The sequence below is a fragment of the Pristiophorus japonicus genome, chromosome 5 (assembly GCF_044704955.1).
Source record: "Pristiophorus japonicus isolate sPriJap1 chromosome 5, sPriJap1.hap1, whole genome shotgun sequence".
NCBI classification, from domain to species: domain Eukaryota; kingdom Metazoa; phylum Chordata; class Chondrichthyes; family Pristiophoridae; genus Pristiophorus; species Pristiophorus japonicus.
The window spans coordinates 155,978,970-156,123,148 of NC_091981.1; positions in this window are offsets into that span (position 1 = coordinate 155,978,970).

Here is a 144,179-nt window from a genome sequence, read left to right on the forward strand (position 1 = left end):
TGTAGGTAAGCAATTTTTCATTTACTGGGTGCAGCTTGGGTTTCATGGCCTTGGTGTCCCACAGCTTTTCAAAAGTGCTCTGGCTCATAATTGACTGACTCGCACCCGTGTCTAATTCCATAGATACCAGCACGCCGTTCAACTTTACTTCAATCATTATCGGTTGGTTCTTTGTCAGGAACGAATGTACACTATACACATCCTCCTCGGGTATCTCGGGTTGCATTGCCGGATCCGCTCTGGATCGGTCATCATCATCCACGTGGTATGTCGCAGCACACTTGCTGAGCTGCGGACACATCCGCTGAAGGTGCCCCATTTTCGCACAGCCTCTATGAATATACTGTCTGAAACGGCACTGATGAGGCCGATGATTGCCCTCACAATGCCAACAGGATGAAATCGGATTCGTGCCCAATGGCGGACTTCGAGCAGCTACAGGTTTCGCAAACGCAGTTGGGTAGGCCCTGCCAGGTGCAGCTCTGCCAACTGACGACACAATCTGGTGCACAGTACTTGCCGTGGAGTTCCGACTCTGCGAGGATATCTGCTTTGTACTATCGACCGTGGTCAGGCAAGCCTGGGCTATCGTGATGGCCCTGCTCAGATCCAGCGTCTCTGCAGCCAGCAGCTTCCGCAGGATCATCTCGTGGTTTATGCCTATTACAAAGACGTCGTGCAGCATGTCTTCCAACGCAGTTCCAAACTTACACGGCCCAGCGAGACGTCTCAGGTTGGCAACAAATTCCGCCACGTCCTGAACCTCAGAATGAACATGCTTATAAAAGCGATACCTCGAGATAATGATGCCCTCTTTAGGTTTGAGATGGTCCCGAATCAGAGCTCACGATTCCTCATAGGTCTTTTCCATTGGACATGCAGGTGAGAGCAGATTCTTTGTGAGGCCATAGATTTTTGGACCACAAACCATAAGGAAAACCGCCTTGCGCTAACTGCGTCAGCGTCTTCATCTATCTTGTTGGCCACGAAGTACTGGTTGAGGCGATCTGTAAAATCCTCCCAGTCTTCTCCCTCCACGAATCGCTCCAGGATTCCAATGGTGCTCATTTTTTTTGTGTGCGAAAGTTCGTATTGCGCCTCGTCGCCAAATGTTGCATATGCAATAAGTCAATAGGCTTAGTACTGTGAACTCAATCAGGTGCAACCTGACTCTACTTTATTAGCTCTCCAAGTGAGGATTAAACATGGAGCTTTCTTTATATACAAGGGCTGTACGTGTGTGTCTATGATCCAATGACCTCCGACGCTCCTCCTCGTGACAGGTAAACCCAGGCATACATACATTACACGGAGGAAGCGGGGGTCCCCAATGGAGTGCTCTCTATGCACGAGTCCTCCCTTTATTTATTGGGGACTTGGCCTGGAGGGTGCTGCACGGGGCAGTCCTGTGCAATCGTTTTTTAAGTCGGTTCACGGACTCCCAGGCCGCCTGTAATTTCTGTGGACTAGAAGAATCCGTGTTCCATGTTTTCGCTGAATGTGTAAGGTTGCAGCCCCTATTCCATTATTTGAAGTGGCTGCTCCTCAAATTCTGGTTGCACTTCAGTCCCACGCATCCGATCTTTGGGCATCCTGTGCGGAGGGGAGCGGGCAGGTCGGAAGACATCCTCGTAGGACTACTCCTGAGCCTGGCCAAAGTGGCCATTAACCGGTCCAGGCAGCAGGCAGGTGAGAGGGTCATGCAGCCCGACTGCCTGCCTCTCTTCTGTGGCTATGTTCGAGCCAGGGTGTCCCTGGAGATGGAGCACTCGGTGTCCACCGGTACACTCGCGGCCTTCCACCAGAGGTGGGTGCCAGAGGGACGGGAGTGTATCATCACCCCCGGCAACCAAATTTTAATTTGATCCATTAACGCCAAAAGTTGAATTTGTTGAATTTGTTGGTTTTAGTGCCCTTTAATAAGGGGGCACTTGAATTATAATTTCAACTTAAAATAGTTGTAGAGCTGTGGCATTGTGAGTGGCTTAGCCAGTCACGTGATGTTTACAAAACTCATTAAAACCCCAGCCAGTTGGAATTAGGTCATCCACGATGAGGTGTGCAGTTGTGAGCCTAGTGGATGAACTGGTAATGTGTAGCGTGATTGTTAAACCTTTGCTAATAAACCAATTAGTTCTTAATTTTAAAAAAATCACAGTGTCCACACTTCAAAAGTAATTAATTTATTGCTAAGTGCTTTTGGACTTCCTGAGGAAGTGGTAAGAGGATATGTTAATGGGAGTTCTTTCTTTTTACTTCTGAAGATGCTGTTTTTCAGTTTAGGATTGTATTTTTTTATTTTTGCACTTTTTATCATTTAAAAAAACTAAATATTTATCTGTCTTATAAGCAAATTGTTGGAAGATTTGAACACAATGGGGGCAAATTTCCCTGGCCACTCTGCCGAACTTTCACTGTAACTCTGGCGGGAGTTCAGTGGAAGAGCTCCAAAAAAGACTGGGATGGGGTCGGCTGGGTTCAGACCGAAGTAACTGTCAGAATTATAACCTGCGGATTTTCAGCCCCTGTTTATCCTTCTTGTTACAGGCCTGTGTTTGCAAGTCTGAAGGACCATGCTGTTTTAGCTCCATACATAAGAGTTGGACTACTAAACTGCAGAATTTAGAAGCCGTGTTGGCGACCTATTTTGCATCATGAATCTTCATTGGGACTATGAAAAGGTGCTCTGTTGTCTATAAAGGGAGCCCAAAGTAAACTTTCAACAGCAATTTAATGTCTATACATGGTAAAAATATGTAACAATACAGGCTCAATGAGGACATCCCCCCCTTCCCCCCGCCCCCGCCATTGTCTTTAAAAGTATGGTTTGGGAGACCAGACACAAGTATTATAACTTGTATAAATAGATAACATACCTATGTACTCTTGTTCTATATGCTCATTAATCTCTAACTTTGATCAGGGATTGTGATGATTTTATTTGTGCCCTCTAGTTTACTTCTTATTGTCCAAGTTAAATACTTTGCTTATTTCAACCTTATCTTTCATTATTTTAAAGACCTGAATCATATCTCTCCTCAGTCTTCTCTTCTCTAATTAAATTAAGTTAGTTGCTTGAGCCATTCTTCATAAGTTAACCCCTTAAGGATAAGAGTTATCTTGGTCACTTCACAGTGAACTCCTTCTAATGCATCCATTTTCTCTTTGAGGCAGGATCATCAGAACTGTGCACCATACTCTCTAACTGGCCATACCGTACAATATAAGTATAACTTGTTCTGATACCACTGTGGGAGCACATTCATCAGAAGAACTGCAAAGTATCGGATGAGACATTAAACCAAGGTCCTCCGAGATGGATGTAAAAGATGTCATAACGCTATTTTGAGGAAGAGCAGTTGTGTTAACCCTGGTGTTCTGGCCAATATTTATCCCTCAATCTAACATCACTAAAACAGATTATCTGATCATTATCTGGTGTTGTGTGCAAATTGGCTGCGACATTTCCTACATTACAACTGTGACTATATTTCAAAAGTACTTCATTAACTGTAAAGTGCTTTGGTACATCCTGAGGTTGTGAAAGATGCTGTATAAATGCAAGCATTTCTGTCTGCTTCTTTCTTTCAATATTTCAAGGCAGTCCACCATCACCTACTCAGAGCAACGAGGGCAATGAGGGATGGGTATTAAGTGTGGCTTTACCAATGTCACTCCCATATGCAGACAACAAGCACAGGTCTTCTTTCTTGTGATATCCTAAACCAAGGGGTGGACTTGCCTTAATGGCGGGTTGCGACAGGATTTCTGCCTAATGATCTGATCCCATCCCACCTTCCTTGGTGTTGGTCAATTAAGTGTTTATGATGAACTCCTAACCCTATGGGTGTTTTTCAGTGGGATTCCATCTCTTTGGGTAACGGAAATGCTCTGCTGCTGCAGCAGCTTCAAGGGGCTGCCTGCAATACCTCAGGCAACATGAGGCCGAACCTTGGGAAATGTAATCTTCAGAGTACATCCAGAAGCAGCACTACTGTTTTGCAGTATGAATGCACATGTTTCAAAAATATTTTTCATACAATGAGAATCGCTAATAATTAGGATATTTGGTGCAGTACAGTGCAATGCAATAGATTCAAGCAGAATTATTTAAAAGAGTGTATCAGCTTGCAGGACAGAAATGATGGCCCATAACAAAGCAATCTGGCTCTCAGTGCAAACAAAATATGGTTATCTCATCTCTGTAGATGTTTTCACAAGGGAAAAAAACAGTGACCTAACTGTTATGTATGAAAACTTTATAATAGTGTAAGACTTGCCACCAGGGGGCGCACATGTTGGAGACCCAAGGGTCACCTGTACACCTCGTGCAAGCAAGTATAAAAGGTTGCCTGCCATGCTGCTTTGGCACTCTGGAATTTGATTAAAGAGACTAAGGTCACACCAGTTTGAGCCTGCAGCATACAGTCTTGTGGAGTTATTCTGAACATAACAATTGGTGACGAGTAACAGATCACGAACTTTCACGCGGTTATGGCTGCCGTTGGTATTCTTGAGAGATTTGTTGAGGGTGATGATTGGGAAGCCTTCGTCTTGACCAGCACTTCGTGGCCAACGAGCTGGATACGGACAATAACGCGATCAAGCGCAGGACGATTCTCCTCACCATTTGTGGGTCCACGATATATGGCCTCATCAAAAATCTGCTAGCACCGACGAAACCAATGGACAAGACATATGAAGAGTTGTGCACGCTGGTTCAGGAACACCTCAAGCCAAAGGAGAGTATGTTAATAGCCAGGTATCGCTTTTATACGCACCATCGCTCCAAGGGCCAGGACATGGCGAGCTATGTCACCGACCTAAGATGCCTTGCGGGACCATGCAAATTTGCTGGATTTTTGGGGGAAATATTGTGGGACTTTTTCGTGCTTGGAATCGGCTACGAGGTCATTCTTCGCAAACTGCTGTCTGCCGAATCCTTAGATCTGAGCAAAGACATCACGATAGCCAAGGCTTTCATGTCCATGAACGATAATACTAAACAGATATCTTCTCAGCATTGAAGCGCACCGGCAAGTACTGTGCATAAAATAACACCTTCAGCAAGCAGAACTGTACATGGTAGGGCCTACACGACTGCAGAGGCCAGACCTAGGATGATTCAGAGTCAGCCGTGGGGCGTGAATGCGAACCCATTAACACCATGTTGGCACTGTGGGGGTAATCATAGAGGCCACCAATGTCAATTCAAGCACTATGTGTGCAAGGGCTGTGGAACAATGGGGCACCTCCAACAAATGTGCAAACGTGCTGCGACTCACCACATGGCAGTTGGCAGAAAATGACCGATCTGATGCGGATCACGCTGAACGAGTAAGAGAGGCAACTCAACCCGAGGCTGAAGAGGAGGTATATGGGGTACACACCTTCACCACCAAAAGCCCTCCGATAACATTAAAAGTCAAATTAAATGGCACTCCAGTTTCCATGGAATTGGACACGGGGGCAAGTCAGTCAATTATGAGCCAGAGGCTTTTGAGAAACTGTGGGGCAACAAGGCACAAAGGCCAAAACTAAGCCCGATTTATACAAAGCTGCGCATTTATACCAAAGAGCTCATACCAATCATTGGCATTGTGACATTGAAGGTATCGTACGATTGTACCAGACAATGGCCCAACGCTGTTCGGCAAAAGCTGGCTAGGAAAGATCCAATGGATCTGGGACGACATCAAAGCACTGTTTTTGGTGGATGACGCCTCGTGTGCTCAAGTGCTAAACAAATTCCCATCGTTATTTAAGCCAGGGCATCGGCAGCTTCAAAGGCGCCAAAGTGCAGATCCATCTCATCCCTGATGCATGGCCCGTTCATCACAAGGCCCGAGCGGTTCCATATGTGACACGGGAGAAAGTCGAGATTGAACTGGACAGATTTCAATGAGAGGGAATTATATCGCCAGTCGAGTTCAACAAGTGAGCCAGTCCAATTGTTCCGGTGTTGAAAAGCGATCGATGGCACAGTCAGAATCTGCAGAGACTATAAAGTACCGATCAACCGAGTCTCATTACAGGACCAATACCCACTACCCAAAGCAGGGGGGGAAGTCATTCACCAAGCTGGATCTAACCTCTGCTTACATGAGACAGGAGCTGGCTGAATCTTCAAAAATATTCACATGCATCAACACGCACAAAGGACTGGTCATATACCACCGATGCCCTTTTGGGATTCACTCGGCTGCTGCCATCTTCCAGAGGAACATGGAGAGTCTGCTGAAATCGGTTCTGCGCACCGTTGTGTTTCAAGACGACAACCTGAGCACTGATCATATCACTACCCAACAATTGCACAACCTGGAAGAGGTTCTAAAGCGACTGGACAGAGTGGGATTCAGGCTGAAACACTCCAAGTATGTTTTCCAGGCACCAGAGGTTGAATTTTCGGGGAGAAAGATTGCGGCAGATGGCATCAGACCCACGGACTCTAAGACGGAGGCCATCAAGAATGCACCCAGACTACAGAATGTGATGGAGCTGTGTTCGTTCCTGGGATACCTCAGCTATTCTGGTAACTTTCTACCCGGGTTGAGCACTTTGCTGGAACCTTTGCATTTATTGCTACGTAAGGGTGACGACTGAGTTTGGGGTAAATCTCAAGAGACAGCCTTCGATAAGGCCAGAAATCTGCTATGTTCTAACAAGTTACTTATATTGTATGATTCGTGTAAACGTTTAGTACTAGCTTGTGATGCATCTTCGTACAGGGTCGGTTGTGTAACAGCAAGCCAATGTGTCAGGCAAACTGCAACCGGTTGTATATGCATCCAGAAGTTTATCTAAGGCTGAAAGAGCCGACAGTATGGTTGAGAAAGAAGAATTAGCATGCGTATATGTGGTTAAAAAAATGCACCAATACCTATTTGGACTCCGGTTCGAGCTCGAAACCGACCACAAGCCGCTCATTTCGCTGTTTTCAGAAAGCAAAGGTATTAACACCAATGTTTCGTCCCGCATCCAAAGATGGGCACTAACATTATCTGCGTATGATTATGTAATCCGCCACAGACCAGGCACTGAGAACTGTGCTGATGCCCTCAGTCGGCTACCATTGCCTACCGCTGGGGTGGAAATGGCGCAACCCACAGACTTGCTTCTTATAATGGATGTTTTTGAGAGCGAGGGGTCACCCATCACGGTTCGCCAAATCAAGACCTGGACTAGCCAGGACCCTGTGCTATCACTAGTAAAGAAACTGCATCCTTAATGGGAGCTGGTCGGCTGTTCCCGGGGTAATGCAAGACGAAATTAAGCCATTTTACTCACGCAAGGATGAAATGTCCATCCAATCGCATTGTTTCCTATGGGGGAATCGCGCGCGGTTTTGCCAAAAAATGGCAGGAAACGTTTATATGCAACCTACACAGTACCCACCCAGGCATAGTCATGATGAAGGCTATCACCAGGTCGCACGTTGAGTGACCCGGCATTGACTCGGAATTGGAGTCATGCGTACTCGCCACCCATGGTTTGCCTGACGTCCTTATTAGTGACAATGGACCATGTTTCACCAGCTCGGAATTCAACGAGTTCATGACCCGCAATGGCATCAAGCATGTCAAGTCTGCCCCGTTTAAGCCCACATCCAATGGTCAAGCAGAGCCGGCAGTCCAAACTATCAAGCAGAGCTTGAAAGGCGTTCCCTGCAGACCCGGTTATCCCGGGTTCTGCTCAGCTACTGGAAGTGACCCCACTTGCTTACCGGGGTTCCCCTGCAGAATTGTAAATGAAGAGAGCACTCAAAACCAGGCTCTCCTTAGTTCACCCGGATCTCAATGATCATGTAGAAACCCAGCGTCACCGGCATAACGTGAACCACGATCGCACGACTGTATTGCGTGACATTGAGGTTAATGACCCTGTATTTGTTCTTAATTACGGTCATGTTCCCAAATGGGTTGCTGGCACTGTGTTAGCCAAGGTGGAGAATAGAGTGTTTGTTGTCAAACTTCCGAATGGACAAACGTGCAGAAAGCATTTGGATCAGACCAAACTGCGATTCACTGACAACCAAGAACAGTTTGAAGAGGACATCACCATCATTGATCCACCAACACACACGCAACCAACAATCAACCTCACTGTCCATCATGAGGATGAACCCATCATGCCCAACAATCTGTTCAGACCAGCCACGCTGCAGTGCAGCAATGATCTGACCAACTCACCCGTGCCAGGACTTCAACTCAGGTGATCAACCCGGGAATGAAGAGCTCCTGATCACCTCAACTTCTAAATAACTTGTATCTAAGACTTTGGGAGGTGGGGGGGAGTGATGTTATGTATGTAAACTTTCTAATAGTGTAAGACTTGCCACCAGGGGGCACACCTGTGGGAGAACCAAAGGTCACCTGCACACCTCGTGCAAGCAAGTATAAAAGGTTGTCTGTCATGCTGCTTCGGCACTCTGGAGTTTGATTAAGAGACTAAGATCACACCAGTTTGAACTTACAGCATACAGTCTTGTGGAGTTATTCTGAACATAACACTAACGAAAGGGAAATATGGTGGAGAACCAAACCCTGCCTAGTCGCTCCTCATTTAACTGCAGCGGGTTGGATACATGATTGATGGTTCAACTAGTTCCTGAGAGCAGTGGAAAATATCTACAATCATTGTTAACAACTGAGATTTAACAGAAGGTCTCCCCATCCCATGTTACAACATTTTTTGACAAGGACCAACCAAAAGTGAGTGATTTTCTGAAGGAAAATCCACTCTTAGTATACTAAAGTGCCAAATGAGAAGACGGATTGCAGAATGTACAATATAATATCGTGACCAATGTGGTATATCTGACTGGTTGACAGAACAGCATTTTACCAGTGCTGCATATCTAATGAAGAACCCACCTTTCATGTCATTTAAATTAATTGCCTTTGTCACACTGTTAGAAGATTAGTTTTATTTATGTTTTCTATTCCTCAAAAAAAATCAATAATGTTTTTGAAATGTTGAGGTCAAGCATTCATAGATTTATTAAGCTTATAGTACCTGCAATAAAACTTAAACATTAACTCAAAAGATAATACTTCCAACCACACCTGATGGTTGGGGACACAAGCGTGTTAAAGTTCTAAGCTCAGCATATGGGTTGATCAAATCTTTTTGAATTCTAACTTTCCAAACTATCACGCCGGAATTTTCCCATTGCCGAGCGTGCTGGTTTGGGGGTGGGTCAGCAGTTAAAAGTGCGGAAATTGACAGCACATCGGGAACCTGCCATCATCCCGTCGACTTCCGCCTTTAACTTGGGTGCATTTTGAGGCGCGCCACGTACTCACTCGGGAGAGGCAGGCGAGCTCATTGAGGTACGTAGCTGCTCATTTACAGATCCTTAGCTACTTTTTTAACCTCAGGTTTTGGCTTTAAATTGTTGTGCATAGAATTTACGCACCTAGGGAACCTTCATGCAAAGTGGAGGCGGAATCTCAGTGGCCATTGTGCGAGTGCATTATGCTGGAAAAAACAAACAAATACTCACATCTTACACCTGCTTCTTTGCCGAATGCTGACTCCATTTCTTGCAGAAATTTGTTTTCAGGAGTTTGCAGCTCCTGAAGCCACTCTCACCATATTGCTAGTCACTATCAGTATATTGGAGGGATTATGCCTCTGATCGCCACTTTGCCTGCTGTCTATTACATCAGCATGGGTGCCGCTAATGCTGTCTCACCTTGGACCTCAGAATCGGACCAATATGAGCCCCAGCATTATGAGCACCAGCCACACCAGCATCCTTCGTCTCAATGACCTGATGCTCCACAGAAGAGAGGGCGTCAGCACAGGAGTGCACCGCACTGAAGGCGATACTTCAAACATAGGGGATACAGACAGAGGATGTGCTTCCTGATCATGACTGAGCAGCTGTGCTTCAGGAGGATCAAGATACCGCACCAGGTCATTGCAGACATTTGCAACTTGCTGAACAAGACCTGCTGCCCAGAGACCTGGTGGGTACGCATTAACAGTGGCTGTCAAACTCACCACAGCCCTCAACTTCTTCCCCAGGGATCTTCAGCAGACATTTGCGGGATCTCCCAGTCGGCCGCCCACAGATACATGACCCAGGTCAGCCAATTATGTAAACTTTGTCACTGATGAGACCAGTGTTATGAGCGGGCGCTCGGCTTTGCGGCTCTGGCTGGCTTCCCACGGATGCAAGGCATCATCGACTGCACACATGTGGCTATCAAGGCATCCCCACATCACCCTGGAGTGTTTGTGAACTGCAAGTGCTTCCACTCCCTCAAGGTGCAGCTCATCTGCAACCATAATAACATCATCATGCATGTATGCGCGACATTCCCTGGCAGCTGTCATGACTCTTTCGTGCTGTGCCAGTCCACCCTCCCTCAGCTCTTCACATCTCCAAGCAGGCATATTGGTTGACTGCTTGGAGATAAGTGCTATTCACTGAAGACGTATTTGATGACACCGTTGAGGAGGCGCAGCAATGAGGCCAAGGAGCACTATAATGACTGCCATATGTCCATCAAATGTGTTATAGAGCAAGCAATCGGCATGCTGAAGATGTACTTCAGATGCCTTAGCAGTTCTGGAGAAGCCCTTCAGTACGCACCAGCCAACGTTTCCAGAATCATCGTCTGCACAACATAGAGCAGCAGTGAGGATTGGAGCTACTGGAGGAGCAAGGTGCAGTGCGCACAGCCTCTTCAAAGGAGTAGGAGGAACTTGAGGTGGAGATGGCACCAGCAGCGGTGCATATTGCTGCCTGGGAGACCTGGAATGGCCCAATTTACTTAACTTGGACCAGTGCACCCATACGGCTCCCAGATGCTGTATCGCCTGCGAGATGCTGGTGCATATTTTGGAGATGGACTCCTCCATTCTCTGTGCAGTCACACACATTGCAACTGCAAAAGCTGCCAGAGCCTTGTGCATTTGTTGATGCTCCTCCAAGATCAGCCTCCTTATTGATGGCCCCCGAGGCTCAGTGTTTGCATGCAACTCAACAGAACCTTGAGCGGCCTGTGCCTTCTGGCGAGGACTCTCCATTACTGTCCCTGTCTCCACCATCTGCTTTTGCTCATTTGTGAAATGTGAGAAACCAGGTGACAACACTACTCTCTCCCTCACTCACCAAGATGTGCGTATCTGCACTGGTGCTGGGTGAGCTTGGGTCTGTTGACGGTGCTCCCTCAGAGGCTGGAACATCCTGCAGCTAGACAGCAGGGGGCAGCGGGGGGGAGGGAATTAATGGACCTGCAGGAGAGTAAAGAGGTGAATTAGAAGTGCTATATTTAAGAATGGGTAACATTACCATTATGCATATGGTGACATTTCATTGACTGCTGACATTAGTCACCATGAATGACTGTTGTCTGCCATATGGCTGTTGTAATGTCTGTGAGCTTGTAATGTTTGTAGCTCCACACTGTGGATGTGGACGTATTGTGTACTGCAACTGCAGAGTTAATAATAAACAGAACCAGCCAGATTCCGGAGGCTTCCAAGACAGCTGCCTGCCATGTAGGAAGCTATATGTGCTTGTGCTCTGCGAAGATATCACATTTGGCGATGAGATGGGATTTTTCGGATGATTTAAAGCTTAAATTTTGTTGGGGAAGGATTCAGCCAGCCGACAGAGAGACTTTGGAAGTTTCTGTCTTTGGAAAAAAGCTACAAAATCCGAGATAATATACCAGCACATGGTGTGAACAGCTAGATATTAAAATGGCAGGTGTAATCAGACATTTGGGGGAATATAGATACGACCGGAAATGTTTTAAAGCGTATGTGGTTCGGCTAGAAATGTATTTCACTGCAAATAACATAATCGAAGTTCCAGACAATGCGGTCCAGAACCGGGCTGTGTTGGAACCTAAGAAAGCGATCTTCTTATCGGAGGTGGGTCCGGCATTGTATGAAACCCTTGTAAATCTGTTTGTGCCTGACGAGCCAAAGGACACAATGTTTAAAGAGATTTTAACGAAGCTGGAGCAGCACTATAACCCCAAACCGTTAGAAATTGCTGAAAGCGATCATTTCGGGATTTGGAATCAAAAGGCTAATTAAATATCAGTGATTGCATCGTAGCATTAAAGAAGCTATTGATGCACTGTAATTTTGGAAACTTTCAAAACCGAGCATTACGGGATCATTTTGTGTGTGGGGTGAAAAATGATGCGATCAGAAGGAAGTTATTGACGACAGATGACTTGACTTTTGAGATTGCTTGTCAGACAGTGAGGTCGATGGACATGGCCGAACAATATTCCCGAGAATTAAATAATAATTACGGTCGTCAGTTAACCAAGGTAAATCAAAGTAAAAGACGGTGGGGGCCCAAAATCTCAGAAACTGGACAGAGCGTCGAAGTCATGCTATAGATGCCTGGGATAACACATTGCTCAAAGTTGTCCATACGTTTAGGAAGAGTGTTTCTTCTGCAGAAAGACTGGGCATCATGCGAAGGCATAACGTCTGAAGGGTAAACCAGTTTTTAAAGCTATGAGTCTAACATTCAAACCTATGAGTAGAAATCCCAAGAGACTACATAGCATGGAAGAATAACAACAGGACGAGGAGATGTTAGAGTTATACGTCATCAGGAGCACGAGGTTAACGGACAGCGATTCGGAAAGCATCAAAATCCACATAAATGTTGCGGGATTCAAGATACCAATGGAAATTAACACGGGTGCATCTGTGAGTGTAGTACCGGAGTCACTATATCGCGATAAATTGCGTGATTTTCAACTGGAGTAATCCAAGATAGAGCTGCGAGGCTAATTGGGAGAGAAAATTCCTGTGGTAGGTCGTATCACCGTACCGGTGAAATATAAAGATCAACTTGCCTCTAATAGTAGTGAAAGGAGACAAGTCTGCCTTACTAGGAAGAAATTGGTTGAGCTCACTGAAGCTGGATTGGAGTAAGATTTTCGGTGTGGAAGCGAGATTTTCATCAACGGATGAGATTATTAAGAAGTATCCGAAGGTGTTCTGCGAAACGGGCAGTCCGATCCAAGGTTTCAAGCCGAGTGTCAGGGTACAGAAGGACGCTAGATCGGTTTACGACAAGCCACTTTCCGTACCATATGCACTCAAGGAGAAAGTTGAGCAAGAACTCAAAAGACTAGAGGCTCAGAACATTATTTGTAACATAGATCGATGTACTACACCCATTGGTTTTGTACCTAAGTCCGATGGTAAGGTAAGATTGTGTGATTATAAAGTAACCGTAAACCAGGTTCGAGAGGGTAATGTCCCCAATACATTGCTGAATATCGAAGATTTGTTCACAACACTGACAGGTGGTCAGATCATCTGAAAACTGGATCTTACGAATGCCTACTTACAGCTTGAACTAGATGAGGAGTCCAAGTCATGTTTGACTAAATACTCATCTAGGCCTATATCAATTTAATAGGCTACCATTTGGAGTGTCTTCCGCCCCTGCCATATTCCAAGGGGTGATGAACCAGATTTTGCAAGGTATTGAAGGGGTAGTATGTTATTTGAATGACATACTAATTTCAGCACCAATTAGGCAAATTCATAACAACATATTGAATGAAGTCCTCAAACGGCTAGAGAAGCACAGAGTACGAGTGTCTGCTCGTAAGTGTGAGTTATTTAAAAACTCAGTGGAGTACTTAGGGTAGAGAGTAGACAAAGATGGTTTACATCCAACCATGAAAAAATTGGATGCAATTAGAAATGCACCCATTCCCAGGAATGTCACTGAACTTCATTCATTCTTGGGTCATTGGAACTATTATGGGAAGTTCCTACCAAATTTGGCTACAGTATTACATCCACTGAATGAACTTTTGAAAAAACAGATCCATTGGAAGATTTCAAAAGAATGCAATACAGCATTCAAGGAGTGTAAAAGCAAATTGGTAGAGAGCACCATGTTAGTTCACTATGACATATCTAAGGAGATTAAGCCAGCATGTGATGCCTCTCCATATGGAGTTGGGGTAGTGACCTCTCATGTGTCACTTGGTGGGGAGGAGAAACCAATTGCTTTTGCTTCATGCACTCTCAGTGCCAGTGAGAGTAATTATGCGCAAATTGAAAGGGAAGCTTTGGCATAAATTTTTGGGTCAAGAAGTTTCACAAATACTTGTATGGTCGTAAGTTTACCATCATTACGGACCAGAAGCCCCTTACAGCAATCCTCGAGCCAAAGTCCCCAGTTCCAACATTAGCTGCAGCCCGAATTCAGAGATGGGCTTTGATTTTGTCAGCAGATACATATGATATTGAATAAAGACGATCAGCTGATCACAGTAATGCTGATGCTATATCTAGATTGCCTTCCCCATCACAAGTTACACCCGATAGGGAAGAAGTGTTTTATTTTTCATACATTGATGAACTGCCAGTCACAACTGAAGAGATTGGTAGAGCAACCAAACATGACCCAGTGATGTCAAAGGTGTATGAGTATATTGCAAATGGATGGCCAAACCAGGTAACAGACAAAGATATACATCCATTCTTCATTCGTAGGAATGAATTATCAGTCAATAAAGATTGTATCATTTGGGATGCAAGAGTGGTTATACCAAATAAATTCAGATCCAAATTATTAGGAGACCTCCATGACCAGCACCTGGGAATGTGCTTGACCAAGAGTTTTGCACGCAGTTATTTATGGTGGCCAGGTCTTGATAAAGATATCGAGTACATCGTGAGTCAGTGTACGACATGTCAATCGGTAAGCAAGCAACCACCACCAGTACCATTACAGCCATGGAAATGGCCTCCCAGGGTGTGGCAAAGGCTACATATTGATTTTGCTGAGTGAGAAGGACAACAATTGTTCATTGTGATTGATAGCCATTCGAAGTGGGTTGAGGTGTTTCCAATGTGGAAAATAACAAATAAAACATTGGACATTTTGTGAAAATAATTTTCTTCATTTGGCCTCCCTGAAGAAATTGTTTCGGATAATGGACCACAATTTCGTTCAGAAGAATTTGCACAATTCGCGAGAAAAAATGGTGTGAAACATACTAAGGTTCCACCATACCATCCTGCTTCGAATAGTGCAGCAGAGCGCACTGTACAAATTGTAAAACGTGCCCTCATAAAACAAATGTTAGATCCAAATCCAAGGAAACAACAGTTTTCATTGGATCACAAATTGGCTAATTTTTTGATTACATATTGAAATACTCCACTTACAACTACTGGTAGAACACCAGCAGAGTTGTTTCTCAAACGACAGCCATGAACTAGATTCTCATTGTTAAAACCAAATTTGGCACAGTCCATAGAAGAGATACAATTAAGTCAGAAAGAGAATCATGATAGAGGTAGAGTAAAAGAGAGATGCGTGAAATTAAACTAGAAGGTGAGAGTGAAGAACCATCACCATAAATGGTTAAAGTGATTACTACGAAGAGTGGTGAAGATATGTGGTCCTCGCACATATTTGGTAAAGATGTTTGATAATGGACAGGTTAGGTTTGTTCATATTGATCATATTTTACCTACAGCCATGGAAGGAGTTGAAGGTGGGGATGATTCAATTATTTCTAACTCATCAGATAGTTTTGATACACCAGTAGCAAATCCTAAATCCAATGTACTGGAAACAAATCCAGGAGAGAATCAGAATGAAAGTCTGAGTCTGAGTCAGGAAAACAAAGAGACGGAAGTAAGAGTGAGTTCAAATGAAAATCAAGGAAATTCCGTGGAGGAAAACATTCCTCAGGATGAGCCTTGAATGAGTATGAAATCGACATCAGCTTTGGAATGTTCTGTTTGAGAGTGAAGGTATCCTCTTTGAAACAGAAAACAAGGGGTAAAGTTAAATTTGTAAATGTGGAAAAAAAAAAGTTTATATCCTGTGTTATGTATAAACATGAAAGTTATGTATGATGTTTGTTCTAATAACTTCTTCATTAAGGAGGGAGATGTGTAATGTCTGTAAGCTTGTAATGTTTGTAGCTCCACACTGTGGATGTGGACATATTGTGTACTGCAACTGCAGAGTTAATAATAAACAGAACCCGGCAGATTCCAGAGGCTTCCGAGAGAGCTGCCTGCCATGTAGGAAGCTGTGTGTGCTGTGCTCTCTGAATATATCACAGCTGTATGCGATGTAATTCTGTCACCAGGTTGCTGAGAATTTCCACTCTCTCCTTCTCCCACTGCCAGCAGCTCTGCAAATCCAGAGATTTCTGGGGCCTCCTCCTCTGCTGCCGTCATATTTCTATATATTGGAGAGCCACATCATTTCCTATGTCTCCGCCTGTTGTTGTGGGCTCTCTTCTCCAGCAAGGGAGGGAAAGAAGAGAACTTTGAGAGTGATAGCATGAGTGTAAGGAATGGATGTGCTACATTTGTGGAGGATGATTATGAGAGAGTGGTGTGATATTGTCAAATCACCTCCTTCTGTGGTGTTACTTGCTATAAGAACATAAGAACATAAGAATTAGGAACAGGAGTAGGCCATCTAGCCCCTCGAGCCTGCTCCACCACTCAACAAGATCATGGCTGATCTGGCCATGGACTCAGCTCCACTTACCCGCCCGCTCCCCATAACCCTTAATTCCTTTATTGGTTAAAAATCTATCTATCTGTGACTTGAATACATTCAATGAGCTAGCCTCAACTGCTTCCCTGGGCAGAGAATTCCACAGATTCACAACCCTCTGGGAGAAGAAATTCCTTCTCAACTCGGTTTTAAATAGGCTCCCCCGTATTTTGAGGCTGTGCCCCCTAGTTCTAGTCTCCCCGACCAGTGGAAACAACCTCTCTGCCTCTATCTTGTCTATCCCTTTCATTATTTTAAACGTTTCTATAAGATCACCGCTCATTCTTTTGAACTCCAACGAGTAAAGACCCAGTCTACTCAATCTATCATCATAAGGTAACCCCCTCATCTCCGGAATCAGCGTAGTGAATCATCTCTGTACCCCTTCCAAAGCCAGTATATCCTTCCTTAAGTAAGGTGACCAAAACTGCATGCAGTGCTCCAGGTGCGGCCTCATCAATACCCTGTACAGTTGCAGCAGGACCTCCCTGCTTTTGTACACCATCCCTCTCGCAATGAAGGCCAACATTCCATTCGCCTTCCTGATTACCTGCTGCACCTGCAAACTAACTTTTTGGGATTCATGCACAAGGACCCCCAGGTCCCTCTGCACCGCAGCATGTTGTAATTTCTCCCCATTCAAATAATATTCCCTTTTACTGTTTTTTTTCCCAAGGTGGATGACCTCACATTTTCTGACATTGTATTCCATCTGCCAAACCTTAGCCCATTCGCTTAACCTATTTAATCTCTTTGCAGCCTCTCTGTGTCCTCTACACAACCCGCTTTCCCACTAATCTTTGTGTATCTGCAAATTTTGTTACACTACACTCTGTCCCCTCTTCCAGGTCATCTATGTATATTGTAAACAGTTGTGGTCCCAGCACCGATCCCGGTGGCACACCAGTAACCACCGATTTCCAACCTGAAAAGGACCCATTTATCCCGACTCTCTGCTTTCTGTTAGCCAGCCAATTCTTGATCCATGCTAATACATTTCCACTGACTCCGCGTACCTTTATCTTCTGCAGTAACCTTTTGTGTGGCACCTTATCGAACGCCTTTTGGAAATCTAAATACAACACATCCATTGATACACTTCTATCCACCATGCTCGTTATATCCTCAAAGAATTCCAGTAAATTAGTTAAACATGATTTCCCCTTCATGAATCCATGTTGCATCTGCTTCATTGCACTATTCCTATCTAGATGTCCCGCTATTTCTTCCTTAATGATAGCTTCAAGCATTTTCCCCACTACAGATGTTAAACTAACCGGCCTATAGTTACCTGTCTTTTGTCTGCCCCTTTTTTAAACAGAGGCGTTACATTAGCTGCTTTCCAATCCGCTGGTACCTCCCCAGAGTCCAGAGAATTTTGGTCGATTATAACGAATGCATCTGCTATAACTTCCGCCATCTCTTTTAATACTCTGGGATCCATTTCATCAGGACCAGGGGACTTGTCTACCTTGAGATCCATTAGCCTGTCCAGCACTACCTCCCTAGTGATAGTGATTGTCTCAAGGTCCTCCCTTCCCACATTCCCGTGACCAGCAATTTTTGGCATGGTTTTTGTGTCTTCCACTGTGAAGACTGAAGCAAAATAATTGTTTAAGGTCTCAGCCATTTCCAGATTTCCCATTATTAAATCCCCCTTCTCATCTTCTAAGGGACCAACATTTACTTTAGTCACTCTTTTCCATTTTATATATCGGTGAAAGCTTTTACTATCTGTTTTTATGTTTTGCGCAAGTTTACTTTCGTAATCTATCTTTCCTTTCTTTATTGTTTTCTTAGTCTTTCTTTGCTGTCATTTAAAATTTTCCCAATCTTCTAGTTTCCCACTAACCTTGATTGCATTAAGATGAGGGTGAGTGTCAGTGGTGGATCGTCAGATGGAGATGTGAGTAGGTGTATAGACAGAGAGGGATGGGTGCACCTGCACGGTAGTTGGCGTGAGGAGTGACATGCAGGCGTAAGCTTGGAAAGGCAGAGTGAAGGGGGTGGGGTAAGATGCATATAAGGATGTAGGTCAATGTGGCATTGCCCTCACCTTTCCTGAACTCATGAGATAATTGAATCTCTTGTGACAGTGGATCCACGTCCTTCTCACCACATCCCTGCTGCTGACCTCCTCTGTGATCTTTAGGCATGCCCTCTTAGTGTCTTTGGCTGGTCTTTTTTGGCCATCCGCAGGGAAGAGGACCTCACTGCGTGCTCTGACTCCCTGGCCTTGCACTTCCAGGGAGGCATGTGGGAATCTTGGTGAAGCCTTCTGTAGAGGAATGACCCACAGAATCTCAATCTTATTCAGCAATTTGTAGCTCTTCAAATCACCTTGAACAGTCCTACAGCAACCTTCAAATGAGGTGTGTGCAAGGCTGCTTTAAATCTCCATACTGAAAACAGGTTATCAGTGACCTCATCAGACCTGCTCCAATTAATTGGATTGGGAAACCCGCATTACTCTTTCAATTGATGCGATTGCGTTAAGCAGACGTTGCAGAACACGCTGTTCAAACCTTCGGGATGGCGACCCGACCCGAGTGCAAGGTAAAGATTTCAGCCATTTTTTTTATACGTTTCTCTCACTCCAGCTACGTGACAATTAATACATTTCTGCATTAAATGATTATGCAAAAACTTAAAATGTAACTCTATGTAAGGAGAATTTAATTGAAATAATCCTTATTGATCATTTCATTTGATAAGCTGGTTTTATTACTAATGAGCTTTTATTCCGTTGGGCTAACAAGAACAGTAGAACTCCTTTACTTCATTATCTTATCAGTAATGTTACTTTTGTTACATATAATTACTATTTTACCAAGTAAAACCTTTAATTGTAATTCTGTCTTTGATTCTGTACCATTCAGTACCAATTAATTATTTCAATCTACAGAAACCCCAATTAAAAATATGTTATCCATTTGCAGGACTAACTGTTGTCCTTGCATCCATTAGCGGTGATTACAGCTCCCTGAAATGTAGAAACCGCTGTGCAATGATACATCTTTAACTAAATTCCCTCATTAAGTAGCTCATTACCTAATATTGAAACTTACCAGTGCCATAGGCCTCATTATAAATCCCCCTATAATGAGCAGGAGAGGGTTGGGTGGTGGCTAAAAATGAAAATGCAGAGAATGTGATCCCAAGCCGAATGCAGAGTTTGCGCATGTCCCGCCATGGGGGAAGGTGAGACGCTTCATTAACGTATTAAAATCAGGCTCCCACGGTGCAATTGGGGGCCTGATTTGAAATTCAACAGTTGCCGCAAGGCACCAAAGAGAGGCAGGAGCTGCCAGCTGCTTTTTACACCATTTCTTACAGGCCATGAGGAGCAGGAGTGTTCCCCATAGCCCCTCAATGATGCCTTCAGCCTCCCTCCCCGCCACGATCGCAGACGTCCCCCTCCAAGCCCTGATTTCTGGACTTTCCTACTCCTGTGATGGCCTCTCTCTCTCCCCCTCCAAGCACTGATCTCAAGCTCCCTCCACCCTCCCAAAAGGGACACCATCCCAAAGAATCCCCAGCTGTGGCCTCTTGCCAATGGTTTTCCCAACTGGCAGCTGCTCTGCCTGCCACTTTGGGCGGTAAACTGAAGAATAAAAATATAATGCGGTCTTTTCATTAAATTCGGCAAGACCACCCCGTCCCCAGCCTTGACTTGTTACCAGGTCGTTTTTGTCCTTCCCTACACCCTCCCCCCTCTCCGTTAGTATTAGGGTCACAGGGCCAGTCTCAGATCAAAGCTTCAGTGGTCAATTCACTGTAAAACTGAATAATACTTCTCGACTTAGTAAACAAAGGCTAAAGGCTAATACTAGTACAATTAAAAAAAAAAATAGCAGTATTACACTGGCAGACTTCAAATCAGTTGGATTAACTCTTTCCTTGCGCTACCGTTAAATTCGGAAAAAGTAGTTGGCTAATGCCTGTTCTGGCCCACTATTATATACATACCAAAAGCTGTAGGTAAGTTAGACAGCCTTTATAAGGCTACATTTTCAAAGTTTGTGAAAGTGAACTCCTATTTACAACACTAAAAGACAAATAGAAGACATGCCTTACTCTTTCATTTATCACATGACATGAGAAACAAGAAACAAAGACATGCAGAATGGGTACCATAGAACAAACAAAAACACATTTACTTTTCTCACTAGATAAAATATATTCAAGGATACTACAGAGACTAAAATAGAATCAGGTACCACAGTGGGAAAGCAAAAGTATAGTGCTTTAATGGACCAGTTGCATGATTCATGGTGATTGACAAAAATGAAAAGGCAGTTAAGAACAGAGGCACCAGTCTTGCAAAGTATTAGCATTGAGTTGTTCCTTGTGATGGAAGAAGTGCTGCTGTAAGTGCATGGAGTAAGTGCCTGCTGATGATTACTATTGTTAATTCTTAGGTGAAGAAATCAAAGCCAATTTCTTCATGTATGGCTTTGACATTAATGGATTGCTTTTTATAGTTGTATCTAGTTTTTCATTTATTTTCCCCGTTTTAATTTATGTATTTATCCCCAATTAGTCCTTGTCAGCAGCTCTCATACAGGGCTATGAAAGTATGGCCATGCACCCCAGGCCTTGTGGCTATGCGCAATGCCTTAATCAGTACTATTCTGTGGCTAAAACCGTAAGACAAACTGGTTTCTGCACAAGATAAAAGTTCACGGGGTTAGAGGTAATATATTAGCATGGATAGAGGATTGGCTAACTAACAGAGAACAGAGAGTCAGGATAAATGGTTCATTCTATGGTTGGCAACCAGTAACTAGTGGGGTGCCACAGGGATCAGTGCTAGGACCCCAACTATTTACAATCTATATTAACGATTTGGAAGAAGGAACTGAGTGTAACGTAGCCAAGTTTGCTGACAATACAAATTGGGAGGAAAAGCAATGTGTGAGGAGGACACAAAAAATCTGCAAAAGGACATAGACAGGCTAAGTGAGTGGGCAAAAATTTGGCAGATGGAATATAATGTCGGAAAGTGTGAGGTCATGCACTTTGGCAGAAAAAAATCAAAGAGCAAGTTATTATTTAAATGGAGAAAGATTGCAAAATGCCACAGTACAACAGGGCCTGGGTGTAGTTGTGCATGAAACACAAAAGGATAGTATGCAGGTACAGCAAGTAATCAGGAAGGCCAATGGTATCTTGGCCTTTATTGCAAAGGCGCGATGATGCCTTTTCGTTGCAGCTTGTCCAGCTCAATTTCCACTTTCTCTCCATCATATACGGTACTGCCCATGCCTTGTGGTGGATGGGTCATGTACCGGGAACCAAGTGGATCTGCACTTTCGCCCCCGAGAAACTTCCAATGCCTGGCTCGAACCATGATGGAAATCTGCTTAGAACCTGGGCACATGAGGCATGGTTGACGGACGAAAGCACTCAGATAGCCTCACAGTTTCAGTGGATTTTTTCCAGCCAGCTTCTGCTGAAAAGTGTGGGGCCATCCTGTGGCACGATCCATAGTGGGAGTTCATGTACTGGTCCATCACAGGAGACTTTGACTTCTGCGCTGTAAATTACAGGGATCAGTTCTTTGGTGTAAGTTCATAGCTTGGTTTGAATGGGGCTGAGCTTGGGCCTGTGTGCCTTGTTGCACCACAGCCTTTCAAATGCCTTTTTGCTCATTATGGACTGACTCGCACCCGTGTCCAGTTCCATGGATACTGAAATTCTGTTCAGTTCAACTTTTAACATAATGTTGGACATTTTTTGGTGAAGGTGTGTAGTCTGTACACTTCTGCCCTCTTGGTTCAAGTCTCGAGTTCAACCTGATCCACCATGGATCGATCTTCCTCTGCAATGTGGTGGTTTGCAAGGTTTGCAGCTCACCTACACATTCGTTGGAGGTGTCCCATTGTTCTGCAGCCATTGCACGCATAGTGCTTGAAGTGGCATTGATGGGCCCGATGATCACCTCCACAATGCCAACAAGGTGTTAACTGCCTCACATTAGCGATTGATTGCCGACTCTGGGTCATCTGAGGTCATGCAGCAGCCAGCATATACGTTCTGCCATGTATATTCCTGCTCGAAAACTACGTTACTTTGTGCACAGTCCTAGCCGAAACCTCTTTATGCTGCAAAATTTGCTTGGTGTTATCACTGGTGGCCTGGGCTATCGTTACGGCTTTGCTCAGATTCGGTGTTTCAACAGTCAATAGTTTGCAAAGGATTACCTCATGGCCAATGCCAAGCACAAAAAAGTCTCAGCATTTGTTCAAGGAATCCATCAAATTCGTAATGTCCTGCAAGGCGCCTTAGTTCGGCGATGTAGCTCGCCACTTCCTAGCCCTCCAACTGTTGACATGTATAGAACCGATACCTTGCCATCAAAACGCTTTCCTTCGGATCTAGGTGCTCCCGGACCAGCATATGCAATTCTTCATAGGATTTGGTTGTTGGTTTTACCAGAGCTCGAAGATTCTTCATGAGGCCATAGGTTGTTGCCCCACAGACGGTAAGGAGGATCGCCCTTCGTTTGGCAGCATTCTCGTCCCCTTCCAGCTCGTTGGCCATGAAGTATTGGTCGAGTCTCTCCACGAAGGCCTCCCAATCATCCCCTTCTGAGAACTTCTCCAGGATACCAACAGTTCTTTGCATTTTTGCATGGTTGTTCGTTACCTTGTCGCCAATTATTATGCTCATAATAAAGGATGAAACTGAGTACTTCATGCAATGAGTAAGTGTGACCTTAGCTCCTTTAATTAGACTGCAGAGTGCAGGTACAGCATGTGAGGCCTGCTTATATACAGTACTCCCAAAGGATGCTGGGATCCCTTGGGACTCCAACAGGTAGGCCCTCTGTTGGTGGTGTGATACAGGTTGCCAAGGGTTAAATAAATAACAGTTAATCCTTGCCACTGGACTAAGACCTAGTTCTGTCATCCCCATGTGATGGCTGGAGTACAGCGGCCACCACACATTAAAAAAATCCATGCACAAGCATCGTCCACCCTTCAATATGTAGTCCAAGACCTGGAATATTAGGTCCTTCATTGAAACACCTGTGAACTCATCCCTTTTTGGTGGAAGCAAGTCATTCTCGATACAAGGGACCACCTAAGAAGAGAAGACGTTGGGTCATGAATTTCACTTAGATGGGTGAAGTGCAGGAAACACTCTGTTAGATCTCTTGATTTTCAATGAGATGCAAAATCCGGTTGTAAAAGTAACTTTATTCCAGCAGCAGCAAACAAGCTTCTGGCTGATTGCCAGGTCTTTGTCCTTCTGAAACACATGGCAAAAAATGGCTGTACTTATACCTGGATCAATTTACAGTAGTGAGCTTGCCCCCTTTGGCCTTATTGGCTCAACCAATTCAACAGTATGTGTTGTTAACCCATAATTGGCTCTCAGTCTAAAGTCCTGAAATGTCAAGTGTGAGCTATGGCTTAATGCATTGTGCCACTTCACACGTAGGCACTCTGACTGCTGTCTGTGTGTTCTCACAGATTCTTGCAGCCTGCTTGAATTCTCTATCAATCCCCCCCTTTGATTCTTTCATAAACTGAATCATAAAGCATCAGGTATCACAGCTTAAACATTTTACAAAATAATTTCATACATGTTAATAGAGTTTCCTTCTAAAATTTGTTGATGTGTTTCGCCACATGTCCGGACTAGTAGCTTCCACACAAATGTACACCAACCCGAATTCCATCGTGGCCACAATGCAAGTCTGGTTTTAGTAGGTTAATTAACCTTATTCCAATTTAATCCAAATCAATATCTTAATTCAACCAGGAAACAACCTTCCTTTAAACATAACATGCCCCTGTGCCACGTACAGACAGTCTGCTGGGACCTGCAAGACATCTCACCTGCGGGAAAGCAGCTGCAGCCGCCTGGTTGCAACAACATTTAATCAATATAAAAGTAAAATAATTACAACAAATAGAATTAAACCTTCCACCAATGAAGTTCCTATTGAACCTAGCCATCCAGTGGCCCCGCTCCACAAAGTGAATGTTGGGGGTTGCTTAAGTTTTTCTACCTTCTTTTGGATATGCTCCGCTAAGTGGGTAATTTCTTCGGAGCTATCTGGGATATATATGCAACACTCATTTCCAAGTAGGACGCAAGTACCTCCCTTTTCAGCCAGGATGTAGTCAAGGGCCAGTCTATTCTGTAGGGCTACTGTGCGGATTGCTACCATTACTGCATTGATTTTAACTAGGGCCTCTGAGGTATCATTGGCTACCCGTTCCACAATGGATGCCATGTTAATGGATTCCCTTGCCAGTTTGGCGGTCCCATACCCAGGGACCAGAATGGCAAAGAACCTCTCTGTTTCTGTGATCGCTCTCTCAGGATGGTGTAAATGTTCCGACAGGGACTTTATATGATACATATAAGGCACAATGTAGGCTAAATAGCAGGATCCCATCCAATTCTGGGGCAGCCAAGGGTAGGCCTTGTGGCCACACATCCAATAGGTGCCTTTATAGGCAATGAATGCCAGCTGTTTCTTTGTCAGTAACACTCCGGGGCCTGTCCAGCCTTTTCCATTTGTTTTATTCAGAATCCCCGTTACGTTAAGAACTCCCACATCGGCCCAGTTTGGACGGTTCCGTGCCTTGATTACATTATAATTCCGGGAGCAGTTACTATACCCCATATTTTGGCCTCCTTTCATGTTTCTAATCAGACAAACCAATTCCCCCGGTCTTCCTACCCCCGTTGTATTCGTGATAACAAAAAATGGGGACCGTTTGAAATTATTGTAGCACGGTTGGTACCCCCCTTCAAAGGTAGTCAGATTGTAACCTGCTGACTTCCATTTATGTGCCCAGTCTTCCGTATCCTGAAGCGCATTGCCTGTTTTGTTTTGATTAATTATCCACTCAGCCATTTCCAAGATATTCAAGAGAATTGGCCTCACAGGAATCCCTCCCTTTGAGTGAATAGTAATATGCACACACACCCAACAACTGGAAATGTTACCTTGTTTGGCATAAATGTATGACATATGTAAAAAATTATTTACATGTAATTCCCTGGGTACTCTACTATTTCCCTTTGGTGCTAGTAAGAAATAGGCAAATGCCTAGAATACCTCCAGTCAGTAGTACAGCAAATTTATAAATTTTGGCAAAAAGTATTGTCCTTATTAGATTTCAGCTTCAGTTACGGGTGCTCGTTTAACGTGTGAAGCGTGGATCCAGGCTTTCTTTCCTTGGACTTTAACAGCTGCCTGGGTGGTCAATAACACTTGGTAAGGTCCCTCCCACTTGGCACCCAAAGGTTCTTTATGCAACTTTTTCACATAAACCCAGACTCCTGGGATGATGTCGTGTCTTCCTTCAGGTGGATTACCCCAAGCTGCCGATACCTGTCGGGAAACAGAACTAATAGCATTGGTTAGGTTCTGACAGTATGATAACAGAGTGTCACTCATTAAGTGAACATCAGCTTTCAGTAAATCGATAGTTCCTGGCAGCGATATGGTTCTTCCTGTTATAATTTCAAATGGGCTCAGACCTGTAGTTCTGTTTGGGGTTGCCCTAATGCTACATAGCACTATTGGTAGTGCCTGGGGTCATGGTGTTCCTTCTTGGTGATATTTGGCAAGCCGTTGTTTCAGAGTTCGATTCATTCGCTCTACTTGTCCTGATGATGGTGGGTGATAAGGACAGCATAAATCCCACATAATGTTCAGTAATCTGCAGACTTCTTGGCAGACAGCACCTGTGAAGTGGGTTCCCTGATCTGAGTCAATGCTACTCGGGACTCCCCATCGGTGAATGTAATCTTTACACAAGACCTTTGCAGTGTGATTGGCTGTGGCTCTTTTAGTTGGGACAGCTTCTCCCCATCTAGAGAATCTGTCGACCAAGACAAGAATGTTAGTATATCCTTGGCATGGAGGGCGAGATATATAATCAACCTGCAGATGCTGGAGTGTCCAGCGGGTCCATCCAGCTGCCGTCACCTGAGACATTCTATTCATAGACAGCAAAGCGTGTACGGTGTGGGGACACTTGACAATCAGCTTTTGGTCGAGGACTAGACCCGCAGTGATCATTACCGCTCGACATGTAGCTTCCATGGCCCTTAGGCAACTTCCCCATCCGAGGGCTACCGCATCCAGTTTTGCTGAATAATAGCCAATAGGTCTTTGCCGATCCCCATGTTCTTGTGTCAGTATAGCTGTCATGTATCCTTCTTTCTCATGGACAAACAGGGTAAATAGCTTACCACTGTCGGGGATTCCCAGAGCCGGTGCCGAACGCAAGGCCTTTTTCAAACTCAGGAAGGCCTCTTGCTGTTCCTTAGTGAGGGTGATGGCTTCTTTAGAGGCACGGTTCCCGTTTAAGATATCATTCAATGGCTGAGCAAGCTGTGTGAAGGAGTCAATCCAATTTCTGTTACAGTTACACAATCCCAAAAAGGACCTTAGTTCCTGAATAGTGGTGGATTTTTTAGCAGCCCGAATGGCTGCAGTTCTATCCTGGGTAAGTTCTCTCTTTCGTTGTGAAATCTTTTATCCCAGGTATACAACCTCTTCTTTGTGCTTTGTCAATGCTGGCTTTATGTCCTTTCAGCCAAAGGTGGTCCAGCAGAGCTCGTAGATCTTGTTAATGCTGTTCTTCTGTGTTTGAAGCTAGCAAGATATCGTCTACATATTGGATGACTGTGGATGACAGGGAGGTAATTCTCGCAAATGGCTTTGTAAAGCCATGTGGAATACCGTAGGGCTCTTGTGGAAACCCTGCGGTAACCGGGTCCAAGTATACTGTTGTCCTTAGACAGTGAAAGCAAACCACTGTCGAACCTCCGGTGCCAGAGGCACCGACCAAAGTCCGTTGGCCATATCTATAACCGAGAAATATTTTTATGTTCCGGTTTGAGGGCATTAAAAATGGTGGAGGGATTTGCGACCAAAGGAGCTTTTTGATCAATACACTGGTTAGCTTTCTTATAGTCGACGGTCAAACGCCAAGTCTCATTAGATTTCTGTACTGGCCACACAGGGCTATTGGAGGAGCTATGCGTTCTAATAAGCACCCCTTGTTTCTCCAATTGCTGAATAACCGGTAAGATTCCCGTGATGGCAGTTGGACTGATGGGATACTGTTTAGTGCATGGAGGCTTGGTCCCGGTAAATGACGCAGGCTCCATCTGGAGTAAGCCACAATTGTTCTTATCTTTAGCCCATATCGGGTATTCCTTCAATTCTTCTTTCTTCAAAGTTCAAATTGACCATTTCACCTGACCATCCTCGAAATGCAACGATGAATCTACCTGGATTAGGATGTCCATTCCCAAAAGGGGTTGATCTACTGGGCCTATCCAGACCGGTGTGGTTAGTTCATGTGGACCCAGTCCTATAAGTACCGGTGTTGTCCTTTTAATTTCCATTTTATGGCCCCCCAACTCCATTGGCTATACATGCCCTACCATCCAACGGCAAAGAGTCTCCATATTGTAAGGGTAAGCATGTTAATTCTGCCCCTGTGTCTAAAAGACAGTCCACATCCTTATCGCCCACCCTCACAGATATATATAGCCTATCTCCCCTCTGTTGTATTAGTGTGAGGAGGGGGGCCAGGGTGGGCTCTAATCGTTTTTTGCTATCCCAAGTAACTCTTTCTGTTGTTGTATTGTCAGTCGCTTAACTGCTTCTATGAGGTCGTTATCTTGTGACAAGCCTGGTTTGTTGGCTGAATTGTATCCCTGGCCGCGTCCTCTTCCCCGGCCGTGACCTTGCTGTTTCGCCCTGCACGTCCTGGCCCAGTGACCTTCTTTCCCACAATAATGACATTTTTCGGGTAATTTTCCTAATGACTGTTTATCGGAATCCTGGGATTTCCATCCCATAGCCTGCAGGTTTCGGACTTTAGCTCTCATATCCCTGTCTAATTTGTTACATCTATCCACCAATGCTGCAAAGGTAGTTCCTCTACCTTCCCAGTCCGGTAACACTACCTTAAGCATTTTGGACAGTTCTGGCTTTAGACCTGCCACGAAAGTTGCTTTCAGGGGTCCAAACACTTGTTCTTCCATTTCCTCATCCGTATGATTCATACCCGAATGTTCTAGCCACGCGCATCTAAACCACTCGTCATACTCCAGGACCTCCTCTGTTCCTTTCTGTTGGCAGGCTGCAATTTTTCCCCAGTCTGTCTTAGCTGGACTGAAGGCTTGCAGCCAGTGTTTAATCGCCTCCCACCCTGCGTTTAATTCTTGCTCATCCTGCCCCAAAGCTTCTTCTATCTTGTCGTGCAATTTTCTTCCTTGTGTTTTTGGCACCATTATGGTCAAAATTTGTATTCCCTCCCAGGGATGAAGTTGATGTATATTTCTTAGGCGGTCCAATTGGTCCCACGTTTTCACGCCCCTTTCTTTGGATTGGGCAACTCCTTGGACCATTTATCAATTTTCTCTGGGTCTGCCAGATCATGAAATAAGTATTCTGCATACTCCCTTTTCTTCGTTTTTTTGCTTCCGTCCTCATCCGCAGTCTCTTCTGATTTGATGACAACTCGTCTTTTTTTAAACGGGGCAAAGCGCACCCTTAATTCTTCTTCCTCCGAACCTGTATCGTCGGAGGACTCAGAATCCGTATCTATTCCTTGGTCGTGTCTTCGGGTTTGCGCTTTTAATTTATCCAATCATGGGTACAGGGGAATTGACCGATACATTTTCCTTTTCCTATTACTGTCTCTTGACCTAATGATTTTTTCCATTCTTTAATTTCACCTTTAAGATCTTTAACTTCCGCTTCCAACTTTTCAAGTTCAAGTTTTTTCTGTCTTAGTTGTTCACAAACCGCTTGCTATTGGTCCTTTGTACTGGTCAAGTCCCTATCATGTTGGGACCGCATCATGATTTCATTCCGCTGTTGGATCTGTCCCATAACGGCCAGGGATCATCTGGTTCGTTCTTTATTTTTCAAAAGGGTCATTTTTCTCCAGACCCTTTTGATCTCGTCCAAGGACCATTGTCCTTTGGAGGTTCCGTACTTTTGTTCAATCTTGATACAGATTTTAGATAAGTCGAATTGTTGCTCTATGTATTCTTTCAACTGTTGGAGGATTTCATCTATCAAAACCTCGGATGGGGCCCGCCCGCCTTTACCAGTTGTAGGCAATTCTTTGCTCTTATTTTCTGCTGCCATAATACTGATTTCTTTACTGGGGTCTCGAGTCATAGGCTTTCCAGCTGGGTCAGTGGGTCGGTAATTAATTAACGAACACATCGCCGAATTTAGACGTCTATATGGGACCTCGAGCCAACTACCAACCGGTGGGTTCGCAAACCGGAGGCTTTCGGAATCGCGTAGAGGGGGAGGTGAATTTAGACAATTGACCGAGGACTTTTATAAAGAGGAGTCCTTACCTCAGTATATAGGTCCGATGTCCAAAATTCAGTTTCTTCCCTCAGCGATCCTGTTCGTGACCCCAAAATTGTTAGATCTCTTAATTTTCAATGAGATGCAAAATCTGGTTGTAGGTTTAAAGTAACTTTATTCCAGCAGCAGCAAACAAGCTTCTGATTGCCAGGTCTTTGTCCTTCTGACACACATGGCAAAACATGGCTGTACTTATACCTGGATCAATTTACAATAGTGAGCTCGCCCCTTTTGACCTTATTGGCTCAACCGATTCAACAGTATGTGTTGTTAACCCATAATTGGCTCTCAACCTAAAGTCCTGAAATGTCAAGTGTGAGTTATGGCTTAATGCATTGTGCCACTTCACACGTAAGCACTCTGACTGCTATCTGTGTGTTCTCACAGATTCTTGTAGCCTGCTTGAATTCTCTATCACATTCTTTTGGCATGTTATTTTCCTTATTCACAAGGGGCAGGCCGGAGAGAGCTGGAAGTGCTGCAGATTCTCAGCCCCAGTGTTCTTAGGCCAAAATACAAACAAAATACTTCAATGAGCTGCCATTGCATTATAAGGTCTGGTGAATTTCAACTCCCAAAGGCATGGCCAGTGCTTGATGAATATTAGTCCTAACACTTATATTTCTAATATTTCTTCATGGGATTTGTTTGATTGGTAGTATTGTGAAAAGTTTAATATATCTTCCTATTTTCTGTAAGGTTTGCTTGTATTTCAGTACTGAGTGAAATACACATTCCCTCAATTGTATGCATTTCAAAGGGTCATCATGGATGTGCATTGCTTAACAAGTAACACACATAACGCCCATTAACAATGCTGATCAGCCTTCCAGAGGAAGACAATCACTATCCTTGATTCACTGATAATCAAGCAGTTCTTTGTCTTTGTAATTTAGTTTTAATTCACTGCTTTGTTTAATTGTAAAAAGTAACTTTTCATATCCCTTTGCCTTAGTTTTGATTTCACATCAGGAAGTGAATCTAACTGATATGTATCTAGGCTCTTAAGGGAATTTCTTCTTCACTAAGCTGCTGATGAGCTGAAGCCCATGGAGCACACTATGGAACATTTAATTTCATCATGGAAACATACAGATTCAAACTAAGAGAAAAAGTTCTGAAATCTGAGAATTTTTATATATTTTATTATTTTGAAACAAGGATTGTGGTCAGTTGCTCTGATAAGCTCAGTGCCTTACTAAGACCTAGATCTGTCAAGCCCATGTGGTGGCTGGTGTGCAATGGCCACCGCACATTAAAAAAATCCACGCACAGGCTTCTTCCACCGCTCAATATGCAGTTTGGGACCTGGAGTTAAATCACACTACCCGATATAAACGTATAGGGTAGCAGCAGTCTAACACTGAAATTTCCTTATGATCTGGACTAGATTGCTGTGTGTTAAACATGTGTTGTTTTTAAAAATAATTATTCTTGAGCACAACGTGAGCAATTCATTATTTATTTTGCATCCCTTGTTGCAATTTAGGCATTAAATGTCAACCAAAAAGTGTGGGTCTGTAGTCACATGTAAGCCAACTGGTTAGGATGGCAGGTTCCCTTCCCTGAAGGACATGAGAAGCAGCTGTGGTTTTATGACAATCTGGCAGCTTTCATGGTCAGTTTTTCTGGCACTCACCCACAAATGACCAAATGCATTGAATTTATTTTCACAGCTTCCTATGGTGAGATTTGAAAACATGACATCCAGTTTGTAAGACTAGTACTATAACCACTCGGCTATCATCCCATCCCATCAAATCATTGGCAGTCCCTCGGAATCGAGGAAGACTTGCTTCCACTCTAAAAATGAGTTCTTAAGTGACTGAACAGTCCAATACGAGAACCAAGTCCTTGTCACAGGTGGGACAGACAGTCGTTGAGGGAAAGGGCGAATGGGACTTGTTTGCCACATGCTCTTTCCGCTGCTTGCACTTGATTTCTGCATGCTCTCGGCGATGAAACGCGAGGTGCTCAGCGACCTCCCGGATGCACTTCCTCCATTTAGGGCGGTCTTTGGCCAGAGACTCCCAGGTGTTGGTGGCGATGTTGCACTTTGTCAAGGAGGCTTTGAGGGTGTCCTTGAAACGTTTCCTCTGCCCACCTTTGGCTCGTTTGCTGTGAAGTCGTTCCGAGTAGAGCGCTTGCTTTGTGAGTCTCGCGTCAGGCATGTGGCCTGCCCAGCGGAGTTGATCGAGTGTGGTCAGTGCTACAATGCTGGGGATGCTGGCCTGGTCGAGGACGCTAACGTTGGTGTGTCTGTCCTCCGAGGGGATTTGCAGGACCTTGCGGACACATCGTTGGTGGTATTTCTCCAGAGACTTGAGGTGTCTACTGTACATGGTCCATATCTCTGAGCCATACAGGAGGGCGGGTATTACTACAGCCCTGTAGACCATGAGCTTGATGGCAGATTCGAGAGCAAGGTCTTTGAACACTCTTTTTTCCTCAGGCGGCCGAAGGCTGCACTGGCGCACTGGAGGCAGTGTTGAATCTCGTCGTCAATGTCTGCTCTTGTTGATAAGAGGCTCCTGAGGTATGGGAAATGGTCCACATTGTCCAGGGCCGCCCCGTGGATCTTGGTGACTGGGGGGCAGTGCTGTGCAGCGGGGACAGGTTGGTGGAGGACCTTTGTCTTATGGATGTTTAGTGTAAGGTCCATGCTTTCATACACCTCAGTGAATATGTTGACTATGACTAGGAGTTCAGCCTCCGTGTGTGCGCAGACGCAGGCGTCGTCCGCATACTGTAGCTCGATGTCAGAGGTTGAGGTGGTCTTGGATCTGGCCTGGAGACGACGAAGTTTGAACAGGTTCCCACTGGTTCTGTATTTTAGTTCCAGCGGGGAGATTGTTGACTGTGAGATGGAGCAATGCAGCGAGGAAGATTGAGAAGAAGGTTGGCGCGATGACGCAGCCCTGTTTGACACCAGTCCAGACGTGGATTGGGCCTGTAATGGATCCATTGGTAAGGATCACGGCCTGCATGTTGTCGTGGAGCAGGCGGAGGATGGTGACAAACTTTTGAGGGCAGTCAAAATGGAGGAGTATGCTCCATAGACCCTCACAGTTGACAGTGTGAAAAGCCTTTATAAGATCAAAGAAGGTCATGTACAAGGGTTGGTGCTGTTCCCTGCATTTTTCCTGCAGCTGTTGTGTTGTAAAAATCATGTCCGTTGTACCCAGTAGGGGACGAAATCCGCACTGTGACTCTTGGAGGAGATCCTCAGGCACAGGGAGAAGATGGTTGAGGAGGAGTATAGCGATGACTTTCCCAGTGGCTGATAGCAGGGAGATTCCTCTGTAGTTGCCGCAGTCGGACTTGTCCCCCTTTTTTAAAGATGGTCACGATCACTGCATCTCTGAGATCTCCCGGCATGCTCTCCTCCCTCCAGATAAGAGAGATGAGGTCATGCATTCGCGCCAACAGTGCCTCTCCGCCATACTTCAGTGCTTCAATGGGGATTCCATCCGCTCCCGTAGCCTTGTTCTTAAGCTGTCTTATGGCTTTTTCTACCTCGTGCAGAGCTGGGGTTTTACTGAGGTGGTGGCAGGTAGCATGCTGTGGGATGGAGTCAAGAACACTCGAGTCAAAGGCAGAATCTCGGTTGAAGAGATCTTCGAAGTGCTCTTTCCAGCGGGCCCTGACTGCCTCGGTGTCCTCGATGAGTGTTCTTGGTCAGCAGTGTGGTGGGGCCTTGGGTGTTTGGGCCGTAAGTAGCCTTGACTGCGGTTAACAATCCTCGCACCTCATGGCTTTCGGCCAGCTGCTGTATTTCCTATGCCCTCTCCATCCACCATCTGTTCTTTCGTTCCCGAGTTTTTTGTTGGACCTCGGCCTTAAGACGTCTTTAATGCTGCCTTGCTACTCCCGAGTTGGGTTGCTGTTTAAGGCTCAGAAATGTCCTGTGCTTGTGACCTATTAGCTCTTGGATCTCCTGGTCATTCTCATCAAACCAGTCCTGGTGTTTCCTGGTTGAGTGACTGAGCGTCTCTTTGCAGGCACTGGTTATGGAGGCCTGGAGGGCAGACCAAGCGCTGTGGGCATTCTGCACCTCGGGATCATCAAGGCACGCCAGGTTAGCAGTGAGGTGCTGACTGTATTGGGCTCTCTTAGCTGGGTCTTTGAGTGCCCCGGCATTGACTTTTTTGCGGCACTGCTTCTGCTACCATTGCCACTTTGGGGCTATGTTGATGTTGATGATGGAACGGATTAGACGGTGGTCCATCCAGCAGTCGTCAGCTCCTGTCATGGTGCGGGTGATGCGCACATCCTTGCGATCCCTGGCTCGGACGATGACATAGTCGAGCAGGTGCTAGTGTTTGGAGCGAGTGTGTTGCCACGATGCCTTGTACTTGTCCTTCTGGCGGAACAAGGTGTTGGTGATGATAAGGTCATATTCTAGATATTTTGTCAGGAGCAGGGTACCGCTGGAGTTGGTTTTCCCCATCCCCTCTCTGCCGATCATGCCTCCCCAGAGGGCTGTGTCCTTGCTGACCCTGGCATTGAAGTCACCGAGGAAGATCGGTTTGTCGTTCACAGTGACACGGGACAGAGATTTTTCGAGGCTGGTGTAAAAACTCTCTTTGGTCTCATCTGTCACATCGAGTGTTGGGGCATAGGCACTGATGACTGTGGCGCATTGATTCCGGGATAGGGTGAGTCAGGGAATCATGAGACGTTTGTTAATCCCGCAGGAGGAGTCTTTGAGGCGGTCGACCAGCTCATTTTTGATATTGAAATCGACTCCGAGGAGGCGGCGTTCTTCCTCTGGTTTTCCTTTCCAGAAGAAGGTGTAACCTCCACCTCAGCTATCATACCAATTGTTTGAATAACCTGAGTTAACAAAGGGGTATCCCAAGGGAACTCAGCAGTTTTGACCCACAGGAATGTCGGCCAGCTGGGGCCCCAGAAGTAGGTCCGACGATGGGGCAGGGCGGTGGCGGGGTGTTGATGGGGGTTAAGCAAGACCGAGGAGTAGGTGAGCCTGGGCCAGTCTGGCAGTGACCCACAGTATTTATGTGAGCCACTGTAGAGGGGCATACCTTCATCGCTGGTTCCCACAAAAAATAACCATTTCAAACTTACCTTTACAGAGTCCCTTCAGCTCTATCGTCCATGCAACTAATCAAAGAGTGCACTGCACATGCTCTGACGAGTTCCAACCTAAAATGGCATTCAGGGTCCCATGTGCATTATAGGACCCCTATTTGCATATTAAATGGAGTTTGTTGCCAGAAATAGACTGGCTTTGGGTACCCAGTGTTCGGTCCCATTCAAAATGATGCCGGCTGCATCATGAGGGTTAATGGGGCAATAAGGCTACATAACTCAATTTGAAGGATGGCATGTCAGACTGGAGAGGGCTGTCTTTTCCTCCCTCCAAAGGATTAGGTCTGGGTTGCAGATAAGTGTTTCCTGGGGCTTCATTGATGTCCTCGGTATCATTAGATCTGCTTTCCCACAGATCTGTAGCCATGTGGAGAAAGTGCCCATGATTGATGACATGGAAGGAATAGGCATACATGATTCTGCTTTCTGTTGGCATAACAGCACATTCCAATCCTCCTATCAGCCTCCTCCAATGACTGAACGTGTGGCCAAAGGGACACAGGGCCAGGCTACCAATGGGGCCACACAAGATGTGCAGCCTGAAGCAGGTACATCTCAGGACCTAGCTGGCTGGCTACTTTATCCCCAAGAATGCAACAACCAGTCCCTCACCTATTTTGGTATTCAAGTAGCTCAGAGATGTATTAAACATAAGTTTAAGAGTTCAGACATCACACACTGACACTAAGTAGAAACAGGGTGGTAAGAGGCACTAGGCATACATACAGTATAGGTTTTCATTAAATTATGGTTGCACTGTGCATGGAGACATTGGGGGAGAAAGTGAGTTATGCAGCACCTGTTTTTAGACTCTACACAGCATCCAAATGCTCAAAAATGGGGCATTTTGAAAATGGCGCTCGCACTTCGGATAGGAAGGGCACCCGATGGCATCTTAGTAAAGGGGTGTCCGCCGGCAGCATGCAGACTGGCAAATTATGATGTCAATCAGTGTGCAATGCTGATTTGATGCCAGCACTGCTATTTCAGAACTCCATGCATCAGCCTACCAGCTCTTAACCTCGCACAGCTGAACATATGTCAAATAAAATGAAGCATTCCCTACCAGCGCTATTTAAAGGGATCATGAACTATTTACAGGTTAATTGCTGGATTATTTCTTCTGGCTGAATGCAATTGCATTCTAATGCAATTGTACATATTTTTGGAGCTTTCATATACTTGGTTAAGTTTCAATAGCCTACAGGAAGTGATCTGGCTGATCATGAAATATTTTTTGTTGATTTAAAAGCTTGTGCTGAAACAAGTTGGTTCCAGACAAGGATGACCTGGTGGAGCTTTCTCTCGAAATTGAGCATGACTGGGAGAATGAAGAAAGGCCACGCAAAGCAGGACATGCTGCTAGAAGAGAGAGGATGGGGAGAAGGGACCTCGGCAGGATGCCCTATCTGTTCAGGGTGTTTAGGGAGCAATTCTCTTACCTCAAATTCAGCGAGGACCAATGCACGAGATGTCTTCACTTCACAAAAGAGGTTGTGACTGAAACTGCTGCAGCCACAACCACAACCTGAATGTAGGGCAAGGAGAACATTGCCTGTGGCTGTCGATGTGCCTGTGGCTCTTTACATTTATGTGCCTGGCTCTTTCCAAGCTTCTGCTGGAGATATAAGCAACATCTTGCAATCTGTAGTAAACTGTTGCATATGGGCGGTCACCGAGGCTCATTGTACACAGCGAGACAGCACAATTTATTCCCTCTTGCAAGAGACATGCAGGTTTATTTTTTTATTCATTCCAGGATGTGGGCGTCACTGGCAAGGCTAGCATTTATTGCCCATCCCTAATTCCCCTTGAGGAGGTGGTGGTAAACCGTTTTCTTGAACTGCAGCAGTCCAGGTGGTGAAGGTACTCCCACAGTGCTGTTAGGGAGGGAGTGCCAGGATTTTGACCCAGCAATGATGAAGGAACGGCGATATAGTTCCAAGTCAGGATGGAGTGTAACATTGAGGGGAACTTGGAGGTGATGGTGCTCCCACCTGTCTGCTGCCCTTGTCCTTCTAGGTGATAGAGGCCGTGGGTTTGGGAGGTGCTGCTGAAGAAGCCGTGGTGAGTTGCTGCAGTGCATCTTATACATGGTACACACTGCAGCTACCGTGCACCGGTGGTGGAGGGAGTGAATGTTGAAGATGGTGGATGAGGTGCGAATCAAGTGGGCTGTTTTGTCCTGGATGGTGTTGAGCTTCCTGAGTGCTGTTAGAGCTGCACTCATCCAGGCAAGTGCCCTGTAGATGGTGGAAAGGCTTTGGGGAGTCAGGAGGTGAATACCCAGCCTCTGACCCACTCTTGTTGCCACAGTATTTATGTGGCTGGTCCAGTTAAGTTTCTGGTCAATGCTGATCCCTAGGATGTTGATGGTGGGGTTTCGGCAATGGTAATCCCATTGAATCTCAAGGGGAGGTGGTTAGACTCTCACTTGTTGGAGATAGTTCTTGCCTGGCACTTGTGTGGCACAAAAGTTATTTGCCACTTATCAGGCCAAGCCTGAATGTTGTCCAGGTTCTGCTGAATGCGGGCATGGGCTGCTTCATTATCTGAGGAGTTGCGAATGGAACTGAACACTGTGTAATCATCATCGAATATCCCTATTTCTGATCTTATGATGGAGGGAAGGTCATTCATGAAGTAAGCACAAGGGTTTGCATAGATTGCTGGCTTCCCCATGGTGCAGGGAGCAAGGGCCCGAAATTCAAGTACCGCTGGAAAGCTGGTGCTCCCTCCACCATTTTGTGGCCATTGGAACCAAACTTTTTTCGTGGCTGGGCCAACCCATATTCAGCTCCAAAAGTGAACAAATGGGTTCCAGCACTAATGTACCCTTTCAAAGTGGATTTTTCAGCGGTGTAGCGTTATCACCACTGAGAAATTCAGCTTGCAGGTAGGGGTTTCTAATGAGCCAGCTGGCTGGCCTTTTTCAAGGCCAGGGTTTGCAGCAAGGTACTGAAAGGGGAAGGTGGTTGGAAGGAGTTTGGAAGGATGGCTGGTGTAAGAGGTGCAAGGAGAGCCAACAGGTTCACTGATATGGAGCTGGAGACACTGATGTACAGTGTGGAGGACAGAAGAAGAATATTGTCTCCTGACATGGGGAGACCTGGCAGGCAGGGAGGGAGATTGCAGTGGAGGTGTCAGGCACCTCCTTAAATGCGAGAATGTACCCTCCCAGGAGGGTGCCAGCCAGTCTGCACCAGGCCCTTTCAGGGTAGCGATGGGTTGATGCCTCCTAGCTCTGGGGCAACGGGGATCCTCCTCCTCCTCCTTCTGCACCTCCTCCTTCTCCTCTTCTCCTCCTCCTCAGGTCGTATAGCTGGATCGGCCTCCAGCGGCTGTCCCCTTATGATGGCCAGGTTGTGCAGCATGTAGCAGACCGCGATGATTATGGAGACCCATTAAGGAGAGTACTGCAAGGTGCCACCAGAGTGGTCCAGGCACCGGAACCTTTGCTTAAGGATGCCTATGCACTGCTCGATGATGCACCTGGTGGCACAATGAGCGTCATTGTAGGCATGCTCTGGCGCTGTCCTGGGGTTCCGCAGAGGAGTGAGCAGCCAAGTGGACAGGGGATATCTCTTGTCCACAAGCAACCAACTGCAATCCTGATTCGGGCTGGTGAAGGCGGTGGGCACACTGGTCTGGCACAGAATGAACGAATCATGGCTGCTGCATCCCTTGCCCGCTGCCTGTCTGCACGGTGCTGACGGCGACGCCTTCTCCTGCGTGCCGCCCTGTTTCTGAGCAGGTGTACCAGGTGTTGCCCTCCCAACACTCCTCCCATCCTCAGGGTGAACCCGGCCAAGCAGGGCTCTGCAGCCCACCGGACTCCACTAAAGAGTCAGACCTGAAAGTTGTACAAAAGCACACGGGTATGTGCAAACCACTGAGCAGCACTCAGCAGGTTTAATGGAGTCAAAACAATTAATAAAACTATGAAAAGATAAATGCTGCAGATGCTGGAAAATGAAATAAAAATACTAATAAAACTTTTTACCTACCAAAGGTGCTGTGTTCGAGCACCGCATCAAAAACCTCGCGGGGGCACTGCCGGGAAATGTCCTGGAGGCTTTCCAGCAGCCTGCACGCTGCTTCCTTCTCCGCTGGAAATTCACCTTTACAGCAGCTTCACCGCACCGTTTCTGGCGGAAGTGAACACCGCTCAAATCCTCCCTGAGCTGAATATGGCTTGGGGAGGGAAAAGTACCCGACCGCAGCGGCCGATCGATTTCTTCGATCGACCACCGAGACTCCGCGGTAGCCGTCTCTTCGGGGACCCACATCTACTGCATGCACATTGCCTTGCATGCACCTCATGTGAACTCGGCCATTTTCATGAACCAAAAGGGATTCTACTCCCTCAATGTGCAACTGGTGTGTGACCGCAGGCAGCTCATCATGCAGGTGAATGCCCATTATCCTGCCACAAGGAACATTATAGAGCACAACATCACCATCCTCAAGCAACATTTCCATTGCCTTGACCTCTGGAGGAGCCCTGCAGTACGCAGCTGAGCGGGTATCAAGATTTGTGGTAATATGCGGCTTGCTGCACAACCTGCCATTATTAGAGAACAGCTTTTGCCACCATCTATAAGGCACAAAGCTGAGGAGCAGGAGCACAAGGAAGAGTAGGAGAAGGAGGAAGTGCATGAGAAGGAAGGGCAACTGGAAGTAGAGGAACAGGAAGAGGAAAGAAGCATACAACGTAGACAGCCCCTTTCTGCTCGGGATCTATATGATCAAATAATTAATTAATGATACCAGTAACCTCAACCACATCTCCCCATTCACCAACAGTCCCATGCTCCTTACTTATCCTCTATCACTGACCATCACATTATCCTCTTTCCGACAACACAAAAATGCAGAGAATGCACATTCCAATCCAATTTTATATATTCAATCATGACATAATGCATACAAAAATAAACTAAATCACCGTAGTACATTCCCTTATTGCCTGTCTTCAGTGTGCCTTTGCCTCTCCTAGTGCTCCTGAGTTGCTTCCCCAGTGGCTGCTGAATGGGTGGTGGAAGGCTGGTGACCTTCAATTGAAGAGGCAGCAGTTGGCCTTGGAGGAAGACCTGGAGCAGTTCTGGGCCTAGAGGGCCCAGTTTGCAGCAGCCTGGGCTGGCTTGCTGATAGTCAACAAGAGCACTGGTGGAATGGCAGGGCTGGAAGCAGGAATGCTGTCATCCTAAGAGGACAGCAGGTTCGTGCTCCATGGAACCACTGCTACTATACTGGGGTGGCAGCTCTGCATTCCTACTGATGTGTTGATGAACAGATTGATGGACTGCTATGATGCCGTGGAAATCCCTTTGAACAGTGGTATCTAGAGCCATGATGGAAGTAGTCTGAGATTCCACTGCAGCACTCAGACTTTTGGTGGAAACTGCTTGTGCTCCATTGGCCATCAAACGTTGCATCATGCTCAGGTGTGCTAGTGGAAGTGACCAACCATTACATATTGGAAACGATGGGCTCCAAGGTCTATGCAAAGCCCTGTACCAAGTTAATGCTGGTCTCCTCCATGCTTCTTAACATTGAGTGTAGGCTTTCTAGTCCACCAAGCATTTGGTTACGCACAACCATCACCCTTCTTCTGTAGTCTGGGTCATCAAATCCTCATCTGCATCCTCTGCAGCAGAACTAGTGTGCGAACGAGTGCTCTGGCGAACTGGCACCTGCGTTATCCTATCCCCCAACCCTGGCTCCTGCACACTGTGCCCAGTATCTCACCACGTGCAGATCCCTCCTCAATCCTATCCTCTAAAATACACGCAGTGTCAGTCTCTGAGTTGCTGGCTGCGAGTATAAGATTGAGTGATGATGTCTCTTCTTCTTCACTGTCTTCTTCCTCTTCCTCCACTGACTGGGGGGAGTTCCAGTTCTTGGCTATCTGAAGTGAAAAGGGACAATGGTTGGATTGTGGTGAAGGGGGAGGAGAAAGTAAGAAGTACATACTTACACCCTCTGCAGCTTGTGAGTCAGAAAAGATTGTGGGATAAGGGAGAAGTGGGATGAGCAAAGGAGGATTAGATATGCAGATACCCTCATCATCGATGCCTCTAGCCCTGCCAGTGGCCATGTCCCCCGCGAAGCCCCTTCCCTAGCCATCGACTTCAACCCTCTGCCTAGCATCTGTCTGAGGCTGAACCAGACTGTACGCAACCTTGGTGTCATATTTGACCCTAAAATGAGCTTCCACATATCTGCACCTCTGCATCTTGTGACTCAGAAGAGATTGTGGAATGAGGGAGAAGGAGGATTAGGTATGCAGATACGCTCGTCATTGATCTCTGCAGCCCTGCTAGTGGCCACGGGCCTAGCGATGCACCTTCCCATAATGGTCAGAACTGTCTGCTCCACGGGGGTTAACACATGCAGGCGCTGCCTTCGCCTTCAAAAAAGAGTGGTGTGTCTGAGTGTCGTGCAATATGTTTGGGTGATGTGTCTGTCATGGTTGAATAGCTTCCAGTGTGTGCAAACTGTGAGTTGTGGGTGTGAGGCTTGAAACAGTATGAAGAGTGTGAGGATGAGGTAAAGCATATGAATTTTAGGTTTGAGTACTGATAGATAGAGATTGTTGATAGATAGGAGATAGGGGTGTAATGAATGAAATGGATGAGGCTAGTAGTGCAGTTGGTAGGATATGCCACTTGAAGATGAACTCACTCACAAAGAAACCTTGTGTCAGATCATTAAACATCTTCCTGCACTGCATCCATGTTCTTGGAGCAACATTTCTGGCATTGACCTCCGCTGCTACTTCTTCCCACTGCCTCCTGAAAACATAGGAAGTCTCTCCTTCTTTCCATTTCTTCCGCAAAGACCTCCAGTGTATTGTCTGAAAATCTTGCTACTTGCTCTCTCGCATGTTCAGCCATTGCTCAAAGTATCACAACACAGATTAACCTTCGATAAAACTCCCACCACTTCTTGCAGGCACAATGCACTTCCCCTTTAAGAGGTGCAGGCTGCCGTTAAGTAGCACTAGCCACTTGCAAATATCAGGCCCCCGCTGATGCGTGCAGCCAATGAACAACATAGGGAGCGCTGGCTGCATGCAGCAATCAGTTAAAACAACAGGCAGCAATTTAAAGTGCAATGAACCGGTGCGGTTTAATCACGCACGATGATCTCCACATTCGTTTTCTGGGGTTAGTCAATTTCTCCCCAATTATTCTTCGAGGTTTGGAAGTGGCTTTGATCAGATGACATGAATGGAAGCTATATGAATTGATGCACTCAAAGAAAGATTTGTATTTGATAGCATGTTAATGGTGGGATGGGAAAGATGTACTCAGGACTGTTCAAGAGAAGATATCAGAATGGTGCAAATGTGTCATGCATCCAACATTGGGTTGTTCCCCACATCATCTTCAGGCCAATGTGTTTTACCCCACTGGTGATAGTGTATGCCTTACATGTGCCAGTTCCAAACACTGCGCTCCTTCTAGCTGCTCCACCAGTGACTGGAGTATGTAAGAATCTGGCTGTTGGGTATGAGTGGGAGTATCCTTAGATTCAGTCTACCTCCATATGCTGGATCATGAAATGTCCCTGCCACCAATTCTTCAAAGTCTGCTAATGCAATGCTTGCCTGTCCTGCTAGCTTTCTGCCACATCTCATGTCATTTGGTGGGCAATTGCTGGAAGGGTCAAATATGGTAGTACACTGCAGGGTAGCAGCATAATCCTCGCCTTATCCAGTCATGTTCCTGCAACGGGGTCCTGCCTTGGCACAGCCACTGATCTGCAACTTTGGGCAACAAGGAGGACAGTGAACCTCTGTTTAATGTCTCTCACCATCTATTAATGTTTCTCACCACCATTCAAGGAAGAGGGTAGCTAAAGTAAACATTGGTCCCTTCAAGGATGAGACTGGGGAATTAATAATGGGGATCTGGGAAATGGCAAAGATTTTGAACAAATATTTTGCATTGGTCTTCACAGTGGAAGACACTAAAAACATCCCAATAATAGCTAGTCAAGGGGCTATTGGGAGAGGAGAAATTAAAACAATCACTATCACCAAAAGAAAAAGTACTCGGTAAAATAATGGGACTAAAGGTGGACATGTCCCCTGGACCTGATGACCTGCATCCTAAGGTCTTAAAAGAAGTGGCTGCAGAGATAGTGGATGCATTGGTTGCAATCTACCAAAATTCCCTGGAGAGGTCCCAGCGGATTGGAAAACTATAAATGTAACACCTCTATTTAGAAAAGGAGGGAGAGGGCAAGCAGGAAGCTATAGACCAATTAGCCTAACACATCTGTCGTTGGAGAAATGCTGCAGTCCATTATTAAAGAAACAGTAGCAGGACATTTGGAAAAGCATAATACAGTCAAGCAGAGTCAGCATGGTTTTATGAAAGGGAAATTGGGTTTGACAAATTTGTTGGAGTTCTTTAGAAACATAGAAACATAGAAAATAGGTGCAGGAGTAGGACATTCGGCCTTTCGATCCTGCACCGCCATTCAATGAGTTCATGGCTGAACATGCAACTTCAGTACCCCATTCCTGCTTTCTCGCCATACCCCTTGATCCCCCTAGTAGTAAGGACTACATCTAACTCCTTTTTGAATATATTTAGTGAATTGGCCTCAACAACTTCCGGTGGCAGAGAATTCCACAGGTTCACCACTCTCTGGGTGAAGAAGTTTCTCCTCATCTCGGTTCTAAATGGCTTACCCCTTATCCTTAGACTGTGACCCCTGGTTCTGGACTTCCCCAACATTGGGAACATTCTTCCTGCATCTAACCTGTCTAAACTCATCAGAATTTTAAATGTTTCTCTGAGATCCCCTCTCATTCTTCTGAACTCCAGTGAATATAAGCCCAGTTGATCCAGTCTTTCTTGATATGTCAGTCCCGCCATCCCGGGAATCAGTCTGGTGAACCTTCACTGCACTCCCTCAATAGCAAGAATGTCCTTCCTCAAGTTAGGAGACCAAAACTGTACACAATACTCCAGGTTTGGCCTCACCAAGGCCCTGTACAACTGTAGTAACACCTCCCTACCCCTGTACTCAAATCCCCTCTCTATGAAGGCCAACATGCCATTTGCTTTCTTAACCGCCTGCTGTACCTGCATGCCAACCTTCAATGACTGATGTACCATGACACCCAGGTCTCGTTGCACCTCCCCTTTTCCTAATCTGTCACCATTCAGATAATAGCCTGTCTCTCTATTTTTACCACCAAAGTGGATAACCTCACATTTATCCACATTATACTTCATCTACCATGCATTTGCCCACTCACCTCACCTATCCAAGTCACTCTGCAGCCTCATAGCATCTTCCTCGCAGCTCACACTGCCACCCAACTTAGTGTCATCCGCAAATTTGGAGATACTATATTTAATCCCCTCGTCTAAATCATTAATGTACAATGTAAACAGCTGGGGCCCCAGCACAGAACCTTGCGGTACCCCACTAGTCACTGCCTGCCATTCTGAAAAGTACCCATTTACTCCTACTCTTTGCTTCCTGTCTGACAACCAGTTCTCAATCCACGTCAGGATGTAACGAGCAGGGTGGATAAGGGTGAACGAGTGGATGTGGTGTATTTGGATTTCCAGAAGGCTTTCGATAAGGTACCACATAAAAGGTTACTGCACAAGATAAGAGCTCACGTGGTTGGGGGTTATATATTGACATGGTTCGAGGATTGGCTAATTAACAGAAAATAGAGAGTCGGTATAAATGGGTCATTTACGATAACTAGTGGAGTGCCACAGGGACCGGAATGGGGCATCAACTATTTACAATCTATATTAACGACTTGGATGAAGGGACCGAGTGTAATGTAGCCAAGTTTGCTGATGATACAAAGATGGGTGGGAAAGCAAGTAGTGAGGAGGATGCAAAGAATTTGCAAAGAGATATAGACAGGTTAAGTGAGTGGGCAAACGTTTGGCAGATGGAGTATAATGTGGAAAAATATGTAGTTATCCACTTTGGCAGGAAAAATAAAAAAACAAATTATTATTTAAATCGAGAGATTACAAAATGCTGCAGTACAGAGGGACTTGGGAGTCCTTGTGCATGAAAAACAAAAAGTTAGTATGCAGGTACAGCAAGTAATCAGGAAGGCAAATGAAATGTTGGACTTTATTGCAAGGGGGATGGAGTATAAAAGCAGGAAAGTTCTGCTACAACTGTACAGGATATTGGTGAGGCCACACCCAGAGTACTGCGTACAGTTTTGGTCTCCTTATTTAAGATGAGACACATTTGCATTGGAGGCAGTTCAGAGAAGTTCACTTGATTCCTGAGATGAGGAGGTTGACTTGCGTAGAAAGATTGAGCAGGTTAAGCGTATACTCATTGGAGTTTAGAAGAATGAGAGGTGATCTTATGGAAATATATAAGGTACTGAGACGGCTCGACAAGGTAGATGCAGAGAGGATATTTCCACTCGTCGGGGAATCTAGAACTAGGGGGCATAGTTTTAGAATAAGGGATCGACCATTTAAAACTGAGATGAGGAGGAATTTTTTCTGAGGGTTGTAAATCTATGGAATTCTCTGCCCCAGCGAGCTATGGAGGCTGGGTCTTTGAATATATTTAAGGTGGCGAGAGACAGATTTTTGAGCGATAAGGAAGTGATGAGTTATGGGAAGTGGACAGGAAAGTGAAGATGAGTCCATGATCAGATCAGCCATGATCTTATTAAATGTCGGAGCAGGCTCGAGGGGCCAAATGGCCTACTCCTGCTCCTATTTCTTTAAGAACACATGTTGAAACCAGACAAGGCAGACTCTTGAAGCAGCAGACTGAAATTTTCTGGCTGGGCTTTGGACATGTGTTACTGGTAGCTCACTGTGGACATCCCTTGTCGACAATCAGTCATGTATAACTGGAATTAAGGGGAGACTTTCCACTTTTTTTGCATCGATACCGCCCACTTAATAGCAACAACAACATAAAAATACCGTGACCAATACAACTCCTGCAGCCATACACCTCACTTTCATTTCCGCCCCCGCGTCTCCTCCCCATCTCTACCCCTTCCCCTTCCTCTCCTGACTCCAAGCTACCTTGCCGATGAGCTCCTCAGGCGCTGCTTCATTGGGTGGGATGATGGCAGAACCGCTGGTTGGATGGATACGGGAGAGGACGGTCCCGGTGTGGGAACGTCCTCCGATCCAGAAGCAAGATCTTCCTCCTGGCTCTCATGTGTCGTTGGCAATGGGGGTGCGGCACCTTGTGGTGCAGTGCCGTGCTCCTGGACCACTGGGAGGTCTCTGCCACCAGTGTTCCTGGCTATCACCTCCAGGGCCTCAGCATCCGTGGCACGTACTCGCTAATGGGTGGCCAGCTGGTGGGATATGCCCCCCTTTGTCTGGAGGATCTGCTGAACTATGTCAACACTCCTCCTGGACAAGTGTACCATGTCCCCGCTCAGATCTGTCGCTCGTGGAACAGACCTACTGCGTCGAACCAACCTCCGTATGGTCGGCGCCGTCCTGGATCTACTTCGGGTGCCCTGCGGCAAGATGCTTGAGCCCAGTATCTGTACGGTAAAGGCAGGAATGGCCGCAGGAGCACTAGATGTCATGGGTGTCGACTGCATTATGGAGCTTGGTGATGCAGGCTCCTCGAAGTCCGCTCTGTCATCCGTGGAGAAGGCACCCTGCAGTTCCACGGGCGAGAATCGGGGCTCCTCAGCACCATAGAAACATAGAAACATAGAAAATACGTGCAGGAGTAGGCCATTTGGCCCTTCGAGCCTACACCGCCATTCAATAAGATCATGGCTGATCATTCCTTCAGTACCCCTTTCCTGCTTTCTCTCCATACCCCTTAATCTCTTTAGCCATAAGGGCCCTATCTAACCCCCTCTTGAATATATCCAATGAACTGGCATCAACAACTCTCTGCGGCAGGGAATTCCACAGGTTAACAACTCTCTGAGTAAGAAGTTTCTCCTTATCTCAGTCCTAAATGGTCTATCCCTTATCCTAAGACTATGTCCCCTGGTTCTGGACTTCCCCAACATCGGGAACATTCTTCCCATGTCTAACCTGTCGAGTCCCGTCAGAATCTTATACGTTTCTATGAGATCCCCTCTCATCCTTCTAAACTCCAGTGAATAAAGACCCAGTTGATCCAGTCTCTCCTCATATGTCAGTCTAGCCATCCCTGGAATCAGTCTGGTGAACCTTCGTTGCACTCCCCCAACAGCAAGAACATCCTTCCTCATATTAGGAGACCAAAACTGAACACAATATTCCAGGTGAGGCCTCACCAAGGCCCTGTACAACTGCAGTAAGACCTCCCTGCTCCTATACTCAAATCACCTAGCTATGAAGGGCAATATACCATTTGCCTTCTTCACCACCTGCTGTACCTGCATGCCAACTTTCAATGTCTGATGTACCATGACACTCAGGTCTCGTTACACCTCCCTTTTTCCTAATCTGCCACCATTCAGATAATATTCTGCCTTTGTGTTTTTGCCCCCAAAATGGATAACCTCACATTTATCCACATTATACTGTATCTGCCATGTATTTGTCTTCTCACCTAACCTGTCCACGTCACCCTGCAGCCTCTTAGCATCCTCCACACAGCTCACACCACCATCCAGCTTAGTGTCATCTGCAAACTTGGAGATATTACACTCAATTCCTTCATCTAAATCGTCAATGAATTTTGTAAATAGCTGGGGTCCCAGCACTGAGCCCTGCGGCACTCCACTAGTCACTGCCTGCCATTCTGGAAAGGACCCGTTTATCCCGACTCTCTGCTTCCGGTCTGCCAACCACTTCTCTGTCCACGTCAGTACATTACCCCCAATACCATGATTTTGCACATCAATCTCTTGTGCGAGACCTTGTCAAAAGCCTTTTGAAAGTCTAAATACACCACATCCACTGGTTCTCCCTTGTCCACTTTGCTTGTTACATCCTCAAAAAATTCCAGAAGATTCATCAAGCATGATTTCCCTTTCACAAATCTATGCTGACTTGGACCGATCCTGTCACTGCTTTCCAAATGCGCTGCTATTTCATCCTTAATGATTGATTCCAACATTTTCCCCACTACTGATGTCAGGCTAACCGGTCTATAATTACCCCTTTTCTCTCTCCCTCCTTTTTAAAAAAGTCATGTTACATTAGCTACCCTCCAGTCCATAGGAACTGATCCAGAGTCGATAGACTGTTGGAAAATGATCACCAATGTATCCACTATTTCTCGGGCCACTTCCTTAATTACTCTGGCTTGCAGACTACCAGGCCCCAGGGATTCATCAGCCTTTAATCCCAACAATTTCCGTAACACAATTTCCCACTTTATAAGGATATCCTTCAGTTCCTCCTTCTCACTAGACCCTCGGTCCCCTAGTACATTCGGAAGGTTATTTGTGTCTCTCTTCGTGAAGACAGAACCAAAGTATTTGTTCAATTGGCCTGCCATTTCTTTGTTCCCCATTATAAATTCACCTGAATCCGACTGCAAGGGACCTATGTTTGTCTTCAGTAATCTTTTTCTCTTCACATATGTATCGAAGCTTTTTGCAGTCAGATTTTATGTTTCCTGCAAGCTTCCTCTCGTACTCTATTTTCCTCCTCTTAATTAAAGCCTTAATCCTCCTCTGTTGAATTCTAAATTTCTCCCAGTCCTCAGGTTTGTTGCTTTTTCTAGCCAATTTATATGCTTATTCCTTGGTTTTAACACTATCCTTAATTTCCCTTGTTAGCCACGGTTGAACCACCTTCCCCGTTTTATTTTTACTCGAGACAGGCATTGTTGAAGTTCATCCATGTGATCTTTAAATGTTTGCCATTGCTTATCCACCGTCAACCCTTTAAGTATCCTTTGCCAGTCTATTCTAGCCAATTCACGCCTCATACCATCGAATTTACCTTTCGTTAAGTTCAGGACCCTTGTTTCCGAATTAACTGTGCCACTCTCATCTTAATAAATAATTCTACCATATTATGGTCACTCTTCCCCAAGGGGCCTCACACAACAAGATTGCTAATTAGTCCCTTCTCATTACACATCACCCAGTCTAGGATGGCCAGCTCTCTAGTTGGTTCCTCGACATATTGGTCTCGAAAACCATCCCTAATACACTCCACAAAATCCTCTTCCACCGCATTGCTACCAGTTTGGTTAGCCCAATCAATTTGCAGATGCCCGATCATTTGGCAAGTCTAGCCCCATACCCCCACCTTCTGGGCTCGATGGTTTTGCATGGGGCCATGCTGCTGGCTGAGCTACAAAACATAAATTAGGTTATTAGAGGGGAAGGGGGAGCTAGGGTCATAAGGTGATTCCAACACTACACACAGCATATCCACCGCTGTCAAAATCATCACAGACATCACATTTCATAACCATCGCCTAATTTTGCATTACTATGATTCTCATGAGGTCATCATATATTATTGGTCGGATATGAGTGGGTGTGGCATCTATTGACTTTACATCAGGTTCTCCAGCTGCATGCGTGGCCGACTGGGGTGGCTCCCCACCAGTGCCAGGACTCACTCCACGATGTCGCTGAGGTCGCTGATGACTGGTGACCCGCCACCCATTGCCTTCTGCTTGGCCCTATTCTTCAAAAGCTTCTTCTGTAAAAGGTAACACCAGCACGACATGGCATGAGATCATTGCATGAGATCATTGCTAGGTACTGTCACAGAGACTGATACAACAAATAACCAACAGATGTAATCATGATTATTATGATAATTATCATTCTTTACATAAAGACGTACACCGTAAATGCAGGCTTTGAATAAAACATTCCCAGTATAAGTGCAAGATTTTAATCACTCATTACACTGAAAATTCAAATTATTTAAATACATAAGTACATTTAAATAAATATAATACTTACTCTGGCGGATCTGACAAGGTCGTTCCAGTGCTTGCGGCACTGGTTGCCCTCACGCACCTCATTGGTCGCCGACGAGACCACCTCGGCTATGTCGGCCCATATCTTCTGGTAGACCTTTGGGGTGGGCTTCCCACGCACACCCCAGGTCAATTGACCCCAGCGTGACTCTACCTCCTGCAGGAGGGAGGCATTGTTGGAGAATCTTCTCGCTCGTTTGCGTCCTCCTAATTGTTCCTCTCCCACCTCACTGCTTTCACCAGCGTCCTCAGTCTCCACAGTGTGCTGTGTCATCTCCTCCATCCCTTCCATTTTAAATACATTTTTTTTGCCAAAAACTCCATGGGAACAAAGTTCTTTGTGCTCAAGTCTTTTTGCTGCTGGTAATTCTCCCTCCTACCTCCCACAACAGCCAAACAAGCACACAACACACTCACATACGCTTTCACTTCCTCTCTGCTCCCTCTCTCCCTCTCTCTCTTTCCTATTCTGTGCATGTATTGATGACCCCTGACCTCCTAAAACGCGGGAAACGACCGTTGCTATGGACCCCGACATTGCAGCAGAAGTCAAAAAATTTTACTCTAACACCCATTTCAGATCGCTCATGGTAACATCCATTTTATAAAATGGAAATTTGGGGTTTTGAAAATGGGCGATAATCCGGCGATCTCAAAACCCATATTTATTGCCAACACTGGAAATAACACCCATTTTTGGGCGATCTGCGCAAAAGTGGAAAGTCTAGCCCTTAATGTTGAGACTCCTGTGCCTTTACCCTCTGACTGTGCAGGGTGTTTGCAAAATCATGAATGACTGCAGAAAACACGTTCTCTGAGAACACACGTTTTGTAAACTTAAGAAAGACTTACATTTATATAGCACCTTTCACAACCTCAAGGTATCCCAACGTGCTTTACAACAAATTAATTACATTTGAAGTGTAGTCACTGTTGTAATGTTGGAATGCGGCTGCCAATTTGTGCACAGCAAGCTTCCACAAATGGCAATATGATAGTGACTAGATAATGTTTTAGTGATGTTGATTTTTTTTAAGGGGTAAATATTGACCAGGCCACCAGATATAACTCCCCTACCCTTCTTCAATATAGTGACATGGGATCTTTTACATCCACCTGAGAGGGCAGACTGCACCTCGGTTTAATGTCTCGCCCATAAGACCGCACCCTCAGTACTGCACTGGAGTGTCAGCCTAGATTTTTCTGCTCGTCTCTGGAGTGGGACTTGAACCCACAATTTTCTGACTCAGAAGCAAGAGTGCTACCAACTAAACTATATAAGTTTCCTTTAGCTGATCCGGTAAGGTCCGTAAACTTTTTCCTGCCTTGCAGCCGCATCCTCTGGGTGATCGAGACTATATTGACATGCAGTGCAACCTCTTTACTTGCACTTTGTGCCGTTTGCCTGTGTGGGCCAATTCAGGGCTAGGGTTCTCTGCCACACTTGCTTCAGCAGAACCTCGAGAGGCACATTAGTAAACCTGAATGCTCTGCTAGGCAGTTGCTTCATGTTCCTGATTTGCACAATTTCTGCTTCCAGAAACACCCATTCCTTCAAATTGCTGCCGTAAACTTTATGTTTCAGCAGCAACATTGGATAACCCACACTCAAAAAGTGGGCTCCCAAGGAAGAATTGGTGGGATCCACCATTCAGTGGGTGCAAAGCCACTTGCACCTGTTCTGCAAACATGACAGCAATTTCCTGATTTAAAGTTTTTATTTGCAAACTACAGGGAATACTGAAGAGGACTACAGGCTAAAAATGTGCTTAACCCTACCAACGGGGCAGGAATCACGATGTGAGATCAACCTGTGCCCGTTCAAAGTAAGGCAGACAGTACGCTGATTACCATGATTGCGGCATTCAGTTCAGCACTGAGTGCGCTGCTGAGGGGCCCAAATTCATGTAAGGCTAGCTCCAAATAAAGCTGGCCTCTGGTTGTTAAAGGCAAACTACACTTCTTAAAGGGAAGGTGCATTCTGCCTGCAACAGGTCATTCATCTGGCTGGGGAAAAGACTGAGAGCAGCAAAAAATAACAATGATGTCAGACCAGGGGAGAGAGTGTTCTCCAAGGTTCTCCAATATAGCACTGGAGGCCTTGGTGCAGGTGGTGAACATGAGGCGAAAGGTCCTGTTTCCACATGAGGCCAGAAGACACTCCAGGCAAATGCATAAAAGCAAATGAGAGAAGATAGCCATTGTGGTGAATACAATCAGTTTAGCCCCGAGAGCCTGGACGCAGTATAGGAAGATGTTTAATGACCTCACACGAATGGTCAAGGTCAGTGAATTCATTTTCAAATGTCATACCTCACCATCTGCAACACTAGCCTCACACACTGCTGAATTCGCCACAACTCCGTTACTCGCCTACCAACAATTTCTGTCAAACACGACTCATACCTCACCTCACCCTCACACACTTACCACTGCTGCAAATTCCACACCCATATCTCACAGCTTTCACACACTGTCAGCTTTTCAATCATGATTGCACCATTCTCTCTGACATACTTCTCTTTCTCTTGCAGGAAAATTTGTCTCACAACTGGTGCCAGCAGGACCTAACCAGTGGGGATGTTATGTATTTAACTCCTTGTAACCTGCATCACACCTGACCACCAGAGGACTTACCTGTTGGAGTCCCAAGGGATCCCAGCATCCCTTGGGAGCACAGTATATAAGCAGGCCACCCAAGAGGTACCTGCACTCTGGAACCTTAATAAAGGAGCTAAGGTCACACTTCCTCATTACTCAGTCTGACCATTTATTGGGAGTGTAACAATTAGTGACGAGGTAACGAACAACTATGCAAAAATGCAAAGAACAGTGGGCATTCTGGAGAAGTTCTCAGAAGGGGACAATTGGAGGTCCTTCGTAGGGAGACTCAACCAATACTTCATGGCCAACGAGCTGGAAGGGGACAAGAATATGGCGAAACGAAGGGCGATCCTTCTAAATGTCTGTGGGGCAACAACCTATGGCTTCATGAAGAATCTCCTGGCCCCGGCAAAACCAACAGAGAAATCCAACAAAGAATTGTGTACACTGGTCTGGGAGCACCTAAATCCTAAGGAAAGCGTTTTGATGACGAGATATCGGTTCTACACGTGTCAATGATCGGAGGGCCAGGAAGTGGTGAGCTATGTCGCCGAACTAAGGCGTCTTGCAGGACATTGTGAGTTTGAGGGATTCCGAGAACAAATGCTCAGAGACTTTTTTGTACTGGGCATCGGACATGAGACAATCCTTCACAAACTGTTGACTGTAGAAACTCCGAATCTGAGTAAAGCCATAACGATAGCCCAGGCATTTATGACCACCAGCGACAACACCAAGCAGATTTCGCAGAACAAAGACATTTCGGCCAGTACTGTGCAAAAAGTAACATTGGTTTTGAGCAGAAATGTACAGGACAGAACGTACAGGCTGGCTGCTGTGGCCCGACTGCAATTGACCCAGAGTCCGCCATCATCTGTTAATGCGAGGCAGTTAACACCCTGTTGACACTGTGGGGGTGATCATCGGCCTCATCAATGCCGCTTTAAGCACTATGTGTGCAATGGCTGCAGAACAATGGGACATCTCCAGCGAGTGTGCAGGTGAGCTGCAAACCCTGCAAACCACCACATTGCAGAGGAAGATCGATCCACAGTGGATCTGATGGAATTGGAAACTCGTACTGAGGAGGCAGAGGTGTACAGGGTACACACGTTCATGACGAAATGCCCACCAATAATGTTGAAAGTTGAACTGAATGGTATTCCAGTGTCTATGGAGCTGGACACGGGTGCAAGTCAGTCCCTAATGAGTAAAACGGCTTTCGACAGGCTGTGGGGAAAGAAGGCACACAGGATGTCTGGGTGACACAGGTCTGGGCTCTCCTGCCATGACTTTACTCTTAAATTACTTAATTTTGCAACAATGCCAAAGGTTTCTTACTGCTAAGAACAGGAAAAAAGATAAAGAAAAAGAAAACTACTCACCACTCAACCAGCCAATCACTTACCCTCTTGGCTGTGCCGTCACCCTTCGATTACTTTTTACTTTTTCTTACTTTTGACCCTGCTGCGGCTAGCTGCTCCCAAACTGCCGCCGAAGCCGGACTGCCACTGGGCCTTTATAGGTCACTACTGCTCCTCCTCCGGCCGCTGTTCCCCGACTGTGCTATATAGGAAGTCAGGGATGCTTCTAGTGTCCCTGGCAACTACACATGCTGGAAGTGTATCCAGCTGCAGCTCCTGACAGACCGCATTGCGGAACTGGAGCTGCGCATTAATTCACTCTAGAGCATTCGCGATGCTAAGGATGTCGTGAATAGCACATTTAGTGAGTTGGTCACACTCAAGGTAAAGGTTACACAGGCAGATAGCGAATTGGTGATCATCAGGAAGAGCAGTGGAAGGATGGTAGTGCAAGGGTCCCCTGCGGGCATCTCCCTCCAAAACAGATACACCACCTTCAGTATTGTTGGGGGAGATGACTCATCAGGGGAAGGCAGCAGCAGCCAAATCCATGGCACCAGGGGTGGCTCTGCTGTGCAGGAGGGCAGAAAAAAGAGTGGGAGAGCGATAGTGATAGGGGATTCTATTGTAAGGAGAATAGATAGATGTTTCTACGGCTGCAAATGAGACTCTAGGATGGTATGTTGACTCCCTGGTGCAAGGGTCAAGGATGTCTCGGAGTGGCTGCAGCGCATTCTGGAGGGGGAGGGTGAACAGCCAACTGTTATGGTACATATAGGTACCAACGATATAGGTAAAAAACGGGATGAGGTCCAATAAGCTGAATTTAGGGAGCTAAGAGTTAAATTAAAAAGTAGGACCTCAAAAGTAGCAATCTCAGGATTGCTACCAGTGCCACGTGCTAGTCAGATTAGGAATTGCAGGATAGCTCAGCTAAATACGTGGCTTCAGGAATGGTGCAACGGGGAGGGATTCAAATTCCTGAGACATTGGAACTAGTTCTGGGGGCGGTGGGACCTGTACAAACCGGATGATCTGTACCTGGCCAGGGCTGAAACTGATGTCCTAGGTGCAATGTTTGCTAATGCTGTTGGGGGAGGGTTTAAATGAAAAAGGCAGGGGTTTGGGAATCTATACAGGGAGGCAGAGGGAAGTAAAAAGGGGGCAGAAGCAAAAGATAGGAAGGAGAAAAGCAAGAGTGGAGGGCAGAGAAATTAAGGGCAAAAATCAAAAATGGTCACATTACAAAATAATTCTAAAAGGACAAAGAGTGTTAAAAAAGCAAGCCTGAATTCTTTGAGTCTCAATGCGAGGAGCATTCATAATAAGGTGGATGAATTGACTTCGCAGATAGCTGTTAACAGATATGATGTAATTGGGATTACGGAGACATGGCTCCAAGTAACCAAGGCTGGGAACTCAACATCCAGGGATATTTAATATTCAGGAAGGACAGACAGGAAGGAAAAGGAGGTGGGGTAGCCTTACTGGTTAAAGAGGAGATTAACGCAATAGTAAGGAAGGGCATTAGCGTGGATGATGTGGAATCTATATGGGTAGAGCTGCGAAACACCAAAATGCAGAAAACATTAGTGGGCGTTGTGTACAGAGCACCAAACAGTAGTAGGGAGGTTGGGGATGGCATCAAACAGGAAATTAGGGACACGTGCAATAAGGGTAAAGCAGTTATCATGGGTGACTTTAATCTACATATTGATTGGGCTAACCAATCTGATATAAATATTGTGGAGGAGGATTTCCTGGCGTGTATAAGGGACGGATTACGAGACCAATATTTCGAGGAACCAACTAGAGAGCCATCCTAGTCTTGTGTAACGAGAGAGGATTAATTAGCAATCTGGTCATGCGGGGCCCCTTGGGGAAGAGTGACCATAATATGGTAGAATTCTTCATTAAGAAGGAGAGTGACACAGTTGATTCAGAGACTAGGGTCCTGAAAAAGAAAGGAAACTTCAATGGTATGAGACATGAATTGGCTAGGATAGACTGGGGAATGATATTTAAAGGATTGACGGAGGATAGGGGCAATGGCAAACATTTAAATATCACATGGATGATCTACAACAATTGTACATCATCCACGCGTGGCGTAAGAATAAAAAAGGGAAGGTGGCTCAACCGTGGCTAACAAGGGAAATTAGGGAAAGTGTTAAATCCAAGGAAGAGGCATATAAATTGGCCAGAAAAAGCAACAAGCCTGAGGACTGGGAGAAATTTAGAATTAAGCAGAGGAGGACTAATGGTTTAATTAGGAAGTGGAAAATGGAATATGAGAGTAAGCTTGAAAGGAACATAAAAACTGACTGCAAAAGCTTCTATAGATATGTGAAGAGAAAAAGATTATTGAAGACTAATGTAGGTCACTTGCAGTCAGAATCAGGGGAATTCATAATGGGGAACAAGGAAATGGCAGATCAATTGAACAAATACTTTGGTTCTGTCTTCATTAAGGAAGACACAAATAACCTTCCGGAAATACTAGGGGACCGAGGGTCTAGTGAGAAGGGGGAACTGAGGGAAATCCTTATTAGTCAGGAAATGGTGTTTCTCTTCAGGAAATTGAAGGGACTGAAAGCCGATAAATCCCCAGGACGTGATAGTCTGCATCACAGAATACTTAAGGAAGTGGCCCTAGAAATAGTGGATGCATTGGTAGTCATTTTCCAACATTTTATAGACTCTGGTTCAGTTCCTATGGATTGGAGGGTAGCTAATGTAACCCCACTTTATAAAAAAGGAGGGAGAGCGAAAACAGGGAATTATAGACTGGTTAGCCTGACACCGGTAGTGGGGAAAATGTTGGAATCAATTATTAAAAATGTATTAGCAGCACATTTGGAAAGCAGTGACAGGATCGGTCCAAATCAGCATGGATTTATGAAAGGGAAATCATGTTTGACAAATCTTCTAGAATTTTTTAAGGATGTGACTAGTATAGTGGACAAGGGAGAACCAGTGGATGTGGTGTATTTGGACTTTCAAAAGACTTTTGACAAGGTCCCACACAAGAGATTACTGTGCAAAATTAAGGCACATGGTATTTGGGGCAATGTATTGATGTGGATAGAGAACTGGTTGGCATACATGAAGCAAAGAGTGGGAATAAACTGGTCCTTTTTAGAATGGCAGGCAGTGACAAGTGGGGTGCCGCAGGGTTCAGTGCTGGGACCCCAATTATTTGCAATATACATTAATGATTTAGACGAAGGAACTGAATGTAATATCTCCAAGTTTTCAGATGACACTAAGCTGGGTGGCAGAGCGAGCTGCAAGGAGGATGCTAGGAGGTTGCAGGGGGAATTGGACAGGTTAGATGAATGGGCAAATGCGTGGTAAATGTGAGGTTATCCACTTTGGTTGCAAAAACAGGAAGGCAGATTATTATCTGAATGGTGACAGATTAGTAAAAGGGTTTGTGCAACGAGACCTGGTGCATCAGTCATTGAAGGCAGGCATTCAGGTACAGCAGGCAGTAAAGAAGGCAAATGGCATGCTGGCCTTCATAGTGAGGGGATTGGAGTATAGGAGCAGGAAGGTCTTACTGCAGTTGTACAGGGCCTTGGTGAAACCACACCTTGAGTATTGTGTGCAGTTTTGGTCTCCTAATCTGAGGAAGGACATTCTTGCTATTGAGGGAGTGCAATGAAGGTTCACCAGACTGATTCCCGGGATGGCAGGACTGACATATGAAAAAGATTGGATCGACTAGGCTAATATTCACTGGAATTTAGCAGCATGAGAGGGGATCTCATAGAAATATTTAAAATTCTGACAGGATTGGACAGGTTAGATGCAGGAAGAATGTTCCTGATGTTAGGGAAGTCCAGAACCAGGGTCACAGTCTACAGATAAGGGATAAGCCATTTAGGACCGAGATGAGGACAAATTTCTTCTCTCAGAGAATTGTGAACCTGTGGAACTCTTTACCACAGAAAGTTGTTGAGGCCAGTTTGTTAGATATATTCAAAAGGGAGTTAGATGTGGCCCTTATGGCCAAAGGGATAAAGGGGTATGGAGAGAAGGCAGGAATGGGGTACTGATGTTGCACGATCAGCCATGATCATATTGAATGGTGGTGCAGGATCAAATGGCCTACTCCTGCATCTACTTTTTATGGGCCCAAGTTTCGGGCCGCGCCTAGAACGGCGCAGCCCCGACCTGGATGCCCATTTTTCGCGCCACAAAGTGTGCCTAAAAAAAACTTCCAGATTCTCCGGCTCCCTGCTGGTCCTCTGGCACTCGGCGCAGCGCAGCACGAGCTGTAGGGGGCGGAGCTAGATCCCTGCGCTGAAAACAGTGCCTGGACCTCTGCACATGCGCGCTACAGTGGGCGCGCATGTGCAGTAGCTCCAGGCGCCCAAAACTGTGTGGGAGGGGCCCGAAGCACGCATCCCCTAGCCCTGGCCGAATGGCCTCACTGGGGCTGCGTGCATAAGGCTGCCTCCCACACCCAGCTCCTGCTTCCTCCCGACCCGACCCGACTCCCGCTTCCCCCAGCCCCTGGACCGGACCGGACCCGACCCCTCTGGGCTGGACCCGACCTGTGCTCCCCCACCCCACCCGACCTGACCTCCATCTCCCTCCCCCCCGACCCGAACCAATCCGACCTCCCTCCCATCACCCCCCCGACCCGACCCGCGCTCCCGACCCCCCCCCCACCGGACCGGACCCGCCCAACCTGACCTCCCTCCCGCCGCCCCCGACACGAACTGACCGCGCTCCCTCCCTCCCCCCCCACTACCCGAACCAACCCGACTTCCATCCTCCCCCTCCGACCCGACCCGTGCTCCCGACTGCCACCCACCCCCCCCCCCCCCGGACCCGACGCGACCCCGACCAGACCCGACCCGCGCTCCCGACCCCAACCCACGCTCCCCCCGACCTGACCCACGCTCCCGACCCCGGACCCCGGACCCGACCCGACCCAACGCCACCTACCTTTAAATCTGGTGCTGGGGACGGGCCCTGCCCGAAGTCTTGGGCCCGGCCGGGCCTGGCCCATTCAGCCTCCCCCCACCCCCCTTCTCCTTCCCCCCCTTCTCCTTTCCCCACCTTCTCCTTCCCCCTCTTCTCCTTTCCCCCCCTTCCCCTTCTCCTCTCTCCCCCTTCCCCTTCTCCTCTCTCCCCCCTTCCCCTTCTCCTCTCTCCCCCATTCCCCTTCTTCTCTCTTCACCCCTTCCCCTTCTCCTCTCCCCCCCGCTTTCCCATTCTCTTCTCCCCCCCTTTCCCCTTCTCTCCTCTCCCCCCTTCCCCTTCTCCTCTCCCCCCTTCCCCTTCTCCTCTCTCCCCCTTCCCCTTCTCCTCTCTCCCCCTTCCCCTTCTCCTCTCTCCCCCTTCCCCTTCTCCTCTCTTCCCCCCTTCCCTTTCTCCTCCTCCCCCTCCTTCTCCTCCTCCCCCCTTCTCCTCCTCCTCCCCCTTCTCCCCCTTCCCTCCCCCTTTTCCCCCATCCCTCCCACTTCCCTCCCTCCCCCTCTGCCTCCCTCCCTCCCCTCCCCCTGCGACCCCTCTCTCCCTTGACCCCCCTCCTTCCCCTCCCCTCGCTGTCAGAAACACAGACACTGACAGACAGAGAGTGAGAGACACACACAGACAGACAGACAGAGAAATAGAGACACTGACAGAGACACACTGGGGGGGGCGGGGTGCATCCCAGCACACTGTTGGAGGGCTCCCGGTGCTGCAGTCGGTAAGTGGAAAATGTTTTATTTATTGATTTTTTAATTTTTTTAATTTTTTATTAATTTTTTTTGATTGACTTATTGGTTGATTTATTGATGTTTTATCATTTATTATTGATGATGGCTCTTTATTTGTAAAACTGAAGTGTTTAATTTTTGTAAACTTCCCTTTAACCCCCCCCGCCACCCCATTCCCTACGCCTGATTTTAACCTTCGCCTGATTTTCTAAAGTGTCGACAAGGTTTTTTTGAGCGTACAAAAATCTTCACTTACTCCATTCTAAGTTAGTTTGGAGTAAGTTTTCACTGCCGAAACTTGGAAAACAGGCGTAAGTGGCCGGACACACCCACTTTTGAAAAAAAAATTCTGTTCCAAAGTGAAACTGTTCTAACTGACGAGAACTGGAGCAAACTAAATGCCAAGAATTTGAATTTCTAAGATACTCCGTTCTACACCATTTGCTCCAAAAAATCAGGAGCAACTGAGGCCGAAACTTGTTTCAATGTTTGTATGGCCCAAGCTCAGCCTCATTCACACCAAACTAAAGACTTACACCAAGGAACTAATCCCTGTAATTGGCAGTGCTGAAGTCAAAGTTTCCTATGATGGAGCAGTACATGAACTCCCGCTGTGGATTGTGCCGGGGATGGCACCACGTTGTTTGGCAGAAGCTGGCTGGGGAAAATCCGCTGGAACTGGGACGATGTCCGAGTGCTTTCGTCCATTGACGATAGCGCAGGTACTCAGGTTCTAAACAAGTTCCCTTCATTATTTTAGCATTGAAAGCTATTCGGGGGCGAAAGTGCAGATCCATTTGGTTCCCGGTACGCGACCCATCCACCACAAGGCTCGGGCGGCACCGTACATGATGCGTGAAAAAGTGGAAATCGAGCTGGACAGGCTGCAACATGAAGGCATTATCGCTCCGATGGAATTCAATGACTGGGCCAGTCCGATTGTTCCAGTATTCAAGGAGGACGATACGGTTAGAATTTGCGGGGAGTATGAAGTAACCGTTTTAACCGATTACCCGTTTTTCGCTGCAGGACCAGTACCCGCTACCCAAGGCAGACGACCTGTTCACTCCCCTGGTTGGAGGGAAGATGTTCACCAAGCTGGACCTGACTTCGGCCTACATAATGCAGGAGCTGGAGGAGTCTTCTAAAGGCCTCACCTGCATCAACACGCACAAAGATCTGTTTAGCGACAACTGGTGCCCGTTCGGGATTTGGTCGGCTGCAGCGATCTTCCAGCGGAACATGGAGAGCCTGCTAAAGTCGGTTCCTTGCACAGTGGTCTTCTAAGACAACATATTGGTTACAGGTCGGGACACCATGGAGCATTGAAGAATCTGGAGGAGGTTCTTAGTCGGTTGGATCGCGTGGGGCTCAGATTGAAACGCTCGAAGTGTGTTTTCCTGGCACAGGATGTCAAATTCGCAGCAAACGGCATCAGACCCACCAACGCCGATACAGAGGCCATCAAGAACGCGACACGACCACAGAACATTTCGGAGCTGCAATCGTTCCTGGGGCTCCTAAACTACTTCGGTAATTTCCTGCCTGGGTTAAGCACCCTGCTGGAACCCCTACATGCGCTACTGCGTAAGGGAGACGACTGGGTATGAGGGAATTCACAAGAGGCTGCCTTTATGAAAGCCATAAATTTACTGTGTTCTAACAAATTGCTTGTCCTGTATAACCAACGTAAACGATTGGTATTAGCTTGCGATGCGTCGTCATACGGGGTCGGGTGTGTTTTATAACAGGCTAATGAATCGGGAATTTTGCAACCAGTTGCATATGTACCCAAGAGTTTGTCCAAAGCCGAAACAGCCTATAGCACAGTTGAAAAAGAAGCTCTGGCGTGCATTTACGGGGTTAAAAATATGCACCAGTACTTATTTGGCCTCAAGTTCGAACTTGAAACTGACCACAAGCCACTCATATCGCTATTCTCTGAGAGCAAAGGGATTAATACCAATGCCTCTGCCAGCATCCAAAGATGGGTGCTCACGCTGTCGGCATAAATCTATATAAACCGTCATAGACGGGCACAGACAACTGCGCAGATGCTCTCAGTTGGCTACCATTGCCCACCACCGGGGTGGAAATGGCACAGCCAGCGCACTTGCTCTTGGTCATAGAGGCATTTGAGAACGAGAAATCCCCCGTTACGGCCCACCAGATCACGACTTGGACCAGTCCAGGATCCTTTACTGCCTTTGGCAAAAAACTGTGTCCTCCATGGGAGCTGGTCCAGTGTCCCAGTGGAGATGCAGGATGCGATTAAGCCATTCAACAGACGCAAAGATCAGCTGCCCCTGCAGGCGTACTGTCTTTTGTGGGGCAATCGTGTAGTCTCGCCAAAAAAGGCAGAGGCACATTTATTTGTGAACTGCAGAACACCCATCCAGACATTGTAATGATGAAAGCCATAGCCAGATTGCACGTGTGGTGGCCTGACATCGACTCAGATTTAGAGTCATGCGTTTGCCAGTGCAACACTTGCTCTCAGTTGAGCAATGCACCCAGAGAGGCACAGCTAAGTTTGTGGTCATGCCCATCCAAACTGTGGTCGAGGATCCATGTGAACTATGCGGGCCCATTCTGAGGCAAAATGTTTTTGGTTGTCGTGGATCCATACTCAAAATGGATTGAATGTGCAATTATGTGTGTATGTTTGTAAGCACATCCATGGCCACCATTGAAAGTCTACGAGCTATGTTTGCCTCGCACGGCTTGCCTGATGTCCTAGTCAGTGACAATGGGCTGTGCTTCACCAGTGCTGAATTCAAGGAATTCATGACCTGCAATGGGATCAAACATGTCATATCTGCCCCGTTCAAGCCCTCATCCAATGACCAGGCAAAACGGGCAGTTCAGACCATGAAGCAAAGCTTGAAATGCATGTCGGAATGCTCCCTGCAGATTCGGTTGTCTCGAGCACCGCTCAGCTACCGCACCAGACCCCACTCACTCACTAGGATTCCCCCAGCTGAACTGCTTATGAAAAGGGCGCTTAAAACAAGGCTCTCTCTTGTCCACCCTGATCTACATGATCACGTGGAGGACAAGCGGCATCAACAAAGTTTGTACCATGACCACGCAAATTTGTCACGCGATATTGAGATCAATGATCCTGTGTTTGTGCTCAATTATTAACATGGTCCCAAATGGCTCGCTGGCACGGTCACAGCCAAAGAGGGGAGTAGGGTGTTTCAGTTCAAACTGACTAATGGACAAATGCACAGAAAACACTTGGACCAAATCAAATTGCAGTTCACCAATAGCTACAAACAACCCGAAGAAGACACCACCAACTTTGACCTTCCAACACACACACAAGCAGCAACTGACATCACAGTTGACCACGGAACTGAACTCATCATCCCCAGCAGCTCGGCAAGGCCAGCTGCCCAACAGCCCAGTGAATAACTGACCAACCCACCTACAGCAGCATTTGTACCGAAATGATCGACAAGGGAGCGCAAAACCCCAGATCATCTTACCTTATAAATAAGTGTACTGTTGATTTCACGGGGGAGTGATGTTATGTATTTACCCTTTGTAACCTACATCATACCTGACCGACCACCAGAGGGTCCACTTGTTGGAGTCCCAAAGGATCCCAGCATCCCTTGGGAGCACAGTCTATAAGCAGGCCACCCACGAGGTACCTGCACTCTGGAACCTTAATAAAGGAGCTAAGGTCACACTTTCTCATTACACACAGTACTCAGTCTGACCATTTATTGTGAGTATAACAGGGGACATGTGCATAACCTGACCCCAATGGAGGAGACAGAGTTGGCAATTATTGAGAGGGTCATCACTGAGCCCATGGCCAGCAACGGGGCTGAAAGTATACAAGATGCCGATATCCTCCTTCTCACATCCCACTTCCTCCTCATCCAACAATATCTTCTGATTTACAAGCTGCACATGGTGTAACCAAGCACCTCTTGCTTTCAACCCTCCCCTCACCGCAATGTTACACTTGTCCCTTCCTCCTTTCAGATAGCCTAGAACTGCCACCTGGCTGAGCACTGGTGAAGAAGCATGAAATAGAATAGCACCAATGCTCTGATGAAGAAGACAGCCACTCGATTTCACACTCCAAGCCACCAGCTCAGGTACTGACACTCTGCACAGTTTAGAGGATAGATTAGAGGCAGGATCTGCATGTGGTGAGACACCGGGCACAAATGGCCTGCAGCTAGTGCAGGTGCCGGCTCCTCGGAGGGCGAGGTTGCACAAGAGTTCTGTCTCATAGGACTCAGATGAGGACGTCAATGGGGTGGCCTACAGAAGAAGGCTGATGGTATGCACAATGAAATGCTTGCTGTATTGGCAGGCCTGCCAGAAATCCTGAGTGCAATGTCAAGGAGCATGGACAAGACCAGCACCAACCTTGCACGAGGCTTTGTGCAGAGCTTTGAGCTAAGATTTTCAGCATTGATGGGGCATCAGAGGTAACGATGTGGGAGTGGGAAGATAAACCATTGCAGATGATTCTCTAGCTACAATTAGATAGAAAAAATGGGACCAGGCTCGTGCAATATCACCCAGCTGGATGATGGTGAAGAGGCGTTGGAGGAGGATGATGGAGTGGTTAACCGTGTCAAAAGTTGCAGACAAGTCTAGAAAAAGAAAGAAAGTCTTGCATTTATATAGTGCCTTTCACGAGCATGGGATGTCTCAAAGCGCTTTACAGCCAATGAAGTACTTTTGGAGTGTAGTCACTGTTGCAATGTGGGAAGGACGAGGAGGAATAGTGTATCTTTGTCGCAGTCACAAAAGATGTCATTTGTGACTTTAATGAGAGCTGTTTTGGTACTGTGGTAGGTGCAGAAAGCTGATGGAGTTCTGGTAAAGAAGCACACGGATTTGGGAAGCAACAACATGTTCAAGGACTTTGGAGAAGAAAGGGAGGTTGGAGATAGGGCAGTAGTTTGCAAGGACGGAGGAGTCAAGGGATGTTTTTTTGAGGAGAGGGGTGATGATGGCAGATTTGAAGGAGAGAGGGACAGTAGCTGAGGAGAGAGAACTGGTAACAATATCAGCTAACATGGGAGCCGGAAAAGGAAGTGATCAGCACTTTAGTGGGAATAGGGTCAAGGGAGCAAGACATGGGTCTCATGGACAAGATAAGCGCGGAGAGGTCAAGATTGTTTTCTAGATCAATATTTTGAGGAGCCAACTAGGGAGCAGGATATTTTAGATCTAGTATTGTGCAATGAGAAAGGGTTAATGAATAACCTTGTAGTAAAGGGGCCATTAGGGAAGAGTGACCATAATATGATAACATTTTATATTAAGTTTTGAAAGTGATTTAGTTAAATCCGAAACAAGGATCTTAAATCTAAACAAAGAAATATGTGTCGGTATGAGGGGCGAGTTGGCTAAGGTAGACGAGGAAACTACATTAAAGGGTATGAAGGTGGATGAACAATGGCTAGCATTTCAAGAACTAATACATAATTTACAACAAATATACATTCCCTTGAGGCACAAAAATGCCACAGGAAAAGTGGTCCAACCGTGGTTAACAAGAGGAGTTAAAGATCGATGTGTATAATGTTGCCAAAAAGTGCAGTAAGCTTGAGGATTGGGAGGATTTTAGAATTCAGCAAAGGGGGACCAAGAAATTGATAAAGAAAGGGAAATAGAATATGAGATTAAACTAGTGAGAGACATAAAAACATTCTGCAAAAGCTTCTATAGGTATGTAAAAAGAAAAGATTAATGAAAATAAATGTGGGTCCCTTATAGCCTGAGACAGGATAAATTATAATGAGGAATAAGGAAATGGCAGAGAAATTAAACAAATACTTTGTGTCTGTCTTCACAGAAGAAGACACAAAAAACCTGCTGGAAATAGTGGGGAACCAAGGGTCTAGTGAGAATGAGGAACTGGAAGCAATTAATATTAGCAAAAAAATAGTACTGGAAAAATTAATGGGACTGAAAGTCGATAAATCCACTGGATCTGATGACCTACATCATAGGGTTTTAAAAAAGGTAGCTATGGAGATAGTGGATGCATTGGTTGTCATCTTCCAAAGTTCCATAGATTCTAGAAAGGTTCCTATGGATTGGAAGGTAGCAAATGTAGCCCCACTATTGAAGAAAGGTGGGAAAGAGAAAATGGGGAACTACAGACTAGTTAGCCTGATATCAGTAGTAGGGAAAATGCTGGTGGGAATAATAGGATTGGGCAAAGTCAGCACGGATTTATGAATGGGAAATCATGTTTGACAAATCTGTTAGAGGTTTTTAAGGTTGTAACTAACAGACTAGATAAGGGGGAACCAGTGGATGTCTTGCATTTGAATTTTCAGAAATCATTCAAAAAGGTGCCACACAAGAGGTTATTAAATAAAATTCGGGCTCATTGGATTGGGGGTAATAAACTAGCATGATTGAGGATTGGTTAACGGCGAGAAAACAGAGTAGGAATAAATGGGTCATTTTTTGGTTGGCAGACTATAACTAGTGGGCTACTGCAAGGATCAGTGTTTGGGCCTTAGCTAATCACAATCTATATCAATGATTTGGATGAAGGAACCAAATGTAATATAATCATGTTTGCTGATGATAAAAAGCTAAGTGGGAATGTAAGTTGTGAGGAGGATGCAAAGAGCCTTCAAGGGGATATATAGAGGCTAAGTGAGTGGGCAAGAACATGGCAAATTGAATATAATGTGGAGACATGTGAAGTTATCCACTTTGGTAGGAAAAATAGAAAAACAGTATTTTTTAAATGGTGAGAGATTGGGAAATGTTGGTGTTCAGAGGGATCTGGGTGACTTTGTCCACGAATCACTGAAAGTTAACATGCAGATACAGCAAGCAATTAAGAAAGCAAATGGTATGTTGGCCTTTATTACAAGAGGATTTGAGTACAAGAGTAAAGATGTCTTACTGCAATTATATAGGGCCCTGGTGAGACCACAGCTGGAGTACTGTGTACAGTTTTGGTCTTCTTACCTCAGGAAGGATATACTTGCCATAGAGGGAGTGCAACAAAAGTTCATATGGCTGATTCCTGAGATGGGGGGATTGTCCTATGAGGAGAGATTGAGTAGACTAGGCTGATATTCTCTAGAGTTTAGAGGAATGAGAGGTGATGTCAATGAAATATACACAATTCTTACAGGGCTTGATAGGGTAGATGCAGGGAGGATGGTTTCCCTGACTAGGAAGTCTGGAACCAGGGATCAGTCTCAGAATAAGGGGCTGGACATTTAGGACAGAGATGAGGAGAAATGTCTTCATTCAGTGGGTGGTGAATCTTTGGAATTCTCTACCCCAGAAGGCTGTGGAGCCTCCGTCATTGAGTATATTCAAGACAAAGATCACTAGATTTTTGGATATTAATGGATCAAGTGATATGGGGATAGTGGAGTTAAGATAAGCCATGATCTTATTGAATGGTGGAGCAAGTTCAAGGGACTGAATGACCTACTCCTGCTACTATTTCTTATGATCTTATGTTCTTATGAAGGGAGATCAAAGAGAAACTGAAGAAAGATGCGAGTTCAGGGCTAGGGCAGGTGGGAACCTTAGAGTGAGATTGCGCAGTGGGCTAGGGGAATGTAGGGAAGTGGCTGAGGCAGCTGATAGGTCGCAATCTTAGAGACAAAGAAGTCCTTGATCTCCTCGCACTTGTTGGTTGTAGGGTGGAATAGAAAGGGGAGAGAGGTTTAAGAAGATGGTTAACAGTAGAGAATAGAAGAGGGAGTTATCTTTGTATTCCAGAATGATCCTGGAATAATGACCAATTTTGGCAGATGAGAGCAGGACCCGATAATGCTTTACGTGGTCGAGCCAGATCTGGCGGTGAAAGGCCAAACCAGTTGTCGGCCACATCCGTTCAAGTCTGCATCCCTTGGATTTAAGGGAATGAAGATGAGGGCCGTACCAGGGAGAACGGCCAGGGTGAGAGGGAGTAACAGTTTTACTGGGGACCATGGCGTCAAAGGTGGCGGTGAGGGTGTGATTGAGCGGATCGGTATCTGCAGAAATGTCGTGGTGAATGGAGGGCCAAAGGCTGGACAGTTGGGAGTTCATAAGTGCAGTGGTAAGAGTCACAGGATTGGGAATTAAACATTGCAGGGTATAACATATTCAGAAATTACAGAGAGGAAAAAAGTGGAGGTGGCGTAACTGTACTTATTAGAGATAACATAATGGCAGTAGAAAGAAGTGACGCAGCCATCAGCAAGACAAAAATAGAATTGATGTGGATAGAGATAAAAGTTAATGGGCTAGAACCTCCACTTATTTTGAATGCTTAATGCCCATTTTACCACTAAAATGACGTATAACGCCCATATATCGCCCATTTTGGCACAAAATGGAAACTGATGGGCATTTTTAGGAAACTTATCGGCGAGCGTTACTTTCCCCATGTGCTTAATGCCGGGAAAAAATATTACCGCCCGCCCACTTTTTTTTGTCGTAAAGAGCATATTTACCGAAACTAGTGGCCATGAGATCGCCCAGCGTCAATTTCACCACCTTGCACACATATCGGCCACAATATCGCTCACCCAAAAAAAACGCCCAGAAAAAGTGGAACTAACTGGAACTAATCACAGCGTTATGGACGCCATGTTCTAGATCACATGTCGCATCCTTTAAAAGGCTGCTGTGCTTCAACCTCGGCGGAGTTCGGATGTACTCTGCAGGTCATTAGAGTTAATATGAACATCTCTACAAACATCTTTACCATAGTGTGACCGAATGGAATTGAATAGATGTCTTCATCGGGACATTCCTTGTTTGTGACCAATTGGTGGAAAACAGAGAGCTGCTGCAATGGGGCCTGTCCTTTCTCACCCTCTTATATGCAGCAAACTCGAGATCACCGAAGATACGCTCCACTGCATTATTTGCCCAATGGAAGACATGACAGACTGATGAGGAGGACCGGACGTTACATCCTCCGCAAGTACAAGGAGAAGCATTCTTACCTCGACTTGCCCAATACCACCTGCCTTTGGAGACTGTGCTTCCACAAAGAGGTTATCACTGAGGTATGCCAGCTGATAAGGGCGGATCTGCAGCCTGCCAGCACCATCAGTACTGCACTGTCCGTCGAGGTCAAAGACACCGTGGCACTGTCGTTCTACGCCTCGGGTTCTTTTCAGGCCACAGCTGGAGACATTTGCGGAATTTCTCAGCATTCTACACATAGCTGCATTAGACAGGTCACTGAAGCCCTGTATGCACCAGGAGGGACTTGATCAGCTTCCCTATGACCAGGGAGGCACAGAGTGAGAGGACTCTAGGATTCTCCATAATTGCAAACTTCTCCAAGGTGCAGGGAGCAATAGACTGTACGCACATCGCGATGCGGGCACCTTTTCAGGATGCAGAGGTTTTCAGGAACCACAAGAGATTCCAATCCCTGAATGTCCAACTGGTTGTCGACCACCAGCAAATTATACTGGCAGTGAATGCTCAATTTCCGGGCAGCATCCATGATGCTCACATCCTGCGTGAGAACACTGTATCTGACTTGTTTAACAATCAGCCACAAGGTCAATGCTGGATGCTTGGTGACAAAGGCTATGGCCTCACCACCTGGCTGATGACTCCCCTGCGTGACACCCACACCGAAGCCAAGAGGCGATACAATGAGAGCCACAGAGCCACTCGCAATATTGTGGAGCAAACCATTGGAGTGCTGAAGCAGCGCTTTGATGCCTGGACCACTCAGGAGACGAGCTCCAATACCACCTTGAGCAGGTAGCTCAATTCATGGTGGTGTGCTCCATGCTGCACAACTTGTCTATCAGGAGGGGATAAGAATTGCCTGATGAGTCTGACAGTCCAACTCACCAGAGAGAGGAAGAAGAGGACAAGGTGGCGGACACTGATATCGGTCGAGACAATCAGGCTGATGCTGAAACCATGCCTTTGCCCCCTGTAGACCTCATGAAAGGGCCCGTGGTGGCACATGATAGCTGCAAGAGCCTTATGTCAGGAGCTCCTCAATAATCACTTTGCCTGAAAGAATATTGGTATTATTTACAAGGTTGACACACTGCTGGGTGTGTAGGTCATACATCAATGGTGGGCATCACCTTGGTGACAGTTAAAGTTAAAGTTGATTGAAGTTAAGTGTAATTATACCCTTGGATGTTAAGGAATTACCAGCTTGTAATGGTGCAGCTATCTGAGTCAATGCGCTACAAGGTTTTGTTAAATAAAAAACATTTAAACTGAACATTAGTCTGAAATCATCAGCATTTCTGTACAAACCAATCCTCCCCTGCACCTGCCCCCCCCCCCCCCTCCCCTCCGCTTCTCCTCCCCACCTCTACCCCCATCCCTTCCTGACTCCAAGCCGCCTGGCCGAGGAGCTCCTCAGGCGATGCTTCATTGCGGGGGGGTGAGGGGTGATGGCCGAAATGCTGCTTGGATGGATATGGGAGAGGATGGTCCCGAGGTGGAAACGTACTCCGAGCCAGAAGCAAGATGTTACCGCTGGCTCTCGTTTGGTTGACAATGGGGGTGTGTCACCTTGGGGTGCAGTGCCGTGCTCCGGGACCACTGGGAGCCCTCTGCCACTAGTGTTCCTGGCAACTGGCTCCAGGGCCTCCTCCATCCCTTCCATGTTATATCTTATTTGTTGGACAAAAACTCGGTGCCAACTATGTTCTTGGTGCTTAGAAGGCTTTTTGCTATTGGTGAATCTCCGTCGTGCCTCCCACAACAGCCAGACCAGCACACACCACAGCCACACATGCTTTCAGTGCCTCTGAGCTCCCTCTCTCTTTGTCAACTCTTCTGCGCATGTTATGATGAACCTTGACCAACTGAATCGTGGGAATCGAGCGTTGCCAAACTGTTGCTAAGGACGGCAACACTTTGTGGTAGAAGGTCAAACATATTTAATGCTACCGCCCATTTCATATTGCTCGCGGCAATGCCCATTTTCAAAAATGGAGACTAGGTGCTTTGAGAATGGGCGCGAAGCTGGCGATCTGAAAACTCTTTGTTACCACCCGCGATAAGCACATAAGTGGAGGTTCTAGCCCAATAAAGAATCAATCACACTAATAAGTGTAGTCTACAGACCACTGAATAGTGGAAGGGAGGTGGAGGAAGAAATGAGGGAAATTAGTAAAAAAACATAGAATAATAATCATGGGAGATTTCAACTACCTTGGTATTAATTGGACAGAAGAGATAGGTAAAGGGGATAAGGGAATGGAGTTCCTGCAGTGTGTCTAGGACTACTTTCTAACCCAATATGTAAAAAGCCCAATAAGAGAGGATTCGCTATTGGATCTAGTAATGGGGAATGAATCAGAGCAGATAAGAGAAATAAAAGTAGAGAAACATCTCGGCAATAGTGACCATAATATAATACGCTTTAAGATGATAATTGATGAAAATCAGGGTAATAGATTGTCTCTGAGGTCACCTAGTATGCTCTCCTCCTTCCAGATAAGAGAGATGAGGTCATGGATTTGCATCAAGAGTATTCTCTGCCATACTTTAGTACTTTGGCAGGGATCCCATCTGCTCCTAAGGCCTTGTTCTTTTTCAGTTGTCAGATGGCCTTTTTAACCTCATGCCAGGCTGGGAATGTGCTGAGGTGGTGCCGGGTAGCATGTTGTGGGATGGAGTCAAGGACACTCACATCCAAGACAGAATCTTGGTTGAGGAGATCCTCAAAGTGTTCCATCCAGCATGCACTAACGGCCTCTCTGTCCTTGATGAGCATCTCTCCGTTCTTGGCTTTCAGTGGAATAGGATCTTGAGTGCTTGGGCCGTAGGTGGTCTTGTCTGTGCTAAAAAATCCACGCACATTGTGATTGTCGGCCAGTTGCTGGATCTCCTGTGCTTTTTCCACCCACCATCTATTCTTTAGGTCCCGAGTTTTTTGTTGGAACTCGTACTTCAGTTGTCTGTAGATCTGTTTCCTTTCACTTGAGTTGTGGTGTTTCCAAATCAAAAATGCTTGCGTTTGCGGTTTATTAGCTCCTGGATCTCCTGGTCATTCTCATCGAACCAGCCTTGATGTTTTCTGGTAGAATAACCAAGGCCCCGATATTGGTGGCCTTACTGCCCACTGCCGCCTGCTGCTGCTGACTGCTGCCGAGTTTTGCTGCCGGTTTCCCCTCTTTGCCATTTTCCATTTGGGCTGGAGCAGGTGGGAGGGGAGTATCGCCGGGAACCACTTGCTGATGTCCTCTGGCGGCCGATTAGCGTAAGTGGCCTCCCGCCCATCGAGCTGCCAGATTGGTGCGGGCGGGAGTCGGTGGGAGTCAGTGCCAGCAGGGGGAAGGACTGTTGCTAAACCTAACGGTAGGTACGAAGAATAGAAAAAAAGGTTAGTGAACATATTTTTAAACATTTTTTTACAGCAACTTGCCTGGATGGGGTCACCTGAAGGAGTTGCGGTATTTTTTTTTGCTATGATTTTTATTTTCAGGTTTTCAACCCTCCCAGGCCCCGACTCCATCCTCGGCGGAACTTGGGTGGCAAGCACATTTGCCGCCGAGATTGAGAGCTCCCGCCCACTGCTGCCCAGATTGACGGCGTAAGCCATTGTTTGGCCATTGGGCGGTACTCCCACCTCTTTTAGAAGAATTTTCCAGGCAAAGTACCGTCCGGTCTCTCTGGTCATTGCCTGTCCTTTGGGTGGCACTTGGGCAGACCTTGGCATCGACTGAGTTCGAACTCTAAGAGTCTATTTATAGGTGCTAATTATTGTGGCGTTGAGGGCAGACTAAGCACGATGGACACGCTGCGGTTCCGGTTTATTGGAAGTCATCAGGTTGGCTGTAAGGGTTTGGCTGAATAGGGCTTTCTTTGCAGGGTCTTTGAGTGCTATGTACTGTATGTACAGTATGCTATGTACAGTAGGCACCTCAAAGCATAAGAACATAAGAAATAGGAACAGGAGTAGGCCATACGGCCTCTTAAGCCTGCTTTGCCATTCAATAAGATCATGGCTGATCTGATCATGGACTCAGCTCCACTTCCCTGCCCGTTCCCCAAAATCCCTTATCCCCTTATCATTTAAGAAACTGTCTATTTCTCTCTTAAATTTATTCAATGTCCCAGCTTCCACAGCTCTCTGAGGCAGCGAATTCCACAGAATTATAACCCTCTGAGAGAAGAAATTTCTCCTCATCTCAGTTTTAAATGGGCGGCCTCTTATTCTAAGATTATGTCCTCTAGTTCTAGTCTCCCCCCTTCAGTGGAAACATCCTCTCTGCATCCACCTTGTCAAGCCCCCTCATAATTTTATATGTTTCGATAAGACCACCTCTCATTCTTCTGAATTCCAATGAGAAGAGGCCCAACCTGCTCAACCTTTCCTCATAAGTCAACCCCCTCATCTCCGGAATCAATCTAGTGAACCTTCACTGAACTGCCTCCAAAGCAAGTATATCCTTTCATATAGAAACCAAAATTGCACGCAGTATTCCAGGTGTGGGCCTCACCAATACCCTGTATAGCTGTAGCAAGACTTCCCTGCTTTTATACATCCACGTTGCAATAATGGCCAAGATTCCATTGGCCTTCCTGATCACTTGTTGTACCTGCATACTATCCTTTTGTATTTCATGCATAAGTATCCCAGGTCTCGTTGTACTGCAGCACTTTTCAATCTTTCTCCATTTTAAATAATAACTTGCTCTTTGATTTTTTTCTGCCAAAGTGCATGACCTCACACTTTCCAAGATTATACTCCATCTGCCAAATTTTTGCACACTCACTTAGCCTGTCTATGTCCTTTTGCAGATTTTTTGTGTCCTCCTCACACATTGCTTTTCCTCCCATCTTTGTATCATCAGCAAACTTGGCTATGTTACATTCAGTCCCTTCTTACAAGTTGTTAATATAGATTGTAAATAGTTGGGGTCCCAGCACTGATCCCTGCGGCACCCCACTAGTTACTGGTTGCCAACCAGAGAATGAACCATTTATCCTGACTCTCTGTTTTCTGTTAGTCAGCCAATCCTCTATCCATGCTAATATATTACCCCCAATCCCATGAATTTTATCTTGTGCAGTAACCTTTTATGTGGCACTTTGTCAAATGCCTTCTGGAAAGCACTGGAGAAGTACCACCAAGGCTGCCTGTTGCAAAATCCTGCCAATTAATTGGCAGGATAGGTGCACCAATGTCAGCATTCTCTCTCAGGACAACATCCCCAGCAGCAAGGCATTGACCACGCTCGATTAGCTCCGATGGACGGGCCACATTGTCTGCACACCCGATGCTAGACTCCTGAAACAAGCACTCTACACCATGCTATGTCATGGCTGGCGAGCCCCAGGAGGGCAGAGAAAACACTTCAAGGACACCGTCAAAGCCTCCTTGAAAAAAATGTTGCATCTCCACCGATTCTTGGGAATCCCTGGCCCAAGACCGCTCAAAGTGGAGGAGAAGCATCCAAGAAGACACCGAATACTTCGAGTCTCTTCGCTGAGAGCACGTGGAAGCCAAGCTAGAACAAATAGACGTGACATTGAATGAGATGAGCGAAGCGAATTTCAAATAAAAAGAGGGGATATATTCAATAAACTAATCAAACTCAAACAAGATAAGACCCCAGGTCCGGTTGGATTGCATCCACATATGTTAAAAGAATCTAGGGAAGAGATAGCAGAGGCATTATTGCGCATATTAAATAATTTGTTGGAAAAAGGTGTAGTGTTGGAGGACTGGTGGCTGGCTAATGTAATACCAATATTTAAGAAGGGGGATAAAACATGTCCAGGGAATTATAGACCAGTCAGCTTAACATTGGTGGCAGAAAAAATAATGGAATTCATACTAAAGGAGAAAATAGAACATCTTGAAACCAAAAAATATAATAATAAATAGTCAGCGTGGATTTCAAAAGGGAAAGTCTTGCTTGACCAATCTCAGAGAAGATTTACAAGGTTGATACTAGAAATGCAACTGTATACATATCAGGAAAGGATGTACAGGCTGGGTCTCTTCTCTTGAAAAAAGAAGGCTCAGTGGTGACCTCATAGAAATCTTTAAAATTATGAAAGGTTTTGATAGAGTGGATACAGAGAAAATATCTGCACTTGTGCGAAAAAGCATAACTAGAGACCATCAATATAAGATAGTCACCAAGAAATCCAATAGGGAATTCTGAAGAAACTTCTTTACCCAAAGGGTGTTGAGAATGTAGCACTCGTTACCACAGGGAGTGGATGAATCAAATAGTATAGATATATAGATGCATTTAAGGTGAGGTTAAACAAGCATATGAGGGAGAAGGGAATAATGGGTTACGCTGAGAGATTTTCATGAGGAATGATGGGAGGATGCTCAAGTGGTGCATAAACGCCAGCAAGGACTGATTAGGCCGAATGCCCTGTTTCTGTGCTGTATATCCTATGTAATCCTATGTAACGAGTTGGGAGAGAGTTGCTTCCAGGAGTGGACACAGAAAGAAGTAGGGTTGGGGTGGGTGGAGGATGTGAGTGGAGAGCGATACAAGGCAGTGGTCAGAGATGGCTTTATCTGTGATGGGAGTAGCAAGACCATGAGAGATGGCGAGTTCGAGGGGATGGCCGAGAATATGTGCTGAGTGTTTTACCTGGAGGGAGAGATTCAGGGAGTATAGTAGGGTAATGAACTCAGAAGAAAGTGAGCATGATGAATTGAGATGGAGGTTGAAATCACTAAGGATGAGAAGTCGCTTAGTGCAGAGGAAGAGGGAGGAAAGCATTAAAGATATCTCTGTGAGAAGTTTTTTGTGATAGTTGGGTGGGTGGTGGAGAACAAAAATTTTAAATGAAAAGTGAGAAGGTGGAATATGGTGAGATGCTCGAAAACAGGGGCATTAGATCCAGCACTGAGGATGAAAATGGCAGCACTGGCATCAAATCAGTGCTGCATGCTGATTGACGTCATGATCTGCCCACTCACATACTTCAGGCGCATGTGCCTAATGCCTGCCCTACAATCCTCGCCTAGAGGGCATCCATACCAGAAGTGTGTGTGTGCGCGCAACACGACCGCCATTGTCGACACAAAACAGCACCTGTAGCGTGGCGCTATGCAGCCGCATTTCTACCTGTTACAAGAATTATAATATATATGGTTTTGCATCAATCTATTCAAATGTCAAGGAGAGTCATACTATCAATTTTTTATTGATTTATGAAAAGTCTCATTTATTTTTAATAAAACCAAATGCAGAAGGTAGCAACATGTCTTGAAAGGTAATAAAGCAGAAAGACTGTGTGGATTTAATTTATCAAAGAGAAATAAATGTTTGTTTCTTATTTATCGTAAACTAAGACAGATTCATTCAAATGTCATTAATAAGTCTAGTTTTCCCCTAAAGGCAATAGTAGATAACGCCAAAGTAAATTGAGTAGATTGCCTGAGAAATGATTTTAACATTTAAAGGCTTTAGATATGTTTTCTAGGCAAAGAATTTATTCGATTTATAGCAATGTATAAAGATCTATTCTAAACGTTATTAATCTGCCCTTATATATTTCTGGATACATTCCTATATGTCAGAATAATGTACAATTTCAGTCTCAACTAAAATATAGGGCTCTGAACAAGATGAAGTTGTAAGTTCTGAATGCTACAGGGGAAGATGCACATTGCTCCTTCAGATGAACACCGCCAGCAGTCTCCCTGTTATAACTAGAAAATGAATGGAACTATGTGCCGCGGGGATTAAATTGTTAGGTGAAGCATTTACGGCACAAGTTGGTTTTGAGGTGTTTTGTTCATCCGGGTGGGTGATATTAGCATTGGGAAATGGAATGATTCCCATTTTATTTTAAATCGCTGGGAGCTCACACCTAGATTCTGATATGCGGTCCTGGTCGTGGAGGAGTGATTTTGTAAAATCAGCCCTGCAGTGCCAATATCAAACATTGACAGATCAACAGAGTAAAGTGCCCAGGTCTGCCTCAGCCCCAACTACAGAGAGGGTTCTTTACTTTGTCAGTGTGAGATTGTTCATTTCCCACACCAGACATCCATGGCCTCTCTAACGGAGATGCCCTATTTGATTCATATTATTGCCAAATTAAGCTGTGGGTTTAAGGTTGAGACCAACAAAGTTAACTTCACGAAGGACCCAGACTGTCTGATGATTCTTTTGAAAACAAGGTTCAATTGCTTGACAATGCTTGGGGAGTAATTTTATGAGTCTGTGCGCCATGCAAATTTGAAATTTGGGTGTGCAGTACCCATGATTTTCCAATCATTCACGTTAAATGCCAAGCCCAATATACAAATTCATAAATTACATAAAAATGCGAATAAGAAATTATTGTTTTGAGAAAAATTTTCGTTTTGATAAAAAAGTTATCGATGCACTGTAATTTTGGAAACTTTTAAAACCGAGCATTACGGGATCGTTTTGTTTGTAGGGTGAAAAATGATGCAATTAGAAGGAAGTTATTGACGACGGATGACTTGACTTTTGAGATTGCTTGTCAAACAGCAAGGTCGATAGGCATGGCTGAACAATATTCCCGAGAATTAAATAACAATTACGGTCGTCAGTCAACCGAGGTAAATCATCTGCATGTTCAAAGTAAAAGACGGTGGGGGCCCAAAGTCTCAGAAACTGGAAATTCTAACAGAGCGTCGAAGTCGTGCCATAAGTGCCTCGGACAACACACTGCTCAAAGTTGTCCATACGTGAAGGCAGAGTGTTTCTTTTGCAGAAAGACTGGGCATCTTGTGAAGGCATGCCGACTGAAGGGTAAACCAGTTTTTCAAGCTAGGAATCCAGCTTTCAAAGCTATGAGTAGAAATCCCAAGAGACTACATAGCATGGAAGAACAATAACAAGACGAGGAGATGTTAGAGTTACACGTCATCAGGAGCACGAGGTTAACGGACAGCGATTCAGAAAGCATCAAAATCCACATAGATGTTGCGGGATTCAAGATACCAATGGAAATTGACACAGGTGCATCCGTGAGTGTAGCACCGGAGTCACTATATCGCGACAAATTGCATGATTTCCAACTGGAGAAATCCAAGATAGAGCTGCGAGGCTACTCGGGAGAGAAAATTCCTGTGGTAGGTCGTATCACCGTACCGGTGAAATATAAAGATCAATTTCAGAACTTGTGTCTAATAGTAGTGAAAGGAGACAAGTCTGCCTTACTTGGAAGAAATTGGTTGAGCTCACTGAAGCTGGATTGGAGTAAGATTTTCTGTGTGGAAACGTGATTTTCATCAACGGATGAGATTATCAAGAAGTATCCGAAGGTGTTCTGTGAAACGGCCGTCCGATCCAAGGCTTCAAGGCGAGTGTAAGGATACAGAAAGACGCTAGATCGGTTTACTACAAGCCACGTTCCGTACCATATGCACTCAAGGAGAAAGTTGAGCAAGAACTCAAAAGACTAGCGACTGAGAACATTATTTCTCAGATAGTTCTATGTAATTGGGCCAAACCCATTGTTGTTGTACCAAAGTCCGATGGTAAGGTAAGATTGTGTGGTGATTATAAAGTAACCGTAAACCAGGTTCTAGAGGGTAATGTCCCCAATACATTGCCGAATATAGAAGATTTGTTCACAACACTAACAGGTGGTCAGATCTTCTCAAAACTGGATCTTACGAATGCCTACTTACAGCTTGAACCAGATGATGAGTTCAAGTCATGTTTGACTATAAATACTCATCTAGGCCTATATCAATTTAATAGGCTACTGTTTGGAGTGTCTTCCGCCCCTGCCATATTCCAAGGGGTGATGAACTCGATTTTGCAAGGTATTGAAGGGGTAGTATGTTATTTGGATGACATACTAATTTCAGCACCAAATAGGCAAATTCATAATAACATATTGAATGCAGTCCTCAAATGGCTAGAGAAGCACAGAATACGAGTGTCTGCTCGTAAGTGTGAGTTATTTAAAAACTCAGTGGAATACTTAGGGTACAGAGTAGACAAAGATGGTTTACATCCACCCATGGAAACATTAGATGCAATTAGAAATGCACCCACTCCTAGGAATGTCATTGAACTTTGTTCATTCTTGGGTCTTTTGAACTATTATGGGAAGTTCCTACCAAATTTGGCTACAGTATTACATCCACGGAATGAACTTTTGAAAAAACTGGTCCATTGGAAGTGGTCAAAAGAATGCGATACAGCATTCAAGAAGTGTAAAAGCAAATTGGTAGAGAGCACCATGTTCATTATGACATATCTAACGAGATTAAGCTTGCATGTGATGCCTCTCCGTATGGAGTTGGGGCAGTAATCTCTCATGTATTAAGTAGTGGGGAGGAGAGACCAATTGCTTTTGCTTCATGCACTCTCAGTGAAAGTGAGAGTAATTATGTCCAAATTGAAAGGGAAGCTTTGGCATTAATTTTTGGGGTCAAGAAGTTTCACAAATACTTGTATGGTCGTAAGTTTACCATCGTTATGGACCATATGCCCCTAACAGCAATCCTCCATCCAAAGTCCCCAGTTCCAAAATTAGCTGCAGCCCGAATGCAGAGATGGGTTTTGATTTTGTCAGCATATACATATGATATTGAATACAGATGATCAGCTGATCACAGTAATGCTGATGCAATGTCTAGATTGCCGTCCCCATCACAAGTTACACCCGAGAGGGAAGAAGTGTTTTATTTTTCATACATTGATGAACTGCCAGTCACAGCTGAAGAGATTGGTAGAGCAACCAAACGTGACCCAGTGATGTCAAAGGTGTATGATTATATTGCAAATGGATGGCCAAACCAGGTAATAGACAAAGATACACATCCATTCTTCATTCGTAGGAATGAATTATCAATCGATAAAGATTGTATCATGTGGGCTGCAAGAGTGGTTATACCAAATAAATTCAGGTCCAAATTATTAGGAGACCTCCATGACCTGCACCTGGGAATAAGCTTGACCAAGAGTTTTGCACGCAGTTATTTATGGTGGCCGTCTTGGTAAAGATATCGAGTACATCGTGAGTCAGTGTACGACATGTCAACCGGTAAGCAAGCAACCACCACCAATACCATTACAGCCATGTAAATGGCCTCCCAGGGTGTGGCAAAGGCTACATATTGATTTTGCTGAGTGAGAAGGTCGACAATTGTTTATTGCGATTGATAGCCATTCGAAGTGGGTTGAGATGTTTCCAATATGGAAAATAACAACAAGTAAAACATTGTACATTTTGCGAAAATTATTTTCTGCATTTGGCCTGCTTGAAGAGATTGTTTTGGGTAATAGACCACAATTTCTTTCAGAAGAATTTGCATAATTCACAAGCAGAAATGGTATGAAACATACCAAGGTTCCACCATACCATCCTGCCTCGAATGGTGCAGCAGAGCGCACTGTACAAATTGTAAAACGTGCCCTCATAAAACAAATGTTAGATCCAGATCCAAGGAAACGGCAGTTGTCATTGGATCACAAATTGGCTAATTTTTTGATTACATATTGAAATACTCCTCATACAACTACTGGTAGAACACCAACAGAGTTGTTTCTCAAACGACAGCCACGAACCAGATTCTCGTTGTTAAAATTTGGCACAGTCTGTAGAAGAGACACAATTAAGACAGAAAGAGAATCATGATAGAGGTAGAGTAAAAGAGAGAAGTGTGAAATCAAACCAGAAGGTGAGAGTGAAGAACCATCACCATAAATGGGTAAAGTGGTTACCAGGAAGAGTGATGAAGATATGTGGTCCTCGCACATATTTGGTAAAGATGTTTGATAATGCACAGGTTAGGTTTGTCCATATTGATCATATTTTACCTACAGACATGGAAGGAGTTGAAGGTGCGAATGATTCAATTATTTCTGACTCATCAGATAGTTTTGATATACCAGTAGCAAATCCTAAATCCAATGTACTGGAAACAAATCCAGGAGAGAATCAGAATGAAAGTCTGAGTCCAAGTCAGGAAAACAAAGAGCCTGAAGTTAGAGTGAGTTCAAATGAAAATCAAGGAAATTCCGTGGAGGAAAACGTTCCTCAGGATGAGCATCGAATGAGTTCAGATTCGAGACCATGTTTGGAAGGTTCTGTGCGAGAGCGAAGGTGTCCTCTTAGAAACAGAAAACAAGTGGTGAAGTTAAATTTGTAAATATGGAAAAAATTAAGTTTATATCCTGTGTTATGTATAAACACGAAAGTTATATATGATGTTTGTTGTAATAACTTCTTCATTAAGGAGGGAGAAGCGTCATGTCTGTCAGCTTGTAACATTTGTAGCTCCACAGTATTGTGTACTGCAAGTGCAGGGTTAATAATAAACCAGGCAGATTTCCGGAGGCTTCCAAGAGAGCTGCCTGTCATGTGGGGAGCTGTGTGTGCTGTGCTCTGTGAATATATCACAATTACAAACTCTATAATATGGCATACCTCGATTTCCATAAAGGTGCAATAAATCTCCATATCTGCCGCTGCCATAGCACTGAAGCGGCCCTAATTAAAGTCACAAAAGATATCCTCTGTGACTGTGATGCACTATCCTTTCTCATCCTTCTTGACCTCTGTGCAGCCTTTGACATAGATTCAAAGGGGGAAAAATTAACTATTGCCCAGAAAGCAACTGAATGTTGGCCTTTATTGCAAGGGGGATGGAGTATAAAAGTAGGAAAGTCCTGCTACATCTCTACAGGGTATTGGTGAGACCACACCCAGAGTACTGCATACAGTTTTGGTCTTATTTAAGGAAGGATATACTTGCATTGGAGGCAGTTCAGAGAAGGTTGACAAGTTTGATTCCTGAGATGAAGCGGTTGACTTACGAAGAAAGGTTGAACAGGTTGGGCCTATACTCATTGGAGTTTAGAAGAATGAGAGGTGATCTTATTGAAACATATAAGATTATGAGGGATCTCAACAGGGTAGATGTTACCCCTCATGGGGGAATCTAGAACCAGGTGACGTGGTTGAAGAATAAGGGGTCGGCCATTTAAAACAGAAATGAGGAGGAATTTCTTCTTTCAGAGAGTTGTGAACCTTTGGAATTCTCTACCTCAGAGAGCTGTGGAGGCTGGGCCTCTGAATATATTTAAGGTGGAGATAGATAGATTTTTTAAGAAGGGAGTCAAGGGTTATGGGGAGCGGGCAGGAAAGTCGAGATGAGGCCAGGATCAGATCAGCCATGATCTTATTGAATGACGGAGCAGGCTCGAGGGGCCAAATGGCCTACTCCGGCTCCTATTTCTTATATTCCTTATGTTATGTAATCCCACCATCTCAGAAATCAGCCTGATGAATCTTCGTTGCACTCCCTCTATGGCAAGTAGTCCTTCCTTAGGTAAGGAGGCCAAAACTGTACACAGTACTTCAGATGTGGTCTCACCAAGGCGCTATATAATTGCAGTAAAATGTCTTTACTCTTATACTCAAAACCTTTTGTAATAAAGACTAACAGACCATTTGCTTTCCTAATTGCTTACTGTACCTGCACGTTACCTTTCAATGATTTGTGTACAGGACAGCCAGGTCCCTCTGAATACAAACAATTCCCAATCTCTCACCATATAAACAATATTCTGCTTTTCTATTTTTCCTACCAAAGTGGATAACTTCACATTTCTCCATATTATATTACATCTGCCATGTTCTTTCCCACTCAATTAGCCTGTCTAAATCCCTTTGCAGCTTCTTGCGTCCTTCTCAAAGCTTACTTTCCTATCTAACTTTGTATTGACAGCAAACTTGGATACATTACTCAGCTAAGTCATTGATATAGATTCTAAATAGCTGAGGCCCAAGCAGTGATCACTGTGGTACACTGCTAGTTACAGCCTGCCAACTCAAAATTGGCCAGTTTATTCCTACTCTTCATTTTCTGTCCATTAACCAATCCTCAATCCTTGCTTATCCATTACCCCCAATCCCATGAGCCTGGATTTTGTGTAATAATCTCTTGTGTGGCACCTTGTTGAATGCTTTCTGAGTATTCAAATACAAAGTACATAGTATATCTGGATGTGCTGGATGGCCCTCTGACTGACAGCATGGAAGTTATTGTCTTTAACAAGCATTTTCATATCAGTGACATCTACAGCTGCAGTTGGGGTCCTGACGATGATGGAAAGACCGTAGATGACCCTCACCCACTTGGGAAGTCTCTTGAATGTACCCGTATGTATGCTGCACGTGTTGAAGCAGGAGAGCAATGGCCGCGAAGAGTGATGTCACCAAGGTCCAGATCGGTGATTGGAGCGTGGGCAGGTACAGCAGGAGCGGTGAGGTCGGGATGAAGAAGTGGCAAGAGTTCATAGAGGGATGTGATCAGGGCCCAGGAGAGGTGTGAGTTTATGGCCAGGGGCCCAGCAGCAGCACGGGCCAGCCCACACTGTGATATGTGTGCGCACTAGGTCCGTGCAGCAGAGCTGGTCTCCAGTCGGCTTGGTTAACCCTTGCCACTGAACCCAAGACAAATCTCTATCAAGCCCATGTGGTGGCTGGTGTGCAACAGTCACCACATGTTAAAAAAATCCACGCACAGGCATCTTCCATCCTTCAACATGTAGTTCGGAACCTGGAATATTGAAACACCTGTGAACTTTTTTGACGTGGAAGCAAGTCATCCGCAATTCAAGGGACTGCCTATGATGATGATTCAAATACACTACATCCACTGGTTCTCCCTTATCTACCCTGTTAGTTACAATCTCAAAAATCTCATTAGATTTGTCAAACACAATTTCCCTTTCATAAATTCGTATTATCTTTGACAATCCTATTATGATTTTCTAAATGCGCTGTTACCATGGCCCTAATAATAGATTCTAACATTTGCCCCCACTAATGATGTCAGGCTAACTAGTCTGTAGTTTCCGGTTTTCTCTCTCCCTCCTTTCTTGAATACTGGGGTTACATTTGCTAACTTCCAATCTGCGGGGACCATTCTCGAATCTAGGGAATTATGGAAAATCATAACCAATGCATCCATTATCTCTGTAGCCAACTCTTTTAAAAACTGAGGATGTAGGCCAAAAAGTCTAGGGGATTTGTTGGCTTTTAGTCCCATTAATTTCTCCAGTACTATTTCTTTAAGTTTCATTAAGTTCCTCATTCTCACTCGAATCTTGGTTCCCCACTATTTATGGAATGTTTTGAGTGTCTTCCTCCATGAAGACAGATACAAAGGGTTAGAAATTCAACTCATTTGCGCATCCCGTTAACGACCCATATTGTGCGGGATTTTAGTGGTGGCGCTATGGCTCTGCACCCGGATATCGTAATGTCATCATGTGCCCATCGCCCTCTTAGCACCCCAGCCATGAAGTTCACTTTTGCCCCCAACAGCAACACCGGGCGAAAACACTGGCAGCTGCAGGAGGCACATCTCGGGCGGCCAACCGCTACTGGGGGCGAAAATTAATGGCGAGGTGGCCGAGTCAAAATTAAAAAAAACTTATCTTAATTTTCCTTCTCCGTATTCGGTTTATTCAGAGGTCCTGGCTGCGATGGCTCAACCTGGCACTCCCGCTCCATGGTGCTCCAGTTTCAGAGTCGGCAGTGAGGGCCTTTTCTTTTGTGTGAGGGAAGAGCAACCAGGATGCATAGAAACATAGAAAATAGGTGCAGGAGTAGGCCATTCGGCCCATCGAGCCTGCACCATCATTCAATAAGATCATAGTTGATCATTCCCTCAGTACCCCTTTTCTGCTTTCTCTCCATACCCCTTGATCCCTTTAGCCATAAGGGCCTGCGCTTCTGAGGTATCCATACTGTTAGCACCCCAGGCAGTAAGTGGAGCGCCTGATTTAGCGCTCCACTTCCTTCTGGGGGCAGTAACGTAAATTTATGGAGAGGGGCAAGATGACAGCACCTGGTGTGAAGTCTCGCACCTCCCAACTATTACCTCCCCCAAATGGAACAATACTGAATTTTTCCCCTTCAGTATTTGTTTAATGTCTCTGTTATTTAATTATTCCCTGTTATAATTGCTCCTATCTCTACCTGTAAGGGACCCAATGTTTACTTTCGCTAATCTCTTCCTTTTTACATACCTATAGAAGCTTTTATAATCTATTTTTATGTCCCTTGCTAGTTTGCTCTAATTTTCTATTTTCTCTCTCTTTATAAATTTCTCGTTCCTCCTTTACTGAATTCTAAAATCCTCCCAATCCTTAGACTTACTACATTTTTGCCAACATTAGAAGCCTCTTCTTTTAATCTAATACTATCTTTAAATTCTCTTGTTAACCAAGGTTGGACCATTTTGCCCATGGGATTTTTATAGCTTTAGGGAATGTATAGTTGTGGCAAATTATGAATTACTTCTTCAAATGTTTGCCTTTGCTTATCTACTATCATATCTTTAAACTAGTTTCCCAAACTACCTTAGCCAACTCGCATCTCATTCCTACGTAGTTTGCTTTGTTCAGATATAAGATTCTATTTTTGGATTTAACTAAATCACTCACAAACTCAACATAAACTTCTATCAAAAGATGTGTGCACGGGATACAGCAATGGATATAGTGCTGAAGACTTGTGCTCCAGAACTAGCTGTGCCTCTAGCCAAGCTGTTCCAGTACAGTTAAAACACTGGCATCTATCCGACAATGTGGAAAACTGCCCAGGTATGTCCTGTCCACAAAAAGCAGGACAAATCTCATCCAGCCAATTACCGCCTCATCAGTCTGCTCTCAATCATCAGCAAAGTGATGGAAGGGATTGTCGACAGTGCTTACTCACCACTAACCTGCTCACTGATGCTCAGTTTGGCTTCTGCCAGAACCACTCGGCTCCAAACCTAATTACAGCTTTGGACCAAACATGGACAAAAGAGCTGAATTCCAGAGGTGAGGTGAGAGTGACTGCCCTTGACATCAAGGCAGCATTTGACTGAGTGTGGCATCAAGGAGCCCTAGTAAAATTGCAGTCAATGGTAATCAGTGGCTCCAAAAATTGAATGATTAATACTCCTGGGGTACAAGGTATTCAGGAAAGATAGGGAAGGCAAAACAGGAGGAGGGGCAGCTGATTTGAATAAGGAAAGTATATTTTTTTATTTGTTCATGACAGGTGGGCATCACAGGCACGGTCAGCATTTATTGCCTATCCCTAATTGCCCTTGAGTAGCTTGCTACACCATTTCAGAGGGCACTTAAGAGTCAACCACTTTGCTGTGGCTCTGGAGTCAGATATAGGTCAGACCGGATAATGACGGCAGATTTCCTTCCCTAAAGGATATTAGTTGAACCAGATGGGTTTTTACGACAATCCGGTAGTTTCATGGTCACCATTTCTGTTACTGGCCTTTTTATTCTAGATTTATTTAATTGAAATTAAATTGCCCCCAGCTGCCATGGTGGGATTTGAACAGTACTAGAAATTGATAATGTCCTTGAGGGATCAAAGACAGAATCTATTTGGTTGAAGATGAGAAACATCATCATCATAGGCAGTCTCGCGGAATCGAGGAAGACTTGCTTGCACTCTAAAAATGAGTCCTGACGGGGCTGAACAGTCTGATACGAGAACCACAGTGGGACAGATAGTCGTTGAGGGAAAGGGTGGGTGGGACTGGTTTGCCGCACGCTCTTTCAGCTGCCTGCGCTTGATTTCTGCATGCTCTCGCCGATGAGACTCGAGGTACTCAGCGCCCTCCTGGATGCACTTCCTCCACTTAGGGCCATCTTTGGCCAGGGACACCCAGGTGAGAAGATGAGAAACAATAAAAGAGCTATTACACTACTTGGTGTATTTTATATGCCATCAAATAGTTGGAAGGAGATAGAGGAGCAGATTTACAAATAAATTACTGAGAGTTGCAAGAACTATGGAGTAGTGATAACGGGGAGCCTTAATGACCCCAATATTGAATGGGGCAGTGATTGTGTTAAGGGCAGAGAAGAGGAGGAATTTCTGAAGTGTGTTCAGGAGAATTTTCTTGATCAGTATGTTTCCTGCCCAAAAAGGCTGAGGCATTGTTGGATCTAATCCTGGAATGAAATGGTTCAAGAGGAGAATGTCACAGTTGGGGAGCATGATATAAAGATGGGTGAGAAAGTAAATTATGATGAGGACACAAAAAATCTGCAAAGGGATATAGACAGGCTAAGTCTGTGGGCAAAAATTTAGCAGATGGAGTATAATGTGGGAAAATGTGAGGTTATCAACTTTGGCAGAGATAATAGAAAAGCAAATTATGGTTTAAATGGAGAAAAATTTGCAAAGTGCTGCAGTACAGAGAGACCTGGGGGTCCTTGTGTGTAAGGGATATAGCAAGCAACGAGCAGACAGATAGGTGGCCAGAACACAATGCTGAAGGTAGTGAACTAATCAGTATTAGGAGGTGCTGAGAAATTGCCTATGAATGTAACACTTGCTTATGTAGGTATAGCACACTTATAACAAATTAAAACTGTATGGTTAATTCAATCCTTAGTAACCTTAGTAACACTTAAACAGCCAAAGTCAGCGTTTGCAAATTTTGATTAGAAGTCTCTGAGGAAGATATAAGAAAGCCTGTATTTTGGGAACAGTTACTTCAGGCGACATACAGACTGTGGCAAAGTGCAAATTATGGAACAACACAACATGATGGGAGATGGACAATTGCATGTACCACTCAGAGCCAGTCTGATAAGAGTCGACAAATCAATGTAACTCCACTGATAGCAATAGACCTGGCGATGATTTTGTAGGAGGATAGCTCCTCCCCAAAACCTGTATAAATTACACTCGAAACCTCTTGTATTTTGAAGGTTCCACAATTGAACCATCCCTTGCATTTGCTCGAAATAAAGTCGGTTGAACCTAAGGTTTTGTTTGTTTGATTCCATGGTAGTTATATGGAGGGTGAAGGGTGAGATGTCGATTACCTATATCAGGTAGTCCATTCCGAACAAGAGAAGCCTTCCTTTTACCCCAACAATTGGCGCTGCGAGCAGGGTGCAGACCCTCCAACCTGGATGATGTGACAGCTAGCAATGGCAGTGAGTATGTTTTTTGTACCATCTGCAGCTGTAGTATTGACGGGGAAGGCGATAATCTGTATAAAGAACTAGAAGGGAGTAATCTGTGGAACAAAGTTATGGCGAACCATGGAAGGACAAAGACCAAGGTTGGGGATAGGTGTATTGCCTGAAAAAGAAGGAATACAATCTAAAAAGGGGGGTGGGACCCCAGGATGTTTAGGAAAACTGGCCAGTGGGATAAAATGAAGACCAAGGGGGGTCTCTGAGATATGGACCAAAAGGGTCCCGGGTTTAAGTTAAGCTAGCAGGAAAGACGAATAATAAAACCGACACTTCCAGTCGGAGTAACCAGATTAGGGAGGCAAGCAGTATTGTTATATTGTTAGTCCAGCCGGACGTTAAAGGGGTCCAAAGGCTTGGACACAGTACACAGAATCTGGTAGAGGGGTAAATGTACCTGGACGAAAAAGTGTTTGTGATTAAGTTGCTGAAAAAACAGAGGATAAGCTGTATTTGGTGTGAATGTCTGTCTTTAAGTGCAAGTGTTCACATGGAAGCTTTCTTGACTGTTGAATAAGCGCTGGAAAAACATTAAATTCACAAATTACAGCTTGCTTTTATCAAAAGATAAAGATGCAATCTTGAAGCTAGATGGCTAAAAACAAAACAAATTGAACGTCTAATTGAGAAAAAAGTGTTTGCAATTTTCTTATGTAATAAAGCTGAACTTTCATAAATGGCCACAGTGAAATTCTGGCTTTGTTTCAAGGTGTGAAATTGAAAAAGAGATAAGACACTCTATGTTGATAATGATTTTAAATTACGAGAAAGTTTCACTGCAGTAAAGAGATTTAAATTTCAGATTTGAAAACCGTTTCAAAATGGACGGTGCTTATCGAGGAAAAGTCCCGATCAGTCTAAACAAACAGGAGAGAGTTTTGAAAATAATGAGGGGAAAAGATCTAAGCTATGCGAACTCAGCAAAGTAAGGAAAAAAAACTGGGCACGGAAGTTTTAACTTTTGCGCCGAGAGAAATAAAGCACAAGATTTGCTCAGTGAATGGGACTTTAAAAAACAAAATGCTGGAATGTATATAGCTTGTGTGAAAATGTAAAATGTGGCAGTTTCCCTGATTGTTTTGACTATGATTTGCAGAGCTAAGATAAATAAGCCAAAGTTGCCAGTACTTTATTTTAAATTGGATTTCAGTAAACAAAATAGCTATTATAAATGTGTGGCCTCGTTTTAAATCAATTAAAAAAATCTTTGGCAAGTATTTGAATTGGAAGTTTAGAAACAATTGGAGTTTAATCTAAATGCTGTCTTTCCTGATGAGAATGTTTTATTTAAAGCTAATAATGACAGCTTTACTAATGATTTCTGCTGTTTTAACGGATTCCTAAGTTCTAAGCAAGTTTGAAGGCACAAAGATTTGGGGGAAAAAAAATTCTGATATCGGGAAAGGTTTAAAAAATTACGCAAAGTCACGTAATGATGTCAGGCCTTCTTACAAACCTGTAAAGGAGTTAACCCTTTCCATTGACAGCAGTTTTATACTGGACATTATTAATTTGGGTTTCTTAATAAAAGAAATGAAAAAACAAGGATGGCAGCCAGAAGACTCACCTGACAGACAGAGGAAATGATGGGATAGTCAGAATAAGAATAGATACTCAAACAAAACAAATTCAAGAGATAGAAGCTAAGATAAATAATGGAAGAGATAAAAGACAGGACCGGATGGATAGTGCAGTGCACAGCCGTAGCAAAAAATGCAAAAATTGGAATTCCTCAAGCACGGGATGTTTAAAGACGAGCTAGAAGAAGCCCATCAAAAGATAATTAAGTTGGAATTTAAAGTGGGGCATGATTACGATGAAACTTTGAATGGGCAGAACACATAGAGGAGTTAATGTCAGAACAACAGGAGAAGATAGCTAAAATAACAGCAGTTACGTTAGCAGCAGAGGCAAAAGGGGAGGAGACACACCCCCGCGCAGCCCTTCTGATATGTTTTAATTGCAATCAAGAAGGACCTGAACACAAAGCTCACCAACAGTACCCGTTAAGACCCAATGCTGAGGCAGCAGTCTGCCAAATAGTGCAGGAATTAGAGAAGCAAGGGAGAGTGAGACAGGTAATAGCCTCCACTAATTCACCTGTGTGGCCGGTAAAGAAACCCGACAGGTCTTACCGACTGACTATCGATTATACCGCCCTGAATAAGGTGACTCCCCGAGAACACCCGATAGTGGCAAGTCCGGCCACAATTTTTAATGGCCTGGATCCAGAAAATAAGATATTCACCGTGCTTGATATAGCGAATGGATTTTGGGCCATACCCTTAGACGAAGAGTCCCAAGAAAAATTTGCCTTCACTGTAAAAGGAAAACAATACACATGGACTAGAGTGCCACAGGGATTCCATAACAGCCCGAGCATATTTCATCGAGTACTGTCAGGAATTTTGGAACCAGTAGACTTAGGAGAAGGGAGCACCCTTTTGCAGTATGTGGATGATATCCTTATTGCCTCCAGCACAGAACAACAACACGTACTAGCTTTAACTACAGTGCTAGGAGCTCTACAGAGTGCGGGATTAAAAATACATCCTCGGAAGATGCAGGTGGGAAGGAACGAAGTAACATATCTAGGATACATCATATCACAAGGGAAGAGACTGATGCCTGAGGACAGAAAGGGAGCAATTCAATCAATGCCCAGGCCAGGAACGGTGAAAGGGGCCAGGCAGGTGCTCAGGCTATTCAACTACTGCAGAAAAAAACAAGCTCTCACAAATGCTCCAGCCCTGGGATTACCCAACCAGAATAGGCCCTTCCACATCTAAACCCGCCACAGTAAAGATCATTACATGGGGACAGGCATAGGCCAGTGGCATAGTAATGGCGGGACACGTACCCAGCATACCTTAATAGAATTGCTTAACACAGGAAGTCTAAAACCGGTATCTGATACTTGAAGGGCTAGGTAGGAAGCAATGCTCTTAACCCCCTCAATGGGACAGTAACAATAAAAGACAACTGTAACAACCCTGCAGGATGGATCATTACAAGGGAAAGGAGCATGAATGTAGCCCGACAGGAGACGATGAGGGAAGTAGTCAGGCTTGAGGAGGCAGACATGGATCTATATGTAGATGGGACTCGGCGCTATATCAACGGGATACCACGGACGGGATGGGCAGTGGTAGATAGCTGCAGACCAGTTAGAAGGGAAGGACAGTTAGAAGGGGGTCTATCGGCTCAAGTGGCTGAATTGGTGGCTCTCACCGAGGCTCTGAGGCTGGCTAAAGGAAAAAGAGTAAACATCTATACAGACAGTCAGTATACTTTCGGAGTAGTGCATGATTATATGATAGCCTGGAGCTGACGGGGAACATGACCTCAGGAGGACGGCCAATTAAGCATGAGGAGATTGTTAAAAAATTAGTGGAAGACTCCCTCCTACCCCAGGAGTGTGCGATAATAAAGGTCAAAGCCCACATAAACATTACCGTTCAACATTAACAGGTACACTGGCTGGGGAGACCCAGATCGGAGCATGTACAATTGGCACTGAGGAAGTAAACATGCTTAAGGTACAGGGAGAAGCCACTCCACAGGAAAAGGAGGGGTGGAAGCAGAGAGGGACCCAATAAGGGACCGACGGGATGCGCGGCGGGATACATGGCAGGATACATGGCGGGAGTTGTGACGGTAAACACTACAGATGATCAAGTTGACATTCTAAAATGAAGAGATTGTTGGAGAGAAATGTCGGAGAAACTCGGGTGCGGTACCATGACAATTCAGAAATGTAACTGAAGAGAACAACAGTACTAAGAGTCTCAGCACAGATGATTGTTATAAAAATAACCAAGTTACTTTACATCGAGATCCACTACGAATGATCAAAGATGACTGTGGATATGACCAAGTGGACGGGTGCACCTTGAGTGTCACCCCACTAACACAGGACTATGAAATTATCACTGTTCCACGAGGAAATGGAGATTGATGTGTGAGCACCACGGCAACTGAAATGAAGAAAGGAACACCACATACACCATTATGGATACTGACTTCTGCTTTACTCCGCTTGATGAGACAGATATAAACGGGTTTATTATAACCCCCGAACTACAGGAGGAAACCATCGATGGATAGACATTACCCGAGGAGGTTATGCGAAGGCCATCGGGCTGCAAGGAAAACTGATACTCGAACTGAAAGAGGAACAAACTCGACTGAATTGGACACCATTCGACAACATAGAGGATAATCCAGGCGGGGCAGAATTCGAACACAGAGAAAATGTTGGCTAGAAAGGACATATACACGAACTATGCAGGACTCAATGTATTAGTTGTAGTGCAAGGGAACTCATCTTGCTAGTATTATCCTGTAAAAAGTGTGACTTACGTAAGAGGCAGGCCCTAGCCCGTAATATAGTTAAAACATTGAATAAAAGGAAATTAGATAGTGCGGCAGAAAGGACTTATTTAGTATAACCTTGATGGAAAAGCCAACAGGTAGGTCCTACAGCTCAGGAAGTAGTGCTACCCAAACGAAAGGACAACCCTGGAAGGTCACCCATGAGGAATTAATTTGGAAATGGCCTATCTTGGGTATATAGCCAAGGGCCATAAGGGGGGAATTATAAGGGATATAGCAGGCAAAGAGCAGACAGATAGGTAGTCAGAACACAATGCTGAAGGTAGTGAACTAATCAGTATTAGGCGGGGGTCTGAGAAATTGCCTATGTATGTAACACTTGCTTATGTAGGTAAAGCACATTTACAACAAATTAAAACTGTATGGTTAATTCAATCCTTAACCTTAGTAACACTTAAACAGCCGAAGTCAGCAGTTGCAAATTTTGATTAGAAGTCTCTGAGGAAGAGATAAAAAAGCCTGTGTTTTGGTAACAGTTACTTCAGGTGACATAGAGTCTATGGCAAAGTGCAAATCATGGAACAACACAACATGATGGGAGATGGACAATGCATGTACCACTCAGAGCCAGTCTGATAATATTCGACAAATCAATGTAACTCCACTGATAGCAATAGACCTATCAATGATTTTGCAGGAAGGTAGCTCCTCTCCAAAACCTGTATAAATTATACTCAAAACCTCTTGTATTTTGAAGGTTACACGCTTGAACCATCCCTTGCATTTGCTCGAAATAAAGCCGGTTGAACCTAAGGTTTTGTTTGTTTGATTCCGTGGTCATTAAACGGAGGGCGAAGGGCGATGTGTCAATTATCTATATCAGGTAGTCCGCCCCAAGAAAGAGAAGCCTTCCTTTTACCCCAACATTGTGTATGAAACACAAAAAGTTAGGGATGCAGGTAGAGCAAGTAATCAGGAAGGCAAATGGAATGTTGGCCTTTATTGCAAGGGGATAGAGTATAAAAGTAGGGAAGTCGTGCTACAACTGTACAGGTTATTGGTGAGGCCATACCTGGAGTACTGCGTACAGTTTTGGTCTCTGTAATTAAGGAAGGATATAGTTGCATTGGAGGCTGTTCAGAGAAGGTTCACTAGGTTGATTCCAGAGATGATGTGGTTGACTTATGAAGATAGGTTGAGAAGCTTGGGCCTATACACATTAGAGTTCAGAAGAATGAGAGGCAATCTTATTGAAATATATAAGATAATAAGGGGGCTCGACAAGGTGGATGCAGAGAGGATTTTTCTGTAATATATATAACTCCACCCAAATGGACTACTATGGCATTGCAGCCATTGCTGTTTACAACAATAAAGAGGGAACATGTCACATGACTGCTTCCTGAAGTTATCAACCATCTTAGAGCCTGTGTGTGTTTGTGAGGTCATACCGAAATCATAACATTGGCAATAAAGGATAGGATAATCGGATAATCTAGCTGAAATTTTTGTTGGTGGATGACTCAGCCAACTGACAGAGAGACTTTGACAGTTTCGCTGTTTTGATTAACAGCTAAAAATCCAAGGTAAATTACAAGCTCACTTGTCTGGACTGCCAGAGTTGAGATGGCCATCCCTATGGGAATAATAGGGAACTTGCGGCAGTTTCATTGCAACTGTGAAAGTTTTGGAGTGTATGTAACATAAGAACATAAGAAATAGCAACAGGAGTGGACCATACGGCCCCTCGAGTCTGCTCCACCATTCAATAAGATCATGGCTAATCTGATCATGGACTCAGTTCCACTTCCCCGCCCGTTCCCCATAACCCCCTATCCCCTTATCATTTAAGAAACTGTCTATTTCTATTTTACATTTATTCAATGTCCCAGCTTCCACAGCTCTCTGAGGCAGCGAATTCCACAGATTTACAACCCTCTGAGAGAAGCAATTTCTCCTCATCTCTGTTTTAAATGGGCGGCCACTTATTCTAGAGATCATGCCCTCTAGTTCTGGTCTCCCCCGTCGGTGGAAACGTCCTCCCTGCATTCACCTTGTCAAGCCCCCTCATAATCTTATACGTTTTGATAAGATCACCTCTCATTCTTCTGAATTCCAATGAGTAGAGGCCCAACCTACTCAACCTTTCCTCATAAGTCAACCCACTCATCCTCGGAATCAATCGAGTGAACCTTCTCTGAACTGTCTCCAAAGCAAGTATATCCTTTCGTAAATATGGAAAACAAAACTGGAAGTAGCATTCCAGGTGTGGCCTCACCAATACCCTGTATAGCTGTAGCAAGACTTCCCTGCTTTTATATTCCATCTTGTTGTGCGAGGCCCCTTGGGGAAGAATGACCATAACATGGTAGAATTCTTTATTAAGGTGGAGAGTGACACAGTTAATTCAGAAACTAGGATCCTGAACTTAAGGAAAGGTAACGTCAATGGTTTGAGGCGTGAATTGGCTAGAATAGACTGGCAAATGACACTTAAAGGGTTGACAGTGGATAGGCAATGGCAAAAATTTAAAGATCACATGGATGAACTTCAACAATTGTACATCCCTGTCTGGAGTAAAAATAAAATGGGGAAGGTGGCTCAACAGTGGTTAATAAGGGAAATTAAGGATAAATTCAAGGAAGAGGCATATAAATTGGCAAGAAAAAGCAGCAAACCTGAGGGCTGGGAGAAATTTAGAATTCAGCAGAGGAGGACAAAGAGTTTAATTAAGAGGGGGAAAATAGAGTACGAGAAGAAGCTTGCCGGGAACATAAAAACTGACTGTAAAAGCTTCTATAGATATGTGAAGAGAAAAAGATTAGTGAAGATTGCAGTCGGACTCAGGTGAATTTATAATGGGGAACAAAGAAATGGCAGACCTGTTGAACAAATACTTTGGTTTGTCTTCACGAAGGAAGACACAAATAACCTTTTGGAAGTACTAGGGGACCGAGGGTCTCGTGAGAAGGAGGAACTGAAGGATATCCTTATTTGGCGGGAAATTGTGTTAGGGAAATTGATGGGATTGAAGGCCAATAAATCCCCGGGGCCTGATAGTCTGCATCCCAGAGTACTTAAGGAAGTGGCCCTAGAAATAGTGGATGCATTCGTGATCATTTTCCAACAGTCTATCGAGTCTGGTTCAGATACTATGGACTGGAGCGTAGCTAATGTAACACCACTTTTTAAAAAGGGAGGGAGAGAGAAAGTAGGTAATTATAGACCGGTTAGCCGAACATCAGGAGTGGGGAAAATGTTGGAATCAATTATTAAGGATGAAATAGCAGCGCATTTGGAAAGCAGTGACAGGATTGGTCCAAGTCAGCATGGATTTATGAAGAGGAAATCATGCTTGACAAATCTTCTGGAATTTTTTGAGGATGTAACCAGTAGAGTGGACAAGGGAGAACCAGTGGATGTGGTGTATTTGGAATTTCAAAAGGTTTTTGACAAAGTCCCACACAAGAGGTTGGTGTGCAAAAGCAAAGCACATGCTATTGGGGGTAATATACTGACGTGGATAGAAAACTGGTTGGCAGACAGGAAGCAGAGAGTCGAGATAAACAGGTCCTTTTCAGAATGGCAGATAGTGACTAGTGGAGTGCTGCAGGGCTCACTGCTGGGACCCCAGTTCTTTACAATATATATCAATGATTTGTATGAAGGAATTGAGTGTAACATCTCCAAGTTTGCAGATGACACTAAACTGCATGGCGGTGTGAGCTGTGAGAGGAATGCTAGGAGGCTGCAGGGTGACTTGGACAGGTTAGGCGAGTGGGCAAATGCATGGCAGATTCAGTATAATGCGGATAAATATGAGATTATCCACTTTGGGGGCAAAAACACGAAGACCAAATATTATCTGAATGGCGGCAGATTAGGAAAAGGGGAGGTGCAACGAAACATGAGTGTTATGGTTCATCAGTCATTGAAAGTTAGCATACAGGTACAGCAGGCCGTGAAGAAGGCAAATGGTATGTTGGCCTTCATAGCTAAGGGATTTGAGTATCGGAGCAGGGAGGTCTTACTGCAGTTGTACAGGGCCATGGTGAGGCCTCACCTGGAGTATTGTGTTCAGTTTTGGTCTTCTAATCTGAGGAAGGACGTTCTTGCTATTGAGGGAGTGCAGCGAAGGTTCACCAGACTGATTCCCGGGATGGGAGGACTGAAATATGAGGAGAGACTGGATCAATTGGGCATTTATACATTGGAGTTTAGACGGATGAGAGGGGATATCATAGAAACATATAAGATTCTGATGGGACTGGACAGGTTGTATGCGGGTAGAATGTTCCTGATGTTGGGGAACTCCAGAACCAGGGGACACAATCTTAGGATAAGGGGTAGGTCATTTAGGACTGAGATGAGGAGAAACTTCTTCAGTCAGAGAGTTGTTAACCTGTGGAATTCCCTGCCGCAGAGAGTTGCTGATGCTGATTCATTGGATATATTCAAAAGGGAGTTAGATATTGCCCTTACGGCTAAGGGGGTCAAGGAGTATGGAATGAAAGCAGGAAAGGGGTACTGAGGGAATGATCAGCCATGATCTTATTGAATGGTGGTGCAGGCTCGAAGGGCCAAATTGCCTACTCCTGCACCTATTTTCTACGTTTCTATCTATGTTTCTATCCCCTTTGCAATAAAGGCCAAGATATTATTGGTCTTCCTTATCACTTGCTGTACCTGCATACTATCCTTTTGTGTTTCATGCACAAGTACCCGCAGGTCCCGCTGTACTGCAGCACTTTGCAATCTTTCTCCATTTAAATAATAACTTGCTCTTTGATTTTTTTTCTGCCAAAATGCATAACCTCACACTTTCCAACATTCCAGTTGCTAGAAATGTTTTTCACCGCAAATAGTATCATCGACATCTCAATTGATGAAAACCATAGCCGTGTGGTGTTGGAAGGAACACAGACTATTTTCTTAACTGAAGCAGGGCCCGAGGTGTATGAAACCCTGAAAAATGTGCTTATGCCTGTCAAGCCAAAGAACACATCACTTAAGCAGATTCTAAGTTAGAACAGCACTACAGTCCTGAGCCCCTAGAAATTGCTGAAAGTTATTGTTTCAGAGTACGAGATCAGTCAATCGACGAAGGTATCAGTGAGTACATTGTAGCATTAAAAAAGCTATCTATTCACTGTAATTTTGGAAACTTTCAGGACCAAGCATTGCGTGACCCCTTCATTTGTTGGATGAAAAATGATGCGTTCAGAATTAAGTTATTGACAACTCCTACTTTGACTTTTGATTTAGCTTGTCAGACAGCAATGTCAATCGACATGGCCGACCTATATTCCCGAACATTTTGTACCATATCCAGTCGTCAGACAACCGAGATGAATCGCCTGTAGGTTAAAAGTAAAAGGCAGTTAGGCCCCAAGGTCTCAGCAACTGGCAAGGGTAACAAAGCATTGAAGTCATGTTATCTGTGCCTGGGACAACACATTGCTCAAAGTTGTCCATATGTGAAGGCAGAGTGTTTCTTCTGCAAGAAAACTGGGCATCTTGTGAAGGCATGCTGACTGAAGAGTAAACCAACTTTCAAAGCTATATGTAGAACTCCCCAGAGACGACATAGCATGGATGAAAAACAACAGGACGAAGAGGTTTTATAGATACATATCATCAGGAGCACAAGGGTAACTAACAGCGATTTGAAAATTATCATCATCCACGTAGATGTTGCAGGAACCAAGATATCCATGGAAATCGACACTGATGCATCTGTGAGTGCAGTACCAGAATCGCTATACCTCAACAAATTGCGTGATTTCCCATTGGAGAAATCCAAGCTAGAGCTGCGAGGCTACTCGGGAGAGAACATTCCTGTGGTAGGTCATATCACCATACTGGTGAATGCAAGGGTCTATTTCAGAGCTTGTCTCTCTTAGTAGTGGCAGGAGACAAGCCTGCCTTACTCGGAAGAAATTGGTTGGGATCACTGAAGCTGGATTGGAGTGAGATTTTTCGTGTTGAAACGAGATTTGCATCAAAGGATGATGTCATCAAGAATTATCCGAAGGTGTTCTGTGAAACAGATAGTCTGATCCAAGGTTTCAAGGCGAGTGTCAGGATACAGAAGGATGCTAAACCAGTTTACTGCAAGCCATGTCCCGTACCATATGCACTCAAGGAGAAAGTTGAGCAAGAACTCAAAAGACAAGAGACTGAGAACATTATCTCTAAGATAGATCTATGTAATTGGGCTACACCCATTGTTGTTTTACCTAAGTCCGATAGTAAGAAAAGATTGTGTGGTGATTATAAAATAACTGCAAACCAGGTTCTCGAGGGTAATCTCCACAATACATTGCCTAATGTAGAAAATTTGTTCACCGCACTGTCAGGTGGTCAGATCTTCTCAAAGTTGGATTTTAAGAATGCCTACTTACAACTTGAACTAGATGAAGAGTCCAAGTCATGCTTGACTATAAATACTCATCTAGGCCTATATCAATTTAATAGGCTACCATTTGGAGTGCCTTCCGCCACTGCCATATCCCAAGGGGTGATGAACCAGATTTTGCAAGGTATTGAAGGTGTAGTAGGTTATTTAGATGACATACTAATTTCAGCACCAAATAGGCAAATTCCTATTAACATATTGAATGAAGTCCTCAAATGGCTAAAAAAGCACAGAGTACGAGTGTCTGCTCGCAAGTGTGAGTTAGTTCAAAATTCAGTGGGGTAGTTACGGCACAGAGTAGACAAAGATGGTTTATATCCAACCAAGGAAAAGCTGGATGCAATCAGAAATGCAACCACTCCCAAGAATGCCACTGAACTTTAATCATTTCTGGGTCTTTTACATATGCAGGGTGTTTGTTTTTCACACTACTCTGATTCTTAGACCTCGGAACTTATAGTGGGGAAAGGACAACACGTGGCACAAAATTTAGGCTTAACCCAGTGTCAGTTTTATTACGCAACAAAAACCAACTAAAACTACAAGACTAGACTTCTGAGAGAAATTTGATATTAGACATACAATCACCAGAGATTCGTGGTCGTTGATTCCGTGATCTACTGTTTCTTCTTCTGGCCGTTCTCTGCAGCTTCTGGTCCTTTCTGCTGCTTCTTCTGTCTTCCTGTCCTTCTTGTGTTGCCTGTCCTCCTTCTGCTGAGCTGCTTTTTGCTCACATAATTATATCCAGGGTTTGAATAAGTTTCCCGCTGGGCCGAGATCCGGTTATCGATGTGGTCATTTGTTTAACTGGCTGTGGTGATGAGTTTGAATGGCTACTAATTTGCATATGGTGTCGACAACACAAAAAATATTTCCTTATGCTGCATGCTCTAAAATCCAAAAATTTGCATTTCATGGGGTCCTTTGTTGTCCGGTCTTTTGACAGACTCGATGTCTCCAGTGGGCTTGTTTTCCCCTGGTCAATCAAGTTCAAAGCCTCATGTAACAACTCCATTGTTGTTATGCATGAAGTCAGTTTTAGTTCCGAACCACAGAATGTCCTTAATTGTCCAGCTTAATTCAAAAAGCTTGTATTAACTTCCAAAAGCTTGGATTAATCAATTTTTAGTTCATGGTCTGTGTTTTTCTGAAGATTGGTAACCTTACTCTCCCTCCTTTTAATGTCTCTTATAATAAACACGGAGACATTATTCTGGGTGCCATCTTTTCCACGAGTGTTTTGGGGATTGCAGCCTTCAGTCAAATCTCTCCATTACATTTCTTTTTTACACACAAAACCTAATGTTTTTACAATACAACAGTGTTTCTTACAACAAAACCATGTTTGGCCTTAATCTGACTTCGGTTTATATCTTTTTTACAAACACTCCGGCCTGGGTTTACTTTAATAAACCTTCCAGATTCCCTTCCCTTGTCCTTTTCTTTAATTTACAGGACAGGACAAGTAGATACAGCACTATTATCAACTGTACAATTACTAATGAGTGTGATACAATTTGAACCGAGGGGAGTATTTCAATATTGAGTCCCAGATCCCATTGTGGAGGGGCCATCATTTCCTCGATTTCTCCCCTTACTTTATCATTCTCCTTGTGTAATGTGTAATAATGTTTGTGGGAAAGCTCGATGTTCTTTAATAGTTCAGTCAAATGTTCTGGTAATGGCAGGATATCATATGGAAGTTTCTGGAGGTTCCGTTGACTGTGATACTTATGTGTTTGTGGTCTGAAACAGGAATTATCCTTTCTCTACCTGGGGTTTGAAACAAAAGGTAGAATCCCTCATTGGGCACCAAGTGTCCTGGTGTATTCTATACCGACTTTTGCTGGTGGTGACACAGTATGCCCCAATTCCCTTATATGCAACCTGTGGTGGAACATGGTTGTGAGCCGTCACTTCCAAGATACAGCTTATAGGCTGCCCGCCCACGTACTTGAACCCACATACCGGCCGGTCGAAAGAGTTCAGATGATAGGGGCACATGTGTGTACCTCCTCTTTGGCATCCCTCCAGACTAGCACCGGTTATTGAGTCTCCCAATTGTACCATATACTGAGGGGTTTTATGATGTTTCACATGTACCCCGTTCCGAATTACCCCAGTGTTTTCCACCCGGTATATGGGTCGTTGTGACTGATCCAACAATGGTATTCGAAACACTATCCCTATTATGGATTGTTTACTTTGACCACAGTTGACTAGCACTGGATGTGCTTCCGAGGCTGACCGTAGCTGGTGTCATGTATTCAACCAGCATTGTAACCCATGTATCATCTGACCTAAGTTGTACACTGTGAGAACAATAGCCACTAGGTGGTGAACTTGTGGGAGACCTTCAGATATAAAAGGGGAAGCTCCACTCACTTCCATCACTTGAGTGCTATGAAATAAAGGACAGGTCACTGACTGACCTTCTCTCAATCATGGGCCTCGTGTGCATTTATACTGTATAGTAAGGACGTATCAATGGCGATGAGAAACTGGAATTTAAACCACGCGAGCATGGCCACGAGCAGAACAGACGAGAGGTACTGTGTTAAGGAATAGTTGGGACAGAGATTCAACATTTTTAAAGCAGCACACAGTTCTCCAGGCAGACAAGGGCAGTCGGGTATGCCCCAACATGTAGTCGAACCCAGTGGGGGAGTTCGACAGAGACAATGGCAAGCTGCACGGCGATTCATGCCATTGCAAGGGACAATGCGGCCAGTAATGGGGCCATCAACACCTGTTAATGGCGCACTCAAGGACAATAACAGGGCAGTCAGGGACGGTCGACTGGCAAGGGACCCTTTTGTTTCAAACAGCAGCTTATGTTGGGGGCGTGGAGGCATACATTCAGCCGGAGTTTGCAGAGATGAGCAAAATACCTGCAGAAATTGCAGAAATGAACACTGGGTTAAATCGCTGGAAGCTGAAGTTCAGCGAGTTCATCTGGAGCACGTATATAGTTCATACACCAGGACGCCACCGATAATGATGAAAGTGCTCCTCAATGGCATCCCAGTATCAATGGAGCTAGACACGGGGGCCAGCCAGTCCCTGATGGGTATCAAACAGTTCAAAAAGTTGTGGGCGTCCAAGGCCAGGAGGCGAAAATTATCGCCGATTGACGCACAGCTACGGACATACACAAAGCAGATCATTCAGGTGCTAGGCAGCGCCACAGTAGTCGTGACCCACAAAGATTCGGAGAACAGGTTGCCACTCTGGGTTGTCCCGGGGGACGGTCCCGCACTACTGGGGAGGAGTTGGCTTGCTGTCATGAACTGGAAATGGGGCGATGTCAATGCAGTTTCCTGTGGAGCGAGTATCATGCTCACAGATCCTGGACAAATTTGCCTCATTATTTCAACCCGGCATTGGCACTTTCATGGGAGCCAAGGTAGTGATTCACATAAACCTGGATGCCAGGCCAGTACACCACAAGACCAGAGCGGTGCCGTACGTGATGCGGGAAAAGATAGAAGGCGAATTAGACTGCCTGCTGAGGGAAGGCATCATCTCGCCAGTCGAATTCAGTGACTGGGCGAGCCCGATTGTGTCGGTGCTCAAGACGGATGGGTCGGTCAGGATATGTGATGATTACAAGGCCTCCATCAATTGGGTGTCACTCCAAGACCAGCACCCGCTACCGAGAGCGGAGAACCTCTTTGTGACACTATCCGGTGGCAAACTTTTTTCAAAATTGGACCTGACCTCAGCTTACATGACCCAGGAGCTGGCGAATGAGTCAAAGAAGCTGACCACCATCACGACACACAAGGGGTTGTTTGAGTACAACAGATGTCCGTTCGGGATTCGCTCGGCCACCGCGATCTTCCAATGAAATATGAAAATCGATTCCAGGGACGGTGGTTTTTCAGGACGACATCCTCATCACGGGTTACGATACTGAAGAACACCTCCACAACCTGGAGGAGGCGCTACACAGACTGAACCGGGTAGGGCTGCGACTGAAAAAGGCAAAGTGCGTCTTCCTAGCTCCAGAGGTCAAATTACTGGGGATGAGGGTAGCAGCAAACGGGATCAGCCCTACTGCGTCCAAGACGGAAGCGATCCAGAGAGCACCCAGACCCCTTAACACGATGGAGCTGCGTTCATTCCTGGGGCTCCTGAAGTATTTTGGTAACTTTCTTCCCAAATTGAACACGCTGCTAGAGCCGCTACACGTGCTCCTACGCAAAGGTCGCGATTGGATCTGGGGGGACAGCCAGGAAAGGGCTTTTAATAGAGCACGCAATTTGTTATGTTGCAACAATCTGTTAACGCTATATGACCCATGTAAGAAACTTCTGTTAACGTGCGATGCATCGTCCTATGGTGTCGGGTGTGTGTTGCAGCATGTCAATGCCAAGGGTCAGTTACAGTCGGTAGCTTATGCCTCTAGAAGTCTGTCCCAGGCAGAAAGGGGCTACGGGATGGTAGAAAAGGAGGCGCTCGCATGTGCATATGCGGTAAAGAAAATGCACCAGTACCTGTTTGGCAGGAAATTTGAGCTGAAGACAGATCACAAACCCCTAACATCCCTTTTGGCCGACAACAAGGCCATAAATGCAAATGCATTGGCCCGCATACAGAGGTGGGCACTCACGTTATCCGCCTATGACTACACTATTCGGCACAGACCGGGCACCGAAAACTGCGCCGATGCACTCAGCAGGCTCCCACTAGCCACCACTGAGGGGGCTACCGAGCATGCTGCTGAGATGGTCATGGCTGTTGAAGCTCTCCGAAGCAAAGGTTCACCCATGAAAGCCCGTCAGATTAAAGTCTGGTCAAATAGAGACCCGCTATTGTCTCTAGTCAAGAAATGTGTCCTGAATGGGGACTGGGCAGCCACGTACAGGGCATGCCCTGAGAAATTTAAACCATTTCACGGGCGCAGGGATGAACTCTCGATTCAGGCCGATTGCCTACTGTGGGGAAACCGTGTATTCATGCCCCAGATGGGCAGAGAGGTGTTCATCAGAGAACTCCACAATGGGCACCCGGGTATTGTCACGATGAAGGCAATTGCCAGGTCACACATTTGGTGGCCAGGGATAGACGCAGATCTGGAACTTTGTGTTCACAGGTGCAACACGTGTGCCCAGCTGGGCCATGCGCCCAGGGAAGCCCCCCTTAGCCCCTGGCCATGGCCCGCCAAGCCTTGGTCACGCATCCATGTGGACTACGCAGGTCCTTTCATGGGAAAAATGTTTTTGGTTGTAGTCGATGCCTACTCCAAATTGATCGAGTGTGACATTTTAAATTCAAGCACATCCTCTGCCACGGTAGAAAGTCTAAGGGCAATGTTCGCCGCGCACGGTCTACCGGACATCTTGGTCAGCGACAATGGCCCATGCTTCACAAGCACTGAATTCCAGGACTTCATGGCAGGCAATGGAATTAACCATGTCAGAACGGCACCGTTCAAGCCGGCCTCAAACTGCCAGGCAGAACGAGCAGTGCAGATAATCAAACAGGGGATGCTCAGAATCCAAGGGGGTTCCCTACAATGCCGCTTATCACGCCTCCTGTTGGCCTACAGATCCCGACCACACTCGCTCACAGGGGTTCCACCCGCAGAGCTGCTAATGATAAGGTTATCCCTTATACACCCCACCATGAAAGAAATTGTCGAGAGCAGGCGCCAGTCTCAATGTGACTACCATGGCAGGAATGCGAAGGCGCGATGTATTGATGTAAATGACCCTGGTTTTGTCCTCAACTACGCTGCAGGGCCCAAATGGCTCGCAGGCACTGTGGTTGCCAAAGAGGGAAATAGGATTCTGGTAGTTAAACTTACCAATGGACAAATCTGCCGCAAACATGTGGATCAAACAAAAAGGAGATTCAGCAACCCCATAGAAGAAGCAGAGGAAGCACACGATATAGAGTTCACTCCTCCACAGGTGACCGAACACAGGAACCAAAGGGAGGAGAGCCCAATCACTGTGGGCAGTCCGGACAGGCCTGAGGCACCACAAACAGCAGACACTCAAGCCAGCGCCCAGCAACTGGAGCCCCAACTCAGGCGCTCTACAAGAGAGTGTAAACCACCAGAGAGACTCAATCTGTGATCCCAATAAGACTTTGGGGGGGAGGTGATGTCATGTATTCAACCAGCATTGTAACCCATGTATAATCTGACCTAAGTTGTACACTGTGAGAACAATGACCACTAGGTGGTGAACTTGTGGGAGACACTCCTAACCTGGACCTTCAGATAAAAAAGGTGAAGCTCCACCCACTTCCATCACTTGAGTGCTATGAAGTAAAGGACAGGTCACAGACTGACCTTCTCTCAAGCATGGGCCTCGTGTGCATTTATACTGTATAGTAAGGACGTATCAGCTGGCACAAATTCAGGAGATTGTTATAGACACTCAATGCCTTCAGATGCTTATTACTGACCCACAACGGTATGTGGCTTTGTTTTAAATCCTCTAAATTACTGCGTCCTTCATTTAACAACCAAGCTCCGTACATGACATACACGTCATTCTGAGCAGCTTGATCTGTCGCGTTTCTACACTCCTAGATTAAAGCATTGATGGTCTGAGTGTGTTTTTCCACCTCAGCTACCATCTCTTTCAAATGAATTGTCATTACCTGGTCCTCCTGCAATTCCTTATCCTCTATGTCGCTACCCTCCTCCAGTATTTTCTTTAACTGGTCCCTTAAGGTATTCACTTGGACTTGCAACTGCCCATTGTCCACACTATTTACCAGTGATGTCCCAGTATTAAATGCTGTAGCTACATCACTCATTAGCCCCCTTTTCCAAGTTAGCTTGTATGCTTCCCCCTGACTCTCATCCCCTTAATTCTTTTGATAGAATTGTTTGAACATTTCCTTTAACAATAAGAACATAAGAACATAAGAAATAGGAGCAGGAGTAGGCTATACGGCCCCTCGAGCCTGCTCTGCCATTTAATACGATCATGGCTGATCTGATCATGGACTCAGGTCCATTTCCCTGCTCGCTCCCCATAACCCCTTATCGTTTAAGAAACTGTCAATTTCTTTCTTAAATTTATTCAATGTCCCAGCTTCCACAGCTCTCTGAGGCAGCAAATTCCACAGATTTACAACCCTCTGAGAAAACAAATTTCTCCTCATCTGTTTTAAGGCGGCCCCTTATTCTAAGATTATGCCCTCAAGTTCTAGTCTCCCCTATCAGTGGAAACATCCTCTCTGCATCCACTTTGTAAAGCCCCCTCAGAATCTTATATGTTTCAATAAGATCACCTCTCATTCTTCTAAATTTCAATCATATAACTTTTCCATTTCTGGCGGGCAGCACTGGGGTAATTGTAACTCTGTTAAATTTTGAAGAACCGACGCTACTTCATAATATACAGAATGATACAACATTTTCCCTGTTGGGATGAACACTAGCCCATTCTTAGGCCTGGGTTTTAGGACAGGACATGGAATTTCTTGGTTTGGAATCTCCAGCTTTTTAAGGATAGGTTTTAATTTACTCGCGATCAGCTCAGTTGCATTGACTGTGTTTGGCGAGTTCAAGGTTATACAGGAATCAAAACCCTGCGTCCAATTCATTCCTGACCCAGAATCCTGCCATTGCCATTTAAAGACAATCATCACATCTCCCCTGCACTTGTGACTAGATCCAACCACACAGACATAAATCCCGTGTTCCTCCTTCCACCATTTTTCCCAACACAATTTCGCCCCTTCTTTTGTTCCTGTGGTTCACCTGTTAGAATTATTACCCAGTTTCTCCCACTCTGTGGATGCATTAGCTTTCCCCCTGTCTGTTTTCTGTAACCACCACCATCCTCCCATGGGGGTAATCCTTTTCTAATCCAGACAAACTCGTCTACCCTCTCTCACCCGTACCTTCCTGGTCGTGATGTTGAGCCTGAGTCGGGATACTGACACCTCCCCAAGTTTGTTTCCAGTTTGTCTGGACTACTTGTTTGAATTTGACCCTAACCACCCTGGCCAACTCCCAGTGTGAGCAGAGGCATCTGTGCACTTGTTACTCCGTATGGCTCCCCCTTGAGTTACAGTGGGGCCGGTTCCTCCCATACACTTGTATGTAAGGAATGTCTCGGTGTCTCCCCGATCTCCCAATCCTTTAATAATAATGGCCATCCACAGGCCTATCCACAACGTCCACCTCATCTCGTATCCCTGGCTCGAATCGCTCCTATTAAGACAAAAAAAGAAAGAAAATTATTTTGCTCAGTGGGGGCCTCCCCCTCACAGGTCCTTCTTCAGTTATTCACATATTTACATAACACCTTTTTACAATCACTGCTTCCCTTTCAAAGTGCAAGTTCAGTAACACCTTGAGGTCATTTCCACATTAAAAGACCTCTTTCGGTAATTGCTTAAAAGAAAAGAAAAATAACATCCATTGTGGCTTTCCTGCCATCCCAATAGGTTAATTCAATTCTGATCCCCTTTCTGTTACTGAGGGAAAACATCCACTCAAATTCCAAACTTAAAATGTTCTTAAAAATTTTACAAATGCTCAGAATATTTATTCAACTCTTCACAAGGTGTTGCTTTCTGAAGTCTTGCATAGAGAGTTACCTTCCTTTTTTTTGCATAACAATGGTACCAACAATCTGTGAAGCAACACCACGCACATCACAATGATTCTCTCTTTCACACATAATAGCAGTGCCTCCCCTTTTCTTCACTGGTCACACATTCTTGAAATTGGTCAGAAATTTTTATTTTTTAAAATACCAAATATATGTGATTGCCTCATGTCTAGAACTAGAGGTTTTTCCACACAATTTAAACCAACCAAAATTCCACCATGGCCATAATGAATGTCTGGTTTTCACAGGTTAATTAACCTCAATAACTCCAAATTAACTCAAACCAATCTCAAACTAACCAGTGCCAGTTGAAAAAAAAACTACAGACACACAGACAAATAAACATCCACATGTTTTTAACTTTACCATTCACACTGAAACATCACACACAATACATTTCATAACGTTTCAAACATCCATAGTAGAAAATTCTATGTGTTATTTCTCTCGGCACGAAAGTTAGAAGCTTAAGTGTCGAGTTCACCACCTTAGACTCAGAAATGCTTTTCTATTTTTTTTCGTCTCTTAAACAAACAGTTTACTACCGTAAACACAATGCTTCCCTCTCCTTTTATCCCAATGCTTAGGCTTATGGAGACTCAGGGGTGGATGGAACATGCGTCCAGGGCACCTAGGTCGCCGTACCCGACCACTCCGCCTTACTGCTCCGTCCCTTACTTCTCCACCCTCATCATCCCACAGATTGGTGGAAGGCTTACACTGATCAAACTCATCACTGTTCCTTGGGCTTTCGCCCGCTTTTTACTTTTCTCTCCGGGGTTGTATAGCTTACACTGGTTTATATGGAACCATTTTATACATATTGGCAGCTGGATCATGTACACCATAGGACTTGCCTTGTCTACAATGCTATATGGTCTTTTGTACAGAAGTTCAAATGCCCCTATTCTGACATAATTCCTGACCATTACCTGATCCCCTACCTAACATTCCTGTGTAACCCGAGGTTCCAGCAGCAGTTTATTCTGCTGGTGCTGTCTGCCCATATTGTTAGCTGCTTCCCAATGCAGCCCCTTCAGAGTATCATACAGATCTCTGACAAACCTATCCCGTGTGACTTCTTTAACCTGTTTTCGTCAGGACTGGTGCTAGTATATGGGTCGGGGTCCTCATAAGTCTCCCTGTCATCAATGCATGTAGAGAGTATCCCGTACTCCGAGATAGACTGGCTCGGTGGCTCATCGGTATTAGGGGTAGGATCTCATCCCATTTCTTCAAGGTATTTCCTATCTCCTTTCTAAGCCTCTCTTTTACGATCCGGTTTCTCCTCTTTACTGGACCTGACGATTGGGGGTTATACGCTACATGCCATTTCCCCTGTATCCCTAACAGTTTTAGGGTGGCCTGCATTACTGCTCCGGTGAAATGACTCCCTTGATCTGATTCTATTATCAGGGGGAGTCCTCATCGAGAAAATACTTCTCGCACCAAAATCATTGCAGTGACTACTGCAGTGGCTGCTCAACAAGGAAAGGCTTGACCCATTTTGTGAAGAGATCTATTAACACCAAGCAATATTTATTGCCTCTGCCTTAGGTGAGCAGTGGCCCTATGAAATCTACCTGTATAGACTGCCATAGCCCCTCTACCCTCCTTGTGTGTCCCAATAGAGCCTTTCTCCGGTGGGGGGGGCTGGATTGTTTGCGGTACATACTAAACAATTCTGGCAATAATCCCTTACATCACTTCTAAGCCCGGGCCACCATCCCACGGCTTCTAATTTATTCCACGTTGTTTCTGGCCCTGGATGTCCAGCCCCTGGACCCCCATGCGCTAGATGCAAGAATTCTTCCCTGCACTGCCCTGGCACAATCCAGCTATCTCCCTTAAACAACATTCCCTGCTTTACTGCTATGTCTGCAGTTCCCAAAGGTCCTACTGCAGACTTCCCGTCTACCTTGTCCCTAATCGCTGCTCTAAGATCTGCATCCCGGAACTGAGCCTGTTTTAAATCAGGCAGCAATGATACTTCTTTGGGCCCCTCTCTGCATGTTACAGCCATAATCTTTCCACAGTGATATGGATCCCAAGGTGTCCCTTCTCCTGCCCCTGTTAGGCCAGTGTGTCAGCTTTTTCATTCCTTTTCCACTTGGGCTCTGTCTTACAGTGTACTTTGATCTTTTGGATGTAGTAATACTTCTGGTCCCTACTCGTGACGTCCAAAATGACTTTTAACAAAGGAGCCGTCAACAATGGCTTTCCGTCTGAGGATTTAAACCCTCGCCTAGCCCATATGGCTAAATACTCTGTACAGGAGTTACAAGTGAACATGGAGTCCGAACATATCGTATAGGGAGTTGGGAATTCGTTAGGGTGTCTGACCACGTACGCTACCGCTGCTAGCTCGACCTGTTGAGCACTTAAAGTGTTGGGGAGCCTTATAGCCTTTTCCATCCCTGCCTCTGGATCGTAAATCCCACAGCCTGCCTTTCTCTCTCCGTTAGTCACTGAACTAGACCCATCTACACAGATGTCCCTGTCTGTCGGATGTTCCCCTGCTCAGAATCCCTCATCTACATCCCATACTCCTTCCACTAAACACACGTGAGCTGCTCCTGGATAAACCAGGTTCGAGGCTAGCTTTGGTTCTCCTAGCCTCTCGACCTTCAGGTCTAACTGAGTAAACAACAATATCCAGCGAGCAATCCTGTTACTGCTCACTGTCCCATCTTCATTCTACTGTCCAGTAACATCTGTGTCAGGGTCTGACACATCAGCAAAGTCACTGTAGCAAACCCTGTGAGCGGCCAAAAAAGCTTTACTGCCCAAAAAGTTGCGAACAGATGTCGTTCATAGTTTGAAAAGCTCTTTTCTACGTCGGTGAGAACCCGGGAGGCATAGGCCACCGGTCTCAGCTTGCCGTGTCGCTCCTGGAGTAACACTGCACTCAAACTGTCCCCAGTCGCTGCTACCTGCGGACTAAAGTCCTGGTCCCCATTTACTGCTCCCAACGCTGGTGCTGTCTGTAACACCTCTTTCAAGCGGATGAATGTTTCTTGACAACTCTCACTCCATTCCCACTCTACTCCTTTCCTAAGAAGCCTCAACAAAGGAGTTGCCATGGCTGCATATCCCTCTATGAATTCCCTGCAGTAATCCGTTATTCCCAGGAAAGACTTTACTCCAGACATATCCTTAGCAATAGGTAGTTCCTGCACTGTCTTTCTCTTAGCTCCATCTATGGCTCTCTCTCCTGCCCTAATGGTCAAACCTAGAAACTGAACCTCCTCTTTGCCTATTTGAACTTTCTTGGGATTTACTTTAAAACCTGCTTCTTTCAGCAAATGCAGTAACTCACTCAATAATGGCCCGTGGTCCTCCGCACTTTCGAAGAATAACAACACGTCATCCACATATTGGACCAACCGATCTGGCTGACTAAAACCTTTTAATGCCTCGGCCATACTTTGGTGAAAAATCGAGGGACTATTGTGAAACCCTTGTGGAAGACATGTCCACGTATATTGCTGACCCTTAAAGATGAAGGCAAATTTATACTGGTTCTCCCGTCTCAGGGGAATGGACCAAAACTCGTTTGAAATGTCAAGCACAGTGAAAGTTGTAGCGGCTGCGGAGATACTTCCTATCAAATCTTCTATCACCGCTTCCGTGGGTGCACAGGCTGGAATATTTTTATTCAGGAATCGGTAATCTACCATGGCCCTCCATGAGTTATTGAGCTTCTTTATTGGCCATAGGGGTGAGTTTACATGTGTGGCTATGGTCCTCAACACACCTTGATCCACCAGGAAATTTATCACAGTTTCAAAATCCCTTTTTGTTTCCCGGGGAAAATTATACTGTTTCTGGGGCTGTGTCATCAGATCCCCGTCTACCTTCACCTCTACCCCAGTTACTCTCCCGCAATCATGCTTGTACGTGGCAAATGCATCCATATTCTCCTGTACATACCCTTGATACCTGGCCGGAATGTTATCGACTAATCCTTCTAAGTCACAACTCCCTTTTGGCTTCATTGTGCAGGTGCTGCCTTTGTCTGTACTGTCGCTGGGAATCAGTATGATCTCTCCCATCCTATCTGCATCAACTGCCCCCCCATAGACAATTGTTTTTCATATTCACTTAGCGTGGTGTGCCAACATATAGTCAGCTTCGAGAACTCCCGAACCGGGCTGTTCCCACTTCATTAAAATGCACTTCCACTTAGTTATATTGGCCCCAAGTTTCCACATGATTTGCTCCTGATTTTTAGGAGCAACTGGTGGAGAACGGAGTATCTTAGAAATCGGAATTCTCCACATTTAAGTTTTCTGCAGTTCTAGTCAGGGAGAACAGTTTCGCTTTTGAACAGAATTTTTTTTCAAAAAGGGGCGTGTCCAGCCACTGACGCCTGATTTGAAAGTTTCCACAGTGAAAACGTACTCCAAACTAACTTAGAATGGAGCAAGTGAAGATTTTTGTAGGCTTGAAAAAATCTTGTCTACACATTAAAAAATCAGGCGCAGGTTACAAATTAGGCGTCGGGAGCGAGGTGGGGGGGGGGGAGGGGGGGCAAGGGAAGTCATTAAATTCTACAATCAATCCTTAATTATACTTATACAAATATTATACAAATAAATCCAACCTGAATAAAAATTTATAAGCAAAGAAAAGATTAAATAAACCATGTTCCTACCTGTGTGAAAGTGTTTCAGGCAGCCATTTGCCGTCGGGACCGACCGACGGCAGGGGGAGGGAGGGAGAAAGCTGCAAGAAGCCTCAGTGTTTGAGGCAGCTGTTTGCCATCAGGCCCAATGGACGGCAGGAGGAGGGAGGGAGGGAGAAAGCTGCAGGAAGCCTCAGTGCTTGAGGCAGCCGTTTGCCGTCAGGCCCGACGGACGGCAGGGAGGGGGAGGGAGGGAGAAAGCTGCAGGAAGCCTCAGTGCTTGAGGCAGCCGTTTGCCGTCAGGCCCGACGGACGGCAGGGAGGGGGAGGGAGGGAGAAAGCTGCAGGAAGCCTCAGTGCTTGAGGCAGCGGTTTGCCATCGGGCCCGACGGACGGCGGGGGGGGGGACGGAGGGAGAAAGCTGCAGGAAGCCTCAGTGTTTGAGGCAGCCGTTTGCCGTCAGGCCCGACGGACGGCAGGAGGAGGGAGGGAGAAAGCTGCAAGAAGCCTCAGTGCTGATCATGGAACGGCAATGTGGTTTTATTCAAAAATGTTAAAAATTGAACAGCTACAAAGAATTTGAATAATCTCAAACAACTGCATGTGTCCTGTTTATCACAGTCTATCTTTAATTACAGAATGCACTCCCGCACACACAGAAATATCAAGAAAATTAAAATGCAAGCCTTTGCAAGGGTTCAATAAACAAATTTTCACTTTTTCTGCAGCACTTTTTAAAATGGCCGAGTGCCAATGTTTACTTCAGACTGTGCGTGCGCAAACGCTCCAACGCGCACGCGCAGAGTTGCCGGCACCAAAAAAACTCATTTAAATTGTACCCGCCCCCTCCTACTTACAAAATCGGCGCGAGTGGTAGGCTCCGCCCCCTGTGCGCCGGACCAAGCAGACATCGAGCTGCAAAGCGCTCGAGAATAGCGCGTTTTTTTTCAGGCGCCGTTTTCAGCGCGAAAAACGGGCGCCCAGCTCGGAGGGGCACCTGTTTTGCCGCGTGTGGAAACTTGGGGCCATTAAGTCCTAACTCTGTGGTTAACGGTTTCGACACTGCCCTAGCCTGTTCATTACCTGTAAAACCCGTTAGTGTAAATGGGATTCTGCTCAACCATGGGAAAGTGGTCGGATTCGGTGAATGGACAACTGTGCCAGAGGCTCCTGTATCTACTAGATACCTTCCCCAAACTGTTTCAACCTTCACATCCACACATGGCCTGCCCCACTCATCATATGTGAGCAGCACAGATATCCTGGAAGGGGGCATCATCACAGTGCAGGTGCCGACGCATTAGTTTCCCTTTTCTCCCACTGCTGCATCCAGCTTTCCTCCTCCCTCACTCATAACCTGCTGTAATGCGCCCACTAAAATCTATACTTGGTCATTGGCTGTTTTCCTGTGGCTCTGTTTTGCCTCAGCACCCTCGTAACCTGGCTTCCCTCCTTTCAGGAACCTACAATCCTTGCTCCAGTGTCCCACCCTCCCACAATTAAAACACTCTTGGAATCGACCTGCATTACCTCCCTCTTGTCTCCATTCTTTCTTTTGCCTAACCTCTCCTTTTACTTCATGCACTTTCCCTTTTAGTTTCTCCTCCTTCCCTTGCCTGGACTTAAAAGCTAGAGTTAATCTTCGCAACACCCCTGCGTCTGTATTCTGGAGGTCGTCTGGGTCAAACCATGCTTCGACCTTTGCTCTGAGCCGTGGCAAACTGTTAGCCATTACGGTTTTCAGCCAATGGTTCCTGGGTTCCTCTATTAAGTCTGCCTGTACCCTCCAGTGGCCCTTAACTAAGTCGGCCACTGTCTATCTGCAAATGTATCGGGTGATTTGTTTACTTGCTGCCTAGACTGTTCTACCTGCCAGAACGGATTACTCTGACTGTACCCTAGCGCGGCCATGGTTTCCTTCTTTAAGCCCTGTGGGGTTCCTCCACCTAACTTGGTGGCTGTCGACAAGCTCTGATAAAACTTCCCCTCCAGCGAGAGCTGTGTTAGCTTCACTTTCTCCTCCTCACTGTAGTTATTTATTCCCCCTATCTGCTCTATATTAGCAAAATGAACAGAGGCATCTCCTCCTTGCTTTAACTTTACTACACCCGTCAGCATCTCCTGCAGCTGAAGCGATGTGTATGGGATCACGTAATGGCTCTGTAATTGTGCCGGACCACCAGTTGGTGGGGGTGGGCCGAATTTCTGCTGTCTCAAAGGACACATCGGTTTCAGGGGTCCCGGTGCGTCGGGAGCCGGCCGATGCTCGCGATACTCGGGCCCATCATCTGACTCTTTCCCCTCTGGATCGCAACCTTCCTCGCCTCCTCCTGGTGCCATGAGACAAATCATCCCTTTGGCCCTGTCTAACTCTGCCGTTAACTTGCGATCTTTTCCTTACAAGGTCCATGATCTGCCCCCTCGTAAACCTGTTTCTGGGCGATCTGATAGGCTACCTTGATTCTCCTGAGCTGTTCCTCTGCCTCTTTGCGCCTTTCACTTTGTTCAATGTAGGTCTGCTGCTGCTTTTTGCACTCGGTCACCTGGCATTGTAAATACTCTAAGTGATTCCACGCCGTTTCTTCCTTCCTACCCTGGTCCTGCCTTTCTTTCTCGAAACTGGCTCCCTCGTCTTTTAACCTTTTATTCTCCTCCTCCAGCTTTTCTACTTCTTCTCTTAAAACCGCCTTTACTTTGGACCCTTTGTGGTTGCGACTGACTGTCCACTCTGCCGCTTTTTCCTGCGGATCCCCAGAGTGCAGCATTTCCCATGCCCATGGCTCAGAAATTTAAATTTGTTGCATATACATGCAGCTACCCTAACCTCCATGGACTTTCTATGACTGCTCTTAGCCGTGGGCTCTACCACGTATTTCTGCGGTGAGTCCATTTCCAGTGCCTCTGGCTGAGAAATTCTCCCTGACTACCTTGGTCTCCCCTGAGACCACCTCGCAGTGACCTGAGGTTCCTTTTACTCAGGCTTCTCTCTTTGGCTACCCTATTTGACCCGAGACTACTCCGGTCTGTCAGAGACTGTTTCTCTCCTGGACCTTTGAGATCACCCTTGATATCACCCTTGGCCTCCCTGAGACCCCTGTTTGCAGACTACCCGTGACTACCTTTTGGCTTCTCTCGGTGATTACCCCAGTCAACCAGGATTACTCCAGCCTATCCAAGACTGTTTCCTTCCTCTAGCTGCCCTGCCTGTCCGTGAGAGTACTGTGGTCTCCCTGAGACCCCTGCGCAGACTACCTGCGACTTCTTTTCTCCGTGGCTACCCTAGTCAACCAAGGATTACTCCAGCCTACACAAGACTGTTTCCTTCCTCTGTGGCTGCCTTAGCTGCCCTTGAGAAGATCCTTTTCGACTATCTTATCCGACCTTAGACTTAATCAAGCCTCCCTCGGGGTTCTTGCCTTGGTTTGTGTCCGTGATCCTATTCCCAATGCCGAGGTCCTGCTGTCGGTCGCCATTTTCTGTAGAGCGTTTGTTTTTCACTCTACTCTGATTCTTAGACCTCGGAACTTATAGTGGGAAAGGACAACACGTGACACAAAATTTAGGCTTAACACAGTGTCAGTTTTAATACGCAACAAAGAACCGACTACAGGACTAACTTCTGAGAGAAATTTGACTTTAGACATACAATCACCAGAGATTCATGGTAGTTGATTCCCTGACCTGTTGTTTCTTCTTCTGGCTGTTCCCTGCAGCTTCTGTTCCTTTTTGCTGCTTCTTCTGCCTTCCTGTCCTTCCTCTGCTGAGCTGCTTCTTGCTCGCATATTTATATCCAGGGTTTGAATAAGTTTCCCACTGGGCCGAGATCTGATTATCAATGTGGTAATTTGTTTAACTGGCTGTGGTGATGAGTTCAAATGGCAACTAATTTGCACATGGAGTCGACAATGCAAATGATATTTCCTTATGCTGAATGCTCTGTTTTCCAAAAATTTGCATTTTGTGGGGTCTTTTGTTGGCCGATCTTTTTATAGACTTGATGTCTCCAGTGGGCTTGTTTTCTCCACCCTGGTCAATCAGGTTCAAGGCCTCATGTAACAACTCTATTGTTGTTATGCATTGTAGTTCCTGACCACTGAATGTCCCTAATTGTCTAGCTTAATTACAAAGCTTGTATTAAATTTCAAAAGCTTGGATTAATCAATTTTTAGTTCATGGTATGTGTTTTTCTGAAGATTAGTAACCTTAAACATAAGAACATAAGAAATAGGAGCAGGAGTAGACCATATGGCCCCTCGAGCCTGCTCCGCTATTTAATATGATCATGGCTGATCCAATCATGGACTCAGGTCCACTCCCCTTCCTGCTCCCCATAACCCCTTATTCCCTTATCGATTAAGAAATTGTCTGTCTCTGTCTTAAATTTATTCAATGACCCAGCTGCCACAGCTCTCTGAGGCAGCGAATTCCACAGATTTACAACCCTCTGAGAGAAGAAATTCCTCCTCATCTCAGGTATTCCAGGTGTGACCTCACCAATACCCTGTATAACTGTAGCAAGACTTTAAGTGGGTGGCCACTTACTCTAAGATTATGCCCCCTAGTTCTAGTCTCACCTATCAGTGGAAACATTCTCTTTGCATCCACCTTGTCAAGCCCCCTCATAATCTTATACATTTCGATAAGATCAGGTCATTCTTCTGAATTCCGATGAGTGGAAGCCCAAACTATTCAACCTTTCTTCATAAGTCAACCCCCTCATCTCCGGAATCAACCTAATGAACCTTCTCTGAACTGTCTCCAAAGCAAGTATATCCTTTCTCAAATACGGAAAACAAAACTGTACGCAGTATTTGAGGTGTGGCCTCACCAATACCCTGTATAACTGTAGCAAGACTTCCCTGCTTTTATACTCCATTTGAACATTTGAACTATTATAGGAAGTTCCTACCAAATTTGGCTACAGTGTTACATCCACTGAATGAACTATTGAAAAAACAGGTCTATTGGAAGTGGTCAGAAGAATAAATCGACTGGGCCTGTATTCACTGGAGTTTAGAAGGATGAGAGGGGATCTCATAGAAACATATAAAATTCTGATGGACTGGACAGGTTAGATGCAGGAAGAATGTTCCCGATGTTGGGGAAGTCTAGAACACGGTCTAAGGATAAGGAGTAAGCCATTTAGGACTGAGATGAAGAGAAACTTCTTCACTCAGAGAGTTGTTAACCTGTGGAATTCTCTACCACAGAGAGTTGTTGATGCCAGTTCGTTGGATACATTTAAGAGGGAGTCAGATATGGCCCTTACGGCTAAAGGGATCAAGGGGTATAGAGAGAAAGCAGGAAAGGGATACTGAGGTGAATGATCAGCCATGATCTTATTGAATGGTGGTCTAGGCTCGAAGGGCCGAATGGCCTACTCCTGCACCTATTTTCTATGTTTTTATGTTTCTATGCAACATTCAAGGAGTGTAAAAGCCAATTAGTAGTGAGCACCATGTTAGTTCACTATGACGCATCTAAGACGATCAAGCTGCATGTGATGCCTCTCCATATGGAGTTAAGGCAGTGATCTCTCATGTACTACATAGTGGGGAGGAGGGACCAATTGCTTTTGCTTCATGCTCTTTCAGTGCCAGTGAGCGTAATTTTGCGCAAATTGAAAGGGAAGCTTTGGCTTTAATTTTTGGGGTCAAGAAGTTCCACAAATACTTGTATGATCATATGTTTATCATCGTTACGGACCATAAGCCCCTGACAGCAATCCTCCATCCAAAGTCCCCAGTTTCATCATTAGCTGCAGCCCGAATACAGAGATGGGCTTTGATTTTGTCAGCATATACATATGATATTCAATACAGACGATCAGCTGATCAGAGTAATGCTGATGCTATATCTAGATTGCCTTCCCCATCACAAGTTACACGCGATAGTGAAGAAGTGTTCTATTTTTCATACATTGATGAACTGCCAGTCACAACTGAAGAGATTGGTAGTCAACTAAACGTGACCCAATTATGTCAACAAAGGTGTATGATTACATCACAAATGGCTGGCCAAACCAGGTAACAGACAGACATTCATCCATTCTTTATTCGTAGGAATGAATTATCAATCAATAAAGATTAAATCATGTGCAAGAGTGGTTATACCAAATAAATTCAGGTCCAAATTATTAGGAGATCTTCATGACTAACACCTGGGAATGTGCTTGACCAAGAGTTTTGCATGCAATTACTGATGGTGGCCAGGTCTAGATACAGATATAGAGTACATCGTCAGTCAATGTACGACATGTCAACCGGTAAGCAAGAAACCACCATCAGTACCATTACAGCCATGGAAATGGCCTCCTAGGGCAAAGCTTACATAAGAGCTGAAAGGACAACAATTATTCATTGTGATTGATAGCCATTCGAAGTAGGTCGAGGTGTTTCCAATGTGGAAAATAACTAAAGTAAAACATTAGACATTCTGAAGATTATTTTCTTCATTTGGTCTCCCAGAAGAAATTGTTTCTCATAATGGACCACAATTTTGTTCAGAAGAATTTGCACAATTCACGAGCAAAAATGATGTGAAACATACCAAAGTTCCACTGTACCACCCTGCTTCAAATGGTGCAGCAGAGCGCACTTTACAAATTGTAAAACGTGCCCTCATCAAGCGAATGTTGGATCCAAATCCAAAGGAACGATACGTAATTTCCTAATTACATATTGTAATACTCCTCACACAACTACTGGTCGAACATCAGCAGAGCTGTTTTTCAAATGACAGCCACGAAGCAGATTCTCGTTGTTAAAAATAAACTTAGCACAGTCCGTTGAAGAGAAACAATTAAGACAGAAAGAGCATCATGATAGTGGTAGAGTAAGAGAGAGAAGAGTGAAATTAAATCAGAAGGTGAGAGTGAAGAACCATCACCATAAATGGTTAAAGTAGTTATCAGGAAGAGTGGTGAAGATATGTGGTCCTCGCACATATTTGGTAAAGATGTTTGATCATGGACAGGTTAGCTTTGTTCACATTGATCATATTTTACCTACAGATGTGGAAGGAGTTGAAGGTTGGAATTATTCGATTATTTCTGACTCATCAGATGGTTTTGATGCAAGTAAAGTACCAGTAGCTTATCCTACATTAAATATACTAGAAACAAGTCCAAGAGAAAGTCAGAATTTTTCTGAGTCAAGCAGACAAACAGTCTGAAGTTGTAGAGTTCAAAAGTAAATCAAGGGCATCTCTTGGAGGAAAACTTTCCTCAGGATCAGCCTCGAATGAGTTTAATTTCGACACCATGTTTGGAAGGTTCTATTTGAGAGCAAAGCTATCCTCTTCGAAATGGAAAACAAGTGGTTAAGCTTGATTTTTAAATATGGCAAAATAAGTCCATATCCATTGTTATGTATAACCATGAAGTTATATATGATGATTGTTTGTTCCTGCCCCCAACCAAGCCTAGGACCACCTACCATCAAGGGCGCTACGCAGTGTCGAGTCTGCGGCCAACATCTCACCATTGGCAACTAGGCCCATACAGCAGTGCCTGGCCTCCAGTCATCTTGGACCCCCTTGCCACTGGACCAAGACCTTGCTCAGCTTAGCCCGAGTGATAGCCAGTGTGCAACGACCACCCCACGTTAAAAGAAATCATGCATCTTCCAGTCCTCTAACATAAAGTTTGGGACGTGGAACGTCAGGACCCTCATGGACAACCCCAATAGCAACACACCAGAACACCGCACCGCCATAGTTGCCCGGGAACTTATGCGCTTTGATATCGACATCGCCGCCCCAAGCGAGATCCAGCGGGCAGGGGAAGGCCAGCTCCTTCTGGAAAAGGAAACCAGAAGCAGAACGCCACCTCCACGGAGTTGGCTTCGCCGTCAAAAATGAGCTGGTCGACCACCTCAAAGACTCCCCCTGCAGGTCTAACGAACGCCTCATGACTCTTCGACTCACCCTATCCCGGAACCAGTGCGCCACAGTCATCAGTGCTTACGCCCCAACACTCGATGCAACAGATGAGGCCAAAGAGGGTTTTTACTCCAACCTCGAAAAAAATCCCTGTCCTGCATCCCCGCGGGTGACAAACTAATCCTCCTCGGTGACTTCAACGCCAGGGTCGGCAAGGACACAGCCCTCTGGGGAGGTGTGTTTGGCAGAGAGGGGGTAAGGAAAGCCAACTCCAGTGGTACCCTACTCCTGACAAAATGTCTAGAGCATGAACTCCTCATTACCAACACCCTGTTCCGACAGAGGGACAAATACAAGGCATCATGGCAACACCCTCGCTCCAAACACTGACACCTGCTCGACTATGTCATCATCGGAGCTAGGGATCACAAGGATGTGCGCATCACCTGTACCATGACAGGTGATGACTGCTGGACGGACCACTGCCTAATCCGATCCATCATTGACATCAACATTGCCCCAAAGCGAAGGAGGCAGCAGAAGCAGTGCTGCAAAAAAGTCAAATGCCGTGGCACTTAAGGACCCAACTAAGAGAGCCCTATACAGCCAGCGCCTCACAGCTAACCTGGTGTGCCTTGCTGACCCCAAGATGCAGAATGCCCACAGCGCTTGGTCTGCCCTCCAGAGATCCATAACCAGTGCCTGCAAAGAGACGCTCAGTCACTCAACCAGGAAACACCAGGACTGGTTTGATGAAAATGATCAGGAGATTCAAGAGCTAATAGATTGCAAGCGCAGGGCATTTCTGAGCCTTAAACAACAACCCGACTCGGGAGCAGCAAAGCAGCATTACTGATATATAAAGGCTAAGGTTCAACAAAAAACCCGGGACCTAAAGAACAGTGGTGGATGGAGAAAGCACAGGAGATACAGCAGCCGGCCGACAGCCATGATGTGCGAGGATTTTTCATCGCAGTCAAGGCCACCTTCGGTCCAAACACCCAAGGCCCCACCCCGCTGCTGGCCAAGAATGGGGAAACACTCATCAAGGACACCGAGGCAGTCAGGGCATGCTGGAAGGAGCAATTCAAAGATCTCCTCAATTGAGACTCTGCCTTTGACTCGAGTGTTCTCAACTCCATTCCGCAGCATGCTGCCCACCACCATCTCAGTGAGACCACAACACTGCACGAGGTAGAAAAAGCCATAAGACAGCTAAAAAATAACAAGGCTACAGGAGCGGATGGAATCCCTGCTGAGGCACTGAAGTATGGCGGAGAGGCACTGCTGCCGCGAATACATGACCTCATGTCTCTCATCTGGAGGGAGGAGAGCATGCCGGGAGATCTCAGAGATGCAGTGATCGTGACCATCTTTAAAAAAGGGGACAAGTCCGACTGCGGCAACTACAGAGGAATCTCCCTGTTATCAGCCACTGGGAAAGTCGTCGCTAGAGTCCTCCTCAACTGTCTTCTCCCTATGGCCAAGGAGTTCCTCCCGGAGTCGAGTGCAGATTTCATCTCCTCCGGAGCACAATGGACATGATTTTTGCAGCGCGACAGCTGCAGGATAATTGCAGGGAACAGCGCCAGCCCTTATACATGGCCTTCTTCAACCTTACAAAGGCCTTTGACACTTGTCAACCGTGAGGGTCTATGGAGCGTCCTCCTCCATTTCGGATGCCCCAAAAGTGTGTCACCATACTTCGCCTGCTCCATGACGACATGCAAGCCGTGATCCTTACCAATGGATCCATCACAGACCCAATTCATGTCTGTACCAGGGTCAATCGGGGCTGCGTCATCGCCCCAACCCTCTTCTCAATCTTCCTGGCTGCTATGCGCCACCTCACAGTTGACAAGCTCCCCGCTGGAGTGGAACTAAACTACAGAACCAGTGGGAAGCTGTTCAACCTTTGCCGCCTCCAGGCCAGGTCCAAGACCACCCCAACCTCTGTCTTCGAGCTATAGTATGGGGATGATGCCTGCGTCTGTGCACACACAGCGACTGAACTCCAGGACATAGTCAACGTATTTACCGAGGCGTATGAAAGCATGGGCCTAACGCTAAACATCAGTAAGACAAAGGAACTCCACCAGCCTGTCCTCGCCGCACACACTGCCCTCCAGACATCAAGATCCACGATGCGCCCCTGGACAACATGGTCCACTTCCCTTATCTCGGGAGCCTCCGATCAACAAGAGCATGCATTGAAGACGAGATCCAACACCGCCTCCAGTGCACCAGTGTAGCCTTCGGCCGCCTGAGGAAAAGAGTGTTTGAAGACCAGGCCCTCAAAACTATCACCAAGCTCATGATCTACAGGGCCATAGTAATACCCGCCCTCCTGTATGGCTCAGAGACATGGACCTTGTCCAGTAGACACCTCAAGTTGCTGGAGAAACACCAGCAACGATGTCTCCGCAAGATCCTACAAGTCCCCTGCACCAACCGAGGTCGAGAGATCAGGAAGCCCTGAGGTCAGGGGTTCAGAGGCCCTGAGGTCGGTGAGTCGGGAAGCCCTGAGGTCGGTGAGTCGGAGGCCCTGAGGTCGGTGAGTCGGAGGCCCTGAGGTCGGTGAGTCGGGAGGCCCTGAGGTCGGTGAGTCGGGAGTTCGGAGGTCGGGAGTTCGGAGGCCAGGAGTTCGGTGAGGTGAGTTGGTAAGTAACTCTCTTTTCTTTATTTCTTTTTAAGTAGGTCAGGAGTTCAGAGACCGGCAGGTTGGGAGTTTGGAGATCGGGAGGCCACAGAGGTCGGTGAGTGCAGGAGGCCACAGAGGTCGGTGAGGTGAGTTGGTGAGTAGCTCTCTTTTTTCTATTTCTTTTTAAGTAAATTTTAAACTAGATGCTAACTAGAGGGATGGCAGAGCAGCTCAGTCCCGTAGAGTGCACATCCTGCAACATGCAGGAAGTCCTGGACGCTTCGCGCAGCCTAGACAACCATGTGTGCAGGAAGTGTCTCCAGCTTCAACTGCTCGTGCTCCGCGTTTTTGAGCTGCAGCAACGGGTGGAGTCAATAAGATGCACTCGCGAGGCTGAGAACTACGTGGACAGTACGGTTCAGGAAGTGGTCACCCCGCAGCTTAAAGGCGTGCAGGTAGAGGGGAAGTGGGTGACCACCAGACGTAATAAGTGTGCTCAGCAGGTAGCACAGGACTCCCCCCGTGATTCCATCTCGCTTTCAACCCAATATTCAATTCTGAGCATCGGTAATGATGATGGTGCCTCTGGGGAGTGCGCCAGAGCCAATTCCAAGGCACGGCGGGTGGCTCAGCTGCATAGGGGGAGGGACAAAGAACAAAAAAGCCCTAGCGATAGTGGATTCTATAGTTAGGGGAACAAACAGGCATTTCTGCGGCCGTAGATGTGACTCCCGAATGGTTTTGTGCCTCACTGGTGCCAGGTCAAGGATGTCACAGAGCGGACGCAGGGCATCCTTGGGGGGGGAGGATAAACAGCTAGAGATCGTGGTCTATATCGGGACCAATGACCTAGGTAAAATGAGGGATGAGGTCCTACAGGAAGAATTTAGCGAGCTACGAAGAAAATTAAAAGGTAGGACCTCAAAGGTGGTAATCTCCGGGTTACTACTGGTGCCACATGCTAATGAGTATAAGAATATAAGGATAGAGAGAATGAATGCGTGGCTGGAGAGTTGGTGAAGGAGGGAGGGCTTTAAATATCTGAGGCATTGGGACCACTTCTGGGGGATATGGGACCTGTATAAACTGGACGGGTTGCACCTCAACAACGCCAGGACAATATCCTCACGAGGAGTTTTGCTAGTGCTGTTGGGGGGAGTTTAAACTAGCTTGGCAGGGGGATGGGAACTGGAGAACGAATTCAAAAGGGAGGGAAGTAAAGCAGAAGTTAGATAGCAAGAATCTAGAAAGTGAATCTGTAAGACAGTGAAAACAGGGCTGAGTGTGTAGTAAGCAAGGAAGTCTTCCTGTGCTGAATGGTATATACTTTAATACAAGGAGTATAGCAAATAAGGCAGATGAGCTAAGAGCACAGGTAGACACTTGGGAGTATGACGTTGTAGCTATTACAGAAACATGGCTGAAAGAGGGGCAGGTTTGGCAGATCAATATTCCTGGCTACAGGATTTTTAGACAAGATAGAGAGAGGGTTAAAAAGGGGGGTGAGGTTGCAGTACTGATTAAAGAAACTATTACAGTGGTGAGGAGGGATGATATTTTAGAGGGATCATCAAATGAGGCCATATGTGTCAAATTGAAAAATAAAAAAAGGGGCCATCAGACTGCTGGGTGGGTATTATAGACCCCCAAACAGTGGGAGGGAGGTAGAGGAGCAAATACATAGGCAAATTGCTGTGAAGTCTAAAAACCATAGGGTAGAAATAGTAGGGGATTTTAACTATCCAAATATTGATTGGAACAAATTTAGTGTGAAGGGTATAGAGGGTGCGGAATTGTTGAGATGTATTCAAGAGAACTTTTTAGTCAGTATGTAGCAAGCCCAACATGAGAGGGGGCGGTCTTGGATTTAGTTTTGGAGAATGAAGCTGGGCAGGTTGAAGGGATATTAGTGGGGGAGCACTTGCGTGCCAGTGATCATAATTCAGTCAGATTCAAGTTGGTTATGGATATAGACAAGAATAAGCCTGGAATAAAAGTTCCGAATTGGGGAAAAGCTAATTTTGCTAAGTTAAGGAATGATTTGGCCATTGTGGACTGGAAACAGCTACTTGTGGGTAAATCAGTGTTGGAACAGTGGGAGGTATTCAAGGAGGAGATCTGGAATGCTCATGCCAAACATGTGCCCTTAAAGAAAAAGGCTGGGAATAACAATTCTCGAGCCCCCTGAATGTCTAGGGACTTACAGGAGAGGATTAAGAAAAAAAGGGACGCTTATGTCATATATCAACAGCTAAATACTTTAGAATCTTTAGAGGAATATAGAAAGCTAAGAGGCAAAATTAAAAAGGATATTAGGAATGCTAAGAGAGAGCAAGAGAAATTCTTGGCCAGTAAAATTAAAGAAAACCCTAAGATATTCTATCAATATATTAAGAATAAGAGGGTAACTAAAGAAAGGGTAGGGCCTATTAGAGGCCATGAGAGTAATCTTTGTGTGGAGGCGGAAGATATTGGTAGGGTTCTTAACGAATACTTTGCATCTGTTTTCACAAAAGAAAGAGGTAATGCAGATACTGCTATAGAGGAGGAGTGTGATATTCTGGATGAAATAAATATAGTGAGAGAGGGAGTATTAAGGGGTTTAGCAGCTAGTCCCCAGGCCCAGATGAAATGCATCCCAGACTATTGAGTGAAGTAAAAGAGGAGATAGCGGAGGCCTTGACCATCATTTTCCAGTCCTCTTTGGATATGGGCATGGTACCGGAGCATTGGAGGACTGATAATGTAATACCCTTGTTTAAGAAGGGAAAAAGGGATAGGCCGAGTAATTACAGGACTGTCAGCCTAACCTCAGTGGTAGGAAAACTATTGGAAAAAATCCTGAAAGACAGGATAAATCCGCATTTGGATAGGCAAGGATTAATTAGGGACAGTCAGCATGGGTTTGTTAAGGGAAGATCATGTTTGACTTACCTGATTGAATTTTTTGAGGAGGTAACCAAGAGGGTCGATGAAGGTCGTGCATACGATGTAGTATATATGGACTTTAGCAAGGCTTTTGATAAGATCCCGCATGGTAGACTAGTCATAAAGGTTAAAACCTATGGGATCCAGGGCAAAGTGGCAAGTTGGATCCAAAATTGGCTCGGGGGTAGGAAGCAAAGGGTAATGATTGATGGATGTTTTTGTGACTGGAAAGGTGTTTCCAGTGGGGTTCCATAGGGCTCAGTATTGGGTCCCTTGCTTTTTGTGGTACATATCAACAATTTAGATTTGAATACAGAGAGTATGATTAAAAAGTTTGCAGGCGACACTAAAATTGACTGTGTGGTTGATAATGAAGAGGAAAGTCATGGACTGCAGGAGGATATCAATGTACTGGTCAGGTGGGCAGAGCAGTGGCAAATGGAATTTAATTCAGAGAAGTGTGAGGTGATGCACTTTGGGAGGGCTAATAAGGAAAGGGTATACACATTAAGCAGTAGGCCACTTAATAGTGCAGATCAACAAAGGGACCTTGGAGTATTTGTCCACAGATCTCTGAAAGTAGCAGGCCAGGTGGATGAGGTGGTTCAGAAGGCATACGGAATACTTGCCTTTATTGGCCGGGGCATAGAATATAAGAGAGGGGAGGTTATGCTTAAATTGTATAATACTTTGGTTAGGCCACAGTTGGAGTACTGCATGCAGTTCTGGTCACCATATTATAGGAAGGACATGATTGCATAGAGAGGGTGCAGAGGAGATTTACTAAGATGCTGCCTGGGATGGAGAATCTTAGTTACTGATTGGATAGACTGGATTTGTTCTCATTGGAACAAAGGAGGTTGAGAGGAGACCTCCTTGAGGTGGACAAAATATTGAGGGGTCTGGACATAGTGGATAGTCAGAGTCTATTGCCATTGGTGGAGGGGGCATAGTTTTAAGGTTGGTGGAAGGTTTAGAGGGGATTTGATGGGGGGGGGGCTTCTTTACGCAGAGGGTTGTGGGGATCTGGAACTCACTGCCTGGAAGAGTGGTGGATGCAGAAACCCTCACCACTTTTAAGAGATAATTGGATGGGCACTTGAAATGCCGTAATCTGCAGGGTTACAGAACTTGAGCTGGTAATTGGAATTAGACTGGATGACCTTTTGTTGGACGGCGCATATACAATGGTAAGTACTGCAGGGAATAGAATATGGCCAGGATGATCTCCTGGACTAGTTTCGATCACCTGGATGGGTCCGAGAGGAATTTTCCCAGATTTTTTTCTCCCTAAATTGGCTTGGGTTTTTATCTGCTTTTTGCCTCTCCCAGAAGATCACATGGCTCCAGTTGGGGTGGAGTGTAGATGTTTTCAGTATAAAGGGTGTCGCAGTTGTGTGAGGCGGACTGGTTGGGCTGGGTGCTCTTTGCCTTTCATAGGTTGATATGTAACCTTTAGGGCTGCTGATCAAGGGCTGTGCGGCTCTTCGTCGGCCGGCGCGGACACGATGAGCTGAAATGGTCTCCTTCTGCACTGTAAATTTCTATGTTTCTATGTTACTATTAGCATCCTCGTCCAGGCCAACGTCCCCAGCATTGAAGCACTGACCACCCTTGATCAGCTCCGCTGGGCAGGCCACATAGTTCGCATGCCAGACACAAGACTCCCAAAGCAAGCGCTCTACTCGGAACTCATCCACAGCAAACGAGCCAAAGGTGGGTAGAGGAAATGTTACAAAGACACTCTCCAAGCCTCCCGAATAAAGTGCAACATCCCCATTGACATCAGGGAGTCCCTGGCCCAAGACCGCCCTAAGTGAAGGAAATGCATCTGGGAGGGCGTTGAACTCCTCGAGTATCGTCGCCGAGAGCATGCAGAAATAAAGCGCAGGCAGCGGAAGGAGCATGCGGCAAACCAGGCTCCCCACCTACCTTTCCCTTCAACCACTGTCTGTCTCACCTGTGACAGAGACGTGGTTCTCGTATTGAACTGTACAGCCACATAAGAACTCATGCTAAGAGTGGAAGCAAGTCTTCCTCGATTCCGAGGGACTGCCTATGATGATGATGATGATAATTACTTCTTCATTAAGGAGGGAGAAGTGTGATATATATATACATATATATATATAGCTCCAACCAGTGGACTACTGTGGCATTGCAGCCATTGCTGTTTACAACAAGAAAGAGGGAACAAGTGACTGCTTCCTGAAGTTATCAGACATCTTAAGCCAGTGTGGTTGTGAGGTCGTACCAAAAACATAACAATTTCCACTCATAGGGGAAACTAAAACTCGGGGACATTCGGTTAGATTTTCCACTTTTGTGCAGATCGCCCAAAAATGAGTGTTATTTCTGGCGTGGGCGGTAAATATGGGTTTTCAGATTGCCAGATTATCGCCCATTTTCAAACCAGCTAGTTTCCATTTAAAAAAATGGGCGTTACCACGAACGATCTGAAATGGGCGGTAGCGTTAAATCTCTCTGACCTTCTGCCGTAAAGTGTCGTCATCCTTAGCAATGGCATGGTAATGCTCGTTCCCCGTGATTCAGGAGGTCAGGGATCATCATTACAGGCACAGAAGAGGAGACAGATAGAGAGTGGGCTGAGAGGGACTGAAAGCGTGTGTGGGTTTGGTGTGTGCTTGTTTGGCTATTGTGGGAGGCACAAGGGAGATTCACCAGCAACAAAAAGCCTACTAAGCACCAAGAACATAGTTGGCACCGAGTTTTTGTCCAACAAATAATATATAACATGGAAGGGATGGAAGAGGCCCTGGAGCTGTTAGCCAGGAATACTTGTGGCAGAGGGCTCCCAGTGGTCTCGGAGCGCAGCACTGCACCCCAAAGTGCCGCACCCCCATTGCCAATGACACATGAGGGCCAGGAGGAAGATCTTGCTTCTGGCTTGGAGCACGTTCCCACCTAGGGACCGTCCTCTCCCGTATCCATCCAAGCAGTGGCTCTGCCATCATCCCACCCAATGAAGCATCGCCTGAGGAGCTCCTCGGCCAGGCGGCTTGGAGTAAGGAGGGGAAGGGGAAGAGGTAGAGGTGGGGAGGAGAAGTGGGGCGGGGTGGGGCAGGGGGTGTGGGGGGGGGGAGGGAAGGAAAGTGAGTTGTATGGTGACAGGTGTTGTCTGGGCATATTTTTAGGTTGCTGCTGCTATTTTGGTGGGAGAGTCGAGCCAAGGGGTGAGAGGGCTATCTTGTTGGTTTGCATTTGTGTTCTGTTTTGCGGGAAATGGGGACCATTGTAATGATGTAAAGGTGATAAATTTGTTGTGGGGTGGGGTGGGGGTGGAGTGGAATGTTTTTAATAAATATACTTATGATTTCAGACAAATGGTCAATTAAATGTTTTTTATTTAACATGACCTTGTTGCGCATTGTTACACACTGGTGATTCCTTAAGATGAAAGGGTATAATTACACTTAACTTGAATCAACTTAAACTTTAACCAAGGTGATGCACACCATTGATGTATGGCCTGCACAACCAGCAGTGTTGCAGCTGTGTAAATAACAACAACGTTCTTTCAAGTAAAGCGCTCATTTATGAGTTGCTGACATAAGAGTCTTGCAGCTATGTAGCCCTTTCACGCGGTCTACAGGGGGGCGGGGGCATGGTTTCAGTGTCAGCATCCACCTCCTCGTCCTCCTCTTCATCTCTCTCCTGAGGTGGTCCATCAGACCCTTCTGGCAATTCTTGTCCCCTCCTGATAGCCAAGTTGTGCAGAATGGAGCACACCACCACAAATTGAGCTATCTGCTCAGGGTGGTATTGGAGCTCTCCTGCTGAGTGGTCCAGGCATCTAAAGCACTGCTTAAGCACGCCAATGGTTTTCTCCACGATATTGCGAGTGGATCTGTGGCTCTCGTTGTATCGCTTCTCGGCTTCAGTGTGGGTGCCATGCAGCAGGGTCATCAGTCAGGTGGCGAGGCCATTTCCTTTGTTACCAAGCATCTAGCATTGACCTTGTGGCTGATTGGTAACATGTCAGATACGGTGCTCTCACGCTGGATATGAACATCATGGATGCTGCCCGGAAATTTAGCATTTACTGCCATAATAATTTGGTCAACAACGAGTTGCACATTCAGGGAGTGGAATCCCTTGCAGTTCCTAAAAACCTCTGCATCCTGAAAAGGTGCCCGCATCATGATGTGCATACAGTCTATTGCTCCCTGCACCTTGGGGAAGTTAGCAATTCGGTAGAATCCTAAAGTCCTCTAAGTCTGAGCCTCCCTGGTCATAGGGAAGCTGATAAAGTCCATCCTGCATATGTACAGGGCTTCAATGACCTGTCTAATGCAGCAATGTGTGGCATGCTGAGATATAGCGCAAATGTCGCCAGCTGAGGCCTAAAAGGAACCTGACGCATAGAACGAAAGTGCCGCGGTCACCTTGACCTCGACGAACAGTGCAGTCATGACGGTGCTGGCAGGCTGCAGGTCTCCCCTGATGAACTGGCATATCTCACTGATAACCTCTTTGTGGAAGTGCAGTTTCCGAAGGCAGGTGATGTCGCACAAGTTAAGGTAAGACCGCTTCTCCCTGTAAGTGCAGGGGGTGTAATGTCTGGTCCTCCTCATCAGTCTGGCACATCTTACATTGGGCACATGATGTTGTCGAATGTACCTTCTGCCACCTCAAGTCTGCAGCATGTGCGTGGTCATCAAGAGAGGCTGAGAAATGACAGGCCCCATTCCAATAGCTATCTGTATTACACCGATTGTTCACAAACAATGAATGTCCCCACTAAGACACTTAAAGGAATTTCCAATCGTCCACAATATGATAAGATGTTTGTTCACATCACCTCAAAACACCTCCAGAATATATCCAAACTTGCCCGAAGTTGAAGCAGAGCAGCCTTTTAAATGATGCGACCGAAGAAAATGGCGTCCATACCGTTGTGAGTAGTTCCGGTCGGTTCAACGTTATCACAGCGGTTTTTTTGGCGAGCGATATTGTCGGCGAGATGTGTGCGAGGTGCTGAATGGATGGCCGAGTTTCAGGTCGTTAGTTTTGCCAAATGTGATCTTTACGACAAAAAACAGTGGCCGGGCGGTATTATTAAATCTCGTCATTAATTACGTGCCGAACGTAACGCTCGGTGATATTATGGGCATTGGTGTCACCCATTCTGATCTCTCCGCCCAAAAAAGTGGGTGGGCGGTATTTTTTATCGAAAGTAACGCTCGGCGATAAGTGACTGAGAAATGGGCGTTACTTTCCATTTTGTGCCTAAATGGGCAATATATGGGTGTTACATCTCATTTCAGTGTTAAAATGGATGTTAAGTGGGCGGTATGCATGCAAAAATAATGGAAAATCTAACCCATGGTCTTAGAATAAGGGGCCGCCCTTTTAAAACTGAGATGAGGAGAAATTTTTTCTCTCAAAGGGTTGTAAATCTATGGAATTCTCTGCCCTAGAAAGCTGTCGAGGCTGAGTCATTGAATATATTTAAGGCGGAGATAGACAGATTTTTGAGTGATAAGGGAGTAAAGGGTTTTGGGGAGCGGGCAGGGAAGTGGAGCTGAGTCCATGATCAGATCAGCCATGATCTTATTGAATGGCAGAGCAGGTTCGAGGGGCTGTATGGCCTGCTCCTGCTCCTATTTCTTATGTTCTTACGTTCTTATCTCAGGAATAGTGATCATAGTAACATAAGGTTTAGATTAGTTATGGAGAATGACAAGGAATAATCTAGAATAAAAATACTTGATTGGAGGAAGGCTAATTTCAGTGAATTGAGGTGGGATCTGGTTCAGGTAAATTGGAGTCACAGACTGGGATGCAAAAATTTAATGGAGCAATGGGCGGCCATTAAAGATGAGATGGTTCAGGTACAGTCTAGGTACATTAGCACGAAAGTGAAAGGCTGATTAACTAAAGCCAGAACTTCCTGGATCACGAAGGAGTAGGAGAGTAGTATGAAGCAGAAAAAGGGGACATGTGACAGATGTCAGCTTGATAATACAAGGGAGAATCAGGCTGAATATAAAACATACAGAGGAGAAGTGAAAAAGTAAATAAGAGGGGGAAAAGACACAGTACGAGAATGGTTTGATGGTTAACATAAAAGGGAATTCAAAGGTCTTCTATCGGCATATTAACAGTGGCCAAGAAGAGAGATTGAGTCAGAGTTTGTGATAACAATGAAGACATTGAAGACAATGGCTTCGTCTTCTCAATATTTAACTGTAGGAAATTTCTGCTTATCCAGACTGGATGTCGGACAGACAGCATGCACAATCAGAGGCAGTGGACATCAAGAGAGATGGTGGTGAGATAAAACTGGGTGTCATCAGCGTACATGTTTTTGGATGATTTTGCTGAGTGGTAGCATGTAAATGAGAAATAGGATGGGGCTAAAGATGGATCCTCGGGGAACTCCAGAGGTAATGGTGTGGAAGCGGTAAGAATGCAACTGCAGGTGATTTTCTTGCTACAACTGAATAGATAGCAACATAGAAACATAGAAAATAGGTGCAGGAGTAGGCCATTTGGCCCTTCGAACCAGCACCACCATTCAATATGATCATGGCTGATCATGCAACTTCAATACCCCTTTCCTGCTTTCTCTCTATACCCCTTGATCCCTTTAGCCATAAGGGGCACATCTAACTCCCTTTTGAATATATCTAACGAACTGGCCTCAACAACTTTCTGCGGTAGAGAATTCCACAGGTTCACAATTCTCTGAGTGAAGAAGTTTCTCCTCATCTCGGTCCAAAATGTCTTACCCCTTATCCTTAGACTGTGACCCCTGGTTCTGGACTTCTCCAACATCGGGAACATTCTTCCTGCATCTAACTTGTCCAGTCCCGTCAGAATTTTATATGTTTCAATGAGATCCCCTCACATTCTTCTAAACTCCAGTGAATATAAGCCTAGTCGATCCAATCTTTCTTCATATGTCAATCCTGCCATCCCAGGAATCAGTCTGGTAAACCTTCGCTGCACTCCCTCAATAGCAAGAATGTCCTTCCTCAGATTAGGAGACCAAAACTGTACACAGTATTCAAGTTGTGGCCTCACCAAGGCCCTGTACAACTATACAACTAGGAATGAAACCAGTCGAGGGCAGACCCACCTAGCTAGACAGCAGAGGAGAGGCATTGGAGGAGGATGGAATGGTTAAGCGTGTCAAAGGCTGCAGACAAGTTGAGAAGGATGAGGAGAGATATCCCCGATAAAGTGTCTTGGGCTGGAGATTCGCCAACCTTGCGCCGGGTTTCTTGGCGATATTTTGCCAGTTTTGACGGAAAACGGTGAACCGGTAGTTTCGTAGAAGTCTTGCGCCGGTGGTTGTTAAGTACCGTTGGGGAGCAGACTGCCGTGGTGCAAAACTCAAAAAAATTTGTCTCAGCGGTGACTCGCATTCTACGTGAAAAAAAACGCCGGAAAATCCTGCGTTGCAGCCCTTGGAACGGCGGTAGGTATGAAGACCTGCAAAAAAGATAAGTTAACATTTTTATTTTTTCATTCTTTTGCAGCAATTCGATAATTAAATGTCTTGTGAATGTTTTATTATGTTTTATTTTTTGTTTACTGACATTTTGTTTTGTGTTTTCTCCCCTCCAAAGGCCTCTCTCACAACAGTAATCGGCCTTGGAGTAAAGTTTCCACCGTGAATCCTCGTACAACGTTAATTTGTATTTTGGGGAAAAAAATACTGCTATCGCCAAAAAATACATTTCCAGCCCCTTGGGCTGGACTTTCCACTCAGATCGCTAGGGCCCAAAAAATGGGCGATGTTCCAGCCTTAACAATGTTTCAGCTTTCAGAATCACTGGAAGACCGCCCATTTTTCGGATCGCTACTTTCGGCTTTTTTTTTACCGGCGATAGCCGAGCGATGTGGATTGGGCCTTAGTGATGTGAAATGGGCCTCAGCAATGTGGCAGGCAAGGCTTCCCTAGCAACGGCCTTCTGCGCACGGGTTTTGGCTTGGCAAACAGGTTTTCCCGCAATTCGGGAGGTCAGGGGTCATCCACGCATGCGTAGAAGTCAAAGGGTGGGGGAGAGAGAGAGGAGAGAGAGAGAGAGAGGAGAGGAAAGGAGAACAGAATCAGAGAGGAGAGAGAAAGAGAATATTACTGGCAGAGACAGAGAGAAAGAGAATATTACTGACAGAGAGAGAGAGAGAGAGAGAAAGAGAATATTACTGGCACAAAAATGTCTGATTCCGATCACAGTGTGCAAGATGTGGAGGAGGGGACGAGGAGGGCCACCCCTTATCTGATGAAGCCAACGAGGCCCTCATCAGGGAGGTGCACTCGCGGTGGGCCCAATTAACCCGGGGTGGGCGTGGAAAACCTCCACCCCGGGCCTACAGAAAGATTTGGGGTGAGATTGGCAACGTGGTGTCATCAACGTCCCACGAGGCGATGGATTCCAATCAGTGCCGCAAGTGCTAGAACAGCCTGGTTGCTTCGGCAAGAGTAAGTTATGAAATAGATTTTAAATTGTAATGATCCAGATAATAACATGAAAATCTCTCGGATTGAAATTAAGCTGGTCATTCTTGCATATATTCCCTGCTAAGATCTGGACAGGGCTGGGAACCTGAGCCCTTACGTCTTTTTAAGTCTAATTTTGGCAAAGTCTCCTTTTGGTTTACATTGGTGGATGGAGCACGACTGAGCACTGAGGTGTCCGGTCACCTTTACCCAGGCTGTGTCAGTCTTTCCGGCTACTGTCACTTATACAGCGAGCCAGCATGTACTGGGGGAGAGCTGCCCTGGCTCACTGTCTGACCTGGGACACTTTGAGACATTAGCTCCTGTTATTGCCGAGTTCACCAGCTATCCTGATTCTCACCAGCCCCGGGGACCCTTCAATGGAGATTATAGTCTAAGTTTGTGTCAAGCATTAGATCCTAAACACTATCTTTGTTATAACTTTTATGTATGTAAACATTACCAATGTGTAAGACTTGCCTCCAGTGGGGCACCTGCGGGAGACCCAAGGGTCACCTGCACATCCTGAGCAAGAAGGTAAAAAAGGCAATCTATCATGCTGCTTACTCACTCTGGAGTTACAATAAAGACACCAAGGTCACAACAGTTTGAGCTTAAGATATGCAGTCTTGTGGAGTTACTCTGAACATAACAATTAGCGATGAGTAACAGATCGCGAAATTTCATGCGGTTATGGCTGCCGTTGGTATTCTTGAGAGATTTGTTGAGGGTGATGATTGGGAAGCCTTCGTGGCCAACGCGCTGGAAAAGGAAGAAACCGCAGTCAAGCGCAGGGCGATTCTTCTCACCATTTGCGGGTCCACGATATATGGCCTCATCAAAAATCTGCTAGCACCAACGAAACCAATGGACAAGACATATGAAGAGTTGTGCACGCTGGTTCGGGAACACCTCAAGTCGAACGAGAGCATCTTAATGGCCAGGTATCGCTTTTATACGCACTACCGCTCTGAGGGCCAAGACGTGGCGAGCTATGTCGCCGACCTAAGACGCCTTGCGGGACCGTGTGTATTTGCTGGATTTTTGGGGGAAATGTTGCTGGACTTTTTTGGGCTTGGAATCGGCAACGTGGTCATTCTTCGCAAATTGCTAGATCTGAGCAAGGCCATCATGATAGCCAAGGCTTTTATGTCCACGAATGATAACACTAAACAGATATCATTGCAGCATCGAAACTCACCGGCAAGTACTGAGCATAAAATAACACCTTCAGCAAGCAGAACTGTATATGGCAGGGCCTACACGCCTGCAGAGGCCAGACCTAGGATGACTCAGAGTCCGCCGTGGGGCGTGAATGCGAATCCATTAGCACCATGTTGGCGCTGCGGGGTAATCATCGAGCCCATCAATGTCGATTCAAGCACTACGTGTGCAAGGGCTGTGGAACAATGGGGCACCTCCAGCAAATGTGCAGACGTGCTGTGACTCACCACGTGGCAAAGTCGGCAGAAGATGACCGATTTGGCGTGGATCACACTGAACGAGCAAGAGAGACAACTCAACCCGAGGCTGAAAGGAAGTATATGGGGTACACACCTTCACCACCAAAAGCCCTACGATAATGTTAAAAGTCAAATTAAACGGCATTCCAGTTTCCATGGAATTGGACACGGGGGCAAGTCAGTCAATTATGAGCCAGAAGGCTTTTGAGAAACTGTGGGGCAAGAAGACACAAAGGCCAAATCTAAGTCCGATCCACACCAAGCTGTGCACTTACACCAAAGAGCTCATACCAGTCATTGGCAGTGCAGCAGTGATCGTATCGTACGATGGAGCTGTGCATGATTAACCACTATGTATTGTACCAGGCGATGGCCCAACGCTGTTCGGCAGAAGCTGGCTAGGGAAGATCCGATGGAACTGGAATGACATCAAAGCACTCTCTTCGGTGGATGACGCCTCGTGCGCCCAAGTGCTAAACAAGTTCTCATCGTTATTCGAGCCAGGCAATGGCAACTTCACAGGCGCCAAAGTGCAGATCCATCCCTGATTCTGATGCCTGATCCCTGATGCACAACCCATTCATCACAAGATCCGAGCGGTTCCATGCGAGAGAAAGTCAAGATCAAGCTGGACAGACATCAACGAGAGGGGCTCATATTGCCAGTCGAGTTCAACGAGTGGGACAGTGCAATCGTTCCGGTGTTGAAAAGCGACGGGACGATCAGAATTTGTGGGCACTACAAGGTAACGACCAACCGATTCTCATTACAGGACCACTACCCACTAGGCAAAGCGGATGACCTATTTGCAACGTTAGCAGGGGGGAAGTCGTTCACCAAGCTGGATCTAACTTCAGCTTACATGACACAGGAGCTGGCTGTACCTTCGAAAAAATTGACGTGCATCAACATACACAGAGGAACGTTCATATACCACAGATGCCTCTTTGGGATTTGCTCGGCTGCGGCCATCTTTCAGAGGAACATGGAGAGTCTGCTGAAATCGGTTCCACGCACCGTGATGTTTCAAGACGAAATCTTGATAACTGTCTGCAACACCATCGAATACGTGCACAATCTGGAAGAGGTCCTCAAGCGACTGGACAGAATGGGACTCAGGCTGAAATGCTCCAAGTATGTTTTCCTGGTGCCAGTGGTTGAATTTCTGGGGAGAAAGATTGCAGCGGATAGCATCAGACTCAGACCCACGGACTCCAAGACGGAGGCCATCAAGAATGTACCCAGATCACGGAATGTGATGGAGCTGTGACTGGGACTCCTCAACTATTTTGGTAACTTTCTACCGGGGTTGAGCACCTTTGCTGGAACCATTGCATTTATTGCTACGCAAGGGTGATGACTGGGTTTGGGATAAAGCTCAAGAGACAGCCTTTAACAAGGTCAGTAACCTGCTATGTTCCAACAAGTTACTTGCATTGTATGACCCGTGTAAACGTTTAGTACTAGCTTGTGATGCATCTTCGTACGGGGTCGGTTGTGTATTACAGCAAGCCAATGGGTCAGGCAAACTGTAGCCGGTTACATTTGCATCCAGTAGCTTATCTAAGGCTGAAAGAGCCTACAGTATGGTTGAGAAAGAAGCATGAGCGTGCATATACGGGGTTAAGAAAATGCACCAATACGTATTTGGACTCCAGTTCGAGCTCGAAACTGACCACAAGCCATTCATTTCGTTGTTCTCAGAAAGCAAATGTATTAACACCAATGCTTCGTCCCGCATCCAAAGATGGGCACTAACGTTATCTGCGTATGATTATGTAATCCGCCACTGACCAGGCACGGAGAACTGTGCGGATGCCCTCAGTCGGCTACCATTGCCCACCACCGGGGTGGAAATGGCGCAATCTGCAGACTTGCTTCTTGTAATGGATGCTTTTAAGAGCGAGGGGTCACCCGTCACGGTTCGCCAGATCAAGACCTGGACTAGCCAGGACCCTGTGCTATCACTAGTAAAAAACTGCATCCTCAATTGGAAGCTGGTTGGCGGTTCCAGGGGAAATGCAAGACGAAATTAAGCCGTACCACTGACGGAAGGATGAAATATCCATCCATTCGGACTGACTCTTATGGGGGAATCATGTAATTTTCCCAAAAAAAGGCAGGGAAACGTTTATACGCAACCTCCACAGTACTACAGTACTCACTCAGGCATAGTCATGATGAAGGCTATCGCCAGGTCGCACGTTTGGTGGCCCGACATTGACTCGGAATTGGAGTCATGAGTACACCAATGTAACACTTGCTCACAGTTGAGAAATGCACCAAGGGAGGCTCCATGGTCCAGGGTCCACGTAAATTTTGCTGGCCCCTTTCTAAGAAAGATGTTCCTAGTAGCAGTGGACGCTTACTCTAAATGGATTGAATGTATAATAATATCATGTACGTCCACTGCCACCATTGAAAGTCTCTGGGCCATGTTCGTCATCCATGATTTGCCCGATGTCCTTGTTAATGACAATGGACCATGTTTCACCAGCTCGGAATTCAACGAGTTCATGACCTGCAATGGTATCAAGCATGTCAGATCTGCCCCGTTTAAACCCGCATCCAATGGTCAAGCAGAACGGGCAGTCCAAATCGTCAAGCAGAGCTTGAAACACATGACGGACGGTTCCCTGCACACCCGGCTATCTCGGTTTCTGCTCAGCTACCGCACGCGACCCAACTCGCTTACTGGGGTTCTGAATTACGAATGCAGAATTACTAATAAACCAGGCTCTCCTTAGTCCACCCGGATCTCAATGATCATGTAGAAACCCGGCGTCACCAGCATAACATGTACCATAATCGCGCGGCTGTATCACGTGACATTGAAGTTAATGACTCTGTGTTTGTTCTTAATAATGGTCATGGTCCAAAATGGGTTGCTGGCACTGTATTAGCCAAGGAGGGGAATTGAGTGTTTGCTGTCAAACTTTTGAATGGACAAACGTGCAGAAAGCATTTGGATCAGACCAAACTGCGGTTCACCGACAACCAAGAACATTTTGAAGAGGACATTACCATCAATTATCCACCCACACACACCCAACCAGCAATCGACCTCGCGGTCAACTACGAGGATGAACCCACCATACCCGACAGTCCGATCAGACCAGCCACATCGCAGTGCAGCAAAGATCCAACCGACTCACCCATGCCAGGACTTCAACTCAGGCGATCAACTCGGGAACGCAGAGCCACGGATCGCCTCAATTGAAAATAACTTGTATCTAAGACTTTGGAGGGGGGTGTCGGGGGGGAATGATGCTATGTATGTAAACATTACCAATGTGTAAAACTTGCCACCAGGGGTGCACCTGTGGGAGACCCAAGGGTCACCTGCACACCCTGGGCAAGCAGGTATAAAAGGCAGTCTACTCTGCTGCCTCCTCAATCTGGAGTTACAATAAAGAGACCAAGGTCACAACAGTTTGGGCTTAAGATATACAGTCTTGTGGAGTTATTCTGAACATAACAATAACCAGGCAGACCGGAGGCGGGCTCGCACAGCTTCTGACCGACCTAGAGGAACGCGCTGCGGCACTGGTCGACAGCCACAATCGCTCAGCCACCCGTGGTGAGGCAGAGCCCTCCCTTGTGTCACGTGAGTAATGTGTAAAGCAGTGTTAATTCAAAGTAATGTAACGGCAATTCATATACGAATGATGTCATGTTATGCATGCAGCTTCTTTCCTACTCTCAGGTTAACAACATAACAACATAAGAAATAGGAGCAGCAGCAGGACATCTGGCCCCTCAAGCCTGCTCTGCCATTTGATAAGATCATTGCTGATCTGCTGTAGGGCTCAGCTCCACTTCCCTGCCCACTCCCCATAAACCTTCACTCACTTATCATTCTGTCTATCCCCGATTGATCCAGACTTCATAGCTCTCTGAGGCAGTGAATTCCACATAGATGTACTACCATATGTACTACCATATGATGCAGTAATGTCTCTAGGTCACATTTATTGTAGTAGTGCTGCTCCTCCTACGTATGCCAGTGCAACGCAAGAAACCCTTCTGTTCTAATAAGCTCAATAAGCTCAATTTTGTTCTGCAGGTCCAACAACTCCAATGACGCAGAGGGAGGCCACACCTGCACCTATGCAGGTGGTAATCACCACGGGTGACGAGGATGCCGACACTTCATCATCATCATCATCTTCGGAACCAGATGAGGAGGAGAATGTTATGGAAAGGGTGGAGGATTCCCCTTCCATCCAGCTCGAAGTAGTACCTGCGGCCACTTCTTCATCGTCATCTTCGACAGAAGAAGTAGCGGGGCCAAGCGGCTTGCAGCTGGCGATGCCAAGGCATTTAGTGCTCACACTGACCCCATGGAGGTCGAGTCAGCGAGGTCAGTGCACGCCTCCACTGCCAGATTGCATTGAGGGCTTGACCAGACTGTGCATGGAGAGTGTTGTGATACGTCGCAAACTACTCCAGTCGTTTGGTACATACACGGGGAACATGTCCCGGATGTCCACTCGCATATCAGAGGATATGCAACAGATGATCCGGGAGATGCGTAAGCAGACCACCACCGTCCATGCCTTGCGGCATACGATAGTGTCGGGAGACGGCACTGCACCCCAAGGTGCCGTCCCACTAACTGCCAGCGCAGGAGGAAAAACTTCCTTCTGACTCGGAAGTCATTTCCACAGGAACATCTTCCCCTCCACCACCCCATGAGCTGATTGTGCCACCATCACCCCACCCCCCACCCACAGCAGGAAGTCTTGACGTCGCCTGCTGCACGTCTGCCTCGTCCCGCTACCTGGGGATCCAAACAGGGGGGGTTAAGACATGTGGGGGCGGGTAGAGGACCTGGAGGGAAACGTGGCCATAGGAAGGGAAGGGGTTTTTTATAGTTGTATTGTTGTATTGTTGTTGCTATTTTTAAAATTTATTGTTGGGTGATGGTCGGGGGTGAGGGTTTGTTACAGTTGAAACATTTAGTTAAATTGTTAAATTATTTTAAAAATGTATTGAATCTTACAATTGTTGTGCAGTGTCTTTGAATAATGTAAGGTAAGGTAAAACATGAATACAATTGTTGGAAAACAATGGCCAGGCCAGACCAGGCAAGGATGAGACGTTACGCAACTGCAAGTGTTGTCTTTCCATAACTGTAACTGTCAGCAATGTAAGTTCATGCAAAACGTTCATTTATGAGCTGCTGACGTAAGAGTTTTGCAGCTGCGTAACTCCAATGGGGTTTTTCCAGTCTTGCGGGGGGGCATGAGGGCATGGGTTCATCGCCAGGTTGATTGTCCTCCCCGAGGTCCTGATCATTCTCCTCCTCCTCCTCTTCGTCTGCCTCTTCCGCCTCTGCTCTCATAAGGTGGACCAGCAGCCCCATCTGGCAATTGTTGTCCTCTCCTTACAGCTAGGTTATGCAACATGCAGCACACCACAATAAACTCAGTAACCTGGTATGGGTGGTATTGCAGGCTGCCTCCAGAGTGGTCCAGGCATCTGAAGCACTGCTTCAGCACTCCAATTGTCTTTTTGACGACATTGCGTGTAGCTCTATGGCTTTTGTTGTAACACTTCTTGGCTTCCATCTGAGGAATACGCAGGGCGGTCATGAGCCAGCTGGTAAGGCCATATCCTTTATCCCCCAGCATCCAACCGTGACCTTGTGGCTGACTGTTAAACAGGTCAGAGACAGTGCTCTCACACAGGATATGTGCATCATGGATGCTGCCTGGAAAATTAGCATTTACTGCCATGATTATTTGCTTGTGCTCAACAACGAGCTGCACATTCAGGGAGTGGAACACCTTTCGGTTACGAAACATCTCCGCATCCTGTAAAGGTGCTCTCAGGGCGATGTGCATACAGTCTATTGCTCCCTGCACCTTGCGGAAGTTTGTTATTCTCGAGAAACCCAAAGCCCTCCCGGTCTGTGCCTCCCTGGTCATAGGGAAGCTCATAAAGTCCATCCTGCGAGCGTAAAGGGCTTCAGTCACCTATCGATGGAGCAATGTGTATGTGGTGTGCTGAGAAATACCACAGATGTCGCCAGCTGAAGCCTGAAAGGAGCCTGATGCATAGAAGGAAAGTGCCGCAGTAACCTTTACCTCAATGGGCAATTCAGTCCTGATGGTGCTGGTAGCTGCAGATCTCCCTTGATGAGCTGGCATATCTCAGCGATGACCTTTCAGGTGCACAGCCTCCTAACGCCTGTGTTATCAGACAAGTTCAGGTATGATTGATTTTCCCTGTAAGTTCGTGGGTGAAAGGTCTCCTCCTCCACATCAGTATGCCACCTCTTTGATTGTGCTCTTTACTAAATCCAACTTCAGTCTCCAGCAGGTGAGCATTTACAAATAATGGTAGAGAAGTTACAGACCCCATCACTAATGCTATCAATGCCCTTTATGGTCCTCAATAAATATAAATGTGAGCAGATCAGTCATTAAGGCCATTAAATAACTCACACATTAAAATTATCCTGATAAGCTCCTTCTTCAAGCAGCCTCTCACTTCCTCCGACTTTCAAAATGGGGTCCGTCGTGCCGAGTTTCTGTGAAGAGTGCCAGGTAGGAGCAGCTTTTCTCCAGCGATCCCCAGTGTTCTTCTCAGCAAGCTATCAGCCTGGCAATGTGTGAGCTATGTGTTGAAAGTTTCGGTGGGCAATCACCTTGACGATGTGAAATTCTTGTGTGTGAAAGTTGGGCTGGAGGTCTTTGGGCAATGTTCTGGCCCAACTTTCCATTTTTTAAGTAAAATGGCCGATAGGCTGCCTATTTGGGCGATAAATGGGCGATAGCCCAGCGATCATCAGTGGAACGTCTAGCCCTTGCTAAGCAGTTCTGCCATTCTTTTATCCTTGAGTATAAGATACTTTTATTCATTACTTTTGCATGTGTGGTACCTTGAAGTGTGGCAATCACTTCCTCACACCCTATGGATGTGCACTGTTTGCATGACTTTTAATTACATGGATCAATGTAACAACCCCCCAAGTTAGTCTGCTTAGTTATTGCCTCTTGTTTGCTAACTCCAGCTCAGAATCTTGTGGGGTGTGTAGGGAGATATTTTCAACTGAATATGAAACCAGGCTATGAATGATCAAGATGCTTCATCTATTTTTCAGTTCTGCTCTTTAAACCTTTAATTATACCACACTAATGATGGATAGGGTCATCTATATAAATAAATAAATATGTCACATTTGAACAAATAAGAGTTATTTTACCAAAATCCTGGAGAAGATCTTTCTTTAGCGACTTGTGTTCCTTTCGGTAAAATTAAACAGCATAATTAGACAAATCATCTTCCATCAATGCCCTTCTCCTTCAGTTAATCTTGAATGTTTTTAATATACTGTCACATGATGAATGGCCTGTAAAGATTTGTTTCTCTAAGTGATGCCTGGAATATATTAGAAATCAAACATTTGCGTTACTGGTGAGAATTATTTTCAAAGAGCACTCGATTGTTTACTTGAAACTGCAAGTTCAAAATTATTTGTATTTTCACATAAGCTCTGGCAAAAGGTAACAAATAAATGAATTCAGTCACACACATTGCATATGCAGTCATCAGAACAGAAACATCTATTTTCAATGAGTTCCAGTAAAGGATTTTACCATTTTAGCATTTGTAGATACTGTATTGATATGAGTTTGTGACAGGTTGATTTATCATTTCAATGAAGTAGTTTTGCTGACCTGACAACTATTAATAAAGCAAATGAGAAAACAGATAAGTGCCAATTGTTACACAGAGGTTGATTAATTGATGTACAGGACAGAGGCAAAGTGAAGGGAGTACAAACAGAAGCAGTATAATTAGAAAAAAAGTGTGTATTATTTTATCCTACAGTATACTTTAGAAAATACTAATTTATTCATGTATTTATTTATTTTGGTCAGCTGGGTGTTTGTTTCCGTCACCAAACTAAGCTACTAAGAATTCCCTTTCAATCGAATTTTGGTTTGCCTGATACAGAGTGCACGCTCTCCCACCATGAGGACACATTTCACTTACCCAAGTACCGAGAGCTTAGGAACAGGTCGGCTGAGCCAAAGCTCTGGAACTCAAAATGCACACAGGAGATTAGACTACTAAAAAGACGCAGATTCCCATTACAGAATATGGGCAAGCTTCCTGCTGTTTGTCCAGCCTGGACTACCATAACCATCAAAGCATTGACTTGCAGGGCTATCTGGAGCGGGATGTAGGGTTGAAGAAGATCGCAGAGATAAAATGGTACAAAGCCACAGAGAGACTTAAAATGTGAATGTAGGCTTCAAAGTTATTGCATTGTGGTAAGGGATACAAATGTAAATCAAAGATGACAGGGGTAATGGGTGAGCAGCAGAGTATTGGTCACATTAACATTTATGGAAGCTAAACATCCACCCCCTGCACCACCAGGGTACCATGGCTACAGTGTGTACTATCTACAAGATGCACTGCAGCAACTCGCCAAAGCTTCTTTGACAGAACCTCGAAAATTGGAGACCTCCACAACCTAAAAGGACAAGGCAACAGATGCATGGAAACACCACTGCCTTCAAGTTCCCCTCCAAGCCAAACAACATCATGACTTCCATAGAATTTACAATACAGAAACAGGCCATTTGGCCCCACAGGTTTATTTATGCTCGACATGAGCCTCATCCTATACTATTTACATCATCTCACCCTGTCAACATACCCTACTATTCATTTCTCCCGCATGTATTTATCTCACTTCCCCTTAAATGTATCAATGATATTTGCCTCTCCCACTCCATGTGGTAGTGAGTTCCATATTCTCACTGCTATCAGAGTAAAGAAGTTATTCCTGAATTTCTTTTTGGATTTATTAGTGACTTTCTAATATTTATGACCCCTAGTTTTGGACTCCTCCATTTGGACATATATCGCTGTTCCTTAATCGCTGCTTCATTATCTGAGGAGTTGCGAATGTAACTGAACACTGTGCAATCATCAGCAAACATCCCCATTTCTGACCTTATATTGGAGGGAAGCAGCTGAAGAGGTTCGGCCTAGGACATTGTCTTGAGAAACTCTTGAAGCGATGCCCTGGGGCTGAAATGATTGACCTCCAACAACTACAGACATCTTTCTTTGTGCTAGGTATGACTCCCGCCAATGGAGATTTTTCCCACCGATTCCTATTGACTTCAATATTACTAGGGCTCCTTAATGCCACACTCAGTCAAATGCTGCCTTGATATCAAGGGCAGTCACTCTCACCTCACCTCTGGAATTCAGCTCTTTAGTCCACGTTTGA